The 139,355-nt window shown below is 33.7% G+C and overlaps 16 protein-coding genes and 1 long non-coding RNA gene across 26 annotated transcripts; 9 read left to right on the forward strand and 8 right to left on the reverse strand.

Moving 5' to 3' along the window:
- Positions 1–550: 550 nt before the first annotated feature.
- Positions 551–2,816, forward strand: LOC140818338 (uncharacterized). 3 transcript variants are annotated; one of them, XM_073178272.1, is made up of 4 exons: positions 551–670; positions 755–918; positions 1,140–1,471; positions 2,328–2,811. In XM_073178272.1, exons 2-4 carry the CDS (start codon positions 768–770, stop codon positions 2,442–2,444), a joined length of 600 nt encoding a protein of 199 aa, XP_073034373.1. In that variant the 5' UTR covers positions 551–670; positions 755–767; the 3' UTR covers positions 2,445–2,811. The 3 variants fall into 3 exon arrangements, with proteins under 3 accessions (XP_073034373.1, XP_073034372.1, XP_073034371.1); XM_073178271.1 differs by having other exon boundaries at positions 638–918; positions 1,161–1,471; positions 2,328–2,816; XM_073178270.1 differs by having other exon boundaries at positions 639–918.
- A 4,296-nt stretch (positions 2,817–7,112) lies between these two features.
- On the forward strand, positions 7,113–11,390 carry LOC140818071 (leucine-rich repeat receptor-like tyrosine-protein kinase PXC3). Its single transcript, XM_073177898.1, has 2 exons — positions 7,113–10,366; positions 10,717–11,390. Exons 1-2 carry the CDS (start codon positions 8,023–8,025, stop codon positions 11,040–11,042), a joined length of 2,670 nt encoding a protein of 889 aa, XP_073033999.1. The 5' UTR covers positions 7,113–8,022; the 3' UTR covers positions 11,043–11,390.
- Positions 11,391–14,072: 2,682 nt separating this feature from the next.
- On the reverse strand, positions 14,073–16,566 carry LOC140818625 (zinc finger AN1 and C2H2 domain-containing stress-associated protein 13-like). The gene is made up of 2 exons (XM_073178654.1): positions 16,267–16,566; positions 14,073–14,985 (listed from the first exon to the last, which is right to left on the reverse strand). Exons 1-2 carry the CDS (start codon positions 16,363–16,365, stop codon positions 14,212–14,214), a joined length of 873 nt encoding a protein of 290 aa, XP_073034755.1. The 5' UTR covers positions 16,366–16,566; the 3' UTR covers positions 14,073–14,211.
- A 5,618-nt stretch (positions 16,567–22,184) lies between these two features.
- LOC140818520 (senescence-specific cysteine protease SAG39-like) lies at positions 22,185–23,730 on the forward strand. Its single transcript, XM_073178505.1, has 2 exons — positions 22,185–22,750; positions 23,093–23,730. Exons 1-2 carry the CDS (start codon positions 22,300–22,302, stop codon positions 23,683–23,685), a joined length of 1,044 nt encoding a protein of 347 aa, XP_073034606.1. The 5' UTR covers positions 22,185–22,299; the 3' UTR covers positions 23,686–23,730.
- A 6,226-nt stretch (positions 23,731–29,956) lies between these two features.
- LOC140818137 (calcium-dependent protein kinase 32-like) lies at positions 29,957–33,879 on the reverse strand. Its single transcript, XM_073177996.1, has 8 exons — positions 32,824–33,879; positions 31,987–32,110; positions 31,755–31,898; positions 31,347–31,499; positions 31,134–31,249; positions 30,873–31,040; positions 30,447–30,683; positions 29,957–30,355 (listed from the first exon to the last, which is right to left on the reverse strand). Exons 1-8 carry the CDS (start codon positions 33,322–33,324, stop codon positions 30,215–30,217), a joined length of 1,584 nt encoding a protein of 527 aa, XP_073034097.1. The 5' UTR covers positions 33,325–33,879; the 3' UTR covers positions 29,957–30,214.
- A 2,363-nt stretch (positions 33,880–36,242) lies between these two features.
- LOC140818346 (remorin 4.1-like) lies at positions 36,243–37,995 on the forward strand. The gene is made up of 2 exons (XM_073178280.1): positions 36,243–37,170; positions 37,488–37,995. Exons 1-2 carry the CDS (start codon positions 36,520–36,522, stop codon positions 37,677–37,679), a joined length of 843 nt encoding a protein of 280 aa, XP_073034381.1. The 5' UTR covers positions 36,243–36,519; the 3' UTR covers positions 37,680–37,995.
- A 5,727-nt stretch (positions 37,996–43,722) lies between these two features.
- On the forward strand, positions 43,723–47,238 carry LOC140818223 (uncharacterized). Of its 2 annotated transcripts, XM_073178117.1 has the most exons (5): positions 43,723–43,884; positions 45,328–45,368; positions 45,965–46,150; positions 46,257–46,296; positions 47,002–47,238. In XM_073178117.1, the coding sequence occupies exons 2-5, from the start codon at positions 45,366–45,368 to the stop codon at positions 47,085–47,087; spliced, it is 315 nt and encodes a 104-aa protein (XP_073034218.1). In that variant the 5' UTR covers positions 43,723–43,884; positions 45,328–45,365; the 3' UTR covers positions 47,088–47,238. The 2 variants fall into 2 exon arrangements, with proteins under 2 accessions (XP_073034218.1, XP_073034219.1); XM_073178118.1 differs by lacking the exon at positions 45,328–45,368 and having other exon boundaries at positions 43,742–43,884.
- Positions 47,239–49,263: 2,025 nt separating this feature from the next.
- LOC140818417 (uncharacterized) lies at positions 49,264–51,493 on the reverse strand. Of its 2 annotated transcripts, XR_012114977.1 has the most exons (4): positions 51,369–51,493; positions 51,117–51,212; positions 49,393–49,452; positions 49,264–49,303 (listed from the first exon to the last, which is right to left on the reverse strand). It is a non-coding gene; the product is annotated as an uncharacterized lncRNA (long non-coding RNA). The 2 variants fall into 2 exon arrangements; XR_012114976.1 differs by having other exon boundaries at positions 51,117–51,484.
- Positions 51,494–57,590: 6,097 nt separating this feature from the next.
- LOC140818697 (uncharacterized) lies at positions 57,591–59,989 on the reverse strand. The gene is made up of 5 exons (XM_073178742.1): positions 59,898–59,989; positions 59,649–59,808; positions 58,555–58,874; positions 58,042–58,108; positions 57,591–57,778 (listed from the first exon to the last, which is right to left on the reverse strand). Exons 1-5 carry the CDS (start codon positions 59,987–59,989, stop codon positions 57,770–57,772), a joined length of 648 nt encoding a protein of 215 aa, XP_073034843.1. The 3' UTR covers positions 57,591–57,769.
- A 1,582-nt stretch (positions 59,990–61,571) lies between these two features.
- On the forward strand, positions 61,572–66,021 carry LOC140818587 (probable glycosyltransferase STELLO2). Of its 3 annotated transcripts, none has more exons than XR_012115004.1 (5): positions 61,572–62,356; positions 62,563–63,802; positions 64,547–64,673; positions 65,115–65,654; positions 65,855–66,021. XR_012115004.1 is itself a non-coding variant. In XM_073178597.1 (5 exons), exons 1-4 carry the CDS (start codon positions 61,891–61,893, stop codon positions 65,577–65,579), a joined length of 2,298 nt encoding a protein of 765 aa, XP_073034698.1. In that variant the 5' UTR covers positions 61,572–61,890; the 3' UTR covers position 65,580; positions 65,619–65,827. The 3 variants fall into 3 exon arrangements, 2 of the variants coding, with proteins under 2 accessions (XP_073034698.1, XP_073034697.1); XM_073178597.1 differs by lacking the exon at positions 65,855–66,021 and having other exon boundaries at positions 65,115–65,580; positions 65,619–65,827; XM_073178596.1 differs by lacking the exon at positions 65,855–66,021 and having other exon boundaries at positions 65,115–65,827.
- Positions 66,022–66,365: 344 nt separating this feature from the next.
- Positions 66,366–71,862, reverse strand: LOC140818586 (magnesium-chelatase subunit ChlH, chloroplastic). 2 transcript variants are annotated; one of them, XM_073178594.1, is made up of 5 exons: positions 70,163–71,843; positions 69,976–70,058; positions 67,752–69,554; positions 67,185–67,661; positions 66,366–66,886 (listed from the first exon to the last, which is right to left on the reverse strand). In XM_073178594.1, the coding sequence occupies exons 1-5, from the start codon at positions 71,568–71,570 to the stop codon at positions 66,509–66,511; spliced, it is 4,149 nt and encodes a 1,382-aa protein (XP_073034695.1). In that variant the 5' UTR covers positions 71,571–71,843; the 3' UTR covers positions 66,366–66,508. The 2 variants fall into 2 exon arrangements, with proteins under 2 accessions (XP_073034695.1, XP_073034696.1); XM_073178595.1 differs by having other exon boundaries at positions 66,773–66,948; positions 67,121–67,661; positions 70,163–71,862.
- A 2,875-nt stretch (positions 71,863–74,737) lies between these two features.
- LOC140818123 (protein N-terminal glutamine amidohydrolase) lies at positions 74,738–78,241 on the reverse strand. The gene is made up of 6 exons (XM_073177980.1): positions 78,094–78,241; positions 76,413–76,518; positions 76,227–76,304; positions 76,005–76,135; positions 75,366–75,490; positions 74,738–75,151 (listed from the first exon to the last, which is right to left on the reverse strand). Exons 1-6 carry the CDS (start codon positions 78,186–78,188, stop codon positions 74,994–74,996), a joined length of 693 nt encoding a protein of 230 aa, XP_073034081.1. The 5' UTR covers positions 78,189–78,241; the 3' UTR covers positions 74,738–74,993.
- A 1,438-nt stretch (positions 78,242–79,679) lies between these two features.
- Positions 79,680–89,663, forward strand: LOC140817749 (ribosomal RNA-processing protein 12). The gene is made up of 18 exons (XM_073177517.1): positions 79,680–80,255; positions 80,782–81,328; positions 81,934–82,185; positions 82,508–82,599; positions 83,124–83,334; positions 84,235–84,416; positions 84,533–84,748; positions 85,348–85,532; positions 85,724–85,817; positions 85,900–85,956; positions 86,035–86,169; positions 86,373–86,441; positions 87,135–87,248; positions 87,702–87,863; positions 87,941–88,069; positions 88,597–88,698; positions 88,935–89,014; positions 89,110–89,663. The coding sequence occupies exons 1-18, from the start codon at positions 79,758–79,760 to the stop codon at positions 89,417–89,419; spliced, it is 3,435 nt and encodes a 1,144-aa protein (XP_073033618.1). The 5' UTR covers positions 79,680–79,757; the 3' UTR covers positions 89,420–89,663.
- Positions 89,664–91,247: 1,584 nt separating this feature from the next.
- On the forward strand, positions 91,248–97,116 carry LOC140817792 (pentatricopeptide repeat-containing protein At2g41720). The gene is given in 11 exon segments (XM_073177580.1): positions 91,248–91,702; positions 92,484–92,656; positions 93,179–93,284; positions 93,938–95,047; positions 95,144–95,249; positions 95,327–95,531; positions 95,918–95,975; positions 95,977–96,051; positions 96,234–96,338; positions 96,534–96,654; positions 96,819–97,116. Coding segments are annotated over 11 exon segments (2,496 nt in total). The 5' UTR covers positions 91,248–91,363; the 3' UTR covers positions 96,917–97,116.
- Positions 97,117–102,140: 5,024 nt separating this feature from the next.
- Positions 102,141–103,355, reverse strand: LOC140818088 (protein MIZU-KUSSEI 1). Its single transcript, XM_073177925.1, has one exon. It carries the CDS (start codon positions 103,117–103,119, stop codon positions 102,295–102,297), a length of 825 nt encoding a protein of 274 aa, XP_073034026.1. The 5' UTR covers positions 103,120–103,355; the 3' UTR covers positions 102,141–102,294.
- Positions 103,356–111,622: 8,267 nt separating this feature from the next.
- Positions 111,623–113,985, reverse strand: LOC140818086 (zeatin O-xylosyltransferase-like). 3 transcript variants are annotated; one of them, XM_073177922.1, is made up of 2 exons: positions 113,827–113,985; positions 111,623–113,316 (listed from the first exon to the last, which is right to left on the reverse strand). In XM_073177922.1, the coding sequence occupies exon 2, from the start codon at positions 113,242–113,244 to the stop codon at positions 111,787–111,789; it is 1,458 nt and encodes a 485-aa protein (XP_073034023.1). In that variant the 5' UTR covers positions 113,245–113,316; positions 113,827–113,985; the 3' UTR covers positions 111,623–111,786. The 3 variants fall into 3 exon arrangements, with proteins under 3 accessions (XP_073034023.1, XP_073034024.1, XP_073034025.1); XM_073177923.1 differs by having other exon boundaries at positions 111,623–113,300; positions 113,827–113,974; XM_073177924.1 differs by lacking the exon at positions 113,827–113,985 and adding an exon at positions 113,453–113,804 and having other exon boundaries at positions 111,623–113,300.
- A 4,394-nt stretch (positions 113,986–118,379) lies between these two features.
- On the forward strand, positions 118,380–121,267 carry LOC140818291 (xylan glycosyltransferase MUCI21-like). Its single transcript, XM_073178215.1, has 3 exons — positions 118,380–118,821; positions 118,942–118,992; positions 119,751–121,267. The coding sequence occupies exons 1-3, from the start codon at positions 118,584–118,586 to the stop codon at positions 121,031–121,033; spliced, it is 1,572 nt and encodes a 523-aa protein (XP_073034316.1). The 5' UTR covers positions 118,380–118,583; the 3' UTR covers positions 121,034–121,267.
- Positions 121,268–139,355: the final 18,088 nt, after the last annotated feature.

Consider the following 139,355-nt stretch of genomic DNA (forward strand, 5'->3'; position numbering starts at 1 on the left):
AGAATCCTTGAGGTTTTTTCTTTAGATATCATGATAAAGGGTACTCGTTCTAGCAATTATATAAAACATTAATTTCACTAATCTTTTTATGTGTGTGTGTGTGTGTGTTTACTTTTTAAATTAAAATAAATACATTTGATATTTAAAAATACTGATACGTATACATGCATGACCAAAAGTCGTGAAACTTATCACATGACTATATATATAAATATATAGTAAAAATTTAAAAAATGATTAATCTTTATTCAAAAATTGAATATACCCATTAATTCACAGTAAGTGTAGCAACGACTATTGCATCCTTAATTTGTTTATGCTATCTTGAAATCTTGGACCCAACATCTGTAATATACTCATGTTACGTGTTATACAAGGATGGTTCATGCATTTCTCTCTCAAGTACTCTATACCATAGCCAAGAAATGTCGTGTCCCAAATTCATTCATCGAAGTTAAAAAAATATAGCATACGTTTCATCCAATCAAACAATTATAATATTCTTCCCACAAATAAATAATTTTACCTAAACATTCTTCATGAAATATCTTCGATTTCCCCCTTCAGTTCACACATTATTTATTATGCGTGTAGACATATATTATATATATATATCTATATATGCAACATTGCATGAAGAGATCATCTCTTCATTCTTCGAAAACTGAATGTAAGTTGTCTTACAAAAACAATTTTAGCAGTTTTCTTCCCTCGTAAAAGTCTTGAAAATGGCCTTTAAATTGTGTGTAAGCAGTGTGAAAGTGCAAATGGGTAAAAGAGATGAGCAATATCATGGATTTGATGCGTATGGGTTAATGGACTCGAGCTCGTCTGGCTCACAATCGTGGTGGAGTTATGGCAGTAAAAATGGCAACAGTAACATTTTCGTCCCGGACCGATCGAACGCAAGCTCGACGAGTAAGCCGACCGCCGTCGAACCCGTTTGTTTTAAGTTATCTTGCGACTGGAAATATTTGTCATGTCGTGTGTGGAATATTACCAACGGGATCCCTTTAGAAGAATTAAAATCTAAGGCACAATTTTTCTAATTAAAAAAAAAATCACATAAGTTCCATCTTTTTTTTTTGTTAGAAATATAGTACTAATTGACAAGCCGGGGTCCGATTCTTGGATCACAGGGGAAAGAATTTTATTATCAGTGTGCAGGGAAGGAAATCAAGAAAATGTCGAAGCCATGGTGCCAGCTCGTGCGATCGGAGAAAATTTAATGCAAGGAACACCACGAAATCATGTTAATGGCGGAGGCGTCGGCGGCCACCCGAAAAGTGCTGGTGGTTTGTTTCCGACGAATCCGGATGCATACGGGTCGGGTCTTATGTCTTCCTCTTACTCATTTTCTCACGAGGAGCCTGTTTACGTGAATGCCAAGCAGTACCACGGGATTCTGAGGCGAAGACGGCTGCGTGCAAAGGCTGCCCTAGAAAATAAAATGGACACTTCGGTTAGAAAGGTTTGTCAATTAACATTTATTTAGAAAAAAAATTAGAAAATTAAATGAGGTTTCGTTTTCTTTTTAATTTTTTTGTCCTAATTTTAAAATAAAAAAAAAACATATAACACAACAACTTGTATTAGATTTTCTCACGAAACAATTTTGTGACCCGACCAACCCTAACGATTCATGTGGTTCGTTTTTTCATATTAGGGCAGCCGGTTTCAGGCCTATTATTGAGGAATGAGTCTCATGTGAGACCGTCTCACGGATCCTAATCTGTGAGACGGGTCAATCCTACTCATATTCACAATAAAAAACAATACTCTTGGCATAATAAATAATAATTTTTCATTAATCACCCAAATAAGAGACCCTGTCTTACAAATACGACCCGTGAAACCGTTTCACACAAGTTTTTGTCATTAATGAGTTGATAATAATTTAAATATATCTTTTTAAAAAAAAATCTCACAGGTTTTGATAAATTATTGCACAGTAGAAAAGCAACACTAGTTATTTGAGGTAAACAGTCTCGACTGCTTATGTCTTTTAACAAAGCCACTGAGACGTGTGAGTGTGTGAAGTAGCTAGGTGGACATTTTTTCAATGGTCGTGAGTTCAATTCTCTTTATCAACACCTTCTCAGAAAAGCATGATATGTAAATTACTGTGTTTGACCAAGATTTTACCCTGACGTGCACTCAAGTCATTAAAAAAATAACAAATATATAAAATGGCAAACGATTCAAATCAATAGTTTTCCTTACAATTTACTTATAATCTATTCGTGAATTCTCTCCGATCTCTTACTATTGTTAAGTTTTAAAACAACAATTTTCTAACTTACTAAGCATCCAATTTTATTTGTCAGCCATATCTTCATGAATCTCGGCATCTGCATGCCATGAAAAGAGCTCGAGGGTGCGGGGGCCGATTCATCAACACCAAGAACTATGATACTCCAGATAAACCACCCAAAGGCAACTAACACTTGAGCTTTGGTAATTAAGCCTTTAATTTAATTTGTTCGCCTGAGAATAATTTATCGTCAATACTGAAAAGAGGCATTGATTCGAAAAATCAGTGATTCTCCATGTATAGAGAAAACTAGAGAATGAAAATGGTGGAAGTTATAAGAATATATCAATAACATGCTAACAGGACATCGTCTAGTCGAGTTTGTACAAAAGGTTATCGAACAAAATCTGTCCCAAAGTAATTAGCATGAATGTTTAGATACACATTGTTAATGTGAAATTCAGAGATCCTGATCTTGGGAAAGATTTCAGACTGGTGATGATGGGTCATTCTATATTTAATTATTTTCGATGTATTTTTTGTATAAGATGTTCGCGGTAATATCTCATTTCAAACGAACTGTGTGAGATTCGTCGATAATTTTTTTATTTTAAAGTGAGACTGCGGAGATCTTATACAAAAATATAATGGAAGTAGCCAGTGCTAGGAGATAGACCGAAACGGTGATGATGTCTGACCTATATTTACAACATTGCGTGAAATTACTAATTAAATAATCCACTACACAGATTGACGTGCTTATGCACCAATGCATGAAGTATATTTAATAACTTGTGGGATTCTGCTTCTGTTTGGATTTAGAATTATAACCCTAGTTGGAAATATAAAATTTGAAATATGTGATTTATATGAATTTTGTAAATGTAAAAATATTTAGTTAATAGATAATAGAAATGTGATTCATAATTGCTTTTTAAAATATCTGCAGTTCGAGTGATTAATAAATGAATAGGTCTCTCGTGAGACGGTCTCACAAATCTTTATATGTGAGACGAATTAATCCTTACCGATATTCACAATAAAAAATAATACTCTTAGCATAAAAAATAATATTTTTTCATGGATGACCCAAATAAAATATTCGTCTCGCATAAACTATCTTAACCAAAATCCACGTGGCTGTAAATTATGAAATGAAATCGGAGCATTGTTTGGGCTTAGCTAGGGAAATTAGGTCACTAAATGTGGGCCTTTTTTAGACCCACTAAATTTATATGCTTGTCCATCTGGCCCACTATTGGGTTTTCCATGCCATTAATATTGGGGAAAAAAGAAAGAAAGTTGTAGCATACAAATATATAAATATGATTAGCCAATAAATTTTTTCATTATCTACAATTTCCCTTAATTATGAAATTTATTCCCAACCTTTTTTATTTGATATGTTGAAAGAGTTGCATTTTACCTCTTTCTATTTTCATGTCATTAACATTAAATTATTTTTTTAAAAAAAGTAGACTTTTCTTGAATAAAATTGTCAGCAAGTTGTTATATAATGTAATGATACATGTTTAATTTCCCCCCTCTTTGATTACATTTTTTATTACTATAGATGGGGTGGGGTGGGGGTGGGGTGGGGGTAGGGGTGGGTAGACAAGAGAGAGACAATGGCACAATGCATGATACAAGGGTCATGATACATGTCCAATAAAGGGAGAGCCCAATCTCAATCACTTGAGATTAAATCCCTTTTCTTTTCTTCTCTCACTTTTTTTTTTCTTCTTAGAAAAAAATATGAAGTACCTTTTTTCCTTTATGGGCCAATGTAGGTTAATTCACCTAAAGTGGCCACCCACACCATTACCCTTCACATGACATGAGCACCAAAAGGATGGTGGAGTCAAATCATCTGAAAATTCCTGTTGAAAAAATATGTTCTCTTCTTCATTTTTTTTAATATTTTAAATAGTGTAACCATTTAGTATGATGTTTACAAATAACCCAAGTATCGACAGAACGAGAGGTCTAATTATGATCAGCCCAACACTCAACGGTGAAACCCTATGATATCATGTTAATATTGATAATTGAACTTAACTCAACCCAAAATCTAGCTCAAGAGAGAGGACTGTCAAAGTCTATATATGCAACTCCCAAATATTTTCATCCAATTGATGTTAGAATAACTAACATAATCATGAAAAAAATTGCTATTTTCAAGTGGTAATAGATTGTCATCTACATGCTAGTAACTAGTAAGCGTATTTTCATCCTTAAAATTATAATACCCTATCATGAGTAGAAGTTTGATGTGAAATTCGAGGTAAAATTTAGATTTTGTCACATATGTGTTATATATTAAATGTTCATCTTCGTCGAAATTCATCTTAGACTATGTTCGATCTAGTTTAGTCGTCGTAAGTTCAGACAACAACAGGGGATTATATTGGTAAATGCAAACTTTACTCAATTGGGATCTTGGAGATGGACCATAAAGGAGTTTGAGTATGTTTAATCATTTCTGTCTTGTGAAACTTCTTGCTTTATAACAATGTACTAAAAACTTGATTTATTAGTCAATCCATTAAGTAATGTTGGTCACGACTCACTTTGGTGTCGTATAATAATCAACTGGATTTAATTAAACTTAAATTTGGTCGCAAATCTTTTTATCAGTTTATTTTAACAAACACTATTTTTTCTTATCAATTGTAATATGTTTGATTTTATTTTGTATACTCCCGAAATATTGCATAAGCTAGTTATATAATGCATAAAAACAAATAATAATAAAATCTTTGTCATATTATAAATAATAGAGTAGCTTTCTATCTCGCAAATATATCATTTGTGAGACAAGTTGATATAATTTAATCAGAAAAACAATAATATTGAAATAATAATAATAATTTTTTATAGATCCATCAAATAAAAAAAAATTATCTCATGAAATAATCACATAAATAAATAATAAATAAAATAAAGCAACGAGAGGGGGTGGTGATGAAATGATTAGATCTTTTGATTTTGGAAAGTGATCCAATCATTACAATGCACAAAGTGCAAGCCTGTATTTTTCAGTTTCCTTTAATTAAATAATATAAACAAATTAAAAAAAAACCCCACAAATAATTTTTTCCTAAAAAATAATTAATTAAAAACCCACAAATAATTTTGTCCTAAAAAAAGTATTAATATAAAAAAATAATAAATAAATAGATACAATCCCCGATTCCTCCAAAAATCAAGCCTCAATCACCTCTCAATGCCTACTAGTCTCAACTAAGCTCATGATTATGTTCAAAAGCGATCTTAAAACCAGGAAAAAGTTCGGCTTAGTTTATATTTATAATTTAAATTAAAGTTGTGTACTTATTTATATACGAATTGATTCTATTTGTTAATCAGCGCTTTCCGTAATTAAATCACAGCAAAAATTTGTGTGACACGGTCTCACGGGTCGTATTTGTGAGATAGATCTTTTATTTGGGTCACCCATGAAAAAATATTACTTTTTATGCTAAGAGTATAATATTTAATTGTAAATATGGATAGGGTTGACCCGTCTCACAGATTATGATCCGTGAGACGGTATCACATGAGACTCACTCTAATTTAATTTATGGTTTGATGAAAAATTTAAGCACCATATTTTATGAAATTATAACCAATAATAACATTCTAGATTGAATATTTTAAACAATAATAACACACAATTGTCATATTTCTATCGTTCTACGCAATTATTGTTGCTTAACAATTCGAGTATCTTGTTTCGATTGTTTTTTGGTTTAATAATTTATATTGATTCTCGTATATTAATAGCAAATAACACAAGTTGTATATTATACAAAATCAAGAACAATTAATAATAAATTAAAGTAAGATCATCTATTAGACCAGACATGAAAACATTATCTTAGTAAAAGTAATAACAGCTTGATTCGATAACCGATTTAAAAAAAAAATCTAGAAAATGTACATCCATCGTAAGCAAATATTTTACAATCTTCGACAATACTTATACCTAAATTTCTTGTGCTTTCAACATAAAAAGGTGTTTGAAACTTTAAATGTTTTTTTTGAAAACAATTTAGCTGGATCATTAATCAATCAAGTCATTTATAATGATATACGAAATTTAATAATTTATCAATAATTCATATATCAAAAATGATTTTACTGGAATTTCTATTGAATCAGAAATTCGAGTAAATGGATGGTTCGAAATTAATTTTTTCAACGCGTATTCGAGACATCGCTAAGTGAAATAAAATTTGATGAGTTAGTTAAACGTTAACTCGTCGAAATGGGCAATTAAAAGGACAATGTGTGATTGGGAAACCAGGCATTGAGAAATAATTAGCAACAAATAGACATTGCATGGTCCCAATTGTTGCAATATGTCGATGCCTGCTCATTTCAAGGTGAAAACTGAAATCGATTTCACCTTCTTGATTTACAATAGTTGTTTTCTATGTAATTTCAAATTTAATATATAATTTTTTTCGAGTATAAGATCGTCACTTCATTTAAAGAAATTTATATATTTTTTATTTGGGTCATTAGAATCACGAAATAAAACAACGAAAAGAAAAAAAATGCAAAAACTTGTATAATATGGTCTCACGGATCGTATTTTGTGAGTCAGTTATCTTATTTGGGTCATCTATAAAAAAAATATATTACTTTTTATGCTAACAATATTACTTTTTATTGTGAATATCGATAGGATTGATCTGTTTCACAGATAAAGATTCGTGAGACACTGTCTGACAAGAGATAATCAAAGAAAAATATGAGAAAAAAGTAAAGAATATAATTAGTATTTTAGTAATCAATAATTATTAATTAAATTACTCGATTCTCCTCTAAAATTAACTGTAGTACGGGGAAGTATAATAGAGGCACGCTTGCAATAGTCTGAGACAGAAACAGTGTCATTGATTCAAGACTGCTCATTTCTCGTGAAGCTTTCACTATGCACAAACATGGCGTCTCACCATTTTCCTTTCTCTCTCTCTCGTAAAGAGTGACAGCGCGCAAAAAACATCTGATTCTGAGCATTCCTGAAAGGTGCTATTAACTGTAAACATTGTACAATCTGTCTTTCACCACCTGCTTTCTTCTGTAGTCCTAGGAAAGTTCCTTTCCTTCTTTTCCTACCTGCAAGCTTTTGCTCAGCTTTTTTATTCTTCTTTTTTCCTTGCTTTTTTTGTGTTTTACCGTGTTGGGATTAATTTTTATATTTTAGTGTACTCAGTCAATTGAGTTTTAATAACGAGTTGTTGAAATTGCTCTCTGGCCTTTGTCAATATTGATTGCCCTCATGTCTGTTGTGTGTGCTTCCACATAATATGTCATGTTCCAGCAGAAGATTACTGCTTTTTCGGTAGATTTTGGGCTGAATTGGTATGTTTGGTTTTGTTGGTTTTGATCAAGATGTCATAAAAAGTACATTTTACTTCTTAAGCTGTGGGGAAGGAAAGGTCCTTGCTTTCTATTTCCCTTCATTTTCAAGATTTTTGATATGGGCCATTTGGGAAAGGTGAAATGTGATGGTGGGGTCGTCTCTTTCAAGGCTTTTCTTGTTTCGCTTTACTAAAAATACGAGATGGCAGAGTCTTCATGTTGTTTGCTCTGTAACCTATTAGTGGATTCACAGCATTAATAGAAATATAGAAGCTCACGTTTTTTATAAAATTCACGATAATTTGATGTTTCCATGAACCTTTTTGTCTTTGTGAGGATAAGAAAACATCTTTAGTTCCGTCCTCTTTTTTTCCCAAATTGCAAGCAACACAAAAATGCAATTCTTGTGTTTGTTGAGTATTTTGCTTTTTGGGTTGCTCTCATCTTCTCAACTCGGATTTACTCAAGTGTTCAATGATGAAGAAACACTACTAGAAATTGGGAAAGAGCTTAAAATATCTGGTTGGAACGGAAATAACTCAGATTATTGCACGTGGCCTGGCATTTTTTGCAGCTCCAACAATTCATTTGTTGAGAGGCTTGATCTTTCTAATCACGGGCTTCAAGGTAATGTGACTCTCATTTCTCAGCTCAAAGCACTAAAGTGGCTTGATCTTTCATACAATAATTTCCAAGGCTTCATTCCATCTGCTTTTGGGTATTTATCGGAGCTTGAGTTTCTCGATTTATCATTCAATAAGTTTGGAGGTTCGGTACCTCTAGAGTTGGGTAGGCTTAGAAATATCAGGGAATTAAATCTATCCAATAACTTGCTCATGGGTGTTATACCTGATGAGCTTGAGGGTTTAGAGAAGCTGCAGGATTTACAACTGTTTTCAAATAGATTGAATGGCTCTATCCCATTGTGGGTGGGTAATCTTACCAATTTGAGAATCTTCGCTGCTTATGAAAATGAGTTGAGTGGTGTGATTCTTGATAAGTTGGGTTCGGTCTCTGAGCTTCAGTTGCTGAATCTTCATTCAAACCAGCTTGAGGGGTCGATTCCTGATAGCATTTTTGCCATGGAAAAGCTTGAAACATTGGTTCTGACTCTGAATAGATTGAATGGGAGTATTCCTGAATCGATTGGGAAGTGCAAAGACCTTTCGAGTATTCGGATTGGGAATAACAACTTGACTGGAGGCATTCCTAAAGAAATTGGAAACATCAGCGGCCTAACATATTTTGAAGCAGACAATAATAATCTTTCTGGAGAAATTGTGACCGAGTTTTCGAGATGCTTGAATCTGTCCCTCCTTAATCTAGCGTCAAATAGGTTCACTGGAACCATCCCACCCGAGTTTGGCGAACTCGGTTATCTCCAGGAGTTCATTATTTCTGGAAACAATCTGTTTGGAGACATCCCAATTTCAATTCTTGGGGGCAAGAATCTGAACAAGCTCGACTTAAGCAACAATAGATTCAATGGCACCATACCGGAGAGTATCTGCGATACTTCAAGATTACAGTTCCTACTTTTGGGTCAGAATTCAATAAGTGGGGAGATTCCACATGAGATTGGGAACTGCACAAAACTGCTCGAATTACATTTGGGTGGTAACAGTCTCACTGGAAGTATTCCACCAGAGATTGGGCGTATCAAGAACTTGCAGATAGCTTTAAATTTGAGTTCCAACCATCTCCATGGCCAATTGCCTGAAGAACTTGGAAGACTAGACAAGCTAGTTTCATTAGATGTATCTGATAATCAACTGAGTGGAAGCATTCCAGCAGCATTAAAAGGCATGCTAAGTTTGATAGAGGTTAATTTTTCAAACAATCAATTCAGCGGCCAAATACCTTCCTTTGTTCCCTTTCAAAAAAGCCTGAATTCAAGCTTTCTTGGAAATAAAGGGCTCTGTGGTGAGCCTTTAAGTATTTCTTGTGAAGGTTTGAACGATCAGGCTCATGATGCTTACCACCACAAGGTGCCTTACAGAATAGTATTGGTTGTCATTGGTTCGGGTTTGGCTGTTTTCGCATCGGTGACTGTAGTTGTATTGCTGTTTATGATGAGGGAGAAGGAAGAAAAAGTTGCAAAAGACTCGGGAACTGATGAAAATGAAACAAGTACTATGCCAGTAGTAATACTCGGAAATGTGTTTGTTGAGAACCTCAAGCAAGCCGTAGACTTTGAAGCAGTTGCCAAAGCAATTATGAAAGATACAAATAAGCTCTGTGTTGGTACATTTAGCACTGTGTACAAAGCCGAAATGCCATCTGGTATGATATTATCCGTTAGAAAACTTAAATCAATGGATAGAACCATAATTCATCATCGGAGCAGGATGATCAGAGAAGTTGAAAAGATGAGTAAACTCTGCCATGAAAATTTGATGAGGCCTATTGGGTTTGTGGTATTTGAAGAAGATGTTCTTTTATTACATCAGTACTTTCCAAATGGGACGTTGGCTCAGTTTCTTCACGATATTTCGAAGAAACCAGAATACAAACCTGATTGGTCTGCTAGACTTGCCGTTGCCATTGGAGTGGCTGAAGGGCTGGCATTTCTCCATCATGTGGCCATTATCCACCTTGATATTTCTTCAGGCAACGTAGTTCTGGATGATAATTTTAATCCATTAGTAGGTGAAGTTGAAATATCCAAGCTCCTTGACCCATCTAGAGGGACAGCAAGTATCAGTGCTGTTGCTGGTTCATTTGGATATATTCCCCCAGGTAACCCCTCTTCTCTTGAATCTGAGTCGAACCAACATGAGGTCGTGCCGAAATTATCCTTGGGTTCGCTCCTGTCATGACTCATGATCTTATATTGATTCCTTGAGAAATATTTGAGCAGTTAATAAGTTTGTGAACTCCTTACCCTTGGAAGGGTGGTTTTTTGGATTTGAGCTCTTCACTTAAGTCTGTGTTCAATTCCCTGCTAGAAGCTCTCTTATCCTATTTCAAATTCCAAAATAAAATATTTTTAACCATAGAACACAATTATACTTTGCACATGTCATTTTAGTAAATTACTTTTAACCTTATATTTAACTTGCCTACAATCTTTTTAACTTGTTCAACAGAATATGCATATACCATGCAAGTTACAGCGCCTGGCAACGTTTATAGCTATGGAGTTGTCCTGCTTGAGATCCTCACAACACGACTTCCCGTGGAAGAGGCTTTTGGTGAAGGGGTCGATCTGGTGAAGTGGGTTCATACTGCTCCTATACGAGGGGAGACCCCAGAGCAAATCCTCGACTCTCGGCTGAGCACTGTGTCGTTTGGTTGGAGGAAAGAAATGCTGGCTGCTCTAAAAGTAGCTTTACTCTGCACAGATAGCACACCAGCAAAACGGCCCAAAATGAAGAAGGTTGTCGAAATGCTTAATGAAATCTCTCAAAATTAGGCGAAGTAGATTTTTCTACTGATCATACTCACTGCAGTATATCTGGGCTACACCAGTTGACAAATTTCTTGTAATTTTTGGGAAATGCTCGGGGGTTGGCTTCATCTTGGATTCTCGGTGGCGTGTAAAAGTTGATAATAAACCAGAGTTGCAATCTTTATAGATAGAAATTATCGAAGAGATGATCAGATGCAGAACAAATGCAACGAGAGTGGTTCTCTTAGAGTTGTGATTGGCCTTTAATGAGATGAATAAGAATTTGTTGGTTTCTGATATGTATGATATGAATTAAAATGTTAAATGTTTGTATTATTTTAATTATAGCTAATTTTTAAATGTGTAAACAAATTGGTTAACCATGAAAAACAAAAAACTGCAATAGTCTAGAGTCCACAATCTAGTAATGGTAAAAACTTGCTAAGAGCTTATGTTTGCCTTCAGTTTCTGCATCTGTGGTGGAATAGTTGTTTAAGATGATTGATAAGCTCCATGAACAGTATATATCTAAGTTTGCTATGGTTGCGTGGGCTATTTGGAAACAAAGGAATAATGAATTTCGAAACTCTTTTCACCTTGCAGCTCCTGATACAGTTTTTACAGCCTTGAATATTCTGTATGTTAGATATATGTGAAGTCCCAGGCGACAGTTGATGTAGCAAATCCTCACAGTAGTGGTTACCAGTTTTGGAATGGTCTTGCGGGATGATTCTGGTGCATTTCTTGTGTTCGTTCTTCTGTCTTTTTTGGGGGACTGCCTGTTGTTGAAGGTGAGGCTATGAGCTTGCTGAAAGCTCTTTCATTGTGCATTATTATTATGATTGTAACTTAATGAAACATATGTGATCACATAGAGTGGTCACCCTAACTATTAATATTTGTGTTTAAATTATTATTAGTAATTAAAACTACTCTGTGTTCGATGAAATTATTTGATTATTGAGAATAAATTTGATTTAGAAAAATGATTTCTAGAATGTAAAATAACAACTATATCATATTTGTTAGGTGCAATAATTGTTTATGTAAGGTATAACAATCCAAATGTGACGTTTGAGTTGTTATACGATTTTAAAAGATTTTAGTTAATGTTGCATCTTATCCCGGTTATAACTTTTGGTAAAGCGACAAATACATGATCTTATAATTGGTATATATATCAAAGTCATGAGATCGATTCTCATATATTGCAATCAGTATAATTATTAATATTGTTGGAGTGCAATAATTGTTCTAGTTGGATATATCGATCGAATCATGACGATTGAGCTACTATACCGTTTAAAATATTTGAGTTGATGTGTAATATTTATTCTAAAAAAGGAAAAAATTAAACAGAATTCGCAAGGAGTTAAAATTTAGCAAAAACACCATTGATATTTAACTTAATAACAAGTTTAGGGGTTTTATTTTAACATCATTATGATAATTTAGTTAATTAAGAGAATTTTATTTGACAATCACTATATGCACTCCATTTAAATATATTGTGATTTTGGTTTCAGTAAAATTTAATATTCTCTTAAATTTTTTTTATTGTTTTTCATTGTAAATGATATTTGGATGAAAAATATCTTTGTTAATTTGATAGAATTGTCATTATGTTATAATCATGCAAATTGAAATTTTTTATATAAATAAGTTAACACATTTGATTTATCGTCATGATTTATTTTTATTTATTGTGTTTTAATATATTTGGATTAATAAATACTCATAAACAAGATGTTATTCAAACGATTTTAAAAATTATCTAAATCTCGTTATTATATTTTTCATTATTAATCACTTAGTGCATCGCACGTGATCATTCCTAGTATATATATATATATATATATATATATATATTCAGTATTAAACTATATAAATTATAATTTTTAAAATGATGTAGTTTCTTTCACTTCATCTATAATTTAAAACACAAAACTTGTTCTTACTCTTTCAAAAAATAATTTTATTGAAATAGTTCTTGTAAAAAAAATTGTTACAAGGTGTGATAATTTGTTTTCCTAAGTTACGACAAATATCTTCTCATTTTGTCACAGGTAATGATCAAAATGCATGATGTTCTCCACTAGGGATGGCAATTTCATCCAGATCCGTTAGAGGATCCGATACCCGACCCGAATAGAAGATGGTATGGAGGGAATTTTAAACCCGATTAAATAATTAGGTAATCGGGTATGGGGATTTTCGGATTCGGGTATGAAGGTGGGTTTGATATAATCTGACCCACACCCGACCCGAATACCCGTTTAAATTAATATATATATATATATATATGTATATATATATATATATGTAAATATATAGTAATTATACTTATTTATATTAAATAATCATCCTCTCAAATCCAAATAAATCGGTACTTTTTCTTTCACTTTTACGTTTCAAGGTTTTACCACTCTTTTATTTTTCATTCAATTTCTCATCTTCTCCACTGGTAAGTTTATTTCATGTTTGACTTCAAAAATTGAAAAATATTTTATTTCTTTATTATGGTTCATTGTATTCCTTTTTGTTTGCATATTTCCCAATTCATTTTAGGGTTTTTTTAACCAATTAATTTTAGGAGTTTGGAATGTACGTGACTTTGTTTTTTTATTGGTTTTGGTTTTGTTTGTTTGTTTTTTTTTTTTAACTTGGGCTATTTTTAATATTTTGTTATTTTTTATATAAAGTTTCTTTTGCAATTTTTTTATCATTAATAATTTTTCTTATTGTTTATTTAAATAATTTTTAAATATTCATAAATTCATTGAAACAATTTAATTTGAAAAAATTCAATTGTATATGATAATAGGGTATTTGGGTAGGATATGAGTATCCGATAATCCGATGGGTATAGGGATGAGGATGAAATTCAATACCCGATGGGTATGAAGATGGGTATGGAGATGAATTTAATAAATGGATATGAGGATGAATGTATGAAATTCAACCCATACCCTACCCATTGTCATCACTATTCTACACTTGCTTAACTTGCCTCATGAAAAGACCAGCAACACTTTTCCTTCCATATATTGGTAATGATAAATTTTTCTTTAATGAACAAGAAAAAAAATAATCACCGGCCATGGGTAACAGCCATCCTCAAGCTTATGAACAAAAAATTTAATGGAATAAAATAGCATCAAATAAGCACAGTGGTCAAGCTCTGGCTCGCAGTTTATCGAGATTTTGAGACACCTCCATGTTCTCTCTCGACATGCTCCACGAGGGCAACAGGATCATGAAATCCTTTACTACATTTGGGACAGACATCAAGTGTCGCCTTCATGATCCCATTCCTTTCATGAACTTTTTCCACATGATCTACCAGAGCTCCAACATTAGGGAATCTTAAATTGCACCGAGGACACACTTCAACTTGCCCACTCAAACTTCCATGTTGACTCGTACTGCCATTGCTACTCTGGACTGCTCCATCCATACTCAATGCTTGATTGAATTCGTTGCTCAGTCTAGCCATTCCAGCTTCAGCTGTGGCTCGAACTGAAGAAGCTGCCTTGAGGAAACTTGTGCCCCAATTTGATGAAGAAGTGACCTGTGCTCCCTTGGGGTCATGTTTTTGGATTCTATTCAAAAATCCCATAAACTGAAACGAGGGTTCGGGTTTCTTGGGTCCAGGACACTTGTGGTCTGGTCCAAACCTATGTTTCAAACAATGGTCAACTGTACAATCTCTACATCTGATTGAATTTGAGAATGTTAGGATTTCTCTGCAGCCTGGTACTGGACATTTCCTTTTCTTGGTAGTGTTTTCATAGTTTGATGGGTCACACTCAATGTTTACATGTGATTCCCAAGTAATATTAGGATCTTCATTGTGGATCAAACGAACTCCTTTTGCACAGAGGGGGCAGACGACAACAGTAACATCATGTTTGTTAGCTTTGGGACATTGGTGTCTGCCATAGCTCCGGTGCTGAACACAGAATACCTGTGAAGATTTTACAGGGGAATTAAGAAGAATGAGAAGAGCTGAATTATGATAGTCATCGGTAGATGAAATGGGGAACATGGGCGATTAACATCAGCAATGACTATAGACAGTATAGTCCCAACTATGATTAATGAAACCAGAACATGCTACGGTAGAAAGTAAAATGGATGACAAAGGATAGAAATGAATGTAAGCTATAGCTCGTCAACAAATATCATCAAGCAGTAAATTGGCAAGAAATTCCCGTGTGACAGTGGAAATATCAGAACACAACACAGCGTCGATATCACTATCACGCTTTCTACAAATAAAAAAGTTCACCAGACCACAGAATCAATACAGACTTCTTGAAGTAAAAACATGTTGTAGCATCCACAGCTTCAAAATAGCAGAAATTTGAGAAAAACGATAAGCCAAACAATCATCATATTTAATATAAAAGAAAAAAGGAAAACCAAATTTGATTCCAGAATCTTCTCCACTCCAAGTGATCATTGATATTGTAGGAGTGAGGTGTTAGTTACATCCATACCCTACGTCTCGTCGTAAAAAAAATCAACTCGAGCTAACTCTTAAAATGTATGAAAAAAGACTCATTGACCAAGTAGGATCACTTTAACAGGAACAATGACCCCTTGTTTCATTTTATTTCGTATAGAAGTTTAAAAACAATTAGAAGCTTGATCTTAATCTGTGGTCGCAGACGATAATGTTCTCCAGATATCTCTTTAAACAAACTCCAATTATTGTGCCAGTAAAACTACTCTAACAATTAAGTGCAAGTATACATATTCGTCACCAGTATAGCTTAACACTTTTCTGTTCAAGGTCGAAAAATTCAACTCTTTCTTGATGAATTTGAAAATAAATCGCTCATGCCAAACAATTAGCTCGATTTGTTAAGATTGGGACCTTTATATCAAGACAAACTTCACAGCAGTAATTCAGAACCTTCCACACATACTACAAGTCTGCAATCCTTATGCTCTAAAAAACACTTTTACACGGTCTACCCATAAAAAATTCCCAATTCCCAAAAAAAAAATCGAATTTTAAGGCAAGTATCAGATCTCATCGGAGTAGACTACAAAAGGAAAACAAAAAACAAAAAACACCCGATAATTCCGTTGAAAAATGAACAACCATTTTCTAAAAGCCAATGATGAAACAATAAAATAAAAATAGAATAAAATTTCCTGCAGCTCCTAATACACATAAATATACTGATTCCATCAAAATCACGAGTACATTAACATGCATACAATATCATAAACATACCTGATTGCAACAATCACATGTGAAAGGAAGGAAATCAATCTGGTGGCAGTCGTCAACGCTGCAGTGTTTCCCTAAATTTGGGAATGCCGGAGTCCCCATGATTTCGAACACGGGATCTTGTTCCGGCGAAAAAAGAGAATTTGATATGACAAATCAATTGAAATGCGTTTATAAATCTTGAAATTCGTAGCGTGTTGCCTGGATTCGTGCCGGCAACGGCAAAATCGGGGTTAGATTTTTCTACCCCAATCCCGCAATGGGACAAAGAAAATGCAGGGTAAAGAAAAGACAACGCGGAATTTGAAAATTTGACGCCAAATATATAAACTTGACTGATGAGTTACCGATAAAATATATATATATATATATATATATATATATATATATATATATATATATAAAGAACATTAATTTTATGTTTGAGTTCGATTTTTTAAAATAATAATAAAATTGTCCGATTTAATGAAATTCTAATTAATGCTAATAATATAATTTTATTCCCTATTTACCCTTGATTTTTTTTCCCAAAAATGTCCATCTCATTTCACACACCAACGAACAAATTATGGATAATAATGATATTTCGCAATCCGAACATTTTACCTTTCTATTCATATTTTTATTACAAAAAAGTTGAGAAGATATGAAAGCTACAACTATCAAAATGAACTAATGAGACAAGATGACCTGTAATTTAGGAATAGGTCTCTTGTGAGACGGACTGACGAATCTTTATCTGTGAGACGAGTCAATCCTACCGATATTAACAATAAAAAATAATATTTTTAGCATAAAAAATAATATTTTTTCATGGATGACCCAAATAAGAGTTGAATTGTCTATGACCATTTTTCTTTTCAAGACGATATTGAAATGTGATAATTAGAGTAATTAATTATTTATCAGAAGTTATATATATTGTAGTTTAAAATATTTGAAATAATATTATCACCATAAAGTATGAGAATTAACGTGAAAGAAAAAATATATTTAGGTATCATGAAATTATTACCAACCATTGAAAGAAAAAAGTTACATTCATGGGACAACGGTCATATTTTCAGTTTATTATTATATTTACAAACAATTAAATTAATTAAGCAGCTTAAATATGTACTAAATATGAGCAGTTATCGATAAAGAAAAAAGTTCAGAATCATATAAATTATTTATTTTCATCATAAATATACTGAATTTGTGACAAAAAAAATGTTAGAATAATTTTTTTATTATGTCTATATTCTTGAAATTAAATTAAAATATTTGCTCACCCCTCCTTTTTTTTTCTCCCAAAAAGTCCAAGGCCATCATTTTTTTTGCTCCAAAGCTCATTTGAACAGACTCACTTTTCTCACTACTTTCTTCTCCTCCTCTCTCTCACACTCACACATCTTTTCACGCTTTGACAATCCCAAAATCTTTGAAGCTGATTCTGTAAATTATGCTCATTCCATAATCCTGAATATCTCTGGTCATCTTCATGTCCGATCTGTACTTCTTCAAGCTCAGTTCTGTCTAACATCTATATATTCTTTTAAAACATCCCCATCTGTTCTTAGATATGGCTCTAGTGAATCAGCTGCCGCCACTTGTAGGGCCGCCACCGGTGCTAGTGGAGGTGGAGCCAAGCCACTCCACCCACCACTCCATCGAGACACTGCTGGTGGTGCTAGCGGTTATCACAATACTGGGAGTCATTGCGGGGATCCTGGCTCGGCTCTGTGGAGGACGGCATTTGGGGGGATCAGGGGAACATGACGTAGAAGGATGTGTGGAGAGGAAGTGCCGCAGCTGCATCGATGGCGGTGTAACAACCTCCGCTCCGCCACCGCCACCGCCCAAGGAGGAACAACCAAAGCCAGCGGCAACTGAAGAAGCAAAGAAGTGAAGAACATTAATACTAGACTATATATTATACAGGTCTGTAAATTTATGTCTGAGAGTTGGGTTAATTGAGAAATCTTGAAGCGGCACAAGTTTTTTCTTTCTTTTTGTTTTTCTTTCAGATTTGAGAATTTTAATGATTTATCAGTGAAATTGCAGTCAAAATTAATAGATTGAAGAGTTCCAGTTGAGTTATTAAATATAAAAACATATAAAAATACAAGCAAAGTAATCTTAGCAGATAATTAAAACCATTATTTTTTGACAAAAATTTGTGTGAGATGATCTCACGGGTCATATTTGTGAGACAGATATCTTATTTGGCTCATCCATAAAAAAATATTATTTTTATGCTAACAGTATTATTTTTTATTGTGAATAATAAGTAGAGTTGACTCTTTTCACAGATTAAGATCCGTGAGACGATCTCACATGAGACTCACTTTTGTTCTTTTACACCAATTCTATAATTTGCATGAAAAATTACCACTTTAGTCTTTAAGTAGGTCTATTCCGGATAAGTCGGTCTTGTCAATGTCAAATAAATAATATTCTACTGATTTCGTTGCTTCGGGTGAGACCAATTCTATCCTACACCAGGTGAAATACTCCGCTTTACTTTTTTTTCTTACACGTCTTTTTTTTTTTTTTTATTATTATTACATTTCAAACTACTTTAAACAAAATCAACCAAACTAATCATTAAACTAATTTCGTTTCATGTATATAACATATGTTATATCATTATATTATTATTTTTATTATTATTATTATTATTACTATTATTATTCTCACATTTTTAAACTTAATATTTTATATTTAAAGATTACATGAAATTTTTATTTGATAGTAAAACTTTTACATTTGAGGTTTGAGATTTTCATTTCTATTATATTTATTTTTGTGGTAGAATCATATAAAATGTAAAAAAACAATATTTTAAAATTTAATTATTATAAGAAATTATATGTTCTACCCATTTATAAATGCTAATAAATTATTGTAGCTATTTTAAATGCTATACATATATATATTATTTAGTGAGAGGGAGTAAATCTCCCGGAGTAGGATATAATTGTCCAAAAATGACAAAGAAATCCCTAAATTACGGGATGAAACTAATTATTGACAAGTCGCAGAATTAGAACTCCAAATAGACTGACTTACATCACTAAAAATGGTAAATTTATCAATTGTGAAATATGTCAAATTAAATTAGTAATTTATAAAAATATAAATTCAATTGTGAAAAGCGTTTAGTCATTTTGTTTATTTAATTAATTTCTATATATGTACATCCCGATGAACGAATTCAAATATACAAACCAAAGGTTTTGAATCCAACCGTTGCTTCTGATTAAAGTGTTGCCTTTCGGCTGCCAAAAAATAATTGAAGAGTAAATTCCCTTCAAATCAAACTTACCTAAGGATGGGAACACTATTGGGTCCGGTTATGTGGGTCATTTTATTGGTCTGCTTGGAATCAAATTTGATAAATAAATTCGATTTTTTTAACATTCGATTTTTTGGAGGGACTAAAGGATTTGTGTAGGGATGGCAATTTTCTCCGGTGGGTTTGGGGCTCCACGGGGAAAACTCGAAACGGCGATGGAGATTCCCGATTTTTTCGGGTTTGGGTTTGGGTTCAGGGATTTTTTTAAATCCCCGCTGTAGTTCGGAGCGGGTATGGGATTACTATCCTCATCCCTGAAATCTCCGAACCCGCCCCGAAAATATATTATCAATAATAAAATAATAGTATTATTAGTATTAATAATATAATTTTTAAAATATTAATAATATTATTATTATTAATATTGATATTAATATTAAAATTATATCTAATAATAATAGATAATAATAAGTTTTGGTTTGAGAAAATCTCCGAATCCGTCATCGTCTTGCCATATTAATATTTTTGAAACGGGGATGGGGACGGGGGATGGTAAGTTGATCCCCAAAGTTTCGAGTTTGGAGATTCCCCGAACCCGAAAAAACGGGGATGGGGGCGGGGATGGGGATGAAAATGGCAAACCCGCCCCCGCCCCGACCCATTGTCATCCCTAGATTTGTGGAAGAAATATTTATCTTATTAATTTTTATTTTATTATTTAATAATTATCTTACTAGTTTTTAAATGTTAAAAAAATGATTATCAACTTTTCTTCTACAAATTTACCATAATCACTTTTTTTGAAACATTTGTAAACACAACTTAAAACAGAGAGAATGCTACATAACAGTCAATGAAATTTTTTTGTCTTTTGTGAGACGGCCTCACGAGTCGTATTTTGTGAGACATATATCTTATTTAGGTTATCCATGAAAAATTATTACTTTTTTATGCTAAGAGTATTACATTTTACTGTGGATATCGGTTATTTGGGTCATCCATGAAAAAATATTAATTTTTATGTGAAAAATATTACTTTTTATTGTGAATATCGATATAATTGATTTGTCTCACAGATAAAGATTCGTACAAACCGACACGGCACCAAATTACCAAGAGATGCACTCGCGATGAGTAAAGATCGTCTCTGACACATCCTGCTCAAGCCAACCAAGTCAAAAAAATTTAATACTCAAGCTCGATTTCGAACTTCATTATCATGAACGAAGCTCGAACTCGGCTGTAGGGGTAGTGTCCAAGGTTCTCAAGCTACAACCGGTAACAGAATTCACTTTCACCGTTGTTAGTATTCCTTTTTAGTCGTTCTACTTTTTCCAAAGTTTTGATCGAAGATATCACACTGTGCTAGAAGACCGCAAGTTGTATTTGTTTCACACGTCGAAGTCAAGAAAATGTAGATGAAAACATAATTGATGTTGCTTAAAGCCAAGAGTCTCAAATCAAATATATATACTATCAAAAGATCAAAAATTATAATTAAATATTTTGAATCAAAAAGTAATTTAAATCATCACGTTTCGATTACTTTACCTGACGATTTCCATCGAAAACAAGTAAGCCTTCGTATGGAGGGAGAAGTGTGGAGCTTTTATTGGGCAAAATCAGCATTCCGAAACACCTGCACTCTTTCATATCTTCAACAAGAGGATAAATTAATCAAACTATTTCAAGAAACTTTTCGAAACACAGATTCGTGCAAAAAGAATTGAAATTTTTGAAGGGTACCTGATCCTTCAAATCATTGCAGCATTTTACAACACGAATAAAATACTCATTCAAGAGAAATGAAAACGCAAATATGATATTACTACTGTCAGCCATGAGGTAGCCATAGGGGAGCCACAGAAGTTCAGGTAGAGTATCGAAATCGTCAATATTTGAAAATTCAACGGATTTTGGGGATGAGGGATACAATCAATCGGAAACCCTAAATTCGAAAACCGGCTGAAATAATCAGGGATCCGTATTTCCGATCAGCCAGCCGCCAGTGAGTCTACGGAGAGACACCTACCGACCGGCGGTCCAGTTCTCATACCGATACGATCTCACGCCACCAAGGGAGAATCACAAGCCTGACAAATATGATCCAATTCCACTTTTCTGTGTCTTTTGGACTGTTAAACTAGTCCTTTGGCATACTCTTTCCACATCAAAGGAAGAATATTTTGAGGCATTTGCCGGCTCGGATTTGTAAGGCTTGTAATTCTCCTTCAAATCGACGTGAAAAAAAGATATACAAGTAAAGAATATCAATAGTTGGTCAAATTTGTGAGATAAGTACTGTATGTATGATATGTCTGTAAATCACTAAATTGAATTTATATTTTATAATAAATTGTATATTCAAGTTCAAGCTCGAAATTTATAAAACGAACGGTTTTTTTTTAAATAAAATAATTATTATAGTTATAATTTTTTTTGGAGTTATCTGTAAAATAAATTTTATTTGAAATACTCTATGCAAACTTTTTAATCACCAGTCAAACTATGCCACGATATTAGTGGAGAAAAAACAAGGGTAGTGCAATCTTCTATAGAACAAATTATATGTCAATTTGTAGTCCTACGTTAATATTTAAAGGTCACCTTAATCTCCCCGGCAAACTGGAAATAACTTTAATTGAATGTTTCGTTTTCACGATATTCGTGCCAATTCTCTCCTATAAATACATTACTTCATCGAGGCTAAAAAGTGCAACAGACACATTGTGTTCTTTGATATTTTGAACCTAGAAATGGCTATCTCATCAGCACTAAACATCAAATCTAGTGTCATTGTTCTTATGTTGGCAATCTTGGGAATTTTCATCTCTCAAACCACCTCGCGCCAAGTACCAACGTTGTCCATGATAGAGAGACACGAGCAATGGATGCTAGAATACGACAGGGTTTATGAAAATGTCGAAGAAAGGGTGATTCGATTCAAGATATTCAAGGATAATGTCGAGTTCATCGAAAGGTTCAATGAAGGCGGAGATAGGCCTTACAAGCTTGGCATCAATGCATTTGCAGATCAAACGAATGAGGAGTTTAGGGCTGCTAGGAATGGACTTAAGACCATTTCTTCGAAGAAGAAATCATCTCAAACTACTTCATTTAAGTATGAAAATGTGAGTGTTGTCCCACCTAGCATAGACTGGAGAAAGAAAGGGGCTGTTACACCAGTCAAGGATCAAGGCCAATGCGGTAAGACATTCCCTTTCCTATAGTTATTGGCCATTTTGATAGACAAGCTTTCTTAACAAAAACTTTTTCCCTTGAGAAATATCAAGTTTTATGTCAGGTTTTGGCTTTAAAAATTTTAAAAGCACTTACATAATGAAATTGAATAGGTCAAAAAAATATGATGTTGAGATTCCGCTTCATTTTTCTTCAAGATATAAGTCCATAGAAATATTAAAAATAAAGGGAGACTAGTGTTCCGACCAGCCATGTTTGGTTGATCAAGTGTATAACGTTTCTTGAAGGTACATATTCGAGTTAATTTACAATCTTTTTCTTCTCTATCTTCCTGTCCTAAAACTACAGGAAGTTGCTGGGCATTTTCAGCAATAGCAGCAACAGAAGGGATCAACAAGCTCTCAACAAGCAAACTGATCTCACTGTCCGAGCAAGAAATAGTAGACTGCGACAGAACAAGCAATGACCAAGGCTGCGAGGGCGGATACATGGAAGACGCCTTCGAGTTCATCACCAAGAACAAAGGGGTCGCCTCCGAATCCACGTACCCTTACTCAGCCGCAGATGGAACCTGCAACAAGAACAAAGAAGCATCCCACGCAGCCAAGATTTCAGGGTTCGAAAAGGTGCCCACAAACAGCGAGGCCGCTCTTGTTAAGGCCGTGGCACATCAGCCCGTATCTGTGTCCATCGATGCCAGCGGAATGTCGTTCCAGTTTTATTCAAGCGGGGTGTTTACAGGGGACTGTGGGACCGATCTCGATCACGGCGTGACGGCGGTTGGATATGGAAAGGCCGAGGACGGTACTAAGTATTGGTTGGTCAAGAATTCTTGGGGTACTAGTTGGGGTATGGAGGGGTATATTATGATGGAGAAGGATATCAGTGCTAAAGAAGGGCTTTGTGGGATTGCCATGGATTCCTCATACCCGACTGCTTGATCGTCAGAAATCGTATATCTTGGCGTATACATACACAGGTTGAATCCTGATTCGGGAAATGGATGGGAAATTACAGCTTGTATTATATTGTATATATTTGTCATGTGTATATTTTGTCTATTGTTGCCTCTTTAATCGAGTCATGTACGTGATGAATTTGGGTCTTAACTTTAGGGAGCTTGAGAAATTTATCCAACATCGTCAATTATCTCAAACACTTCCTGTACACAATACCACCCACCTACTTCACACAAACTACATAGAACAGAATAAATGATGGATCTGAGACGAATTTTTCCCTTTCACAATACCGAGATAAGACAATACTTGCCAAAAATATGAAGTAACAACAACTGTAGTAGCCCGAATTCCAAATTGGGTAATTAACGGATTAATGGTGATTAATCATGATCGGAAGGTCCGAAGATGGTTCGGAAGCACCGAAGAGTTCGGAAGGTCCGAAGTGAGTTCGGTGGATCCGATCATTAGGTGTCAAGAGTTGATCGACACGTGGGAGTTCGGACGGTCCGAAGTGAGTTCGGTGGATCCGAACATGAGGTGTCAAGAGAAGCTGGACACGTGCATGTTCGGACGGTCCGAAGTGTATGATCGGAGGATCCGATCATGAGCTGTCAAGAGCCAATGGACACGTAGCGTTCGGACGTTCCGAAGTGATGTTCGGAGGATCCGAACATGGCCTATAAATAGTGCTCGGATTTCTCATTTGTGACTTGCCATTCCTTGAGTTAAGTCTCCTCTTTGAGAGTTTTGGAAGGATTCTAGGGCTAGTTGTTGTTCGAGCGATAGCCAAGAGCTGCCGGGATTGGTAGCATAGCAGCGCCGGAGTTTCGAGGCAATCGACATCAAAGGGCTGTCGACGGACGAAGGTAAACCCTAAACCTTTGGTAGTACTAGGGAGTACTGGTTTTGCTAGCCGAGCATGGTAGTATTGTTCATTGGGTATGCTTTTGATGAATAGGCTTGGATTAGACCTGTTGTCTGGTTGTTCCAGTGGATTAGGATTGCTGTGATAGAGGTACGAAAGTACTATCCGAGATATCCTGGTTGAGTATACATTCTTATATGTGTTGCATGATTATGTGGTGCATTGATATATGTCATATGATGCATGCTATTATGTCACGTTTATTACTGCACGTTGCATTTCATGTTGAGCCGTATTCTTCTTCGAGATAGCCTTTACTGTTGAGCTGTATCTCTTTCGAGATAAGCTATATCTTGGGACCGCTCAGCCCTGTCTTGTGGACGCATGGACACCGAGAGTACACAGTGGCCGACGGGTCGGGAGGGCTTCGGTGGTCCGGGACATTTTAGGTCCACGTCTGTCTTATAGTGGATGCAGTGACCCAGAGGTGTACCGCGCGGCACTATCCACTTGGCGCCTCTAGACTGAGCATTGTTGAGATCCTTTTGTGATTCCTGTTTCTTGACTACCCCGGTATCATGATCATAGCATGTGCATTTCATATAGGTCTGTATACTCATACTTTTGTACTGGGCGTTCTTATCGCTCACGTCCTCGGTTTTGTTTATTCTTGGACACCCCATTCCCACGGGGCAGGCCTCAGGTTGGACAGCTCAGGAGGAGCAGGAGGAGGACGTTGAGTAGCTGGTTGGTTTAGTTTATCGGTATTGTTTTGATTTCGATATGGTTGTACCAGATATTCTTTACCTTATTTTGAGTTGTTATAGACTTCGATTGGGTTGTATAATCGGTATAGTTGTTGACTTTTTCCGCTGTTATCTCTGATTATTGTTGATTAGGTTATTTGCATGCTTAGTTTTTGATTAGTAGGTGATTCTGGAACGGGTCACTACATTTATGGTATCAGAGCATGCGTACGATTTTGGGATATAGATTTCTGTTTTGGGATTTCCGTTGACCAATTTACTAGTTTCCCTATTCTATTGTTGTAGCAATGGCTGACCACTTTGGTGATGAGAGTAGTCAGGGAAGTGTAGGTCGTTGGGGTGACCAGGACGATCGTAGGCGTCATCGTGAACATCGTCATCGTCGGGATGGTCCTAGGCGTTTCGATATGCATCGTTTCATGCAGATGGGGCCTAAGCCTTTAGTTGGTGGAGAGACTCCTGATGATGCTGAGGATTGGATAGAGCGCATGGAGAGTTGTTTCCGCGCATTCCAGTGCACCGATGAGCAGAAGATGGAGACCCTTAGTTTTCTTCTCGAGGGCCGTGCTCGCAGGTGGTGGCGATCGACTTCTGCGCCGATAGTTCAGTCTCAGGGTAGAGCGACTTGGGCCGATTTCCGTGCAGCGTTCATGCAGCTGTACTTTCCTCCAGCCCTTCGCCAGGCCAAGACGATTGAGCTCCTGAATCTGAAGCAGGGTAGTATGTCTGTTGATGAGTATCAGCAGAAATTCTTCGAGTTGTTACCCTTTGCGCCTCATATCAGTGGCAGTTCTGAAGCCAAGTATGATCATTTCCTCCAGGGCCTTAATCAGGAGATCTTTGATCGAGTCACTGTCTGTGATAATCCTACTTCGTACGATGGGTTGGTGAACCGGTGTCGTCAAGCAGAGATCAGTCTCCAGCGTGGTAGGGCTATTCTTTCTTCTAGACCTCCGAGTGTTTTGAGCCCTCGACCTCAGTCTTTCAAGAAGTCAGGTTCTTCTTCTTCTGGATCTGGATCAAGGTCTAGCGGTGTTGTTCGCTTTGGTGAGAAGAAGGATTCTTGTGCGCATTGTGGGAAGAACCATCCATCGGAGCAATGCCGATTAGCAGCAGGAGCTTGTTTTCAGTGCGGAGAGATGGGTCATATCAAGAAGAATTGTCCTCAGTTGCGAGGTGGAGCAGGATCTGGTTCTGGATCCCAGACGACTGTTCAGCAGAGGAGACAGGGTCAGGCAGTGGGTAGTTCGAATCTTCGACCTCGTGCCCAAGGTCAGGTTTTTGCGCTGAACCAGGATCAGCCTGAGATGTAATTGTTATACAGTTGTAATGAAGAATATTTGCAGTGTATTACAATGGTGTTTTATTCTCTTGCCTAGATTTCGAGGACGAAATCTTTTTAAGGGGGGGAGAATGTAGTAGCCCGAATTCCAAATTGGGTAATTAACGGATTAATGGTGATTAATCATGATCGGAAGGTCCGAAGATGGTTCGGAAGCACCGAAGAGTTCGGAAGGTCCGAAGTGAGTTCGGTGGATCCGATCATTAGGTGTCAAGAGTTGATCGACACGTGGGAGTTCGGACGGTCCGAAGTGAGTTCGGTGGATCCGAACATGAGGTGTCAAGAGAAGCTGGACACGTGCATGTTCGGACGGTCCGAAGTGTATGATCGGAGGATCCGATCATGAGCTGTCAAGAGCCAATGGACACGTAGCGTTCGGACGTTCCGAAGTGATGTTCGGAGGATCCGAACATGGCCTATAAATAGTGCTCGGATTTCTCATTTGTGACTTGCCATTCCTTGAGTTAAGTCTCCTCTTTGAGAGTTTTGGAAGGATTCTAGGGCTAGTTGTTGTTCGAGCGATAGCCAAGAGCTGCCGGGATTGGTAGCATAGCAGCGCCGGAGTTTCGAGGCAATCGACATCAAAGGGCTGTCGACGGACGAAGGTAAACCCTAAACCTTTGGTAGTACTAGGGAGTACTGGTTTTGCTAGCCGAGCATGGTAGTATTGTTCATTGGGTATGCTTTTGATGAATAGGCTTGGATTAGACCTGTTGTCTGGTTGTTCCAGTGGATTAGGATTGCTGTGATAGAGGTACGAAAGTACTATCCGAGATATCCTGGTTGAGTATACATTCTTATATGTGTTGCATGATTATGTGGTGCATTGATATATGTCATATGATGCATGCTATTATGTCACGTTTATTACTGCACGTTGCATTTCATGTTGAGCCGTATTCTTCTTCGAGATAGCCTTTACTGTTGAGCTGTATCTCTTTCGAGATAAGCTATATCTTGGGACCGCTCAGCCCTGTCTTGTGGACGCATGGACACCGAGAGTACACAGTGGCCGACGGGTCGGGAGGGCTTCGGTGGTCCGGGACATTTTAGGTCCACGTCTGTCTTATAGTGGATGCAGTGACCCAGAGGTGTACCGCGCGGCACTATCCACTTGGCGCCTCTAGACTGAGCATTGTTGAGATCCTTTTGTGATTCCTGTTTCTTGACTACCCCGGTATCATGATCATAGCATGTGCATTTCATATAGGTCTGTATACTCATACTTTTGTACTGGGCGTTCTTATCGCTCACGTCCTCGGTTTTGTTTATTCTTGGACACCCCATTCCCACGGGGCAGGCCTCAGGTTGGACAGCTCAGGAGGAGCAGGAGGAGGACGTTGAGTAGCTGGTTGGTTTAGTTTATCGGTATTGTTTTGATTTCGATATGGTTGTACCAGATATTCTTTACCTTATTTTGAGTTGTTATAGACTTCGATTGGGTTGTATAATCGGTATAGTTGTTGACTTTTTCCGCTGTTATCTCTGATTATTGTTGATTAGGTTATTTGCATGCTTAGTTTTTGATTAGTAGGTGATTCTGGAACGGGTCACTACAACAACCGACCCGCGAATTTGGTTGGTGGTGAGTATTAGTTAGAGTGCTTCAGTTTCTTTAATCGGGTTAAACATTTTCCTTTTCTGTTGGTGTTTAAACACATCACTCTAAATAAGTAACAACAATGCTTTGCTAACCTGTTGTGAATAATTTCTGTTTTGTGTATGTACTTACAATTAACATACTTACCGTTGAGAATATATTAGAGTTTAAAAGAAAGGTGAATAAACTATTTTAAAATTTCTTTCGAATTTTAGTTGTTTTGACTATTTTTAGGTTGTTAAAGAAATATTTTTGAATGGCTAGTTTCACTGAACCACTTAAAAAACAATGAGTGTGAAAATGGTCTGATTTGACTAATTATAAAGTATATACTATGGAATTAGCGCAATGGTCACCTTAAACGACATAAGTTGGTAGGATAACACAACGAAATTATTGAAGATATGATATAAGCTGATAGACGTGTGCTAAAGTTGAGTTGTGTGAAATGTGATAGCTTAAGCGTGCTCGAAACTCTTGGAAATAATGCATACTTGACATTTGATTCAACTAAAGAAACTCATTTTTCAATTTAGAGTCTACATATTCGTAGTTGAAAAACTCTAAAGATTATATTTGTTTTTTAACGATCATCTATATTTTTTCCGACAAAAACGATATGTTTCTTTTAGTTGTCGTATATATTATTAAATTATCATTGAATGTTTTTGTACTTTTGCGACTTTTAGCTTGTAGCTTCTGAAAAAAGCTGATATATCATAGATGAATTATGAAGCTTTCCGTCATTCGGGAATTTGTAGGATGTTGTGTAATTACACTTAAATTGGTAGTCGTTTGAACTGCTTGAGATGCAATATCCATTTTGAGGATTATTTCACCCTGCCCGTGCAGGCATTGGAACGGCCCGGATCACTCCACATGAGTGATCCGGGTCCACCACCATGTATAAAAAAAAAAAAAATTGGCTCAGATTTTTCCGAGCCGTTAGACCCACCCTGCGGGCAGTATGTTCATTTCTGACCGGTGCAGTTGAATCATAACTGTTAAACTTGTGCACAGTCAGAAAACAAATGATTTACTACTCAAGCTCTCTGAATCGACTTTACTTCTTTATGGCTTGTCCTTTTCAACCGTCGGAAGGCCTGATCCAATTATCAAAATTTAAGATAATAAATTGTTACAATACATAATGTCAAAAACAAAATTGATATATATATTTTATATAAAAATTAACTTAAAATAAATGAAATTATTTTAAGTTTTAATATTTGTTAATATTGAAAATAATTGTTACATATATTTATAAAATATTATTTAATTAATTTTTTTGAATTAACTTGAATAATTGAAGTTTAATTGTAATAAATTTAATACTCACTTAATTATCATCTTTTGTAAATTAAATCAAAAAGTAAAAGATAGATAAAAATATTTTAAATAAATAAAAGTTATGTATGTTACTCGCTTAGTTCAAAGAAATAAAAAAACACACAATAATAAATTACAAAATCTATAAAATTCTTTGAGAAAGTTTCAAATTGTCAACAAAAATCTTACAAAATAGACCTCCAAGATTATGTGAAAATCTTTAAAAATAGTGAGATTTTACAAAAGCAAGTAAAAATTTATAACTATACAGAATTGAAGTCGGTTAATTTTTTAAAAAATAAACAAATCTATGTAATGAATCCACCTTCCTTAGTTTTTACACGACAGGTAATATATCAAAAGCTTCAAACAAAATCAATAATTATATCGATTAACTTGTGTAATAATCTATACATTGAATATCTATTGAATACATTAAACCAATTCCTTTTACTTATATTGTTTACAGCAATCTTCATACGAAATAATAACCAAATTTCGTAGTGGCTGTATATTTACAACCATATATTAACAAAAAGAAGGGCGAAATGGAAAAATAAAATCAAACAAACAAAAAAAAGATGGTTTCCACTCAAAGTAAGCCATCACATTCGTATTGATCCGCTCTTGATCAAGTTCAAGTTCAGACTATTGTAGCGCTCTCTTGAATACTGTCTCGACGCCTTTCTCCAATCTGTTCCTGCCTTCATCATTGCAGCAAACTCCTCGTAACTTATACGCCCATCCTGCGAACAATAATACCCAGAAACAAATTCAAGCAATGTACCAGATAATGTGTTTGAGATAGTCAGAAACTTGAGATAGAAGGTGACTGACCTTGTCCGTGTCTACGTCTTGCATTATGGCAATAATGACCTCTTCGCTGGTCGCCTCTGTCTCTGCCTCTTCGGCGAAGGCGTCTCTTAGCTCTTCCATCTCTATATATCCACTTTTGTCAGTATCAAAGAACTCGAAAGCCTTGTGTATGTGTTCGTCGTTTCCCATCTTTCTTAAGTGAACAGAGATTGCAACAAACTCTCCACAGTTGAGATATCCATCTTTATCCACATCACCCTGTTCCAATAGGATTTTTTTTTTAAAAAAAACTAAAATTACTCTACTAGTTTATACAAAGCTGAATTTACACGTGGCGCAGCTTATTGAATCATTTACTGATGAACGATTCATAGATGAATAGCCCTTTCGGGCTCTTCAAAAGATTTAAGCCTAGAATGAAGTCTTATAATAAAGTGTGACACTTACAGCTTCCATTAGAATTTGAAGATCGCTATCCGGGATGTGATGACCGAGCTTGTGTAGCCCCACTCTTAACTCGTCAATGCCAATCTTCCCTTTGTTGTCTGTATCCATCAATTGGAATTTTTCGACTATGCCTGCCACTTCCTCCACAGATAAATGCTCAGCAATCACCTAACATTAGAGAAATCGATTTAGCAAAAACCTCAACAGGCTAACGACACCATTATTGATCGTCTAGTTGCTACAAGTAGCAGGAGCTGTTACCCGTAGAGCTCTTTTCTTGAGCTTATTCATCATTGAAAACTGCTTCAGCCTAGCTCTAACGGTTTCACCCAAAGAAACATTTGGAGCACTCTTTGCATTCTGCAACCAAGGATGATCTGCAAGTGGAGCAGCTAGAATTATCATCAATTTGAAACAAGCAATCAAGCACGGTACCGATCGAAATCTTGTGTCGTTTAATGGGCTAAATATTACCTAGAACTTCCTCGGGTGTAAGACGTTTCCTGGGGTCAGGGTTGAGCATCTTCTTTACCAGGTCTTTTGCTTTATCAGAAACCTTAGGCCAGGGGTCTCTTTTGAAGCTCACAACAGAACGGATAATTGATTGGGCAATGCCTTGCTCAGTTTCTGCAGATTAACAACATTTTGTGCCAGAGGGATTGTCAAAACCGAGGGGAAATTTCAATACTTTCAAGCAAATAAGAGAGACTCCCTCTGTCTGCAGACGCTAGTTAACCAAACTTTGCATCCCTATGTACTATACGATACACAAAATATAATTGATGACAACCATTTTTTATTACTTGGATCATCCTCCTACTACAAAGTTGTTATTAAGTCTAGTTGCATAAATTCGAAATATGGACGCAGACGGAAACTAACCAGCCCAAAACGGTGGAAATCCACAGAGTAAGATATAGAGAATTACGCCAGCACTCCAAATGTCTATTTCCGGGCCATAGTCTTTCTTCAGCACCTCTGGAGCCATATAAAACGGACTTCCCACAATTTCATCAAATCTCTCGCCTGTAGAATCACCAAAACTTTAGCTCGTGCAATGTAACACATTTTTTAATGCAACCCAAAAAAACTATAAAGTCTGAAAGGAAAATACCAGGCTTGAAGATAACTGATAGCCCAAAATCAATGACCTTTAAAGGTGCTGTTTCCTTCATATTTGCAAACAAGAAGTTTTCAGGTTTAAGATCACGATGCATGACGCCGTGCTTATGGCAATTCTGCAGGAAGAACCACTTAATCAGATCACACTCACGAGTAAACAAAATGCAGTTTCTTTGCAAGTAACCACAACAATAGACAGAACAAAAGTTGGAAGAAAGAAAATAAAGGAAGCAGAGAAACAATTTTAACTTCTATAATTCTCCTATTAAGGAAAAAATACGTGAGCGTATAACTTTGAAAACATAAACAGATACGATCGTGAAAAATTCAGTCAAAGTACACGAAATAATGCATTTTTGCATCAGTGTACAACAGATGTGAAACATTCTAACGGAATTGGCATCAGTTATCACTCGAGATATCACCACTCCAATGTCTCAAAATTCAACAAACACCCTCAATCACTCACTAAGGTCTGCATGTTCAGATATCCTAGACTGATAACATATCCAACTCCCTTTCTCCTTGTGCTAATAAGGTCTCCATGGACCATGGATACGGATCAGACGCTAAAATACTGCGCTAAATTGGACAATTTTTAATGCTCATTTAACGATTCATGTACCCACTACCCAGACACACGAAAATATGACTTCACCCCAACCCCCACCCACATATATTAGTTTCATTCCTGGCTATGCCGATGCATGTATGTATACTGACAGAAACAAATGATAAATCAAAATTAAAAATCTTTACTTAGCAAATGTAGATTATAACTCATACCAGAGTAATAAAGCAACAAAACACCAAGAAATCGAATCTTCACCTGAATAACTTCAACAATAGTTCGAGTCACCGCGGCAGCCGCTCTCTCAGTATAATGTCCTCTAGAAACAATTCTGTCAAACAGTTCACCACCCTCACACAACTCCATAACTAAGTGCACTGCACTATCATCTTCATATGTATCCTTCAAGCTCACAATATTTGGAAGCTTAGGCAAATGCTTCATGATCTGAACCTCCCTCTTCACATCCTCAATATCTACTCTAGTCCTCAGCTTCTTCTTCGATATCGACTTACAAGCAAAAACTTCCCCGGTAGATTTTTCAGTGCATAAATAGGTAACCCCGAATTCACCTCTACCGAGTTCACGCCCCAGCTCGTAAAAGTCCTCGATGTTATGCCCTGTTGGATTTGTTAATACATAGGATTTGTATCCACCATGGGGCACATGTCTACCATCATGATTAAAGAAATGATTTGGCGAACGCTTTCCCACAATCTCCTCATCGGAAGTTTTCGGGACAGCACAACAATTTCCCATTTTAGTGAAAGCAAGAAAAATCAAACAAATTTTTTAATATTTGAGACAAGTATAGTCAGAATTCAATCTTCCTCTGATCGAAAGAATAAAGATTTAACTTTTATCAGCATAAGCTCCAAACTCTCCCACCTGAAGAATTCCCACGATTTCTATGCCGACTAAGCTTATAACTTGCACCAAAAGATACCACTCAACTAAAGATGAAATCCAAAATTTAAGATCAAAAAACAATAAATAAATAAAATAAAGAATCTGTCTTTCTCTAAATTCAACCAGCTTCAAAACCCGCCTAACAAGTTTCGGATATTTCAAGATTCGATGTTCCAGATAAAAGGGGTGTCAAAACCAAGAAAATATACCCTGTTTCAAACAGCCTAATTGCAGATTTTTCAAGAAATATGCGGTGAGTTATAGGAAAAGGTTTGGTATTGGCTAAACAATGTGAAGAAGGCGAAGGGGATTTAAGGGAAGATGGGAAAGGCCTTTGTGAATGCCTAGAAAACTGTCGAGAATTGGAATATTTCATATCATGGAGGGAGAGTCACCGTCATTTCTTGGTGACTTCCCTCCTATTGTATGTTTCAAAATAATAAATATCTTTTCACACATTTTTCTCCAATCAACTAATTCTATTTGACTAATGTGCGAACACATTTATTTTCATTCTCACCCAAAGAATCAAACCATTTTCATACATTTTGTTTGGTTTAGAAGTGGTCCAAAACCATTACATATTAAAACAATACTAGATATATTCTGACACGATCTCATTGATTTTTATCTATGAGACAGTTAATCATGCTCATATTTACAATAATAAGTATTATTTTGTTTATGAATTACTTAAACAGAATATTCGTATCACAAAATTAATTTGTAAGTTCACAAAAATTGTTAGTGCTCAAAGATTGGTCTTCTCAAGATTTGAGGTAACTGAAGAAAAAAACACAATAAAATTTTGGATAACGCCATGTTTAAAGTTCCGTAATTGGTAATGATGAACTTTGTCCAATAATTAGTCTTATTTTTTAAAAATAATTAATTAATAATTATATTTTAGTGATATTATTTATTTTTATTTTCAGTGACAAAGTTGAATTCCGTGTGTGACCAAAAGTTGGCTTCTTTATGAGAAGTCTAATTTGGATGGAATATTCTAAAGCCGACGGGTCAAATTCGGCGCTCTCATTATCCATGGAGAAGTTTTCAGATGACCATATCCAACTCAAAATACCCTCTCCTTTTCTTTTTAATAATAATAATAATAATAATAATAAATCATTTAATCTAGTTTTATAAATTAAAACGTATAAATTTTGGACGTTATGGGGTCAAGTTAAAAATAATCTAGTTTTATAAATTAAAACGTATAAATTTTGGACGTTATGGGGTCAAGTTAAAAAAAATATGAGATATAAAAAAAATCATGTAAATTATATTGTTTTAAATATTATATTAACTATCTAGTATATATCTAATCTAAATGTTATATACATACATGAGTTTCAATATATTATTATAAATCATTTAATCTAGTTTTATAAATTAAAACGTATAAATTTTGGACGTTATGGGGTCAAGTTAAAAAAAAAATGAGATATAAAAAAAATCATGTAAATTATATTGTTTTAAATATTATATTAACTATCTAGTATATATCTAATCTAAATGTTATATACATACATGAGTTTCAATATGGCGAACACTGGTTGAGAACACTTATATAACCATCAACTGAGATAATTTCATGTACATCTAATAGATGAACGTCACATCAACTGATGTTCACAGTTCATATTAGTGATCAACATAACAAAACTTTATATATATAAAGAAACATCAGGAAAAAAAGTCTCAAAGTCGTGTTTTTAATTAAAACCTTTAAGAACACAACTTTGAGATTTTTTTATCTGATGTCTCTCTTATGAAATCTTTCTTATAAAGGCGAACTCAGAGGGAAAACAATAAAAATGTTAGAAATTTATAAATAAATATTTTTCTAATAAAAATAAATATGCTACTCTCTTAGTCACCCAAACCAAAATATTTATATAATATTCTACATTTTTTTTATAAAACAATAAAACCAACAAAACGACCATTTTATGTACGTGTACGTAGCAATGACCTGCTAAGTGGTACCCATGCTTTCGAGCCCATATCCTGGTCCAAATTTTTGCACCCCGAGTTTGTCATCGAAATTTGAACCTCAAAACCACGAGCCCAATTAAGGCCTCTTTTCACTTGTGATTATTATATTTCATCGCTTTTTCGTACCAAAATGAGATTTTCTCGGATTCGTCGGGCCCAAAGTAATTATTAAAGTTTGCTCTAGCTCGTATATTTGATTATATATATATTATTATTGTTGAATAGAGAGAGTCGGATGTCGATCAAACTCCAAGAAAATAACTAATACGGTAATCGTCACATAAATATGAGTAGGTCTTTTGTGAGACTCTCACGAATTTTTATGTGTGAGACATATCAAGCTTATCGAATTCACGATAAAAAATAATACTCTTAACATAAAAATTAATATTTTTTCACGGATGATATAAGAGATTTGTCTCACAAAATACGATCGTGAGATTATCTCAAAGAACGCTAGATGAATAGCTGAAGCACCTTGGACGTAGCTGCTTCACACTCCCATTACATCAACCTAAGAGAGAAGAAGACAAACCAACAATTAAACATCGATTAATAGTTTTTGAATATTCGTCGCGTTAGCTTTATTATTTTAAACTAATTATCGTGTAAGAAAGACGTGTGGATTAAGCAAACCCCAAGTGTCCTCCATCGATGGTTCAGGCCATTGATGTCGGGACACGTTTCTTCAGTGAAAGGGATGCCATATTTGGTATTAATGACTTAGTGCAAAGTTCCATTCGTCGACAAAAATCTCCGAGCCGACACTCACCGAATATCATATCTTTTTCAGTACAAATTTGATCATTTATTGTTAAGCAATCAATTACGGAAACGTCTTCTCCAACTGCCACTCACTGCATGCAGCTCTGGGCTCATGGCCTACTTTAAACTCAATTAATTGATCAATAACATGCGATTAAGACATTAATTAATGATTAACAACTTTACCGCTTCCTTCCTCACCACTTTCCTTGATCTCCATACTTCTATTTTCTCCCACAAACTCACTCAGAAACGTAACTAGCTAATAATCCCGGATATATGTCGAGCAATCAACGAGCCTTAGTCTTATCAAGAACTCGAGATGGTGATACACTACATGCTCATGAAGATGATGATGATGGTGATGGTGATGGTGATGGTGATGGTGATGGGTCGTCGCCTGCGATCAGAGAAATCCACGCCTTGACCACGCCTCCATCCTCGGGGGCCCGACGTCGGGAGACTTGGGAAACCGGCAGCCATAGATCATCTCCTGCTTCTATGGCTTCATCGGAGATTAATTTCACCTCCATCAGTAGAGAGTTCAATGCTTTAGTCTTGGCTGGTTCCAATATCGCTTCGGAGAATGAGACGGGGAACTTGGGGAGGATAGGAGAGGAGGAGAATTTGCTAGAGGAAACTAACCCTTTGGCGATTGTGCCGGATACTAATCCCCTGCAGTCTCCCAGAGGTGGTGGGGATAGAGCGTTGGCAGTTTCTGCAGCTGCGGGTGATGGTGATTACCGTATCAATGGAGGTGAGGTGTCGGTGCAAAGTGTGAAGAAAGAGGAGGTTTTGTCGAAGATCAGTGCGTGGCAAAATGCGAAGATAGCCAAGATTAATAATCGGTTTAAGCGGGAGGATGTTGTGATTAAAGGTTGGGAGGGGGAGCAAGTGCAGAAAGCTACTTCTTGGATGAAGAAAGAAGAGGTACTTTTAAATTTTGCGTGTAAAAAATCAGATTAACGCATGCAGGGGTTGCTAGTTTATTGTTATGGTCTTTAATTTTGCGTGTTTCTTGAAAAGTTGGATAATTTCAAATTTCATGGCAATTTTGTTTTTGAAAAAAAAAGTAAGTTTTGCTATAGATCGGCCCTCAAGTGTTCTGCTCTGTCAAGTTTTAAAGAAATGACTGGCACATGTAGAAATCGACAAGGAAGAATCCAATTCTTCGCACTCAGATTCTATCTTGTTTTCCCTGTTTATTTCATATGATCTGATGAACTCGAAAATCTTCTAATTCTCAGAGGAAACTAGAGGAGAAAAGGGCAAAGGCCCTGGAAAAGATGCAGAATGACATAGCAGAAGCCCACAGAAAAGCAGAGGAGAGGAGAGCTTCGGCTGAGGCCAAGAGAGGGACCAAAGTGGCCAGGATTCTTGAAATCTCCAATCTCATGAAAGCCGTCGGACGACTCCCAGCCAAGCGATCTTGCTTTTAATAAATCATATAGATCTATTGGTATCCATATCCCTAAACAATGTGTATATAAAATATTGAAATGCATTTTGATTGAGTTTTGATCATAAGGATTGTAAGCCAGGACCTTGAGCTAAATGGGATTCCTTGCACTTTTTCCACTCAAAGGGTATCCAAGTAGTTCAAGTACTGTGGAATATGAGTGTACAAGTTGAACTCTATTACATATTTGAGATGTCAGAGAAGTTCAAATATGTGCTGAAGAGTCTGTGTTTTTGTATACTTTGTAATTTGCAGTGAGTAATCATACCTCTATTTGAGTTTGTGTTAGAATCACATATCTACTCTTGCTTCAACATTCTTAAGTTAATTTTGTAATACATGAAGGATTGTGTGAACTTGTGAAGATTAATATATACTCAAAATTAGGATTTTTTTTTAAATATTATATCATTTCAGCCATTCCATCAATTATTTAGAGAGGAGGATTGATGAATAGGATATTTATATGATTTTTTTAATGAGTAAGTCTCTTGTGAGAGGGTCTCGCGAATCTTTATCTATGAGACGAGTCAAATCTACCGATATTCACAATAAAAAGTAATATTATTAGCATAAAAAGTAATATTTTTTCATGTATAACTCAAATAATAGATCTGTCTCATAAAATACGATTCGTGAGACCGTCTCACACAATTTTTGCTTATTTTAATATGTTAGCTGTAGTGAATTTTTTGAGATTGGATTGATCAAATATAAGATCTTTAAGGTAGAAAATTGTCAAGAAAATGATAAATAATAAAATAAGAGGGAAATGTCATGTTATGTTTATTTGAAATAAATTGGGTAATATACTAATATTTGAAATTTAAAGCTGTTAAGTGTATTTTTTTTATTTAACAATTTAATTGATACGATTGTTATATAAAATTGAAATTCTAAAATTAGTTCTAAAACTTTTAAAATTATAATAAAAAAATGATTAAATATCTGTTGGAGAATTTAACAGCAAGAAGCGAAGTGCAGCTGGCAGCAGCAGCTCCGGCGAAGAAACCTAACCAGGAATTCCCGTTTTCCGTTCCACCTGCAAGCCACCGATGCTGCACCACGTTTACCACTCCTCTATGTTGAGTGACTTAGTTAGTTTGGTAATTGGCTTCTTACTGTGAAGCAATAAAACGTGTTTTGTTATTTTAGGGTTTTAGCAACTTTACGGTTACAGTAGTTGGTTTAGTATTTGTAATTAAACACACAACATTTTTCTTTCAGTACGAAATAAGATGCAGAGTTCATCTTCTTCGGTTTTTCCTCTCCACATTTAACATGGTATCAGAGCAAAGGTTTCGATCCCACTCCTCGATGCAATACAGATTCTAGCTTATTCGGATGGAATGCGTTGCGATTCGAGCTGTTTCAATCCAATCTGAAAATTGAGGCGATAGACAGAAGCCAGACTGAAATAGCAACTTTCAAATAGCTTGATTGATCAGTGCTAGTTTTAAATCATGGCGAATTCAGGTAATTTCAACGATCCTTTGTTTTTGCATCCTTCCGATACACCAGGAATGAATTTGGTGAATGATCAATTGCTTGGAGTAGAAAATTATGGCATTTGGAGTCGAGCTATGATAATAGCATTGAAGGCTAAAAATAAGATTGCGTTCATCGATGGATCATTTCCACGCCCTGCGGTTGGACATGGTTCTTTACCGCAGTGGGAACGATGCAACGCTTTAGTTCTGTCGTGGCTTATGAATACTGTATCTAAGGAGATCTACGGAGGGATTGTATATTCAACAGATGCTTCAATGGTTTGGGATGATTTGAAAGAGCAATTTGATAAAGTTAATGGTTCTCGTATTTTTTCGATTCATCGTGATATAAGCAGATTAACTCAAGGAAATAATACTATTTCAGCTTACTATTCAAAACTCAAACATATGTGGGATGAGTATGCTTCATTGGTAACGCTTCCTTCTTGTGAATGTGATACAGCAAGGAAGTATGTGAGTCATGATCAGCAACAAAAATTACTTCAATTTCTTATAGGATTGAATGATAGTTATATGGCGGTTCGTAGCCAAATTCTTATGATGAGTCCACTTCCAAGTGTTGGGCAAGCCTTTTCTATTATATCGCAAGAAGAATCTCACAGATCATTGATGTCCGTAATCCCTCAACCAGCATCTGTGTTCTACTCAACACAATACAAACCTGAAGAGTCAAAGAGAAATCAATCATATTATGAGGATTCAAAGAGAAGTCAGCCTTACTGTGATCATTGCCATTGGACAGGACATACTAAAGCTGTGTGTTATAAACTAGTTGGATATCCACCAGGGCATCGATTATATGGGCAGCAACCTCGTGGTGGTGACTATAAAAAAATCCAAGGGGCTTTGTAAAACCAAAGAAACCTACTACAGCTGTGAACTTGGCTGAGGATAATGCTCCTAAAGAATATTTGACAGAAGAAAGTGGGTCACAATGCTCCTATTGCACCTACTCCAGTGTTTTCTCAAGAGCAGTATGCTGAAATAATGAAGCTGTTAGGAGGCCATAACATACATACAACAAGTACACCAGTTGCTAATATGGCAGGTAATAATACTTCGAAAGCATTCACAAACTGGATAATAGACACATGTGCAAATGAACATATGACTGGGCGTCTATCATTGCTGCAAGATGCTAAAACCATGGCCAATGCATCTAATTCTGTAAAATTGCCAAATGGTGATAAGCTGCCTGTTAGCCACGTCGGTTCTATTACCCTGTCTCCCTTACTCACCCTGCATAATGTGCTTGGTGTTCCCCATTTTCAGTTCAATCTATTGTCTGTTTCCACACTTACCAAATCTCACAATTGTTCTGTCATTTTTTATCCTTCGTTTTGCTTATTTCAGGACCTAACGAGTGGGAAGATAGTTGGGATTGGTAAAGAAAGGAATGGACTGTACCATCTTGTTGACCACTTGATCCAGCACTTCAATCCATCACCTACTGTAAACTCGTTACCTTTGTCTAATTCTAGTTGCAATACTTTGCATTACCAGAATAATTTTGTGCGTAATAGTTCAATGTCAATTGATTGTGATGTTTGGCATCAAAGGTTAGGACATATGTCAGTTTCTAGGATGCAATTGTTACCTTTTCTAAAAAAATTTGTATCAATAAATCATTGTTCAATCTGTCCACAATCGAAGCAATCCAAACTTGCATTTCCCAAGTCAAGTTTTACAAAAACCTTGTCCCTTTTTCAACTTGTACACATGGATATTTGGGGTCCATTCAATACACCTACGTACAATGGGAGAGAAATATTTCTTGACAATTGTTGATGATTTCTCAAGAGGGACATGGGTATTCTTAATGCAATCCAAGCTGGATGTATTGGGAATTCTTAAACATTTCTTTGCCTTGGTTCATACCCAATTCTCTACTCATATTAAATCTATTCGGTCCGATAATGCTGCTGATTTTTTCAAATCAGAATGTAGCGATTTTTTTGCCTCCCAAGGTGTTATCCACTTCAGTTCTTGTCCTTACACTCCACAACAAAATGGGGTGGTTGAGCGTAAGCATAGACACATCCTTGACATAGCTCGATCCTTAAGATTCCAAGCTTCTCTCCCTTTGAGGTTTTGGGGTGATTGTGTGTTGACATCAGTTTATCTAATCAATAGAACACCAAGTCCCTTACTGGGAAACAAAACTCCTTTTGAGATCTTGTTTAACAAGAGTCCAACATATGATCATCTTAGAGTGTTAGGCTGCCTTTGCTATGTTGTAGCTTCTCCTTTTGAGCATAAATTTTCAGCTCGTGCTGCAGCCTGCGTATTTTTGGGATACTCCAATGTTCAAAAGGGATATAAAGTCATGAATATTCAAACCAAAAGATTTCTTGTCTCACGAGATGTTGTGTTTCATGAGAACATATTTCCTTTTAATGACAAGGTGCCAATTGTTTTCCCATTCCCATCCTCGATGTCTTGTCCAGAAACTTTTTTGAAGATGATAAGATGACTGTCTTCGTCCATCTATAACTAAGTCTCCAATTTCTTCTATACCTGATGGTGCTCATCCATTACCACTGAGATGATCTTCCAGAACGAAGACCATTCCTCAGTGGACCAAAGATTTTTCTTGTCCTACAATACATCACAGCAACTCCACTCAATGCTTGTATCCTATTTCTCAACACCTTTCTTATTCCAAATTCTCTCCAGCTTATCAAAAATTTGCAGCTGCTATTTCTTCATTTTCAGAACCTCGCTTTTATCATGAGGCAATAAAGGATTCTAGATGGCAAAAGGCTATGGCATTAGAACTTGCCGCTTTGGATTCGAATAGGGACTTGGGATGTGGTTGATCTTCCTGATAATGTTAAACCCATTGGTTGTCGATGGGTGTACAAAGTGAAACATCATCCGGATGGATCCGTTGACAAATACAAAGCTCGTTTGGTTGCCAAAGGGTATACACAACAGCCGGGGATCGATTTCCATGACACTTTTTCTCCTACTGCCAAAATCGTCACCATACGCTGCTTGCTTAGCTTGGCAGCTAGCAACCATTGGCCATTAACTCAGATGGACGTTGCTAATGCTTTCATTCAAGGTGATTTAGATGAGGAGATCTTTATGACACTCCCATCTGGTTATCACATTCAAAACCCTCATAAAGTATGTCGTTTGCGCAAATCCTTGTATGGCCTTAAGCAGGCTTCGCGACAATGGAATCATAAATTTGCAGGCATCATGCAGGATGCAGGTTACACACAATCACACCATGATCACTCTCTATTTACCAAACGTGACTCCCAGAATATCACTATCTTGGTGGTTTATGTGGATGATATTGTCATCACAGGAAGTAATTCAGATTTGATTGCGGAGTTGAAGCATTTTTTACACTCTCGGTTGCAAATCCGAGACCTTGGTAAGCTAAAATATTTCTTGGGTATTGAGATTGCTAGATCATCCGAAGGCATATACCTCAATCAGCGCAAGTATGCTTTAGAACTAATTGCAGATTCCGGTATATCTGGGAGTAGACCTTTTGAGACTCCGATGGAACAGAATAAGAAGTTGACCACTAAAGAATTGGATAGCATTATTGATCAAGCCAAACCTGAGAGTGCTTCTGACCCTTTGCTGCTCAGTCCTGATTCTTATCAGCGGTTGGTTGGTCGACTAATCTACCTCACCATCACACGGCCTGATATATCATATGTGGTTCAACATCTCAGCCAATTCATGCATTCGCCGAAGCAATCTCATATGGATGCTGCGGTCAGAGTACTCAAATATCTGAAATGCTCTCCTGGTCTTGGGATCTTTTTACCAGCCCAAAATTCGATGGTTCTTTCAGCTTATTGTGATTCCGATTGGGCTTCCTGTCCCATGACGAGGCGTTCATTGACTGGATTTTGTGTTAAACTTGGTAGTTCGTTGTTGTCTTGGAGAACCAAGAAGCAAAACACAGTGTCAAGATCATCGGCAGAAGCCGAATACCGAGCCATGGCAACCACTACTTGCGAAATTGTTTGGATTCGTGGTATCTTGCATGATATGGGAGTCATTTTTCCTCAACCAGCCACTCTTTACTGTGACAATATGGCAGCACTTCATATTGCTGCAAATCCTATGTATCATGAACGTACTAAACATATTGAGATCGATTGTCACGTCGTCCGCGAGAAAATCATGCTGGGCCTTCTTCAGATTGCTCATGTTTCCTCTACTGATCAACTTGCTGACATCTTCACCAAGAGCCTAGGCAAAGATCAGCACCATTATCTACTGGCCAAGCTTGGTACTCGAAATCTGTACCAAGCTTGAGGGGGGTATGTTGAGTGACTTAGTTAGTTTGGTAATTGGCTTCTTACTGTGAAGCAATAAAACGTGTTTTGTTATTTTAGGGTTTTAGCAACTTTACGGTTACAGTAGTTGGTTTAGTATTTGTAATTAAACACACAACATTTTTTCTTTCAGTACGAAATAAGATGCAGAGTTCATCTTCTTCGGTTTTCCCTCTCCACATTTAACACTCTAAGACAGACAACCACCGCATTCCTCCCCATAAATAAGGAATAGAAGAAGGGAAAGAAACCTGCACAGCGGTGATTTTTAGCTTTTTATTTTGACTTCGATTTTTCTTCGATACGACGCCGAATCAGTTAATTGGAATCAATTGGTTGATGATTTCTTAAGCCTCAAAACGGTGTAAGTCTCAGTCTTGGATTATTTTACGTCATTTCTAAAGTCTTTCTTCCTTCAGTTTTTCAAACTTTTATTGTTTCAGCCTTTCAAACCTATTCTTTAGCGTACGAATTCATGCGCGGAATTTTTAGGATAGTAGTAGAGTACGGATATGAGTTGGGAAATGACTGGGTTTCTGGAGTCAGGTTGAAACGCTACTGCTGTAGTGGGAAGCCCTGTTGTACAATCCAGAAGCGGTCCTGAAACATGATAAAATTATGTTGTCAAGTGTTGTATGAAAGCCCCAAAGTCCTAGACAAGAATCGAGCGAAAATTCATGGGCTTTTTAAATTCAAGGACAATAATTCAATAAACCACCTCGAATTAATTCTACCCAAAAATGATTTCCCTTAAAATTTTCAGCCTTTAAAAATATTTAATAATATTGGATTAAGTTTTCTCATGTGGCATTACATTTTTAGTTAAGAAATTTAGAGTCAAATTCAGGTTATTTTTGTGTGGAATAAATTTTTTAAAAAATAAAATTAATAAATCGTTGATCATAGACCTTTTAGGTGATTCTGGATAGGTCAAGTGTTGGGGAACTTTCAAGTATAAATTAATTAGAAGCAGGGTCATGTGCTTAGAAAATGGGTAAAGAAATTCTCTGACCGATAAGTCCAGAAATAAAGGGAAAGAAAATGTGGGATAAGTTCTAAGTTATTGTATCACGATTTTATGAATTATTATGAAACATAACCAAAGAATTCACAAATTCCGATTCAATTTTTGAGGAAAAACTCAATGTATGAGAATATTTTAGAACCTGGGAGCTTCATGTGTTCAGTATGTTAGACTACAGTTGTATGATCAATGCGATATTTTTCTATCTGCATGGAAGTTATGTGGTCTTGTGATTCTATGTGCTTCTATGTTATTTTTTATCTATGCATTATATTTCAGCATCCATGTATTTGTATCTTGAGCTTTATTGTTTATTTCTTTGTATGGTGTGATCAAAATTGATTTTTTTGCAGTAATAAGAGTAGGTTATTGCATGATGTGTATTTTAAGTTTATGGTGCATGGCCTTTGAGATGTGATGTACTTTTATGGTGCGTGGGTTGGGCCTATGACATGCTTTACGGTGCACAGGCTGCACCTTTGGCATTCTTTGCATTTCATGGCTTGTCCAGAGTTATGGCATCCAGGCTTATTATTTGTGTCCGATTGGGGACTGATGATTAAGCATTTCATCCGCGTGTTTACCTGTATGGACTGTATTCCAAATCTTAAGCATGAGGTTTTGTATGAATTCAAACCCAACATGCATCGAATGTCTGTGCAATTTATGAGCATCATGTTTAATTTGCATGCTAAGCTATGTCATATCTAGCATATGTTTATGTATTTGACTTTATGGCATGTTTAACTCTCCCTAGGCTTACCCTTGTTGATATATTTTTAGGTGAAGAGCAAGGGTCAAAGCAATAGAAGGTCACCAAAATGGTTGGTGATGTGACAGAGGACATGTCTCTTTTACAATCATTTTTTTCATGATTTATGCTTTATTTGCATACTGGGAATTTAAGCTTTATTTCCTTATAAATTTATTGTATGAGATTTTAAAAAATATTTATCACCAGGATAGGTTCATTAATAGAGATATATTGAATTTGTTTACAACTAAAATAAACAACAGCTTCTGCTTGCATGTTTATTAATATTAGGACCAAGGATCCTACATTGCAATTTTGGCGTATTTTGAATGTCAAGACTTAGAAGATAAAGAGTGGAAAGGGCAGGTGTGATTTCTTTAGTTACTGAGAAAGAGGACGAAATGATACAGAAATTTCATGTTATGGATATAAGCGATTGAAGTTTTCTCAGTGCTCATATACTTTAAAGTGTTCGTTCACTTTGTTATATAGCTTGTCAAGTAACTCTAAATTGATATACTGTCATTTGATTACAGTAAAGTGAATATCTAAATCATTCTACTTTGGGAAGAAATTCTTGTTACTTCACGGATTTCATTTGTTAGATTAGTTTCCAGCAGCTGTTGATCTAAGCTAACACTGAAATTTTGATTACTTGATCACAAGGCGATGTATATCCGTGTTAAACGTGAGAAGACAACTTACTTCCTGCAATGCGTTCCAAGTGAGACTATTCTACAAATCAAGGAGAAGTTGCAAGAACTCATTGATCAGCCAGCTAACAATCAAAAACTGATACTAATGTCAAGTCGGGAAGTGTTGGATGATTCTAAATCCTTGGCAGATCAAAAGGTTCTACCTTAATTTTTTATGCAATAATTGATTTCAAATTTTTGAAACTTATTTTACTACTTTTGGTCTGGAACCTAAATCGATTGTTATTTCTTGTGTCTTCCAGGTTGAAAATGATGCTGTCGTCGCCCTGACCCTGAGAAAAGGTTCTCTAATTTTCATAGATTTGACTCTCTTTTGGAATATCAAAATATAACTTATTACGTTGTTGGTTAGTGAGTAAATCATAGACGATTTAATTTGTATTTTCATGTCTATATCTCTAGGGAATGGCATAGAACTTGGCATACTCTGTTGTTCATTTACACACACACACGCACACACACACACACACACACACACACACACACACACACATATATATATATATATATATATATATATATGTATGTATATATATATATGTATGTACATATATATATAAACACACATACATATATATGGCTAGAGCAGTTCCATTTTTAGTCAGCTTTATATTTCTTCTGTGACGACGGTATAAACTATGAAAATAAAAATGCATCTAATCGTGACGAGGGATCTCTTGTATCGTGGCTAGGAAATGATGATAGGTGATGTATCTAACTGATCAAAATCGTTTATTGCCATTGTAGGAGCAATCCCCGTGAGAGTACATTCTACATGTACATGTTAAAATTGTGAAGGGAATATTCCCATAAATTGCTTCTAGTTTAGAAGCCAAGAAAGTGACAACCCTATCTCCTCTTTATTAACTTTAGGCTTCAGATATATTTTCATAAACAACATAAGACCCGTCTGGTATCTGCTGTGTATTCTTATGCATGTATTGTTCAACTCTGGCATCACTCTACTTTTTTACTTGAGCTTTTCAGATGACAATGAGTTCGAGGAAGTAAATATCGCGAGGTCAAATGATTTCTACCAGTCGCGTGACTCGGAAGGTAGTTCTAATTGGTGAAATCAAGAATCCAATAAGAAACAGCTGCCATCTTGTTTAGGGGAGGGTGGTTTTAAACACTCCCATCCGCTGCATTGTGGTGGCCATTATTTTTGCAGTATGCTTGAACTGCTTCCGGTGACTATCAGATTTATAAAGTTGTATTTGGAAAGATAAATTTCATTTGATTTGAGGGATTCATTGTAAGATTTCATTTGACAATATTAAACCTGATTTCAAATTGATTTGATCTAGTCACGGTTATTATTACATTTGCATAAATAAATTGTTCAAGAAATTCGTCTTGATGACTATGGCATCTATTTACATAAATGGTTTTTTTAAATTTTAAAAATAATAATAAATTTCAAAATTAATGCAAAATCCAACACCAATTTCGCAGTGTCCTCCAAAAAAGATGGAGCACGCTGCAAAGTCTGTGAGTGGCGGCGCATTAGCGGATGTTGGCAGCTTTTTTATTTTTATTTTTCAAAATTGGTCCATTATTTTTTTAATTTTTTTTTAAAAAAATTTAATTTATCTTTCAAAATATTTGCACTCTTCTATTTTTTATAAAATTCCTTTATTTTTTGAAATGTGTTTTGTTTAGTTTTCAAGAAAAAAGAAAAGTATATATGTCGGTCTACGTATTTTTTATTTTATTTTTACTATAATATAATTAATAAAATGTATACTCTTTTTATTTTATTTTTTAAAAACTTCTTGATTTATTTAAATATGTGTTGGTTTAGTTTTTAAGGAAAAAAAAAAGTGTGTATGTGTGTCTGTTGACTTTTTTTTATTAGCGATAGGATTAATAAAAAATAATAATAATATTTGGAATAATAATATTAATCAATCCGTTTACTATTTATTTTAAAAAACTTGAAATATTTTTTTTACTAGCAACAATATTATTATTCCAAATTTCATTATTGTTTTTAATGATCAAGTTACTAGTAAAAATAAAAGAAAAAATAAACGGACACGCACATCTTTCTTTATTTTTTCGAAAACTAGACAAACATATATTTAAATAAATTAAGGAACTATTTTAGAAAAATAAATAGAACACAATTTTGTCTGAAAGATAAATTACCTAATATTTTAAAAACAAAGATTTGTTTTTAAAAATAGTTGACCCTTTCACAGTTATTTATATTTCAAATTAGTAAACTCCTAAAAATCCCACTATAATTAGTTGCACACTGAGAAAATCATTAATCTAACACAACATCGTATAAATCACGTTGGTCAAATAAATTAAATTGGACAAATCTTGTGTGACAGACTCGATCAGTAAAACAATGATATGAACCCTGTTGATATGGTAAAATTAATATCGGCCATTGTAATAAAAAAAATAATTCATAATTTATTATTCTTCTCTCATTAATTAAAGCAATATTAACTCGCTTTCTTTATATACACTAGCAACCGAGGCACACGCGTTGCGTGTGTCATGAATATATGAGCCTAATATATTAAACATTTATGATACTATGACATCATGCACCGTAATTTTTTGTATCATGAATATATATTTAAAATAAAAAAATTGAACATTTAAAATATGTATTAACAAATCAATGTCATCAAACTTACCAAAAACATGTCAGATCCAAAGGTTGCAAGCCATAAAAAAACTCATAAAATAAAAACAAAGAGACAAAAAATTACACGAATTATGCGCTAAACTCATGAAACTAAGTTTAGTATAAAGTAAAAATTCTATGTTTAAAACATGCATTAGCAAATCAATGTCATAAAAATTACTAAAAACATGTCTCATCCAAAGCATTCAAGCAATAAAAAAGCCCTCTAATATAACAATAAAAAGACAGAAAATTACACTAATTATATTTTAAACTCAAGAAACCATGTTTAGTCTAAAGAAAAAATTGTAAATTTAAATTATGCATTAGCAAATAAATTTATTAAAAATACCAAATACATGTCATGTCCAAAGCCTTCAAGCCATAAAAAACATATTAAATAAAAATAAAAAGACAGAAAGTTACACAAATTATACGCTAAACTCATGAAACCATGCTAAAATCATACTAATATGTTAATCCATGATGTAAGAGTTGGAGTTAGAATTTGTCATGTCATGTATAAAATTATAGACCAATAGTCAATGGGTTAAAGCACAACATAAATCTTAAGTCTAAATCTCAATCCGTTGCATATCTCACCTGGGTGGATAGCATTGTTCTCATGTAAGTTGAAAGGCCCTAGAAAAGAACAAACCATAAATCACTCTTGGCAGTTTGAAAGGTAAGTCACCAAACTTGGAAAAGAAGGAAGTCAGTTAATTTCCAACCTGCAAAGAGTCCCATAATTGAAAGGGGGCATAATCAGGAGTCACGCTGCTTGGGAATCCCTGCATTGACACGATTTTAAACAAACAAATTATTTTTCTCAAGAAATCAGGCATAATAAGAAAGAATAATATAGTTTAAACTCACATGGTTCTTGGCATTAGCCTCTTTTACATTTGCTCGGATAAAGATCCAATTTTTTTAATATAAACACATAAAGGAAACATTTTGTCTCCGAAAAAGACAATTCAAGGTTGAATTAGTAGGTTTTGATCCCAAAAGGAACAGGAAAAAAATAGATCAAAAGTTTAACACATTAATTGGAGTATAATTGCTAAACCACAGTAATTTAGAAGACTAAAGGGGTTTAAGAGGGGAAGTTATGCAGAACAAAAGGAGGAGAGCTTGGAAAACAGAGAAGTTATAATTATTCGGCCTTAATCTTATTACTCAAATGTAACCACTAACACATAAAACTAATTGTAACCAAACTATGGCCTCAAAAACTACTTATAACTCAGAAAAGCTGATTTTCGTAACACGTTAATCGTTCATCTATATAGCCATCGAGGCACACGCGTTGCATGTGTCATGAATATATTGAGCTAATATATTAAACATTCATGAAATTACAAAATGCTTAAATTACGATGCATGTGCGGTGTTGTGCATGAATATTAAGGATAACATGTCTAATAATAAGTATGCTAAAAGATAACATTGTGCAAAGACTGAAGAAAGTTAAAATAGTAAGTTTATCTTGTGTCACAATTGAAACGACATAACTATTGATAACATTAAATCATACACAAAATTGAAATAATTTTCATCCAATTAGCCAAGATGGCCATCCAGCTGCAACCTGTTCTCCTTCTACGGCTTTAGGAATATTTGCCACTAAAGGAAAATTGTTAGCAGCTTCAGGGGCTTCTCTTTTCTTGTCATAGTAATCATCTCTCACCCTTCTTGATCCGTTTACTTTTTTATCAATCAATGCAATTCTTACACTACGATTCTCCAAGTTCTCCTTCAGACTAAAGATCTCATATCTTTTTGAGGAGATAGCTGGAGCCGCGCGTAATTCTGATGTTTTCCTAAACAATTCTCTTTGCTTAGGACTATCCTCATTGTCTATGTTTACTGAAGAAGCTTTACCACACACACAACCCATAGTTTTCACCAATAACAAACAAACCCCTCTTCCAAACTCTAAATAACAATCAATTCACTGTATAATATCTTATATATTTCTTAGTTTTCAGAAACCCGTGAAGGAAATGGCATCCATCATATAATTCAGGTGAATCCAACCACATAAATCAAGACCCAATTCAATACAAAATCGAATACTCGCATGCAACACCCGACCGGAATTTGAAATGAAATGAAAAATCAGCTGCTTCGACAATTCAAAACCACAAACCAAGGAGCCATAATTTACGCCATAGCTTCACGCACAACAATATATTGAAAAAAAAGCAAACTTTAAAACCGGATCCAAAAAAATAAATTACCAGATTCTCGAACAAACTCAAATCGTGAAAAAAAATAATGCCTAGTCTGAGAATTTATCAGATTGCATTCACCATTCCAATTCATTTCCAAAAATATTGATATTAATAATCTAAAGGTAAGTTTATACAATAGCATGGAGCATTTAGATTCTAGTTAGGAGTCTAAAACCCACAACGGTGGATAAGAGTATTAAGTTGAAGCATAAGACAACCTGGAGGGCGCAGTAGTTGCTAAGAGAATGCAAGAATTCGTCGCTTGCATTTTCTGTAATCATTTTGGACATTGCATCTGGATTGGGGTTTAGAAACTGCATAAATTCCAAATGCTAAACATTAGGAAACGTGTGAAGAGTCCATCCATGGTCATTTTTATCAGTATATGAACTTTTCAAATAGTGTTAAATAACCTTATGAAAAAGGTTCAGCGGCAAAAATATGCGGCAAGAGTTCACTAAATCAAATACCCGTCGTATGCATCCAACAATTCGGTCAAGTTCTAAATGTTTATCTCTACAATAGGATAGCAAATCAAATTCATGAAACTCCACCCGATCAAGTAAAGTTTTTTTTCTGCCCTTCATAAATAGGTTGGCCATTCTCGTCTAAAGAATTAAAATATAAATTGGACATATCTTGTGTGACAGACTCGATCAGTAAAACAATGACATGAACCCTGTTGATATGGTAAAATTAATATCGGCCATTGTAATAAAAAAATAATTCATAATTTATTATTCTTCTCTCATTAATTAAAGCAATATTAACTGGCATTCTTTATATACATAATATTAACAAGTAATCAATGCCAATGAAACTTAAAATAAATTTATTACATGTCCATCAATTACTTTAGGACATCTGATCTTAAAAGGTATATAAATAGAACTCAAACACAAGAAAGAAAAAAAAAAAAAGATGACAAGAATATTATTAGTAACCCTAATTTTGTTCCTCTCATGCCACACCTTGTTGAGTGAAATTGACTTCGATAAACAAATGTTTGCTCGAATCCACAGAAGAATACGAACTGCAGCCAACCTTCCCCTTCTCAAATGGAGCCCTGAGCTGGGTAATGCATCGTTCAATATCGCCATAGAACAAGCCCAAGGGACCTATAGTAAGGACAAGCCTCAAGAAGGAAACATTGAAGGGAAGTTTTGGTTGAGTCGATACTACCAATGCGACGAGAGGAACACGATTAAAGTCATGGAAGCCGCCGTCGATAGTTTCCGTCATGCACAGGGTGCACGTCACCAGCTTTTTTGGCCTCGTACCACATACTTCGGGTGCTCGGACCATGGTGGATGGGCCGGTACCTGTGGTCTAGGAAGTTATACTGATTATATTGTCTGTTTGTATCAGCCACCAATACCTGGCATAATTTAAAAAATATACTCAGTATATTTAAAATAAAAAGGAGTGGTTTTTCTATTTTATAGGGAGACTCTCCTTTATATATACTAGTTAATCTTCACACGCGATGCGTGTGTGTACAATCTTTTTTACCATTATCGATGGACTAAAGTGAAATTTGACAAATTGTGGAGGGACTAAATTGATATTTGAATGGTTGAAATAAAAATAAAAGTGTGTGTTAAATTAAAAAACAAAAAACAAAAAAATAAAAGTGTAATATTAGTATCATATAAGGGTAAGATTGGAAAAAAAATTGATGTCTTCTCTAGGTAGTTATTATCATGTCCTCACATTTAATAATATAACTAGTAACCGTGGCACACGCGTTGCGTGTGTCCTGAATACATGTGGCTAATATATTAAATATTCATGATATTACAACATAATGACGTCACAACATAAAGAAGAGAGTTTATTTTTCACGGTGGCTAGTTTGGAGAAGAAATAATATTATTTTAATTTTCACGTGAGCAGTTTTCTTATGACGGTGAATATAATATTATTTGTTAAGAAAAAATATAATATAAAAAATGAGAAAGGGTAAAATAGAAAAAAAGTCGGTGTCCTCGTAGAGCGGTTATTATTAGATGCTCAACTATATTAAAATAGTAAATAGTAAATATAAAAAATTAAAAAAGATAAAACAGAAAAGAAAGTTGGTGTCCTCGTAGAGCGGTTATTATTAGGGCCTCATACTTAATATAATAGTATAAATATAAAAATATAGATAATATAGATATATAATGCATACATACAGTTAGGGTTGTTTGTTAAAATTACCCCAATAATAACTTGATCGTCTGAGTAGTTAAGGTATACGTACAATAAATTTGATCATAATGTTATTGAATTTTCGCTACTTTTTGTTTTCTGTTATAATATGAATGCTTGAAATTTTATATAAGATTGATAAAAAAACAAATTGAAAAATCGTGCACAAAATATGTAAAAAAAAATAATAATACTGGAAGTGAAAATGACATAAAATACAAAATAATTTATAAAAATAAATGTTTGTTTATGACTTGAATTTTATGAATTTCATTCGAACCTCTTGAAAATGAATAAAATTATACATCCAAAAATATTTATGAAAATTCAAAAACTTGTGTGAGACGGTCTCACGGGTCATATTTTGTTAAACAAATCTCTTATTTAGGTCATTCATGAAATATTATTATTTTTTATGCTAAAGTATTATTTTTTATTTTAAATATCGGTAGAGTTGACATATTTCACAGATAAAAATTCGTAAGAAATGATCGTCTCATAATAGATCTACTCTTATGAAAATTGAGAGTAATTGTGGAATGTTAATATCATTTTTATCCTACTTTAATATAATATTCACGTTATGACCCATTTTTTGTTGTCCAGACTCGTTGCTTTGTTTTACTTGATCACACATGTTCTGCCCTTCACTAGTTTAGAATTACAAGTTTACTATAATATGTAAAAATAATTTTTTTTCGGGAAATTATACATCCGTATTCGTGTACGTATGGATTCAAGAATTTATATCAATGCCATTATTTTAAATTTTCTCCACGCACATAACCATGCCGATATCTACTAACGGCAAAAACGCGATTTCGTCTATGTTATACAAGAGTATTTCTTTTCATGACATACATGATAAGGTCAAAATTCGTACCTTCAAATTTTCATAAAAATGGTGAGAGACTTAATATAGTCGGTTGATTCTATGAATGTGTGTGGGTTTGTTGTTGACTCTTTGATGTTTTATTCTATTTGTTTGTAAGTTAAAATAAAGTAATTACATTTGTTTCCATGTTAAATTTGAAATGTTCATAAAAAGTTAGATGATGTGTGTTAGAAAATGTTGTCGTGACACAAGAAATTTGACTTGTCTCATCATGATGTAAGTACTCCAGACAAATAATACTAAAATCTAACAAAAAGTAAAGACTAAGATCTAATTTTAACAGGTTGGAAGACAAAAAATTAAAACAAAACAATTTAAAAGACTAAATTGACTATTTTCCCTAAAAATCATCTAAAAAGTAATTTTGATTGTATGAGCCAGCCATAAAAAAACATTTTAATCATTTTTTTATCGAAAATATCGATATAGTACTAGACATGTGAGTATCACATAAATGTCGTATCAACGTAACATCGAAAAATGACTGAAATTGTCAAAAATATAACATAGTAAGTTTGAAATTTAAAATAGAATACCAAAATCGTATTGAGATAATATGACAAAAAAATGCGAAGATTGTGATTTCTGAAGAAGATTTTTTAACTTTGTGCATGGGTAAATATGAAAAACATTCGATCCAAGATCCGAAGTACAAAAACTATATATAAAAATTCAATTAATTTCATCACGATACTACAAAGTTAAATAAAATAGTAATGTAATCCTTAAATGTGGAATAAACATGTTCATCAATCCCCAAAACGTATGGACAACAAAACCTCCCAGGATTATGAAATCTGTGATATATTAAGAATGATATATATCTTTAATATAAACGAAAACTTCTTGTCCACCTTGCCTCGTCATTAATCCAACTTCTATTCTCATTTCGAATTCTCATAGCAAAGAATAAACAACAAATTTATTACAATCAGAACTGAATGATGAACTAGAGTTGGCGGTGGAGTTGGACCTCGCCACATGTGTAAGCTGATCATCATGGGTTCTGCCGCCATCACCATGGAAACATGAGGACTCACGGTGGTCAGGCTGGCGGAGCAAACCGTGGTGGTCGTCGTCAACGGCGGATGGAGGGTGGTAGTACATGCGAGCAGTTTGAGGGCAGTGAGAATGAAACCTGGCTGCTATTCTAACCCCTGCATCTAGAATCTCCACGTATTTTCCCATTGAAGAACGCTAAACTATGTGAGAGTTTCCTGTTGTTGGTGGAGATGGGGAGACTTGTGTATTTTTAAGTTGCAGTTCTAGCAAGCATTTATATGGACTTTTAATTCGGTGTTGAACTTTAGTTTTTTTGACTAATTATTTAGGGATTGACTTGTGAATGACTCTGTCAAATATGGCCTTTTTTCGTTAGGTGTAGCTAGGTGGCAACAGTGGGAAGAGACTTTTTGGAATATGTCTAGCCCCAGGTCCTTGGTCCTTGGTGCATAATGTTGAACTAGTCCATGATATGATTGAACATACCTAAGACATGCATCATTCCTAAAATTCATATGATACCTGGTGTTACATGCTCTAATTCATATACTAATTTATCAATTTTATGACGTCTTATATTCGATATATTTTATAAGAGTTTCGATATGTTGCATATCACAGTGTACATTTATGTGAGTATCGTGAGATGACACTCATGATTTATTGGATGTACATCGTTGCTTACATAAAGTATCCATCCTTACCAAAAGTTATAGGGTAGGAATAAATTTTAGTAATTTTAGGGGGTGGACAAGTTATGAACTCCTAGCCGATAAAATATGGAAAGACAATAAATAAAGAATGTTAACAGGGGCGGATTTAGGTGTAGGGCCGAACAGGGGCCACGGCCCTCCCAAAAAAATTAAAAAAATTTTTTAGCGACGGTTGTGACGGAAACCGTCGCAAAATTGCGCGACGGGTTTTATCACAACGTCGCTAATGGCGGCCACGGCAATATTTTAAAAATTTTTTTAGCGACGGTTATAATAGAAATTGTCGCGGTTAGCGACGTTTTACAAAAACCGTCGCAAATTCCGCGACGGTTTATTGTAACCGTCGCCTATTGCGACGGTTTTATAGAAAACCGTCGCAAAGGTGGTCTCCCCCAATGCCAAAATCCTAGATCCGCCCATTAAAGTTGTCCAGAAAAACATACCACTAATCGTTGGCTTAGGACGTTTAATTTGCTATTATTAAATAATTTTTTAAGCACTTGGTTTTGGGGTTGTCCATTCTTAACAGCAAAAGCCAGGTAAATTAATTACTAGTTCAAGGGACTTTGGGAATAGTCAGATGAAAGGGCTTTTTGTGCATCTGAAGCGGACTTACAAGCTAATTAATAGAAGTCAAATATTATTTCCTAATAAATAAATATGCTTGCTTAGAAAAACGATAGGGAAATACTATTTATGTCGCATTATTTTATTTTTTAAAAGGGTCATATTAGATATATAATTCTTAAATTAAATTTTAAACTAAAAGAGAAATAAAAATTTGTAGAATTAATAACATATTTTTTTTTTAAGAAAAATCATAAATTTAATGGATTCAATTAAAATGTAAAAAAGAAAAAGAAAAGAATTCATGTTGAAAAAACAAGCCTTAGCATTTTTCCCTAATAATACACCTGGCAAAAATAATCACCCTCAAATAAATTTTAAGAAAACATGTTATAATTTTTTGCCCACACAATTATTTCGTACTTACAAAGTCGTGTAGTAAAATTTGAAGGGTTCCATCTCTCCAAATCCAATTAAAATATTTTCCTCCTATATAAACTAAACATGATCTAAAATGCTGTAAACAAATTTAATTTAAGTAATATAAATATACAACTCGATTAGTTAAAATTGAAGAAATATACAATTCGATTCAAGCTCGAGTCTCCCTGATTGCGAATAGTTTTTTAAATTTATTTAGGTAGATTTATTATTTCTTTGGTCAAGATAAACAAATATCAGGTCCACGTTCAAATCTCGTCGATAGTGTGAATAATTAATTATATTATATTTTTATAATCTGAAATAATATTATACTTGTGCTTTAAAAAATAGATAAATAGAGCTTCTCACATTAGATCATGTATAAATTAATTCATCGTGGACTGTATAAGGGAATCGAGTTTGGGCCCAAATAATACATTTAGATAGATGAATATGAAATCCATAATTTTGATTATATGTAAACAATTAAACAGTTTGATGAATTATTAAATTTATATTTTACTTATTTACAAATTAGATACGCTAAGTGTAATAGAATTTCACCGCCTTCATCATTGGGTGAACTTGAAATATATCTTAATTAACATAAACAATATAAGACATGTAAGAATTGGATTCAAAGTTTATGGTCTTGCTTCTCTAAAATTATAAAAATATATTTGAAATTTATTCGTCAAAACACAACCTAAATCATATTATTTGAAATATGGTATAGAACATAACGTGTGAATCTAATAATTCCGTATGATAATTCTTTTAGAACAACAATTATAAATGAACAGAGTATTACTATTCAACTTAAACTTAGTAATTGAAAACGTAAAACCCTAATTAAAATTCAAAAGCCTGATTAAGATAAAAACAACACGATATTTTGCTTTCATGTATATGCATATATACATGGCTGATATTATAATACACTCTTCTACATCAATTTTTTTTTCCAAGTAAAATGGTTCTAAAAAATGTGCAGAATTATTCCTATATATAGACAGAATTGGTACGTACCATTTTGTGATAAATTGGTGGGTTATAACTTGTAGAACCGTGTAAGCTATCATGCTATCTGAGGAATAATGCAAAAGATCAATAACTGAATATGCATAAGACGAGCAAATAGACAAGTAACCTGTTAATTAGTGAGGGATCCAAATTTCAGATTACACATTTTATTATATTTTGAAATTAAAGTTAGATTTTTTACTTAAAAATGAATATCCACCCTATTTACTATTGCCGGCTCGAGTAGTTTCTTGAAACCAATTAGCTAGATTAAATTTAATTTTAGTGACATTAAATGATCATAAAGTTTTGATTCTGCATTATTACCTTGTAAATATAAGGATCTATGCGACCTCCAGCTCCATATCTCTTTACTTCCTCTTGTTTCAGCAACCTAGATCAAGAACAGATTTTGTTAGTTTTGGAATATAGTATTCATTTAAGACGAAGGACTTCATATTCCGGAATTTGGGCATTGGGGATTAGATATGTTAAGAAAAAATATTAATTTTCTCCTGCGAACAAAAAGGGCATGTGGTCAATTGTTGAAACACTTTATCCCAGAAAAAACTCGAAATTACAAGACATTGCTCAATGATAATTTTATAGTTTATTATGCCTTGACCCAGAATTTTTATCCAAGACATGGGAATCAGATACTAGCCTACCAAGATCAACTCAATCAAATAATGAGAGCAGATTTATATCGAAAAAGCCATTTTTAGAAAATAAAAATAAAAATCACCCATATAAGTGAGAAATTCTTGTGTAGAATAAAAACGTTTCATTCCAACTCTCGCATAAAAAGTGACAAATAAGGTAGTGAGGTATGATAATTACATTCTCAAGGCTTTGCTGGTGGAGGGGCTATCACCGAGCAACTGGCGAATTTTCACTTCAGAAGCGTTCCCTTTAGACAAGATTCTCAGTATGGCCTCAGCTTGGTGTTCCATATGAGTAGAAACAACTGGCTTCCTCACCTTCTTGATGGCTTTACTTTCGGTACTGTAACTTTGAATGCTTGGGTTACTTGACAAGCATGATGAAGCATCGGCTGATGTTATGCCCGAAGCACAGTCGGATGATGTTGCTGGCTTGCTGGAAGTCAGTTTTAGGTCATCAGATACCCAGATGCTCTTTGAGCGTTTCTTTCGAGCTACCTGAGCATTTGTGGAATCATCAGGGAAAAAACATTTGAACACTGTTAAAATTAGGATAAATAACTACACGCGTAAATGTGAAATATGGTGGATCCTACTGGGCTACTTAGTTGGAAGAATAATCTTCAAATTCGGCGAATGTTTCTCATGATCTGTGGAGCTAGAGACATAGATGTTAAATGAGTTGATTGACATCCCAAAAAATCCAAATAAACAATATGTTTCTGTCATTATTTTATTTTATTCAACTTTATTCAACAAATAGCAGTAAGCAGCGTCCTGTTTTACCCCCATATCTCAGCTGCAAATGAAATTTGATCACAGATCTACAGATTCGTTTTAAACAAAAATGAAGAAGTATGAAATTCCCAATTCCAGACACAAAAATATGGATACAGAAACACTCTGTAACATCCAGTTATTAAAAAAAATGGCCAAACAACTGATCACTCCGTCAATAACGGCATAAATTAACTCAAAGAGGCGCGATATTTAGAGTAAGAGAATGAACAACGGCTGAGATCTTTTCTCAAGGAAATTATTATCAGGGGAACAATTTATTGACCAATAACCAAGAGTTTCAGCTTTTTACATAAAAACAGGGTGTTTCTTAAATCTGAATCAACTACTAAAACAAATAGTAGCTTAGTCAAAATTCACAGCAGATTTTCGGTCGTAACATAGTATTCAAACATACCCAAACCAGTTATTTGTAGCTCACAGTAAGATTTGCATTTATTCATAACTAAATCAACAGACCGATCAGCCGATTACCTTTAGCTTAAGCTCATGACGAAACCGAGGCACAGATATGACCACAGACGTTTTTTCATCTACACTCGTCTCTGAACTCCACGATCCGTTGCTTGATTTCGAGACGGAAAATCTCGAATTCTCCAAGCTTTCTGGACTGCTGAAGTCGTTAATCATATCCCTGAAATAAAAACAAAAACAATAATTATTGATGTAGGGAACTTAATCAAAATGGCGGAAGTATAAATGGTAGCGGGATTGGAATCTTACTTCGGGGGGAGGGAGGAGAGAAGGAGAAGGACGGAGGCGACCGTTCGTTCGAGATTTGAAGGAAATGAAGCTTGTTTTGTCTTCGAGACCATGCTTTTGTTCCCTTAAAATGGCGGGAGAATTTCGAATTGCTTTTTTTTTTTTGGCAAATATGGGAATGGGACTTTTTAATAAGTTGATTGCTTACTATTTATAGTCGGTTTTATTAAACAAGCTCGTGAATTAATTTTTTTAAAAAAAAAGTATTTTCTTAAAAAATGTAGTTTTTTTTTTTACTAAAGTTGTTTTAAAAAGCACTTAAAACATATATTTTAGAAGCTTAAATTTATGATTTTTTGACTTTTACTTTTACTTATTTTTAAAAATCAAAACAAAAATCTATACTATCTATACTATATTATTAACTGTGAGGACATGATAATATCTACCTAACGAGGACACCAACTTTTTCTTCCAATTTTATCCTCATATGATATTATTATTACACTTTTGTTTTTTGATTTATTTAAATTTCAACACACTTTTATTTTTATTTCAACAATTCAAAAATTAATTTTTTGACCCTCCATAATTTGTCAAATTTCACTTATTATTCCATTGATAATGATAAAAAGATTGTATACACACGCGATAAAATAACTAGTATGTATAAAAACTGTTTCAAATAAAAACTATGGGCCTTCGTTAAGTAAGCCCAAGACATGTTAGTCTTAGGCTAACCCGGCCCAGTGTGACGTGGTACATCCCATGGTGATGGTATATTACATATAGGAGGCACGATATTTTATTTTTATAGGAAGCATAATTCTAAACCAAACAATTGAAGGATTCGTTTTTTATTTGCGGTTATCTACCAAAATAATCGATTTTAATTAAGTTAAATTTCATTGTTTCTGTATGAATAAATTGGGGCAAAAACTTGTGTGAGACGGTCTCACGGGTCATATTTTGTTAGACGTATCTCTTATTTGTGTCATCTATGAAAAACTATTACTTTTTATGCTAAGAGTATTACTTTTTATTGTAAATATCGGTAGAGTTGACCTGTATGACAGATAAAGATTCGTCACATCGTCTTGCAAGATATCTGTTCATAAATTGGCAAGTTTTGATAATTTGATTTTGATCGAATACTCACTCCTACTCCATGGATTTTTCACATTTGTTCGGATTCACGATAATCTTAATAATTTTAATTTTTTTTTGGATAACGCTGCATCGTAATCACATTAATCACTAATACACATTGTCTCATAATTATGAAAAATAAAACCATGAAATGCAACATCTCAACCCCCATTACTTCAAATAATTAAATATATGTAAGTTGACATGTCCATTTATCTGTCTCCACAACAAGCCAGTATTTGAGAGTTGAGTAGGTTTTTTGTGAGACGGTCTCACGAGACGGGTCAACCCTACTGATATTCTCAATAAAAAATAATACTCTTAGCATAAAAAATAATACTTTTTCATGGATGACTCAAATAAGAGATCGTCTCACAAATACGACCCGTAAGACTGTCTAACACGAGTTTTTGTCATAATATAAATGTAAAAAAATCGAAGAATTTGATAATAATTATTAATGACAATAAAAATAAGTGCACGAAAAAATAAATAAATCCAACGACCAAGGCATAATGTGTAGAGAAAGACACCCTCCTCCACTCCCAGTCTGTCTTTTTTAACACTTCTCACCAAACTAGACAACGGTTGTAGTTGGATTAAACCTTAAGAAACATCGTCCCCTTCCCCACCCCATATTCTGTCGGCAGCACCACAATCCCACTTCTCTCTCACACACCGAGTGTTTTAGATCCCAGATTCCTCTTCTGCCCACCTCGAAAACGCAGGGGCTCTGTGTTGGACCAAACTAGAAAACCAGACTGTTGTCAGTGATGTACTGAATTCATCAACTGAGTCAAAAAGAGTACGAAAATCAGCTACCGTTGTTTCTGTTATTGGCAGTGGGTTCCGAAACTGAGGTCAAATGTTGGTCCAAGATCGCGTTTTCTCTTCTTCCGATGGCCCAAAATCCCTCAATCACCAATCGAGGAACAAATTCCGCTTATTCCCTCCCAAGAAACTTGATTTCTCCACATGGCTTTCGGAGAACATCTTCAGAATCGGCATGATTATCCTTGTCATCACCACCGTTGCCGCTGTGTTCTGCCTCCGAAACTATTATACTACCGGGGGAGACGCGGCGGCGCTGCTGTGCCTTCAGTCAACTCAGTCTCATTCAATCCACCCCAAGTTTCCTCAAATCAATTGGAACTCTATCCCCCGCGTTGTCGATAAAGTCACCCCGTTCTCGAGCTTTCGATCTGAGAAATGGATCGTTGTTTCGGTGTCTGAGTATCCCTCGGAGTCATTGAAGAAAATGGCTAAGATTAAAGGGTGGCAGGTTCTTGCGATCGGTAATTCCAGGACTCCAGAAGATTGGAAATTGAAAGGTACTATTTGTGCTGAAGCTCGTCTTCAGTTGCTACCTGAAAGTTGATGATTTATTGCAGTAGTTGCTTTAATTATCGACAAGTACACCAGGGAGTTGCTAATTTATTATAAATTCAGCTAATGTGAATAAATTAAGTGTATTAGTTTGTGTGTTTCTTTCGTGACTAAAATGGAGAATCATTTTGTATAAATGTTATTTTAACAGGTGTTATTTATTTGTCATTGGACATGCAAGCTCAATTGGGGTTTAGAGTGGTCGATTACTTGCCCTTTGATTCTTATGTCCGAAAAACTGTTGGGTATTTGTTTGCCATACAGCATGGTGCACAAAAGATTTATGACATTGATGATCGAGGTGATGTGATTGATAACGATATAGGGAAACATTTTGACGTTGAGTTGGTCGGAGAGGGTTCGAGACAGGAGGTGATTTTGCAATATAGTCACGATAATCCTAATAGAACTGTTGTGAACCCTTATATACATTTTGGGCAGCGGTCCGTTTGGCCAAGGGGGTTGCCCTTAGAAAACGTAGGTGATATTGAGCATGAACCATTTTATACAGAGGTTTTTGGTGGGAAACAGTTTATTCAACAGGGAATTTCGAATGGGTTACCTGATGTGGACTCGGTTTTTTACTTTACTAGGAAATCGACGTTGGAAGGGTTTGACATTAGATTCGATCAGCATGCCTCTAAAGTGGCTTTACCTCAAGGTACCATGGTTCCTGTAAATTCTTTCAACACTATCTTTCATTCTTCTGCGTTTTGGGGGTTGATGCTTCCTGTCTCGGTGAGTTCAATGGCTTCGGACGTACTGAGAGGTTATTGGGCCCAAAGGCTTTTATGGGAAGTTGGTGGGTATGTCGTGGTGTATCCTCCCACCGTTCATCGGTATGATAAAATTGAAGCATACCCTTTTTCTGAAGAGAAAGATCTCCACGTTAATGTTGGTCGGTTGATTAAGTTCTTGGTGGCATGGAGATCTAGTAATCATAGATTGTTCGAGAAAATTTTAGAGCTGAGTTACGTTATGGCTGAGGAAGGATTTTGGACAGAAAAGGACTTAAAATTCACGGCCGCATGGCTTCAAGACTTACTGTCTGTTGGGTACCAGCAGCCTCGTCTGATGTCCCTTGAACTCGACAGGCCTCGAGCAAACATTGGTGACGGTGATCGAAAGGAATTTGTACCACAGAATTTACCATCTGTGCATCTTGGGGTTGAAGAAACGGGAATGGTGAACTATGAAATTGGGAACTTGATAACATGGAGGAAGAATTTTGGGAATGTTGTGCTCATTATCTTTTGCTATGGACCTGTGGAACGGACAGCGTTAGAGTGGAGATTGCTATATGGAAGGATATTTAAGACGGTTATAATTTTATCAGTGGAGAAAAACGTGGATCTTGCTGTGGAACAAGGGGATGCCGACCATGTTTACAAGTAAATTCTCCTCCTCATTTCTAGTTTCAATTTTTTTTCATAGTTTCAAATCTATAAATCATCCTCCTTTTCCTGTTACTTATTGATTAAAATGCTATTCCACACATTGATCTCCTTACGTAAGTATATTTAGTAGTGTTGCAACCTAATCATTTGCTTGTTGCCTATCCCTAAGCTTTTATACCCATAAAGCTTTTCCCCTTTAGTCAACCAAAAAGTTGTTACATATGAGGAATTTTTCCATTAAACCTTATATTACTTCACTCGGTAGTCCATCTTTTGTTCTTATCCATGTTCTTCCCAATGTCATTACCTTTCATGTGTGTTGGTCAAGATGAGTCTAGGCGTGCAGTAAGAATCAACAGGAATCAGGATGGGAATTTGTACTCCACGGTTGTAACCGACCCTAGATTAGAAACTTGCAGTCGACCATATTTCCCAGAGTCATTTAACTTTTTTTGCTTTTTGGGTCAATGTTGGCATTCTTTTCTGGTGTCTATGTTGGATGCAATCTATTGGGGGCAAAGAGTTTGTCAGATAACATTCTTTGTTTCACTTTTTCGTTTTTCTTTACTGCAGTTCATGCTATAGTGATAGTTGAAATTGAAACTCAACTTCGTCCTGATACTTTTTACTCTTTTTTGTTTCTTTTAATTATTTTGAAAGCATTATTATTATTATTTGACAAAATTTTGAGATGTATACTAATGTGATATTTGTCTCTCTCTTTTTTTTTTCCTTCAGGAATCTGCCAAAATTATTTGATAGATACAGCAGTGCGGATGGCTTTTTATTTTTGCAAGACAATACTATTCTTAATTACTGGAACTTGCTGCAAGCCGACAAGACTAAGCTCTGGATCACAAACAAGGTAAATAAATTTATCCGTCAATGGTAGAGGTGCAAAATTACCGTTGGAGATGAAAATTACTCAAATTTTCATATTCGAGCTCAGTTCAGGCTCGAATATTTAGCTAATTTGAAGCTCGAAAATGAACTTTGAGTTTAAGTTCAGCGCAGGTTAATGGTTGGAATCAGGATTGATTCATTTGGTTTGAACTAAATTATCGAATTTTATCAATCAAAACTTGAACTATGGTGAAATTTTGAGCTCCTTTTTAATCATATGATTATTAGTATTAAATACTGAATATATAAAAGCTCGCAAAGTATGTAGACTTGAATTTGACGAATTTGATTTGAGTTGGATGTTTTCGAATGATAATCAAATAACATTAGGGACAACCTCGATTCGTTTAAACAGAATAATGTTAGTTTTTGTTTTTATATTTCTAAAAACTACTTCCTCTAGGTGTCCAAGTCTTGGACTAGTGTCCCAATTGCTGGCAACTCGGATTGGTTTGCAAAGCAAGCCGATCTGGTCAGGAAAGTGGTTGCCACGATGCCAGCCCATTTACAAGTGAGTCACAAAGAAACGGTAAAAGATCACCAGAGCCTTGTAATCTGCAATTCCGAGGTATTCTATGTCCCCCGACGTTTTGTATCAGACTTTATTGATCTTGTCAGTCTAGTGGGCAATCTAGATATCCACCACAAGGTTGCTGTACCAATGTTCTTTCTAGCAATGGACTCTCCCCAGAATTACGACTCAGTGTTCGATTCTATGAGATATAAGCAAAAGCCACAGAGTAACTCTACATTCTATTCTCCCGAAGCACCTGCAGTTCACCCCTGGAATGTATCGAGTGAGCAGGACTTTATTAAGCTGATCAGGCTCATGGCAGCTGGTGATCCCTTGTTGATGGAATTATTTTGATGTCCAATTCGAGTACTGGGAAAAATTGAAGCTCTCGAGGAGGCGAGATCTGAAAATGTATACCCTTTCGTCGAGGTATGTATACTGAGTCGTCTGTTGTACTATTCTTTCAATAGGGGGCATTTCTTGTAGATTTGTTTTTTTTTTTAATTTTTTACTGAATGTAAATCTATCTTCACTTAAACAGAATTTGGAGAATCACGTTTTTTTTTTAATGTTTTCATCTTTGTTACTTGTAAGATGAGTAATTTACATTCATCATGTGTTCATACCAGCAACAGATGAGCTTTTTGTTCCCAGAAAGCATTCACTTGAGTTCATCATCACTGTTGGGATTTCTTTATACTTGAGGCAATAGACGGATATGATGAACTAAATTACAAGTGTTCGAGATATTTTATTTTATCATTTTCAATATTATTTACATTTTTGTGTCCTCTTAGGTTTTTTTGTAAATCATGTGGTTTAACTACTATTTTTAGTAAAAATGAGTGGATATTTGTGTCAACACACTGTAAAATACTAAATCTCAAGCTCGAGTATGTTGACGCTATGATGCTAGAATGAATCAAACTAGTTTAGCTCAACTAGAAATAATCAAAATATGTTAACTAAAATTCGAGCTCAAAATTTTTTTTGAACCGAACTCAACACTTCTTTTTCTTTGAAGTTGAACTCAAGTTTGAGTTGAATTGAATTCACCTACCCGAGAAGTACCATGGTTCTTGCAAAAATGCCATATTAATCCAGGGGGTATAGTTATAGTCTTGTAGTGTTAGAAACAGATGATGGTGAGTAAAGCTTTCAATAGAAATCAGTGTCTTACAGGTTACCAAATACAATGAAGGCAAACCACCCTGGAAAAATGAACATAATGAGCAATTTCTTGGGGGTAAAAAGATGCAGGATCCAAGTTTTGAATCTAGATTTTAACGATCGATCCCTTCGATCTTGTCTTCGACTTCTGAGTACAACTGCTTCAATTTCTCAATGTTGTCTTCAGAAGTTTCCCAGTAGCCACGCCCATTAGCCTCCAAAAACGTTTGAACCAACTTCCTAAAAGAATTTGGGTTCGTGCTCATGAGTCTGTTTAACATTTGCTCGTCCTGAATAAACGTGGTGTTTGCCTCTTCGTACACCCAATTGTCGACTTGTCCAGAAGTTGCACTCCATCCAACGGTGTTAGTCAGGCGTTTTTCAATCTCACGAACCCCCTCGTACCCGCTCGACATCATGCCTTCATACCATTTTGGATTCAATAACTTAGTCCTTGCATCAAGCCGAACGGTCTCAGATAGCGAACGCACCTAAATCAAGAAGAAATCGTCGTTAAAAAGAATGCTGAGTAAAAAATTGGTAGAAATATATTCTAGGAACTAAATATAATAGATAATTTATGTGCGACACAACTAAATATGATGAGAGAAATTATGTGAGACAGCGTTCACATGATTAAAAGAAAAAAAAATCCATGTGGTGCATTTAGTATTATTATTTTAAAATAAATTCTTTGATTTCTAACCAACACAATTGCCATTTACACGTAGCAGACAGATAGTACGCAAAACCATGAATATATTCTTGATGGCAAGTCATGGAATTTACCTGTGCATTAGCTGTAGTTGTATCAGCAACGTATGCATTAGGCTTCTTTCCATCTTTCCTGAGGTTCTGCACCAAATTTGTTGGGTCCGAATCAAAGTAATGACTGACATCAGTGAGAGAAATCTCTGATGAGTCAAGATTTTGGAATGTAGCATCAGCCGTGCTGAGAGCCATCTCAAAAATATTCCTCTTCTCAGTCATGCCTACACCGGGAGCATCGCTGTCGAATGCGAAGGACTTTCGACTCAAGTACATGTCCTGGAGTTGCTTCTCGTCGTTCCAGGACGAATTTTCAACGGCAAGGTTTACATTTGAGGAGTACGAGCCCGAGGCATTTGAAAATATACGGGATGCAGCTTCACGTACATTAACTCCTAGATTTTGAGCTTGTTCCAGTGCATGTTTTCTGACGTAATTTTGGTCTTCAGGCTCGTCTAGCTCAGCGACCATCTTCACTGCTCGATCAAGGAGATTCATCTATGTACAAATATAATAGCACTTACACATGAAAATGATAAATGGATAAAGTTATAATAACTATGAAGTAAGCCAAGAAAGTGTGAAGACCTGATTAATGAAAAGGTCCCGGAACACACCCGAACAGTTGACGACCACATCGATCCTTGGTCTTCCAAGCTCTTCGAGACTCACAACTTCTACCCGGTTCACTCTCCCAAAAGTATCTGCAACTGGCTTAACTCCAATCATCCACATTACCTGAGCCAGTGACTCCCCGTATGTCTTGATGTTATCTGTTCCCCACAGGACAAGTGCAATAGTCTCGGGATATTTCCCTTCGTTTTCAGCCTTTTGCCTCTCGAGCAACCTGTCGACAACCACCATTGCACTCTGCATAGCTGCAGCTGTGGGAATAGATTGTGGGTCCAAGGCGTGGATATTCTTTCCGGTGGGTAAAACCTTCGGATTTCTAATTGGATCTCCTCCTGGACCTGGCTCAACATATTTTCCTTCCAACGCTTGTTTCAAACTTCCCAACTCATTGTCCGCCACAATAAGCTTCAAGCATTCCCCTAAGAATTGAAACGAGACTCTAAGTTTTTCTCTATCGGCACGGTGAAATTTTGTGTTCGACAGGTACTGAATCCATGGCTCATTTATTCCAAAACCAAGAATTGACGTAAGTTTGTCAGCAACATCAACAACCTGCCCTTTCTTGTTAGTAGCTCGCTGAACAAATGCGGTAACTGCGCCACGGGATGCCTCGGTTATCTGTCGAAGTAGTTCCACATCATCTAAAATGCCCTTGTCACTTCCTCTATAGACATCCTCAATTGCTCGGCCCTTGGTCTCAGCCAATATTGTCGGCAGAGAAAAAATCCCATCTTCAGGACGATCTAATGCGGCGATATTGACCAGAGTAGCTACTGCCTCCATAGCCGATGGAGGCTCACCAATGACATGAAGACCACATGGAAGCAACCGTGATTCAATCTCCATAATCTTGGAATATACTTTACCCACCACGAGGTCTCGCTCCTTGGCTGAAATCTCAACCCCTTCTTCGGGAAGTTCCACATCCTTGTCAAGATTGCACTGCCTAGCCGTGCTGATGATAGAGCTCACGATCTGAGATCCACGTCCCGTGTCTTTAAGAGATTGGTAGGAAGAAATAAGCTCACTTAGCTGCTTCAATCCCTTGTAAAGCCCTGCATTTTCTGCTGGAGGAGTCAAATAACTTATTGTATTTGCATAACTCCTACGCTTAGCAACGGTGGCCTCCGATGGATTATTGGCAGCATAGTAATACACGTTTGGGATGTTCCCAATAAGACTATCAGGGTAACAAACATCACTCATTCCGACTTGTTTCCCAGGCATGAATTCAAGAGAACCATGAGTCCCAAAGTGAAGAACAGCATCAGCTTTAAATATTTTCTCAACAAACGAATAGTAAGCAGCAAAACCATGATGTGGGCTCGCCGATTTTGAGAAAAGAAGCCGCATCGGATCACCTTCATAACCAAATGTGGGTTGTACACCAATAAATACATTTCCGTACTGTTTGCCATATACAAGAAGGTGTTCTCCATCAGAATTCAGATTTCCCGGAGGTTTCCCCCAGTTTTCTTCCAAAGTAGAGGCATATGGAGTTAGCCTTTGGTATTCCCTCACGCCCATTTTGTACACTATGTTAAGATTCGGGCTGTTGAACCGAGCTTCTTTGTCGTGAATTACGTCTTCCATTAAGTCTTCAGCATTTTCAGGAAGATTCTTGACATTATAACCATCGTTTTTTAGCTCTTTGAGGACAGAGTGGATAGAAGAAAAAACATTCAGGTAAGCAGCACTTCCAACATTGCCTTTGTCTGGGGGGAAACTGAATACGGTAATCGCTAGCCTCTTATCTGTCTGCATATGATAAATTAGGCAGGTAAGTTTTGCTGTAAATGAAAGATACTGTAAGTTAAATGTCGTCTGAATGATATGTTGTAGAATCAGCAGAACTTGAATGTTCATTTGAGTAAAGCAGATAGAACAAAATGATTATGATTCCAGGTAAGTAGCAATCAAATTTGAAACTTAGACCACATCATGGTTATCATCAATCACAATTTTCTTGGAAGTAATTTATCAACCCTTATGTTGCCTTTCTTATAATATGATATTTACCTCATGAATTCCAAAAATAATTCTTGAATTCCTACAAGTATTTATGCCTTGATAATTCACTTCAATTTCTTCTAGATAATGGTTTTGTTCATCTTCAAAGTTTATTAAACCCGCTCAGTCTTTTGTATTAAAATGCTATAAATCAATTATATTTATATACCTTAGATTTCCTCTTCAGCTCAGCCCATTTGATTGCTCTGGTGCAGAGCTGCTCCACTCTTTTATGAAGAGCATGTGATTTCCCTGTGATAGTTACATAAAACCAGTCCAAACAAATTAAACAACCAAAATCACTAATACTTCAGCAAGAAATTGACCAAACTATTTTAGGTGAGAAAGTCACTTGCCTGTTCTAGGGTCTCGGCCAGAAAAAACGATCGGTTCCATGCCTCCATCAAGCTCCGGGAGAGCAACTTGTAAAGCCACCTGAATAGGATGGAGTCCCAAAGTGCTATTCAGCCACTCCTCTGTAGTCTGAAAGACTAACGGCAACGCTACAATGTATGGGACATCAAGCTTCATCAAGGACTCAACGGCCTTTGGATGATCCTGCCTTGCCGGCCCTCCAACAAGAGCAAAACCAGTAAGTGATACTACGGCATTCACCATTGGTTTCTTCGTGATTGGATCAATGAAATACCGCTCGACCGGCCCTGAAAAGTCTAGCCCTCCAGCAAAAATGGGTATCACTTTAGCCCCTCTCGCTTCAAGCTCCATGATCACAGCAACATAGTGACTTTCATCTCCAGTAACTATATGGCTCCTCTGCAGAACCAAACCGACCACTGGTGCATTTGAGCTCTTCAGTTTCTCATTTGCATCCCTCCTCGTACCATACCAATTCAAGTACTCCTTCACATCATCATACATACACGGAGCCAAAGGGTGCCAAATTCCATTATCCAGGTACAAAACCGGATCCGAATACGGGATTTTCATCCCTTTCAGAGCTGGTACATAAGAACCAGAGATCATCTTCAAGAAATTCACAAGATTATCCTGCGAACCCCCGAGCCAAAACTGCAAGCTAAGTATGTACAACCTTGCATCTTGGGCTTTATCACTTGGCAAGTACTTCAAAACCTTAGGCAAAGTCCTCACAAGCTTCAGCATACTGTCAGCAAATCCGGCAGATGACTTGTTCTTCTTCTTGAAAAGCTGAAAAAAAGGACTTTTCGACTGCCCGAGCTGCGACATACTGAATGAACCCAACTTATTGAGTCTCATTACCTCAGGCATTGAAGGAAAAACCAGAACAGCATCAAGCCTTTCCCTTTCTTTCTCCACCGCAGCCTTCACCTTCAAGGCCAATTCCTCAACAAAAATCAAGGACCCTATAAAAACATTCGCATCCTCAAGGTCTTTGCAGAAAGTTTTGTATGTATTCTCATCTCTAAGCTCCTCCACCAAATAACCCACAACTTCAAATGAAGCATACTCTCCATTCTGGTTAAGGCTCTGGACTGCAGCTGAAAGGGATGATTGGTACTGAGCTTCCAACACGACGTACACGACTTTTACTGTGGGAAGCCCTCTTGAGTTTTCGGGCACAATTCGGCGTACCTCAGGTGTGGTTTGAGTGAACAAACCATTGCCAATTGCATCACATTTAAATTTTTGGGATGCCTGTTTATTGTGTTGGTTGGGTTTCTTGGGAAGAAATGAGCGCAAAAAGTAGTTCTTTTGTGAAATTGATGAAAGGAGTTCAACCTTAGAGTTGGGTATGGTGAATGAAGAAGAAACCAAGGAGGCCATTGCTCAATGTCTGTATTTTCAAGAAACACACACTTGTTTCTTGGTTACAAGATAAAGAATAAAATTTTGATGATAGACAAAGAAACTTTGTGCACGGAGAGTTGGACGAAAAAAAAAAAGCAGAATTATTTAAAATGGAGTGTGTGAACCTTTAGACTCTCTGTGCAGTTTCAAGATTTTCTGCAAAGTTCTTCACTCTCTTGTTTCAGCAGAGTGCTTGTGCTTTTAGAGTTGAGAGGGGGCGTACAATACAACAAATCTTTGGTTAATTTAGTTTATGGCGAGAGAGATGGACACGTGGCGACAAGGGTAGCCATCAATATTGTGGCTTGAGTTCTTTTCTTCGTATGATTTAGAGAGGGAAAATTGAGGTTGCCTACTTGTACTTCGTTTATCTATTGGGGTTACATGTGATGAAGTTTCTTGGCCTGTGATTGGTTTGTTTGGATTTCAAGGAAAATTGATGGGTGGCTACTGGATGGGATGAAGAGAGATGTGACTTATGATACCTTTTTGTTTCTTGTTTACGAATTTGTGATTCCAGTGGAAAAGGGTCGATATTTTGTAATTTTTTGCCCTTGTGTATGTGTGTGTACAAATAACTTCCGTGCCTGGTTTCATACCAAGGGAAATTTCAGCACGCTCAAAGTGCTGCTTTAATTGAACTTGTCTTCCATGCAAAAAGACATAATGAGTACTAATACTTTTTCATCAAGAACTCCCTAGATTTTTCGAGAAATGAATCTTAAAACTATAGTGGGGGGGGGGGGGGGGGGGGGGGGGGGGTGGCGAGCGAGGAGGACAAGTTTGTGAAGTGGTTAATCAATCAGCATTTTAGAAATTCATTTCATGGCATGGGTGTACAAAATCTCACACTTTGAATGAACCCATTAATTCGTAATATCGTACTGTTATAAAATACTAGCAGTGGAGCACATACGTTATATGTTTATGATTCAATATAAACAAATATATTTTGTGTTACACATATATAATATATTTGTATTTGTGAAGTCCTTTATTTAGATATTATATGTTTTAAATCAATGAGACATATTTCAATTCGTTCTACGATTATGAAACAAATAAATATATTATACTTAAGTTGATAGTTGATTACTGACAGAAAATTGGCGCTGTAAGGAATCCGTCCATTAAAAAAAAAAAAAAGCGGAACCCTTGACATAATCAGTAACATACGATTTTTTTGGGCAACAAATGAGTAGACTTTTTTAGTACGACATAAGGCTTGGGCAATGAAAAATCTTCGGGTACACCAAAACAAAAGCGAATACCATATGATGCGACGGGGTAAAAATGAGTGTAACATGCGTGAGTAATTTTACCGGATCGGGTTATGAAGATGATGAGAGATGAGAGCACAGCTAGATTTATCAAGCTAGAGATCTTGCTCCCTGAGAAAAGCTGGTGTTGATCTGCAAACACGAAGATAACCACGTGAATGGGGTCGGAGAGATGTCCGGCTTGACCACTCCGATGTTTAAGTCAAACTGGTGAATAATGAGAAACAATATAGCAAGGAGAAATGCTGTATTAATTGTGTATTTTTTGGGAGAGTAAATGGTATGGGCTGAAGATATATGAAACCATGAATGTCTTAATGTTTAAACAAACCTGATATTTATAAGTCAATGATGACCTTATTTTCAGTGTCCACTTACTAATTATGGCAAGATGATTGCTCATACCCTGTTTTCTGGACAAACTTTTCTAACACGTCAAACTGTTCCCTTTCACCTTGTCAAATTACTGTCAGAATCATGTCATTCTGATGGTAATGACTACCAAGATAAGATATCACATATTTGTGCACTTGAGTAAGGTATTATTATCAAGATAATCTGAGTAGAAAACCATCACCCGCGAACTCGTCTGGAAGCCCGGCTTCTAGCAATCCGGAGAGATGATGTATTTGACAGTCATTTACCCGGCTATTATCGAACCGACCCAAAGCTTACCAAGATCTAACCCATGACTTGGGAGTATCCAGTACCCAAGACCCAGGGGGTATTTATGCTTTCACATTTTACAATACTATACTAAATGAATTTTGAAACTATGATCAAGAAATTGTAAAATTATCTTTAAAGTTTCTCGTCTGAATCTGTTTGACAGAAAGGAACCAAACATTTTATGTACACACAACAAGTGACATTATAAAATCTAATTCTAATAAAGACAAGAGAAGTCTTTCTTTTTTTTAAAAAAAAAAAAACGACTTGAGCCCTTGGGATTTTAATTGGATTAGAGGAGTTACCATTGGAAAGTAATTTAATTCAAATATAGTCCGATTCAATTGGAGAGAAATCATAACCAAATATAATCAAAATTAACAAACTGTATTTTGCCTATCGTAGTTGGATTTTTTCATGTATCCTTACTGTTGAAATGGCTGAAAGCAATTAGACATAGATTTACTATATTATTTCGATAATTCTGGATTAGTTCGAGTTAAATATTAAAAAAAGGGAGGAGACTGAAGATTATAACATCTTCAAAAAAATAGAAGCATAGAGATTTTACAGAGTGATTGAAGTTAGGCAAATGAGAAAAAATAAGGAAGAAATAGGAATTTTTATATGAAACTTAAAAATATAAAATTCTACCCTAATTTGGCAGGCTTAGGCACATGAGAAAAAATAAGGAAGAAATAAGAATTTTTATATAAAACTTAAAATATAAAATTATACCCTAATTTGGCGGACCAACCCGCAACCCAAACGGGCTCAACCCGTTTGGCCCGCAACCCAAACGGGCTCAACCCATTTGGCCCACCTCCAAACGGGTTGCTATTTTATCAACCCAACCCACTCAATTTTTATGGCGGGGCGGGCCGGCCCGACGGGCCTGACCCAATTTGACAAGCCTAGATATAGAAAACAAAAGTGCAACGCGAATTCAGTAAAAAATAGCTCAGCTCCTTCAATTTGCTTATCAATATTTAATACAATTAGTTTGTGGAATTGGAGAAGCTTTCAAAAGAACCTATAAACCACTAATTGCAGTTAGCGGTGCTTGTTAGGGAAAATGTCGAATATAAAAGAACATGGAATGGATAGAAGTGCCAAATTAACTTGAATTTGAATTAAGGAAAATAATTTTAAATTGCAAATTAGCTCAAATAAACGGTAATGCTGCGTGGGAGAGGTTACAAACAGTATTAATATTACTATTAAACCCATAAACTGAATTTTACATAATAGATGGTTTTAGGACAAAATTGAGAAAACATATTTGGGTGTGTTTTATATCCTAGTCTCAACTTTTAGTTTTGCTTAAAGATTATGTGATCAAATTACATTGAGTGATAGGATCCCATGGCTTACAGTGTACACACAGGCTGTGGAAGGATGCTTGCCTCGCCATGTAACTCGATACGTGCTACATGGTTGTCACCGATGCTCAGGAAATTAAAGAAAAGAACTCCTCCAATTGGCTTTCACTAATCAAGACACCAAATTTTTTAGATAAGACATCATCTAGAGTATCAGCTCCTACGGTTTTTACGACATCAACAGCGGACATTTCCATGTATTCATTTAAGTTATGCAACGTCCCATCTGTAGAAACGAAAAACATAGTTAGGGTATTGGGAAATTGAAATAGATGCATTGGAAATTACTTTTTACCTAATATCTGCAAATTAAGCACATAGAATCAAGAACATGATAAAATAATTAGCATATATATTTTGCTTGAATTCCTACAAAAAAGTTTGCATATAAACACGTGCATTCCTTTGCAACAATTCATACTGTTTAATATAGCAATTACCTTCAGCGGCAATGGCTTCATATGAAGGTGGAGGAAAAGCCCAATTGCCTGCTGAATCTTTCATGTGTCTTCTATCAGATGCAAAACAGCGGAGGAACAGCGGGGCATGCACAATTCTAAAAATCCTGAAATTAACCAAAAAAATTCTTATTATGGAGAAAAGGACAGAAATTGAGTCTATCAATTGTTCTACTAAAGCATCAAACGATCCCAAGCTATACCAATAGAGAGGGTGATTTACTTTATAGACAGCATGATTAAGGGCAGGATTCTACATATCCCATCTTTGGATCTTCCATTTAGTTCTGGAACCTTTTAAAGGTTCTCTATTCTATAGAAATTAGTCTAATTACCAGAAGACATGCAGAAACAGAACAAAAATAAATCATCTTTCTCCACACACAAAAAGAGTGGAAATTTCTGATGCAAATAATACAAGAATGCAAATTGGAAAGAGTACTGTTAGAAGCAACAGAAAACGATACAAGGGACAGTAATGGATCCGGCGATTCACATATCCATACGTAGAAATTAAGTTGTTATGTCAGCAAATATTCTACTGAAGATGCGCATTGACATTCACCTCAAAAACAAGAATTTCCTAGACAGAATATAAAGAAAGCATGCATTTGAATGTACCTGTGAAACTGAGAAAAAAGCTGAAATGAAGGTCGGAAGGTTTCAGCTACATATTTGACAAGGGGAGATGGGAAGGGAAGAGTTGAATCTAAATCCCAGACTAAATGAGGCAAGTTGCTTTCTTTTCTTTTCTGCAGTGCTCATAGTAAACCATAAGGATCAAATCAAACAATGTAAATTACTTTCCCAAAAACAAGAATTTGTCAGTTATTTGATTCTTACTTGTAAACAGATGACATGGTAATCCCAAAGAATTACCCCATCGGCTCTATGGCTGGCCTTCTGATGCCACAATGGAATCTGAGATGATACAATCGTCGAAATTAAAACAAATTTATTTCTTGATCCGTATGCCTAACATCACAAGAACGTCTAAGATGAATATAAGAATTACCACAAGTTACATGCCTGTTTTTGTTCATTGGAAATGAAAATGACGAATAGATCAGAACAATCTGATGTCGATATTCCATCCTCGCATAGCTTCTTGCTCAGCAGATACACGTTCTCCTCGCTGCAAAATTGAAAATATGTTCTCAGATTTAACAGTTAAGCTCTAGAGTAAGTGGGGTGTATTCAATTCAGAGTTTTGATGACTTTTAATGACTTTTTTAAAGGATAGACTTTTATGGATTTGATAAATTTTTATTGACTTTTATGGAATCTCGCAGATTTATAAACAGATTTACGTGGATTTATGTAAACTTTTTTGCAAGATTTTTATAGACTTTTGTAGATTTTTTTTATAGAATTTTATAAATTTTGTACTTAACTATAACATGTGATTTTTTATTAATTTCTTTGAACCAATAATTAATTGACATATATAACATATTCAATTTGAAATTATTTTTAATATTTATATTAATAAATAAATTTACTTATTTAAAAGTTAAATCGTTTAATCCTTACATGTATATATATGTGTGTTTATATGCATGTTTGTAAATTTTTTAAAATACATCAATTGATTAACATGTAATCTTATTTTTAAATTGATAATATAAATGTAAAAATAATATTATTTATTATTGTGTGAATATAATTTTGTATAAAAATATCATAGCTTACATATTAATTAAAAATACGAAAATGAATTTAAAAAATCATTGTTGTTACGAAACTATTCAATTATTAAGAATTAAACAACATTTTTTTGATCATCTTTTTTATTATTGAATATTACATTAATTTGTATAAATCATAAATTAAAAATCACAAAATCAATTCTATAATTCAAAATTTCCCCGTGTTATTAAAATAAAAAATTATTAAATGAACAATCAGCCAAAAACTGAAAAATTTGAAAGAGAAAGATGAAAATATATATAGAGATACACTTCGAAAATTTGGGAGAGTAATAGAAATAGATGAGAGGAGAGAAGATATGAAGATATGTGATGTGAAGCGACATAGAGAGAGTTAGAAGTTTTAAAAATTCATTCAAATCTTTGGGGTGAACCAAATACAATTTTTTACAATTTGTAGTTGTACCTCAGGCTTTAATGTTTGTATGTCAATGAATTCCATGGAGTTATTAAAAGTCCATGGAAAATTTGAATACCTATAGACTTTTATAGAGTTTATAAAAGTCAATGTTGAATATCACTTGACTTTTTAAAACTCCATGAAAGTCTATTTTGAATACCACAAGACTTCTATAGAGTATGCAAAAGTCTTGATTGAATACCTCTAGATTTTTAAAATCTACAAAAGTCATTAAAAGTCAATAAATTTCCAACGTTGAATACACCCCCTAATTCTAACACAGTTCCCTGCTACGAAAAAAACAACAAATAAACTCCAATTACTAATATCACAAAAACAAATCAATGAACTGTGGAATCACAATTTGAAAAAATAGCCACAAATGAAAAACAAATCATAGGACATCGTTCGGGTCAATTTTTTTTACATACACCAAAACGCCAAAAAGCAGTATCACACAAGCAACAGCATTGCAGCAGCCTTCAGGAAATGAAATAATTAATCAATCAAAATAAATTAATGTAATATACTTAATTCTCCATAAGCTGGGCCAAATTCCCCTCAACTCGGTCATAAACAACAGTTGAAGACAGGAACGTACCAATAACACGGAGTGTGCTGGAAGCCTGAAATTACTCCCGGAGGAGTAATCGCCTGTGATACAGGCGGAGATGAATCCAAATCCGAAGTCGCCATTTTGTTTCTTCGGCAACACTGACCTTGGATTTTCCAGAGAGAATTATGAGGGTTTTTTTTAAATTAAAATTAAATAAATAAATATATTAATTAATTAAAAACATATAAAAACGTAAAGTGAGTCTCATGTGAGACCGTCTCGCGGATCATAATCTGTGAGACAGGTCAACTCTACCTATATTCACAATAAAAAATAATATTTTTAGCATAAAAATAATACTTTTTCATGGATAACCCAAATAAAAGATCCGTCTCATAAATACAACATGTGAAACCGTGTCACACAAGTTTTTGCCAAAAACGTAATAAACCATAGTTGACGTTTAGGGGAAATTGGTTAGGTCAACTCTTTTTTAAAAAAAATAAAAAACCTCCTGAAGTTTAAGAACCCCTCCGGCTGGTTGAAAATTTTATTTTTAAAAATTATTATTATTATTATTATTTGAGTATATATCATCTAACGGATTTTTATTCGTGATACATGTTGTTTCAAATAAAAGATGTCTTATGACGTCTCACAAGAGTTTCTGTATTATTATTTAATGCTACCGAAAGACAAATAATTATATATTTAATCAGAAGATTCAGTTAGAATTTATTTTTAAAAAAATGGGTTCACTTATTCAATTTGGTCGAGGTTATTTTCATAAAGAAATCAGTAAAATTTAAATTCTACTCGATATTAGCTTTTTAAAATAAAGTTTTTTTTCTTCTGATTATTAATTTATTTTGGATACCAATTTTAATAATTGATTTTAAATCTGTTTGATTCATACGATTTTTGTCATGTAAAATTTGATATATACACATGTTACTTATTATTGTTATTGTTGGTGTTATAGTTATTATCATCATTATCATCGTTGTTTTTAATTCATAATTGTTCATTTTTTATTTTTAAAAATAAAATAGCAAAATATATATCCAACAACTAAAACGATTTTACAATATAGGTCACATAAAACTGATAAATATTAAATAGAAATTAATGAAAAGTTTCACAAATACAAAGCTGTGTTTTATTGTATAATTTTTTTAAATTTAATTTAATTTTTTTTGTAAAAACGGAATATGGGTATTTTGGAAGTGGACGAAATCTATGTTTAGTCATTCAAAACGTGCTATAATTAATTTAATAGACCTCTTTTACATGAATTATAAAAAATAAACGCACAAAACAATATATATAATAAATAGTAGAAAATATATTTTGTTCTTTTTTTAAAAAAATAAAAAATAAATTGTTTTAAAGTTTATCTATATATATATATATGAAAAATAAATGAATAGAATATTGCATCTATATATTTTATATATATATAATATTTGATGTGTTTAATTTTATATAATTCGTGCTAACGACACTTATTTGAACAAATTTTAGTAGATGATTGCGTCCTGTTTTGGACGGGCTTCGACGGAAGTATCCAAGCCCATTAAAGGACCCATTACTTGATTAGGGCAATTCACCAAAGTGCGTTTTAAAAAATGCGCTTGTCTTATGATTGACAAAACCCACTTCATTAACCCCCAAAACTCGGTGTCCGACGCCGCAGCACCGCCGCAGCAATGGACGATGAAATGGCTGAAACGTCCCAAATCTTCCATGCCAACTCCGACATATGCCAGCAGCTTCTAACCCGGTACTGCCACTCATCCGCCGCGCAGCACCGCCATCTCTGCGCCACCGCTGCCGCCTCCCGCTCTATTATCCAATCCTCGACTCTCCCCCTCACTCCTATCTCATATTTCGCCGCCACCATCACTTCACTTTCCAGTTTTAAGTCACTGGACTCCACTGCTCTCGCAGCGTTAACCTCTTTTCTTTCTATAATTATTCCTTTGATAAGTAGATGCGAAATTAGACAGGAAAAGGCGGAGGATGCGGTCAGGGTTTTGGTTGGCGTGGTGGAGGATAGGGGGAGTAATTTGGGAACCTCGAGTGTGAGGGCAGTGGTGAAGTCTTTGGGTATTTTGGTCACGGACTTTTGTAATTTGAATGATTGGAAATCGGTTGAGCTGGGATTTGAATTGCTTCTGAAATACTGTATCGATAAGCGGCCTAAGGTTTGTCTGAGTTCATGACAGATTAGTGTGTTATATTGCTCTTAGTTTATTGGTTACTTGCGGAACGTCGTATCAAGTGACTCTAAATTATTGGATCAAGGTGCTGAAACTTGTAATCTGTTATTTGCGTCAATGCATTGCTGCCGAAAATTTGTTGCTGCAGTAGTGTGTTTGTTTTTTATTTGAATTGTTATAGTTGGAATCAATCCGCTAGAGCTACTATGTATTATTGACCTTGGCAGTCTCATGAAATGAGATTAGCACTTATTGGTGGGTTCACTGATTATTCTGTGACTTTTTTCTGGCGGCTGTCAGCTGTATTATATTTACGTGGGATTCATGAATAAGATTACTTAAAGTTCTAGTTTCTTGGATTAATCGGGTTGTGAATCTATAGTTATGAAAGATTGATAGTAAGGATGAGATCCATTTATAAAACCATGATTTAATAATATTTTTTTATTTCTGTCAAATAAGAACAGAGTCCTTGACTTCTAACGATTGTTCTCATTTTTTAATGTTTCAGGTGAGGAAATGTGCTCAGGATTGTATTCTCGCGGTTTTCAAGTCACTTGGATCTTCAGCTGTCAGCAAGAAAGCAAGTAAATTAATTTATTTATTGGCGAAAGAGCACATGCCATTGGCAGCGGAAATTACGACCACAGAAATTATTAATGGGTCCAGGAACGATCGTATTGTGAATCTTGATCATCAAGAAGCTCTTCATTTGCTAAATGTGATGAAGCTCGCTGTTCCATATCTCTACATCAAAATTCGCACTAGAACCCTGTCGCGATTGTTGAAGATTTTGAAATCCCCATGCTCGGCACTGACTAGGCCAGTATTCGAAGTGGTTTTGACCATATTTGAAAATTCAGGGACTGAAGTCATAGTTCCCATTGCTGAAGATATTTTCGAATCACTAGTGCCATACATATCTTTGGGAGAAAAGAATCCAGTTGAAACTGCAATTTTTGCTGCAACTTTAGCCAACACTGCTTTGTGCAAACTTCGTGATGGCAACTTACATAAATCAATCTCCTATTTCCCTCTAGTAACTGAATCCTTGATAGGTAATATTTTTTATTCAATTTATTTTATTTGTTTCCCTTTTCTCTTCTTTGTTAGACTTTCCTTGTCTCCAGTGGCAGGCCTTTCCTCTTTTGAACCTTACAGCAATTACATATGCTTCTATTGCGAACAACTGCTCCCCTATTTGCAGTTCCTGGTTTGCATGTGTGGTGTGCCTCAGTTTTAGGAATTCTATTAATCATGAATATGGTGAGAGTCACCAACTGAATCACAGAAAATCTTTTTATGGTCCATCGAATAATAAACTTCAGGACTGGAAAGAAAGGTGGATCGATTAATTCAATGCCGGAATGTTAACAAGTAACCGTCTGATTTTTCTTTCCATCACCTGGGAGGGATGAGTTAGTTCTTTAGAATTCTTCTTATTTAGGCAAATTGGGCAAGTTATAATTTTTTTAGTTTATATTTTCCCCTTTTTAATGTCATCTTAATGTTAAAATATGTTCACAGTATATTCAAATCGGTACATATTTTGATATTGCAGGAAAACTTCACCCATATGTCATAATCGTGATTCTTTTCTTTATTTTTTCTATGTGGTTTAGCTGAAATTTTCCCGCTACTAACTATGGACGTGTTCTATCAGGCCTCCTATCAGCTGAAGCCAACATTTCTTTGCAGGCTGCCAACATATTCAGGGAGCTGATAAATCATCTAATCGACGGGGAAATGTTATTGACCTTCAAAACCCAGGAAATGGAAGACAAGTCAGTTCACAATGAGAAGTTTATTGCAGCAAAAAGTATATGCACTGCGTTCTACAATGTTCTGAGAACTGGGTGTGAAATTCCAAACCAGCATTTCTTGTCAGTTTTAGCTCATTTGTTCCTCAAACTTGGTTAGTGAGCCTTAATAATTTTTTTTCGTGGTGCACTAGCAGTGGAAAAGTATTAAAACTCTTTGCTTCCTTTTTCCTTTCCCTAAGTTTTTTCTCTTCAATGGAATTGGTACTGGACATGTTTTTGAAGTGTCCGTGCCTCCGTCTATTGAATTTGTTGATGTGACCTATAATGAGCTCTTGGAGTATGCTCAGAATCATCGTAAATTTTTTGCTTCTGAAATATCTTTGTAAACTTTCTAGGAGTCTTCAATTGATACTCTGTCATTTGCCTTCTTTTTTTTCAGTATTTTGTGGTAATATGTTCCACCTTTTTTTGCAGAGGAGGCATCATACATGCTTATGGAGGGTATAATTCTTAAACTAGCTGACTTGATGAATGCTTGTTCTTCAGGTGCTTCTGAAATTATACATGTGAGTATTCCCTCTCTCCATTCTTTTTCTCCCTGTCCATCTCTTATTTGCTCTCATGCACTGAAACGGGAACTCAAATTTCAAATGAACAACCACAAGTTAGATATCTCTTGCTTATCTCTCCACTTGCTGATAAATTTAGTATAAAATGAGAACTCGCTTGTTTTTTTATCTTCACCTGGCTTATTTGGATGTCAATTGATTACGTGTCAACTGTGCGTCTTGACCTGTGGTTGCTATTCACATTCATGTACTTTCTGACTTTCTGAGTTTTCATTTGTATTACATATAATTAAATTGTTTAGCAGTATTGGGTTTTGTAAGTCGGTGTGGTTGAGTGGTACCGATTGTCTTGGCGATTTATCTTATATTTTCAGCCATATTTTAATATAGGCAAGCTTTCTCACTATGTTCAGTTATAATATTTTTATTATAATCTTTTGCAATATTTTGAACATGTTTATAGCTTGTCAGTGAAGCTCAACCTGTGTGTTTCATATTCTTTATTTACTTCATTGTTGCAGCTTCAAGATTGCATTGGATCTGCTGTTGTCGCCATGGGACCAGAAAAAATACTTGCATTGATCCCCATTTCCCTGGGGGTTAATGACTTTTCCTGTTCAAATGGTTGGTTAATACCTATTTTAAAGAAAAATATAGTTGGATCCTCGCTGCAGTTTTTTATGGAGCATATTATACCTCTTGCTGAATCCTTTGAGCGGGCATCAGTTAAAGGTATTCACGAGAATCTGTGGAAAGTTTGCCTTCCCCTCAATTCACCATGTGATTAATTTCATTAATTATTGAAGCATTTGAATGAATCAATGTGAACCGTGTGATAATAAATCAGAACAAATACATTAATGATTTCCAGACATAATTTATCAATACAACAATTGACAATGTCGGAAAGCTTTGCAGTTTCCTGAATTTAATCTTTTGCTGCTACTGAAACATGGTAAATTCTCGATATTGATATTGTTCTCGATCTTTCAAATTCCTATCCATGAATTTATAACAAAGTAACTTGATATATAAAAATTTGGGAAATTAAATTTTTGGTCTTGTAATGCGTTATTTTTCACTTTTGGTCATGTTAACAATGAATTTGTATTTTTAGTCCGGTAACTTGCATTTTTTTTCCTTATGATTTTTCATTTTTAGTCATATAATTTTTTTGACCGAAAGACACTATAGACTCGAGCAAAAGAAAAAAACAATAAACGAAAAAACATACAAGTTACATGACTAAAAATACAAGTTCACCGTTAACAAGACTAAAAATAGAAAGAGTTCAAATTACTTTACAAAAAAATATAATTTTCCCTAAAAAATTTAGTGTTGAATTATTCCATCCATCTGTTATAAAGCTCGAGTGTTGCATCTACAAGTTCTGTTGGTGAATGTAGTGTTGAACTCTTTTTCGTGTCAATCTCAAATACTTCTCAGTTCATAATTGTGGATTAGAACTTTAGGCGGCCAATTGATGAGACTGCACATATCTATTGTTATTCCTCTGTATACCTGCAAATTTTAGCTTTTTTTGTTTAATTAGCTGAATTATAAATAAGCTTAAGCCTTGTGGCATTGAGATTTTTACGAATATCTGGATTTTAAATTTTTGCTCCTTTCCAGTTAAAAAGTCAGTAATACGCCGAGATCTGCAGGCTTACTCCCTTGGTTGTTGGGGATTGTTGCCTGCCTTTTGTCGCCAACCAAGCGATACTTATCGGAGTTTTGGTACCCTTGCCAACCTCTTAATTATTTTTCTGAAAAAAGACTCTTTTATGCTTGAGAATATTGCCATTAGTCTGCGGGTATGATTCAAAATCCTTTGTTAAGCTGTGTTTTAATTGTCAGTTTGCTCTACTTTCTTCTCAAATGATGTTAGTATCCTGCTTGTCTTACTGGATTGTTTGTGTTTTGGAGATAGGAGCTTGTAAGTCAAAATAAAAAGGTGCTCGCATCTGATCAGAGGTCTGAGGAGTTGACAGAAGTTCAAAGCACGGATCTTAAAGCGAGAAATTTTTATTCGAGAAAGATCGCAAAAAAAAATTTGAAGGTGTTGGCTTCATGTTCCAAGGAGTTGCTTCAGGCTCTAGTCAGTTTCTTGTTTGAGAGCCCTCCAGAGACACGCAAGCATCTAAAGGTTTTCGCTAATTATTGTTTCTTTCAAGTTTAGAAGCTCGTCTCTCCTTTTCTGAAGTTACTTCCTTATCATCTGAAGTTGCTTATACCCATATTCAGAGCCATGGAGTTGATAGGTGCAGATTATATTTCACACATGACATGCCATAGTTAAATGGGAGCTTTTCTTCTTATTTCTTAGCATTGGTGGATCCTTGCCTAATCCTTGTTTAATATATGTGTTTTTATACATATTTTAACATCTTTTATGACCTCTCCAGCATGAGTTGACATATTCATGGAGAATTGTTTTTGTTTTAACTTTTTAGTTCTCATTGCATAATGTTGATGCATTTGATGAAATGATAGATGAGCATGAGCTGATCCATATTATGAGATTAAAGACTGGTTTTATCCTTGTACTCTTTGCTGATTGATTTCTTACCACAGTTGAAAGTGTGGAAATGTCTCATATATGTTTCCTTGGTCTGATGCATGTAATCACTTGCAAACTAGTTCAAGGGGGGCAGGCCTGTATTATTTAACTTTGGCTTTTATTTACTTTGTTTTCTGAAGTTCACATAAAATAGTGATTTGAATTTTTATTGTCCTGACTTTTAGGGTGCAATAGGATGCTTGATATCTATCTGCGATTCTTCAGAAACAAAACAGACCTTTATGGATTCTCTTAAGAAGTTTCAGCTTCTTGGTGATATGGTTGATCATGAAAAAGTGGAGCATGAGACTAATAGCTCTGGTGACAAAGAACAGGGTGGTGAAGTTTCAGTTGGAACAGACGCAGAGAGGTAATAGTGAATTTCCTTTTAGTGAAATAATGACATAATTCAAATTTCAACTATTTGTCCTTGTAGTTGCCATGAGATAGTACTTCTTCAGCGTCTTCTATCTCTGCAGAGGGAAGATTTGTGAATGTAATAATGGACTATAAACAACATAGATGTTAAACTCACAAATTTGTCAATTTGTCTGTTTGCAGGCATCTAATATTGGATCTTGCATCTTGCTTTGTGGACGCATCTGATGAGGATCTGGTCAAATTACTCTTTTGCGTCATTAAATGTGCTTTGCAGGTTTGTTATTTCCCTTTTTTTTTTTAATTTGCAAGTTTTTAATTGATGATCTGGTTATGACACTGCATATTTTGGGTACTAGGCTAGGGATGAGTTTGGCCAGATTGAAGCATGTCAAACTCTGTGCAGAATTCTGGAGGTTTCTTCCTTTATACTCTTATTATTTCTTACCTGGAAGTAGAAAACATGATTTGTGCTTATGGTATTCTCTCTGCAGAAACATCCTTGGTTCTGCTCTTCACAGTTTGCAGTGGTGATGGATCTCTTGTCTGGGGTGAAGTCTTCAGCAAACATTGAATTTTTTAAAAGTCGTTTTGCCTGTTTTCAGACCTTATTGATTCAGGCGATAACGGTAGGCCAGCATTCTGTACATAGAAAACACAATTTTTGAAGATATATGTTTGTTGATCTGATTTTGTTTTTGCTATATGCTAATGGGTTCATTAGAAGATGAACGTGGTTTTGTTAAGAGTGATTGTCAGCTTCTAGAACTTTAATTTTCTTACTATTTTGTGTTTTATTTGAATTAAGTAAATACTCTCTACTTCTTTGCAGAGAAACTTGGATGACGATAATTCAAAGGCTTTCCTTGTCCTGAATGAGATTATTCTCACTTTAAAAGATGTATGAACTAATCCCGAGACTTTGCATTTGATTTTATGCTCAATTCTTTTGGGATTGGCGCAGGTGCATGTGTATGTTCTCTCGTGTGTTGTAGATTAATATTTATCCTATGATTTGGAGAAAGGTGATAGACTTGTTTCAGTAGTGAAAGCTAATACTAAGATGCAAGCGCCTTTCCTGGACATTGCGAGTGCTCTGCATGCCCTGCATTAATGTTTAATTATAAGGGATCTGAAGGTTACTGAAATTATGTTACAGTAGCCCGTCTTTTGTATGCTCGTGTCAGAATTAAAGGAAAAATTAGAGATAAGAAGTGGGTTTGGGGATCACAAACTTTTGCTTCCTAAGCATGTGATACCTGCCTTATGTAGCAAAATGGGTAATACAATCTGTTTATATTCGTCCTGGGAATACTTTTATTGCATCACCTACGATAAAAGTAATGAATTTCTCATACAAATACATTATTTGCTTCTGCTTCGGTATTGGCATTGTTTGATATGAATCTAACAGATTTAGTTATAGTATATGTCTGTGTTCCTGTTAGGAACTTTGTATCCTTCCCCCATTTTTTATTATACGGCGTGTTTTATTTCATAGAAATTGCTCGAGAATGACAGTTACTTTCACGCGATTAGCATTGGCTGTTTGACACTTAATTGTGTTAATATGTGAATGTTATTTTATGTTCAGTCTAACGAAGAAGGCAGGAAAGTGGCTTATGATGCTATAAATGCGATAAGTTGTAAGTTGAGAAAGTCATCAGATGCTACTTGTGGTGCCCCATATCAGAAATTTCTTACTATGGTGAGTGCAATCATGTATTGTTGCACTAATATTGTCTTGAGAGTACATGCAACGATCATGACATTTGATTTCTAAGTTTGTCGCCGTGCCCTGACAAGTTGTGATTGTGATTAGAAGGAAAAACATGTCATATTATGAAGACCTGCTGTCTCTTTATCAGTGTGATTTCTAGCAATAGAAACTAGTACGAAGTCAAAGAAAGATGTTCAAATGTAATTACCACAAAACGTTTTATCATTTACTTCAGATCTACTTCATGTCTGCTAAATCATGCTGCTTTCTATGGTTATCTTTGAAATAGCTTGTGGCTCGTAAGCTTGTCTTGTGATATAACTGGTTATTCGTTGGTTGAAATTTGGTGCACTAACTTTTGTATTGACTTAAATTATACCCACTAAGTGTAGCAAACAATCATGTTTATCATCGAGGAAATAATTATGTTTTTATGTTCAGATTATTGGATATCTTTCTGGCTCCTCTCCTCACATAAAAAGTGGGGTCGTGTCTGCACTCTCGGTATTAGTTTACAGTGATCCTGATATCTGCCTCACAGTACCTGACATGTTCCCTTCTGTAATGGAGTTGCTGCACAGCAAAGCAATTGAGATTATAAAAGTTAGTTTCCTGACCTCTGATTCAAGTCATTTCATTTGTTTGGTATTTTTATGTGTTACTTCCTCTAAATTGAACAGGCTGTTTTGGGCTTTGTGAAAGTATTTGTTTCTTGCCTGAAAACAAACGATTTACAAAATTTTCTTCCGGACATTGCCGATGGAATTCTTCGCTGGTCATCTGTTTCACGTCATCATTTCAAAACAAAGGTGTGAATTTTCGTCCTGCTCTATCTGAGAAATAATGCAAGTCTTAAGTATTTATACACCAGATCATTAAGTTGAAGAAAAGTGCTTACTTGTTATCCATCTTCAAGAGTAATGCATAAAAGAAGGCATATTTACATGTCGAGAAATAAGAAGATACTTTATATGTTTTATCAGTGAAATGCGCAGAATATCAATTTGTATTGTTTAAATTGTTCCATCATATGTTTAGATTGTATTATAAATTATTTTGTGAATGTTTCTCTTTTTTGATAAATATAACTTTTGTATGTGCTACTTATCATTAACTTCCTAGAGAGTAGTTTAAGAGTCTTGCATATGAAGGACTTGAACTAACAAAAGTGTTTCAAAGATGGGATTGAGAAAAGAGTAACTTTCGGAAAATTATGGTTAATTGACTTTCGGATAATTAACTATTGCTACAACATTGATAAAAACTTGCTGCATGTATTATAATTCAATTTTGATTTCTCAAGAATCGTTATGTAGATGCTTCTTTTTTTCTACAGGTCACAGTTATCTTAGAAATCATGATGAGGAAATGCGGTGTTCCTTCAGTAAAGGCTCTTACTCCTGAGAAGTACAAGGATTATGTCCAGGGGGTTGTCATGGTACTCTTCTTTTTCGCTATGCTTTCTTGTTTTTTGCTGCAAGTTACGGACTCATCCAGTGATGCTTCATATATTGTGGATTTGCTGTTAGCTTCTGAAAGCTATCGTCTGTATCGAGTTATGATCATAAATCTGTTATAACTATTGGGCCGTTGTTGGTATCCGTATATCTAATGAATTTGCTGTAAGCTTTCAAATTTACACTCTTCGCTCTAACATGTAATTTAATGCCACAGAATCGCCGTGGCAAGACAAGTTCCAAGGAAATTGAGAGCAGTGAGAGTAAACCTGATCATCCTGATTCATTTCCTAGGGGGTAAATTTCTTTGATAAACGAGTGCAACTCTTGTATCTGCCAGTAACTCTACTCGGCTAAATGGACTGGTATTTATTGAGTTTCCTTTTTTTCAGGCAGCACAAGAGGAAACGAGAGGAGTCGACAAAAAATGAAGAAGGCCCTGGGAGACCTTGGAAAAGAAGAGATGATAGAAAACAACCCCCCTTCGGAAAGTCCTTCAGAAAAGCTGGACATTCTGATCATAGTAACTTACCAAATAGACGGCAAGGACACGGTAAGAGGAATTATTCTGGCGTTAAAAATCTCAATGAGAAGAAAATAATGAAGAAGAAACACCAAGAGAATATCCGTAGACCGGCCGTTGTCTCCAAATTTTCAAAGCACAAAAAAGTTGGTAAGAAAACAGAAATTCAGCCGACCTGAGAATTCCACTGGGATAATCAGTTCAAATACTAAAACGTGCTAGCAAACTTCCCCCAGATTGCAAGATAATCTGTCGGCTGGGTAATCTGCGCTTTTATCAGTGAGTAATCCAATTTTTACTATTTTCACTCGGGTATTCGTCATTGGCGTGCTAACGTATCTGCTGATGGTATCTCCAATTTTGGCACTTCAAAGAATATAAACAAAAGAGTGTGTGTATATATTGTTTGGCTAAATTTTTTAATTTGATTATTATTTGGAGATATTTGAGAATTAGTCAATGAATCCGGTTATTAACATAAAATTACTCGATAGAGATTTAATCCGTTTGCATCAGATGCATTCTTGAACCATGGCACATTTTAATAATTTCTAGATGTTAAAATTATTTCAATCATAAATTTAAAATAACTACAAATGTTAATTAATAATTTATAGAATGGTTGAAATTTATTAATGATTTTCATTGTGAAATATATTTTTTATTTTTATTCAATTCTAAAAACAAAATATAAATAATACATATATAATAAACATACTTTTTTTTATTTTTCTAAAGAAAACCAATTATTTCTATTAATTAATAAGTATTTGAAAATATATCTACTTATCGCAACTAAATTATTTTTTTCACAATATAAATCATTAAAATTCCAAATTTATTGTAATTTTAACAAATGTGTATCTCGGTTACTAGTACTATATTAAGTTATAGGGGATTTGATGAGTTGGTACGACCAATCTCTCATTTTTTTGTCATTTGTAAATATCGCGTTTGTAAAATTGTTGTACCTCTATTGTTTTTTGACAATTATTTATTTACAAAAATGCAACTTTTCAAAATTGTTGTTCTGTCTTCGGTTTCTACATCAAGACTTTTGTAGTCTTTTCATTTTTTTGGTTTTTTGTTACAAAGGAAAGGATTGTAGGCAATGTGTGCAACCGGGTAATAGCAATAAGATGTGTGCAACTAGGGGTGTCAATCGGATGGGTTGGGTCGGGTTTCGGGTCAACCCGCAAAATTTTTTTTATTTTTTTTTTTAACCCGAACCCAACCCGAACCCGAAACAACCTGAAAACCCCCAACCCGAACACGAACCCATATAACCCGACTCAACCCGTCTAACCCGAATTTTATTTATTTTTTTAAAATTTTTTAAAAAATTAACGAAAAAATTCAAAATAATAAAAAATAATAATAATATTTTAATTTAAACACATAATAACGAAATTTTCGATTTAAATTTGAAAGTTTAATCGTAGAAAATTAAAAGTATATTTACTAAATCAAATAAAAAATTGTTAAAAAATAAAAATATTCAAAATAAATATTAAATGATGAAAATTTATCATATAAATATACAATAAAATTTGTTCAAACATACGATATATAAAAATATAGATAATATTTTCAAAAAAAAAAAGTTCGCGGGTCAACCCGCGACCCAACCCGTAACCCGTCTAACATGGCACTAACCCGAATCCACCCAACCTGAACCCAACTCGAATCCGAAAAACCCCAACTCGAACCTGATTTTTTTCGTGTTAGGTCGTGTCGCATTTTGACACCTCTATGTGCAACTGGGTACTAGCAATAAGAAAGATTTCAACAAGACAAAATTTGTGTGAGACGGTCTCACGAATCGTATTTTGTGAGATTGAACTCTTATTTGACTCATCAATGAAAAATTATTATTTTTATGTTAAAATTATTGTTTTTTATTATGAATATCGATAGGGTTGACCGTCTCAAAGATAAAAATTCGTGAGATCGTTTACAAAAAAAATATATTCAATAAAATTAAGAATCTTTTAATTCGCGATACATCTAGACAAGAAATTCACTGCCCAGATTCAACCGCGTCGCCAAAACGTAAATTCCTGGTGTTTTAAGGTTATATCGTCATCCCCTTGAGTCGCTTTACTCCACTGCAGAAGAACCCCATGGCCAGCCTAAACAACACGCTCTTCTTACCCGCTAATGGCAACCTCAACAAGTCCATTCACTGCTCCAAACCCGACCCGTTTAAGGAGAAGAAGCATGCCCAGGTGGACTATGACGCCGGGACCCACAAAGTTTACACTCGGATTCCGGGGCTCCGGAAATTGGACTTGCCCAAAAGACAGCGTTTACGGGTCGACGGTGACCGGTTTCAGAAAGACTGGACCTTATCTGAAGTTGTGGAGAGGATAACTAAGCTCGAACACTGGGAGGACGTCGAGGGAGTGCTGAACCAATGGGCTGGGCGGTTCGCGCGAAAGAATTTCCCGGTTCTTATGAGGGTGGTTTCTCTTTTTCCATGGAAGGGAATATTTTTATGTGCCGGGCATGCCATTTTGAAAAAAAGTTATCCAAAATTTGATGACCCTTTTGTTGTTGAATCATATAGTAGCAAATAGTACAATTTTTACTAGAGACCGCTTAGTCTTGACTTGTTGTCTGTATTACAGATTTAATATGTGTATTCTGTGAAAATTTTGATATGTTGATGGGAAGTAAGTACTGAGGAATGTGTCGATGGGAAGTTTGGGTAGATGTTTTCATGCAAATCACACCATTGTACTCTGAGAGGAGGAAGAAGAGATATTTGTTCCTTTTTTGCCGCTAATTTGATTTCCCTTATTGAAATGGTTAAACGAGCTGATTTTCTGCAGAATGTCCTTTAAATTTTAGATGTTTATTGTAATTAAGGGGAGCCGAGGTTTTGTGGGTTGTAAGATGCTGATGTTACCGGTGAGAATTCATACTGTCCACACTGCATGCCTTGTAACTTTTGTTAGTGTGTCTTATGCGCCAGCCATTTCTAGAATTTTTATCTTGACATGGTTTGGTTAGTTCTTAAAAGTGCTCAATATTTGTGTTAAGTGTTGTGCTAGTGACTTCTTTATGTTTGTTATTTTGTTACAATCTGGTTGATATGGAAATTTTGTTTGCCAACTTTTATTTTAAACAGATGTACTGTTGACATCAGCAAGAATTTTTGTTTATATACCATGAAATTATTTCATGATTCTTTTATTTTTGTGAACGGAACTTTAAACAAATTTCTGTACTGCTGTGCAGGAAATAATACAAACGGGTTCGATCGAACATGCTATTCAGGTTTTCAATTGGATGAAGAATCAGAAAAACTATTGTGCCCGAAATGATATCTACAATATGTTGATCAGGTTGCACGCCAGACATAATCGCATTGACCAGGCACGTGGCTTATTTTTTGAGATGCAAAAGTGGAGGTACGGTTGTCATCTGCCGCAATTACATTGTTATTGTATGGTGATTGATTGCCTTCTTTCCCCTATTCTTTCCCTTCTTTCTGATAACTAAACGAGCAAAGTTCAAATATGTTATTAACCGATCTATTTTTTTTTCTCGTGCTTTTAAACAGTAAACAACGAACTGAGCTGATTAAATTAATAAATACTTTTGTTTCCTGGCAATTAAACATGATGTTTATTTGCTACATCCAGTTGGTTTCAAGCTTCAATCCAGTACTTCAGGTTGCTTGTAAATCTTATTTTCAAAAATCGAATTATTTGATATGGGGCTCTTATGATTTTACATAAGGAATTTTTCCCTTATGATTTCCATGGTTCCATTGAAGGGAAAAAGCTCCATATACAGCTCAATAAACCGAAATAAAGCACCAAAATGGATTAGGTTTTCTCCCGGAGATTCCTTATCCCATTTGCCAATAGTCAGTCCAGCGCCTCTCTTTCTTTACTCTTGGTCACTCTCTTTGTTTCCTATTCTGCTAGGTGCAATCCTGATGTCGAAACCTACAATGCTTTGATCAATGCGCATGGGAGAGCAGGTCAATGGCGCTGGGGAGTAAACATAATGGAAGACATGCTTCGTGCATCTGTGTGTACATATATTTTCCTTCCTAGTCGGTATTTGTGGGTCTGATGTGAGCTTTCTTCTTTTTGTTAACCTTGCAGAGTTATGTAGATCTTTTAGCATTCCTCCTATCATTTTATATGAGGATGCCTGATGTTATTTTATGCCATGTCAGCTTTCTATCTCATTGTGTTTCCGACACTTTTGGTACCTGGATGGAGAGCCATTGGGTTCAGTGCTCAGCAACCCCCACCTAGGGTATCATAAAAATAATCAGATACTTTGTTTTTAAAGATGTTTACCAAATCCACTTTCATATTTGGTCTGACTTAGTCTACTTTATCTATATCTCTTTGTTTTCACCTTTTCCTTTTCCTTCTCTCATCAACCCTTACCTCTCCACCCTTGTCCTCTCTGTTGGTGAGTGGCCAAGTTGTATGAGCAATAGGAATAACTGTTTCTTATGGCATTTAGTTCGGCCATACCTCAAGCATTTATGAGCTCATAAAATGGAAACTGAAATAAATGGCAGTATGTATGTGAAGAAAAGATGCATTTGTAACTATAATATATTTGGCTGCATATATTTTGAACACATGTTCCTGTGTGCTTCCACTGTTGTTGTGTAGATTGTATTTCCTAACGGAAGCTCTTTTGACGTGGACTCAAATTTGCAGATTCCACCAAGTAGATCAACATATAACAACTTGATTAATGCTTGCGGATCAAGTGGTAATTGGATAGAAGCTTTGAAAATTAGCAAAAAAATGACAGACAATGGAGTCGGTCCTGATCTGGTGACTCACAATATCATTTTATCTGCATACAAAACTGGAGCGCAGTATTCAAAAGCCCTGTCATATTTTGAGCTTATGAAGAGTACAAATGTCCGGTCAGACACTACAACCCTCAATATTGTGATATATTGCTTGGTTAAGCTTGGAAAATACAAGGAAGCTATCGAAATTTTCAATTCAATGAGAGAAAAAAGAGCAGAATGTCACCCTGATATTGTGACCTATACTAGCATCATGCATATGTATTCTGTCTGTGGACAAATTGACAATTGTCGTGCTGTTTTTGACGCATTAGTTGCAGAAGGTATGAAACCTAATGTTATTTCATACAATGCATTGCTTGGTGCATATGCCTCACTTGGGCTGAGCGAGCCTGTCTCATCACTTTTTGATGAAATGAAAAGGAATGGTATCCGTCCTGATGTTGTATCTTATACTTCTTTAATCAATGCCTATGGAAGATCACGACAACCCAAGAAGGCCTGGAAAATATTTTACAAAATGAGAAGAGACAATGTCTCACCAAATCTGGTGACTTACAATGCTCTAATTGATGCCTATGGATCAAATGGATTTCTAGCGGAAGCTGTGGAACTGCTACGTGAAATGGAGCAAAGTGGTGTGCAGCCAAATGTTGTTTCAATCAGTACCTTATTGGCGGCATGTGGTCGCTGCTGTCAAAAGTCAAAAATTGATTCTATACTTAAAGCTGCAAAGATGCGAGGCATAGTACTGAACACAATAGCATACAACTCCGCTATTGGAAGTTATATGAATGTTGGTGAATATGATAAAGCTTTATGTATATATAGGTGCATGAGGGAAAACAAAATAAGACCTGATTCTGTTACTTATAATATTTTAATAAGTTGCTCGTGCAAGATGTCTAAGTTCAATGAGGCTCTTGAAATGATTTCTCAATTGAGAGAACTTAATATTCCTTGGTCGAAGGAATTATATTCTTCTGCAATTTGTGCATATAGCAAACAGGCAAGTATTTCGACGCATCTCCTGAACTCATTCTGCCAATTGTATTTGCGGTAATCTCCTTTCTGTATACTTTATGTGTTTGTATCTGTCTCCCAGGGTCAACTCGCTGAGGCAGAATCATTATTCAACATGATGAAAGGGGCTGGATTCCAACCCGATGTCATTACTTATACAACAATGTTACATGCTTATAGTGTTGGGGGTGAGTTCTGTTTTTGTGCATCAGTTGTTAAAATTTGCTTCCAGAGAGCAAACTGAATTTTTCCGTATATTGTGCAGAATGCTGGGAGAAAGCGTTGGCAGTATTTGAAGAAATGGAATTGAATAATGTTCAGCCAGATTCAGTGGCTTGTGCTGCTCTCATGAGAAGTTTCAATAAAGGATCTCAACCAGGAAAAGTCCTGCTTGTAGCTGAATTTATGAGAGACCAGAAGATTCCATTTACTGATGCTGTTTTCTTTGAATTGGTTTCATCATGTAGCATGTATGTCTTGCTTGTTTAAATGTTAAAAGTAGGTACAAATCCAGTGTATTACCCCAAAACAATTATTTTTAAAAAAATTGTGTATCTTTTTGTCAAAAAATCCAAGATTTGTCCCCCACTTGCAATCCATGGAATCACCACACGTGGCTCCCTCCCCCACCCTCGCCTCCAATTTCATTAATTTATTTTTTTTTGCTGTAAAGTGAATCCTACAAAACATATTGGAATTTCCGTCCTCCCCATCTCTGCAGGATTTTCGCAAATATTTTGTTTCTTCTTCTTACTGCCTATTTTCATGCACCTAAATAGATTTTTTTTTGGCTTGGTTATGGTCATATTTTGATGTTCATTCAGTTAAGAAACTTACAGTTATATGTTGATTGAAGCTTGCAAGATTGGAAGAGATTAACGGATGTCATTGGAATGATGGAGACTACACTTCCTCTACATCTCAGTTGGTACTTTGAACCGGCTTCTTCATTCTCTAGGAAAAGTTGGAAATATTGATACGATGATTAAGGTTAATTTAAATGAAGCTCTTCCTGCTCTTTTACATTGTTATTATTTATGGAAAGGCATGAACTGGATGCTTTTCAATAGTTCCTCAGCCACATATCTGAATAATCTTATTGGTCCTCTTAAGGTTTCTGGTTAGATTCAAGGTTCGTGTAACTTATATCTCCCTTGTAATCGTTTATGAAGATATTTCTGAAGATTGTGGCATCTGAGGCAGAAGTTGACGTAACTACCTACGAAGTTTTGTTGCAGAATCTTCTAGCTGCTGGGAACTGGAGGAAATATATTGAGGTGAAATTTCTCGGCATTTCCTTCAGCAGATGAATTGAACTGACTGCTCTAGTGTTTTGTCATTGATATCTTTAAAACGCATGAAACAAATATGCCCTTCTATATGTTACATGCTATTACGATTGGCATTTTGTGAGATGGACCGAAATTCACTAACTCTAGGCTCAATGTCCGTGAACTATGTTGCAATACAAGGTAATGCAATGGATGGAGGATGCTGGAATGCAGCCTTCAGCTCAAATATACGACAACATACTATATTTTGCACAAAGGAACGCTGGAATAAAAAATGCTGCAGTCATAAGAGAACGAATAGGTGTGTACGAGTACGAAATTATGAATTTTCTTCTCTAGATGTAATGATTGTTGAATACTAGAACTGAAGACTCTCTGTCTGATTCAAGAATTCCTCAAGTGTTCTGTACTCTTCTTTGCACATCTGATTTTTCCGGACTCATTTGGTTTTCTTTTCTGTGACAGAATCCTTGAAGGGAAAATCAAGTTATTCGACCTTGGACAAAAAACGTTTTGATCTTCCTCTTCCCACTCATGCATTGATCAGCAGCAAACAAACATGAATCGCCAATCCTATTGGTTTTATAGGATTCTACTTGTATATATCCAAGTGATGCATCACGCAGACTATGGACCGTATGTATTCGGGCGGATCTATAAAATTTAGGAGATGAATAGAGAGAAGGGGATTTAATTTATTTTATGGCCAAATTTCCTAGTTTTAAGAAAATTTTATGATTCTTTTAGATGATCTGTTACTTTATCGACTATATTCGATTAAGAATGACAATAAATCGGGTTTTCGTTGTCCATTGAGACTCGAGAACCGGCCTATTATAATTTTGAAGGACCTAAATCTATACCCGCATTGATCCACACTTAAAGCTTAACTGGTTTACCTGTAAAATATATTAGAAACGTGAGAAAATTATGTTCATGATATTTTTTGATTTTTTTTTTTAACTTGTATACTTATAACAAAAATTAAATAAAAAATATACAGTATTACACATTTTCAACCAATTATCGAAAGTGATAATTCTATGAAAGCGATAAATTAGTATAAATCCCACAACATATTAGTGGGATTGGAGAAAGAGAGAAAATTGATCAAATAAATAATATAAATGTATAAAAATCTAAATAGGTACACGAGTCGTCTATTATTAAACTTGTAACCTGACTCATATTAGTCCGGTTATAAAAATTGAATACCCATTTGATATTCTTCGAACCTCACCCAAATTGGTCGAGATCTGGCTGAGCAACCTGTTGTATCTAGGGGTGTTCAAACTTCGGATAAAACTGAAAAAATTGAAAATTCAAACCGAAAAAACCGAACACTAAACCGAAAACCGAATTTTATAATTCGGATATAAATGTTAAAACCGAAATTAATTTGGTTCGGTTTCGGATTATAAATGTCAAAACCGAACCGAACCGAAGAAAAATGGTTCGGATATCGGATTATATATTTGTAAAACGAAAACCGAAAAAACCAAAATAAAAAACCGAAAATCGAATCGAACCGATCGATGAACACCCCTTATTGTACCTGTATACATTGTGAGCCTTATGTCCAATCCTTTTCTCAATATTCAAGTCCATATCCTAATATCCAAAGTGGGACTCTGAGAGTCTCCAAATCCTTTCAAATCAAATAATTGAAAGGATTTGGTGATGCTCTGGAAAGAGGTCACTCTTGGACTCGGGCAGAATAGGAAAAATCGGGAAGCCTAGGGAGGCCAGGGCAAGAATCAGCCCAATCGAGGAAATTATTATTATATAAATCATTCTTGTATAGAGAGTAATTAGAGAAACTGACTAGATCAGCACGTACTTAAGAATACACATGCTCTCATCTTATCCCTGGCGGTATAAGAAGATTGGGATAATGGATCAGGGACCCTGTCTATGTCATCACACATTGTCCAAGTATCTCGAGACAAACATCGATTCTAGGTCCGTAGGTATGGATCACCATGCTTCGAAATAATTAATATGTCAATTAGAGCACGTAGAGACAATATAATAAGATCGAAGACAGTATGAATTGTTATTAGTGACAGTGTCGAGTGGGCGGGGCATAAGCAGTCGTTTGATCATGAGGAGTAGCGAGACACTGAAAATAAAGTCATCGTTATTTTTTCTCCTACAAACACTCGGGTTTACTCGATTTTTTAAGATATACGTAAAACATTTTCACAAGCACCTATTATATGTTCTATATATAGTACTTTCCTTTGCGTGGATACCCGACTGAGTTGAGCGTAAGAATGGTTAAGCCGGAAAACATTTCAGCGTCCCTCTGACATTCTTTGTTTTCCAAGTGCAACGAACACTCAGTCTGGAATCCTTCTACTCGATTCCCAGTTCTCTCAATGAAGAAACATAACCCAATCCGACCCTATAATTATTCATCTAATTCATTCAATTTAACCGGACATCATCACATATCATAATTCAAACAACCTTGGATGATGATCAAAGTTTAATATATAGATGTAAAGCACACCAATACAAGCATGTTGGAATGACAATACAAAAAAATATTTTATATATAGATGTAAAGCATACCGATGGATACTAGCATGTTGGAATACGTCATGCCTGACGTGATTTATTATCAGCCAAATATTTATTTGTCCACATTAAATTTTAAGAATCAAGCACATCTAACCATATAATATAATGATTATGTTACTGCATGCTTTGTGGAGTACTGGAATTTATGTCATATTAAATCTCACACCATGCATATCTAGTCAAAGTACACATACATATATAATTTAAAATAAATTAGTGAAAATAAATTTTTCTTTTGCAAGATTTTATTATTATTTTGTCATGTCATTGGACAAATCACTATTTTTAATATATTAATATGTATATTGTTTTTAGTTTTAATCGGTTCTCAATATAGTAGTAAAATAATTTCGAAAAATTATGACATGATACTGAAAATAAAGATGTTACATTATAAAATTGTTGTGTGATATTATACATTGTTTTTGTATCAGATATCACGTCGATACTCCATAAAAAATGACTAAAACTAAAAAATAAGTACAAATTAGTGAACGAAAATCATCAATTGATCGACGAATGACCAAAATTAATGTGATATCTTCTGTGTGATAAATAGAAAATATGAGTTTTTTTTTCTTCCAAAGTGTGTAAAGTTTGATAGCAAGTATGGATCCAAGATTGTTGTGTTTCTTAATTTACTCGAAGATATGATTTCAAAATTGTTTGGTTTATCCATGTGCTAACATAGTGTGTCCAAAAAACGTAATGACTCATGACTCGTCACCCACTACTAGTCCCATACCGTATATATAGATCCTAGAAATTTTAATTTTGCTCACTATTTTTTTTATTATCTAAAAAAATCAATTTCTATTTTAATTGGTCACAAGTAGAAATTCACTTATATACTTCAGATATTAAACAATCTAATAAACATATAAATATTAAAATAGACATACATGAAAGAAAATGATATTTTTTAACTTCGTCTTAAAATGAATTCGTAGCTCGTAAATAAGCAAAAACTTTCGCCGGTCTAAGTAGGTATAATGATTCAAAACTGGACCGATTTCGAAGTAAATAAACGTATTTTACTTCACCGGTTTCGTAAATTAACGTGAATAGTCACATATTACTTCACAAATAACGATGATTGACGGAGAAAAATATATCTTATACTTCATTTGTCTAGTCAATTAATGACACAAATGATATTTATGACTGAACAGTTTACGTTAGAAAAAATATAGTTGTACATATTTAAATAATAATAATAATAATAGAAGTGTTTGATTTAGTAGATTCCATAAACTAATTTGATTTGGCTAGAATAGGTATCCACTTCTCCATTCCAACTATATAGCAACTACCAAGGCTCCTTTTCCAAGTCTTGGCTACACTCAATAGCCTTGTTGACTTTATTTGTGATACTAACTCCAAGATTTAAAGTTCTGCCCACAAAAATATGGTAAAAACTTATGTGAGACGATCTCACGGGTCGTATTTTGTGAGACATATATCTTATTTGGGTCATCCATGAAAAAATATTTTTTTTATGCTGAAAGTATTACTTTTTATTGTGAATACATGTAGGGTTGACCCATCTAACAGATAAAAATTTGTGAGACCGTCTCACAAGAGACATACTCCAAAAATATTGTAACCCAATCAAAAAAGGGATTTTTTTTTATTATTATGCTTGGATGGCTTTTTTTCAATTACATAAGTAATTCATGGGAAAAAAATTTAAAATTTTTTTCTCTCTATAAATAAATTTTTTTATTGAACATCCAAGTCCATTCTTTTTGTATATAGTGCATATTGAAGTGACATGAAAAAATCATGTATAATTATTTACTATGTACATCTATTCATGTGATATGAGTTATGAATTTAAGATGCCACATTAATTTTTTTTTAGAGAGAAAAATAAAAATTTAGAAGTGCTATACAAATTTCTGAAAGTTTAAGATTTAATGAATTTTATAACTATTTTTTGTAATATTATAAATACTAGTACACACATTCTTAATGCTATCTCAACAATCAGATTTTTTTTAGTTAGACGAAAATGGTCCAATTATCGAACCGAGACCTCGTTTTAAAATTGAGACCAGATTATAATAAGTCATCTGTTAGGTAACAACGTAAAAAGCAAGCTTTCTTAGTTCGATCTCTCCAATGATAAGTTTACTTATAGTTTAATTTTTTTGGAAATATATATATATATATATATATATATATATATATATATATATATATATAGTTTTGATATCATCCACATCTATGTGAGCATTGATGGGGTGTTACTCACCCATTGGATGTGATGAAATATAGAAAAATTGTACATCCAATGAGTGAATGACACCTCATCGATGCTCACATAGATATGCACGATAGTTGTGCACCATATCAAAACTATATATATATATATATATATATATATATATTATATTCCCACTCAACGCATGTTAGTGACCATGCGTGACATAGATGTAAACCTAATCCCATGTTAAAACTAAGCGATGAATCTAAACCTAATAAGTCGAAATTAAATATGTCATCAAGTTACATTTAATATATATATATATATTTTAAAAAAGTAAGTTTTAATTTTAGAATTTTGTCGATGACATAGCAAAAACTTGTATGAGACGGTAACACGGGTCGTATTTTTTGAAACAGATCTTTTATTTGAGTCATCCACAAAAAAGTATTACTTTTTATGTCAAGAATATTATTTTTTATTGTGAATATCGGTAAAATTGACTCATCTGATAAAGATTTGTTATACGATCTTACAAGAGCTATTCCGGTGACATAATGACATTTTAAGTCGTTGAAGCTGTTCATGGGACAGTACCCTCCAAATATGGACCTTATAATTACGGTCATTCTTTTCTCTTCTCTTTCTTCTCTCTGTCTTTTTGTCAATTTTTTCAAATTGAAAGTTCATGCTACAGAAACCTCGTGACACATACCTACAATAAATTGAAATTTTTTTTAGATATTTTTTTACTAGACTCTATGAATAATAGGCACGAAGAATTCAAAATTTGACTTAAAATTTTGATATTGTCGTTTTCGTTTCATATGTATAAAGCTAGAATATATATTTCATATAGATGTGAGTGAAAATATTACAAAATGTGGTGAGAGAAATTAAAGAATGGATTGAAATTGTCGAGTGTAGAACTCTTCAATAATTGTTAACGAGTCAATTAAAGTGGCATGATAACTAAAGCATGCAAGCATATATTAAAGTATAAAATTCAAAGTACATCGTCCCTAAACTCATTCAATAATTCAAATATCTTAATTAATTAATGATATTTTTAATTATCATACAAACCACCATATAAAATATTACAAATATCAAAATTAAACTATATATTTATTTATTTATTTATTGTCAAATTCTAAGCAAAAAAATACTAAGTTCTGGCCCGCCATTGCCGTCGGGATTCAACATGTAAAAAGCTTCCGAGTCCCGACTCCCCACCACTCGCTCGAAACGTGCCCTCATGTAAAGCAACTCACCTTCCAACGCGCCGCCTTTGCGGCCGTCATCCACCACCGGGATCACTCCAGCCCCGACGGAGACGCTCTGCACCGTGCTCAGCACGTGCCAGTCCGATTCTGTGCACATTCTCGACACCGCATGGCCGCACTTCCTCCCGTTGCAGTACATAGTCCACACGGGCTCGCCAAATAGGCTCACCGAGGAACTCCTTCCGCCACGCGAGGGCGGCGGGCCCTTCTCGCACTCCAAGGCAATCCTCACCAGCCCGGAGGACATCTCTTTCACGAGCGCAGAAGTCGAAACCCCGAATTCGATCAACAGAACCGGTTCCGACCGAGGATCGTCCTGTACGGAGAAGCTGACGTGCCCTCGGCGGTGTCCGAATAGGGTTCCGGTGACTTTCCTCCCCAGAGACGGGGTGGTGGAGAGATGGGTTCTTGGTATCGTCAGCCATTTGCACGAGGGAAGCATCATGGAGGGAAATGAGATAAAAGAGAGGAGAGAACGTAGGAAGGTGTAGACACCACTGCGAGTTCTGTTGAAACGGTGGAAAACTCTGGAATCTGAGGTGACCAGAGGGCGGCGCTGGTGTAACTCGTCGGAGATTTCAGGGCTGAGGGAGAACGTCGTCGATCTTACGTAGCCAATTGCAGGGATAATCTTGCTGGTGCTTGTGCAGCTTCTGTTTCTTGGAACAACTCGTTCATGTCTCATTTTTCGAATCTACACTAAATACAAATATAATTCAGGGAATTGATGCTGAAATTATGAGCAGAAGTAGTGGAATTAATTATCCAAGATGCATGATCAATTCAATCAAGATTTTCGGAGCTGGGGAAATATATTTGATCTCAATATCACTTTTTGGGGGTAAAATGTAAAGAAAAATGGTGGCAGAGGAGTGATGATGGTGTTTGGAGGACATTGTTAGTATTATATACACATATATAAAGCTAAACTATGGAGGTTTGTGCTCGTCATTTTCAGGTCATCCACAATTATGGATATAATATATGTCACGTCATAAAAATATTTTCTCCATCTAAATATTCATCACTGCACATCATTGATTTGTGTGTCAGAGCAATACCCGGTTACAAATTTGTAATCGGGTATTGCAATTTTTTTTTATTTCTTTAAACCAGCGTGAGTTTCACGCTGACTTGAGATACGTGCGTACATTGTACTCGCACGTTAAAACCTGTAATGGACAATTAAATGAATTCCAGGATCGACCAAGATTGGGTCGACGAAAACATTGGTCGACCAACAACAATGAAACAACCAATGTTTTAATTTTATTAATATTTATTTTATTCAATAAAAATATAATATTAAATAATAGATAAAAGTAATTAAAGTGGTTAAATGAATTTATTTAAATGAAAATAAAATATTAACTAAAGTGACAGTGAGACCCATAAATATTTGATTGGTGGATATTTGATTGTGAAATATGAGATATTTGAGTAGAGAAATATTTTATTGATGATGTGGATTATGGGGTCCACAAATATTCGAAGGAAATATTTTTCTTATTGTGGATGACCTCATCATTTTAATGAAAAAATTTAACGTGAAACAGTCTCATAGATAGTATTTTGTACGACATATATCTTATTTGAGTCATCAATTAAAAATTAGGCAAAAACTTGTGTGAGACGGTCCCACGGGTCGTATTTGTGAGACAGATCTTTTATTTGGGTAATTCATGAAAAAATATTACTTTTTATGCTAAGTTAATTACTTTTTATTATGAACATCCATAGGGTTGACCCGTCTCACAGATTAAGATCCGTGAGACGGTCTCACATGAGACAAACTCAAAAAATTATTAGTTTTTATGGTAATAGTATTACTTTTTATTGTGAATATAAGTAGGGTTGACCCGTCTCACAGATAAAAATTCGTGAGATCATCTCACAAAAGACTTATTCTATTTCAATTACACTCATTACATTGCCTGTAAATTTATCAATTTTAAATTAAATCTTTTGTTAATATCTTCGAATTTTAATTTATGTTCGTTGTATTAACTAAATCTCTTACAAATTATAATAATATAATTCATTATTTTGATTCCAATGTTTAAACTTGATCGGGTTCTCCCTAAGTCAAAGGCAAAGATGCAATATTATATATGATAATATATGAGTGAGTCTCATGTGAGACCGTCTCACGGATCCTAATCTGTAAGACAGATTAACTTTACCTATATTAACAAATAAAAAGTAATATTTTTAGCATAAAAAATAATATTTTTTCATGGATGACTCAAATAATAGATACGTCTCACAAATATGACCCGTGAGACCGTCTCACACAAGTTTTTGTCATAATTAATATAATATAAAAATAAAATTTATCATATATTTCATATGCTAATTTTTCTTTTTTCTTTTAATATACTTATTGCTGAAGGCCCCCGCAAGCCACTATCAATGATACACGTGCATAGCTTCCTCGACAATGATCTTCTCCATGGGAGGGCCCCTAGAAATTAGTATCACCCCCTTTTATCATTTTTATAATTCAACTTTTATTATATGAAAAATAGTATTTACATTAAATTTATAGTAATTGCAACACAGTCAATATAGTTCCATAATTATTATAATTAATTTCAAATTATTAGTAAAAAAAAAACCATCGTACAATCCTTTCAACCCAAAAATTGAAACATGTTAACCGAATGAATCGAATATATATAATCATTAGGCAAAAACTTTTGTGAGACGGTCTTACGGATCGTATTTAGTGAGACATATATCTTATTAATTGAGTTATCTATGAAAAAATATTATTTTTTATGCTAAGAGTGTTACTTTTTATTGTGAATATCGGTAGAGTTGATTCATCTCACAAATAAAGATTTGTGAGACCGTGTTAAAAAAAGACTTATTCTAATCATTAAGTTTGTAATCTAAATTTATGATAAATGGAGAAAAGTTGACCTTACAAATAGAAATAATCACCTCAGGCAGTGATTGAAAATATAATATGATAAATTATCTTTCATTGTCACTTAAAATTAAAATAATTCAATATGAAAGTGACGTTAAAATGACGTCGTTGATCACGAAGGTCAATGAAAATTAATGTTAGTGTATTGAGAGGTCATTTTGTCCCCCAGCCATTTGGAAATGGCAAATCCGAAGATGCTTCAAGATTTTATATATTCCACTTACTAGGGTTCTTATTATAGGACAAAAAATTAAAATTAGATTTCTTAAATTAAATATATTAATTTTTTTTGGTTAATTCGGGCCGGTTCCAAATTTGTCGGCTAGCCTATGGGTTGCGTAACAATTATTACTTTTTAAAATAAAAATATATATTTTTTAGCAGGTGGCCTACCAAATTTTGACGGCAAGGATCCATCGCAATTTTCTTGCATGTGGACTATTTCTCTACCTAGAACACGATGCAATTACAAGTGAATTCGTCTCAAACTTGACATATTGATATCGGATATCGATCAAACTCAGTTATAGATTGTAACAACTCAAAATAATTCAAAGATCAAGAATTTTAGATCGCAAAAAAACGACACGATTGTATAAGTTTTCTGTATTTTCACGGGACAACGCCGATATCATATGTTGGGGGTATCAAAGGTGAAATTTAAGAATATATAGATGCTCCTTTAATTAGTTCTTATGATAAAGTATAATGGAAACATATATAATATTTGTTGATGATGATATGCATATGTTTTTGTATTAGGTATAATGCAGTGGCGGAGCCACATGGTAATACACCCGGGCTTGGCCAATTATTTTTAAAAAATATTTATATGTAAATTTTATATAATTTTAGCTTAATTTGATATTAGTCCGGGTAGATTAATTTAAAATATAAATGATTCTAAAGTTTATAATTTTTATCCGAATAGAGCTATATTTCTGACTCCGCCACGAGTATTATTGACATACAAGGAGAGTTAATAATCATTGGATCATAAAATTATACTTGAGAATCTACAGAAATAATGAGAATTTGATTTTTATCGCATATATATAAATACAAAAGATTCAATTAAATACTCATATAAAATATTACTCCGTACATTCCACACAAGAATATTATTGATGGAGGACCGCAATTATTCCATAATTTTTTCTTACAAAAAAAAAAATTTAAGTCAGTTTTGGTGAAATCTCTCTCGAATGTAATAAGAATTCGGCTGCCTTCTCACTCCTCCAAGAGTTGGAAAAAAGGTATTTTTTATGTTAATATGTCCGCATAATTAATATATTTTATAATTTAAATGACTTTTCATAGCCACGTATAAATATAATGAAAATTAAAATATACACTAAAAAATTATATTAAAAATATAATTAAATATAGCATAAACATTATTATGGACTTTGACAGGTCATGTTCCCTATCATCTCTTTTTAAGCCCAAAAGACATTTTATACCCGAAAAGCATGATTCACTTCAAATTATTATTATATGGATTCAACTAATATATTATTTGAAACACTCAGAACTAACAAAAAGTAAAGTATTGATAATATTATATTATAAAAAATTATAAAGACTGATATCTTTATCTATATAAATTTATATGTTTTTTATTAAAATGTAATTTACGTATATTAATTAGTATATATACCACGACAACAATTGGGTTCATAAACGTGGGCCTCATGTCCACAATGCCTATAATCCACATGACAAAAACTTGTTTGAAACGGTCTTATGGGTCGTATTTCATGAGATGACTATCTTATTTGACTCATACATGAAAAATTATTAATTTTTATTATGAATATCGATTGTGTTGATCCGTCTCACAGATAAATATTCGTGAAATCGTCTCAAATGAGACCTACTCTAACTGCAAAACATTTGAGCATATTATAATTAATAAATTTCTCCAAATAGCATAGAGTATCCGAGCAAAGAGTATGTGAACGTTTTCGATTCTTTGTATCAATATTTTTTCGGATGAACTTATTGCACGATATTTTCCTACTTTTGTTTATTTGACTAATATGATTTGCAAGCTACTTTGTTAACTTATAAAAAATAGCAGAATAGATTTCATTGTCATAAAAAAAAAATTCAATTAAACAAAAAAATTAAATGTTTGACATGATCAAAATAGCATCAAAGTGTTTTTTAAGAAAATAATCAAATTCGCAATTCCACATTTTAATTTGTCTTCGAAACTAGATGCCTTAAACCCAAAAACTATATATTATTTTATGATCAAATTCTACTAGTTGCATTAAAAAGCATGATAATTTCAATATTTCGATTAATTTTTAAATTACACTATGTTTTTATTGTTATTTTTTCTATTAGCATGAGCTGATAAAAGGTTGACATACTTGTGAAACTAAAGACTAAAATTTTATAATATTCTAGTAAACTTATTATAGTATACTAACAATAAAATCATTTTCAAACAAAAACATTTATTAAGATGTAACTTTGTTTACAAAAATAGTAATCCTAATTTGCACAAGTAGAAAAGGATAAACGATCAACATTTTATAAATTCTTGAGAAAACAAAATAAGATTTTCTTGCTAAGTTAATTAATATTTTTAAAATCATGTTAATCTATTATCTATTACTATTATAAATATATGAGTTGAATTGTGAATTTACATCTATGTCCTTATCTTCATTAAATAATATTCATTAATACATGGCTCTTTGGTTATTTTGTTTTCATTTATCAATTAATGTAATCTAAATCTAAATTAAATTGAAGCAAAACAAAATTTTGCATTCATTTTTTTTTTTATGAAATTTGCAATCCATTTTTTTAAAAAACTTATATAAATAATGAATTTCAAAATGATATCTATTATCTATTATTACTATTATAAATATATGAGTTGAATTGTGAATTTACATCTATTTCCTTATCTTCATTAAATAATATCCATTAATACAAAATTTTATAATTTTCCAATTTCCTAGCAGTTTTTCTGTGAAACAGTTTCATTGATATATATATATATATATATATATATATATATATATATATATATATATATATATATATATCCTAATATATCAATATTTTTATTCATGATTCAAGTCGGAGCAGTTTTTCTGTGAAACAGTTTCATTGATATATATATATATATATATATATATATATATATATATATATATATCCTAATATATCAATATTTTTATTCATGATTCAAGTCGGATTAGAGACATATTTCACAAAATTGACCCACGAAACAGTTTCATATGAGTTTCTGCGACAATTTTATTTTTAATTTGAGCAAATTAACATCAATGAATAACGTAAATTCTGTGAATTTACATGTATGTCCTTATTTTCGTTAAATAGTCTATTATTTTATTACTATTATAAATATATGAGTTGAATTGTGAATTTACATCTATATCCTTATCTTCATTAAATAATATCCATTAATACAAAATTTTATAATTTTCCAATTTCCTAGCAGTTTTTCTTTGAAACAGTTTCATTGATATATATCCTAATATATCAATATTTTTATTCATGATTCAAGTCGGATTAGAGACATGTTTCACAAAATTGACCCACGAAACAGCTTCATATGAGTTTCTGCGACAATTTTATTTTTAATTTGAGCAAATTAACATCCATGAATAACGTAAATTCTGTGAATTTACATGTATGTCCTTATTTTCGTTAAATAGTATTAATAAATACATGTTTTTTTGTTTTGCAGGTATTGATTAATTTTACAATAAATTAAAGAAAACTGAAATTTTATTTTGGAATAAGATTTATAGTCAATTTTTTTTATATAAAAAAATTATATCTTTAATGAAATTTAAAGTAAGCGATACAATGTCAGCAGTACGCACAAAAACTTCCTAAGACTTCATCCATTTATGAATTTACATCTATGTCCTAATCTTCATTAAATAATATCCATTAATACGTGTCTCTTTGGTTATTTTGTTTTCATTTATCAATTAATAAAATCTAAACTAAATTGAAGAAAAACAAAATTTTGCATCCATTTTTTGTGATGAAATTTGCAATCCGTTTTTTTAAAAAACTTATATATATAATGAATTTCAAAATGATAAAAATAATAAATATATATTTTAGTTTGTTTTTTCATAGTTATTAATGACTTCTAAAATAAATTGAAAAAAAATAAAATTTAGCTACCATTTTTTAGAGTGGCATTTAAATTTATCTTATATTTTTTTGGAACGACATTTGCACTCCATTTTTTTTAAAATATATCTTTAATAAAATTTTAAATAATAGTAATAATCCATTTTTAAAAAAAAATTATATCTTTAATAAAATTCAAAATGATAACAATAATAAAAATAATTTTTTGTATGTTTTTTCCTAGCTACTACTATTATTATTGTTACGACTGAAAATATATGACTTTAAATTGTGAATTTACATCTATGTTCTTATGTTGATGAAATAATATTCATTAATACATGTCACTTTATTTGTTATTTTATGTATTAATTAATAAAATTTAAATTAAATTGAAGAAAAATAAAATTTAACTTCCATTTTTTGTGATGAAATTTTCACTCCATTTTTTTTGAAAATTATATCTTTAATGAAATTCACATTGATAACAATAATAAATATATGTTTTTTGTTTGTTTTTTCCTTATCCATTAATGAGTTCTAAAATAAATTGAAGAAAAATGAATTTTAACTATTGTTTTTTTTAAATGAAAAATTTATCTACCATTTTTTAGAATGAAATTTAAATTTATCTTTCATTTTTTGGAATGAAATTTGCACTCAATTTTTTTAAATATATGTATCTTTAATAAAATTTAAAATAATCTTAATAATAAATACATTTTTTGGTTTGTTCTCACATCTATTAGTGAATTCTAAAATAAATTGAAGAAAAATAAATTTCAATCACCACGTGTTAGAATGAAATTTACACTCCATGTTTTTTCTTTAAAAAAACAATATCTTTAATTAAATTTAAAATAAATCGAAGAATAATGAAATTTACGTTCATTTTTTTAAATGAACTATATTCTTATTTTAAAAATATTTATTTTTATTTTATGTATCTCTCCTTTTTTGTGTGATTTGTGAACTGTATCTCTATTTTTAGGATGTCCTTTTGTTTGATTTAAAATTTTTCATTAATCAATAATTAATAATTTTTAAAATAAATAGAATAAAAATGAAGTTTACGTTTTTGTTCAAAATTTTATATTTATCCAATTTTTGAGTAAGTCTTCTGTAAGACAGTATCAAGTAGATATATCTCTAAAACGAGTCGACATTTTTTATTAAATAATGTTAATGCATTTTAAAATAAATCGAAAAAAGATGAAGTTTACAATATTTTTCAAAATTTTATAATTCTCCAATTTTCGAGCAGGTCTTCTGTGAAACAGTTTCATTGATATATATCATAATATATCAATATTTTTCTTCATGATTCAGGTCGGATTGGAGACATGTTTCACAAAATTGACCCACGAAACATCTTCATATGAGTTTCTGCGACAATTTAATTTTTATTTTGAGCAAAGTAACATCCATGAATAACGTAAATTTTGTGAATTTACATGTATGCCCTTATTTTCGTTAAATAGTATTAATAAATACATGTTTTTTTGTTTTGCATGTATTGATTAATTTTACAATAAATTAAAGAAAACTGAAATTTTATTTTGGAATAAGATTATAGTCAATTTTTTTTAAAAAATATTATATCTTTAATGAAATTTAAAGTAAGCGACACAATATCAGCAGTACGCACAAGAACTTCCTAAGACTTCATTCATCTATGTACTACTCTCACTCGTGCATGCTTAACCCAACAAAACTAAATAACAGTGAAAGATTAATATTTTAACTTATTCAAATCCTTTTTATGTGAAACAAATTATTCTTACATCTATAATTACTTAAAATGATTTGTAATATTTTATTGATGTTTTTAAATATTTTTTTTGCTCAAAAAAAAAAAGTTCTAAAAATATTACAATATCTTCATGCTTTATGCCCTATCAAATTTCTTTCGATGAATACAATATAACTTGTAGCTAATTTTTTCAATGACGCGATTTATGTATAGATCTTTATAAATTCAAAATATATCATGAGAACTTCAAAAATTACGGTTGTTATAAGTCCCACACGTGCAACGCACGTACATATCTTCTAGTACTATAAAATATACTTATTCTTTAGTGTGTGAAATCCATTAATTTTTCAGACAAAGATCTACTGATGAATAATTATTTGAACATAAGTTATTTTCACGCAGCACACGAGAAGTTACACGCATGACATGCTTATATTGCAAGAACATGATGGAGCTTCATACTCCTAGTTTCGAGAAGAAGAAAGTCACCAAAAGTTTCCTTGTTTAGTGCCGCCAATTACACCTTATGATGGTATCATATCACCTTGTCTGGTGATATGAGCAATAAAGGAGTCCAACTCGAGTCGAGAAACACCGCCTTCCGCGGTTGCTTGTTCAACAGCAGCAGCCAACTCTTGCACCCTTCGTCTCATCTCATCCCCTTCTTCCGACGCCATTAGTCTTTGAATCACATTCCCAATAGTCGCTGCTTTCACAGGCTGCTCCCTATCACCCCACTCCCACACAACAATCCCTATCTTTAATATTTCAGTTATCAACAAAGCGTTTCTTGGTTGTTCTGAATGCATAGGCCAGGCTGCCATAGGCACCCCCATTGCTATACTTTCTATACACGAATTCCACCCACAATGAGTCAAGTACCCACCAGTCGATGAGTGGGCCAAGATTTGTGGTTGTGGCGCCCAATCTCTCAAGACTATTCCCCTCCCTTCCACCCGTTCTTCGAACCCTTTAGGTAGCCCTGCTTGTCTAATGTCTCCTCCATCAAAGATATTTCCTTTGTCCCCATCCCTCAGTACCCAAATGAACTTTTGTTTGCTTTGTTCTAATCCCAATGCTAGCTCTTTTATCTCTTCATCCGATAGTGTAGTTGTCGAGCCAAAAGCTACGTAGATAACGGAACTTCGCTCCTGCTTATCCAGCCATTTTAAACACTTGTGTTGGGTATCTGATTTGAGTGCCGAGGAGAGTGTTTTCTGAGGAAGTATAGGTCCCACTACCCAACTTTTTCTATCCCCAACTAAATCCTCCTTTGCTAGTAGATCCAAAAAAGGGGCTTCCATCACTCTGCAGGTGTTGTAGATGTCTCCGGATCTAAACTTAATTGGCTCAGTCTGGAAAGACATAAAATACATTATCTCCTCTGTTGTCCTGTCTTTGAAAGACGGCAAATCTTTTGGGAATTTTATCGGGAACGGCACGCCCATCTGTTCCCAGACAAGAGTGGCCTGAGAAAAAGCCGAGATACAGTGCAATGCATAGGATTCTGCATTAGAGATCAAAGCAACATCCTGAACCACATAAGCCATCACGACATCATGAATAACGATAACTCTCTTATATTTTGATGACAGCTCTTTCATGTAGTCACCAACCGGTTCTCTTTGTTGCAGCGTGGCATCGAATGCTGGTTGGAGCTGTGAAGGGAATTTGTTTGAAGAGTTGGGATTCGGAGGAGGAGAGACAAATGGCGGTGTTGGGATGTCGTGAAAGTGGATATTGGCCACATCTGATGGGTCTAAGCCATTAATACGAGCTTTGGCTTGACGGATGTGGATCGCCGAACTGAGGTAGTAAACCGGTATCTGGTACCGGGATATAATACAGGAGAGTTGAAGGAACACGTTGAGGTGTCCATGGCCAGGAAATGGCACCATCATTACAGCAAATTGAGTTGATGCCATGGTGGTACTGCAATCATTTTCTTGATGATCTTTGGTGCTACTTATTGAAGATTGCATCTTTTTGTCACTTGATTGAAATCGCGGCCTCCTTTGAGTCGATGGTGAACACTCCCCTGCTCAAAGTGCAACCTGAAATACGAGTTCGATTATTGACAGGATTAAAATGGTAACTCTACAATCGAAAGGGGTATTTTTTATAAACATACGGCATTCTTTGCCTTTAAAAAGCGAGGGACACAAACCAAATATCGATTGAATCAAATACCAGTAAAAAAGCTTCAAACAATAGTTGCCCAAAACGATTCGACCATGTTCGAGCTCATCTTGGTTTGAGCTCAAGCTCGATTAAACGAGTATTTGAACTCGGCTTCACACAATCATATCGAAAATAGATCCGTTCTGATCTAAAAACCCTTCTCTTATATTACAAACGTTACTTCGCAACATCACTAGGAGTGCATAAAAATTTAATATAAATTAATGAATAAGCATATCAATTGCCATAACTAATCCAAAATATATGATACATGCACTTGAGTTATACAGAGAATTAAGCCGAAGACTCCATGGTCTTCTGGGGAAGCTACACTTCCCCAAAATTTAAAAACAAAGAAGACGATGGATAAATATTGAGTTTACCAAAGTGATGTTTCAGTTCCGTCAAGAAGATCGGTGGAAAAACTTCAACCCACAAAGATAAGCTACCAACTTGCCGATGAACTCGAGCTACGCGAAGGATCGTGCAAGGGGAGTCAATGTACTTTTATTTTTCAAAAGAGTCTTTTTTATAATGGGAATTTTACAAAAATTTTTTTTTTTATAAATGTAGAAACTTTTTTTTACAAAGATTTCAATAGGATGTTACGGGCATCTCAAACCCAAGCAGCAAAATTTTACTGCTTGGGCTTCTCTAATGGTGCTAGCGCAGCACCATTCTTCTCTGCGCCACAAAGCTCTGCGCCAAATGTGGCGCAGCTGTTTTCTATTTTTTTTAAAAATTGTTTTTTGTTTTTTAATTATAAATATTTATATTAATATTTATAAATATTTTTTATATAATAATATGATATTACCATATTAATTAATAATTAGATATATTTAAATAATAGTATAATATTTATTATATTATTTTAATAATTAGATAATATTTATTATATAATTTTAATAACTAAATATAAAATCATAAAAATTAAAATATTTAATTATATAAATTTACAAAGTATTTTATAATAATTTTATAATTAAATGTCAAACACGCAAATTTATTGAATAATATTTAAACATTCAAGTACACAATTGAAATAAAAACACGAATTCAGATAATTTAAATGCAAATATAAATAAAATAAAAAAGCATATTATGAGAATATTCTTTTTTAGAGTAAGAATTGAAGTAGATGGGTTGGAGATGAATATTGTATTTGGTGCAGAAACTGCACTATTTTAGAGTAGAGTTGCTTTAAAATAGAGTTTTGGGTTGGAGATGGCCTTATGAGTTATGGGCAGCGCTACAGATTTTCACTTTTTAACCCGACTCGTCATCTTAAATTGGTAGCTTCGATGCTACATGTCGGGTATTGTCTCCACATAATTTGGATGGACAAGATTCACACACATATATAATTTAAAAAAATTAGTGAACCCATGTATGTATGACTAAATTTAGACTGTTGATTCTATCATGCCCTACATGTAGGATGAAATCAACCTCTTAAATTTAAGAAATTGACAGTCACATGAACTATAAATTTAAGAACAATAAGTCGTGAATTTAGCCAAAAGTTTGCCTTCTCTTTGTTATAAACCAGCATTTTATAACATTCCGTTCTCAATTAGCTCCACCCCATGACATTTCGTCCCTCTGGATTTCACCTTCAAGTTGACATTTTGTCTGCGTTTAGGAGTTTAAACTCGATTTTTTGTTTTTTTTTTCCAGAAAAAAGTAATCGATTATCGTCCAATTATGAACCAAAAATGGCTCAAAAGTATCGAGACAAAAGGGCATGGACCAATCAATATACACGTTAGAAATCTTGTCTATTGAGAACAGAGATGGTATGCTTTTTGGTTTTGAGGTCCCCTATAATTTTGGAAACTCAAAGATGAAATAGGTTTGTAATACGAAATAGCCCAAATTACTCTATAAAAAAAAAGGTGAACTCCACTCTCGATGGCCTCACACAGAGCCGTCCCAAACTCCGGCGTGAAAAGAGATAAATCAGGATCATGCACTGACGTGTCATTGGCTTGAGGACCGTTATATATCAAGTTGAGAGACTTTGCTTTCTTTTTTCAGTCTAAGTTTTGTCCACTGCCTCGAAGTAATGTCTAAGACCACACAGTATTCATTATTTAAGCCTATGTGACTGCCTGTCACCCAGTGGTACAGTTTGTAAAGAAAACCGAGTTCAGGGATTGTCAGAATACTTTGAGGATAATGTATTTTGTGAGATACGGCCAAAGTGCTGTTCTTGATTTGCCTAATAACGGTCCATTTGGTGAAGATGATTGGAACCCAGAATCTTGTGCTGGCACATGTGCCAACCCCTTCATATTTTTTTTATCTGTGCTTATTAATAATAATGTGCATATACTTTTCGAGAGACGTCTTTTTTTCTTTTCTTTTTAAAAATAAAAAAATATTACCCGTTAAGATCTGATATAACTCGTTTACGACCAACTTAACCAATCAGATCAAACGACACAACATAATCTGTTTGGCGCATGAAAACTTCTCAGAAGATCACTCATCTCAGTATTACTTTCACCCAAGAGTATATATTTTCGAACCCTGGTTCACCCCTCAAAAGACTAAAATATTGGATACATATATCAGTTAGCCATGAGAAAATGTTCCGAATTACAGAGTTGGAAATCTAATGTCACTTTGGAAATAGTAACCATCAAGTTTTATTAACTTTTGACTATGAACTCGTTCCCATAAATGAAGTCTGACCAATATCAACTCTTTCAAAGTTCAATTTGACAATGACGGCAATATATATTTAAATACATTAACATATTCAAACAGTAAAGAAATAAAATTGATGAGTGGATGAAATACATTGATCATATAATATGGTATTTTAAGATAAATATTAATTAATTATTAAATTTAAATATAATAAATATGTCAAAAGATATATTGGAAATTACATTGAGCCTCGTTCACCTGACATTGTGCCCTTGGGAACTGAATTTTAGTTAGGCGGTGAGACCATGCTTAAGATAATTGTAATTAATGCGTTTTAATGATAATTAGTATTTTTTATCGTCAGGCATATTTATTGAAATTTGTGAAAGTTGAGTCTTTTTAGTGTTTGTTTAATTACTTTTAATTTAAAAAATTTGACTGTAATATGACGCCGCCAAAGTTGGCTTTGTGCTCTCAGTTATTCTTTACTTTTAATTAAAGTTGCCACGTATTTCAGATTAATTAATTAATTTTTTATTTCTATTATCTTGAAAGAATTAAATTTTTTTATATAGTTTTAGGTAAAAAGTTGTGTTTGACGATTATATTTGTGAGACAAATATCTTATTTGAATAAAAATGAAAAAATATTATTTTTTATTGTGAATGGTAGGGTTGACTCATCTCACAGATTAAGATCCGTGAGACGGTCTCACATGAGACCCACTCATAGTTTTATTACAATGAATTTGTCATATTTATTCTTTTTTACCGAAAGATACGATTTACTCCTACAAAAAAATGAAAAAGAAACATACTTGCATGAGTAAAAAAATTAAATTGTAATATAAATAAAAATGGAAAAAAAAAAATAAGTTACACGATTAAAAATTGATTTTATTATTAACATGATCAAAATCAATAAAGTACAAATTACATGATACATATATATTAAATATAAAATAAGATTTAATATTTCGTCAATAATTCGATAATAGAATAATGTAGAAAATTTATCTTGGTATCAAATTATGGTTATTTTACTGGTTTTACTCAATTACACGGGTGTAAACACTAGTTAATTTAATTAGCGTAAAAAATATTATTATAATGTTTAACATATTAATTTTGTGATATTAATTTCCGATTCAACTTAACTCATAACAAATATTATTTTTATATCAAAACATTATTTTTTATTATTATAAATATAGATCAGATCGACCAGTATATCACAGGATATCAACTCATTTATTATTATAGATGAAATATTCAATAGTTAGTTCCCTAAACAATAAACATTATCGTTGTTATTGAATATGGTCTTCTATTTTAAAATTCTAGAAGGATGCAGAAATGTAAGACAAAGCCTATTAGAAAGATTATTTCCTTAATCTCAAATTCATAACATGTCATAGTCTACTTAACGCATAATTAATTACAAACTCTCCTTAGTCAATTTCATTAACTGTGAGATAAGAACTTCCCAAATTAACAAAATCATCACTTGGCGATATAAACTTAGGTAAAAAATTGTGTCAGACGGTCTCACAGATCGTATTTTTTGAGACAGATATCTTATTTTGGTCATCAATGAAAAAATATTACTTTTTATTTGAATATCGACAGGATTGATCCGTCTCACAGATAAAGATTCTTGAGACCGTCTCACAAGAGACATATTCTATAACTTATTGCTGATTATATTTATATATTATATAAGTATCACACAAATTGTTGTGAGACAATCTCATGAGTTGATTTTGTGAGATGGATACGTTTGAGAAGTGTTCTTATTTCAAATTAATCTATTAAGAAATATATATTATCTAATGACATTTGAATGTTACAGTTTGATAAAATAATTAATTAAGAACACACCTAAGAAAGATATAAATATATATTAATTTATAAAATCGTCATTTATATCAAATTTCAAAAATAATTAATATTTGTATTATATTAACAGTTACGTGCAGGAGTAGTACTCATGCACACTTGCCAATTGACAGGGGTCTAGACACGGTTTTATCTCGTATGTGGTTTTTAAAATGTATATAAAATTTAATTTAAATATATATAAAATTTTAAAATGAACATTTAATGATTAAAAATATAATTTATTCTCAACACGAAATTGTAGTTTGTAAAATATATTTCGATATAAATTGAAAATTTGGATAAAAATTAATTTTATTAATTATTGTTATATTTTTTATAAAATCATTTATCATTTCAACTCATTAATTTGAAATTGCTTTCTTTTCTGTAGTCGCAATTTCACACCTACGCGTAAGCACAAACCAGACCAACCCATCCTCTTTAGCTCCCTCCTCTTGCAGTGCAAACTTTTCATTATTCTTTCTCTTTCTTTGTGTGTATTCTTTTCTTCTTTATTGTTGTAAAGTTTCCTGCATCTAGCAAAATTTCCCCCCCCAAAAAGATAGAAAAAAATATAGTAGAGAGAGACGTGAGAAGAAGAGATGGTGAAATACCCAAGAAACAACCAGTTTAATCAGTGGAAAAGAAGCAGAGAAAACGTAGCTGGTGAAGAAGATGAATCTTGCCTCCACCCTTCTGGTTTAATCTGTGGAAACTCCAGCTGTAGCAACAGAAGAGCCAAACTTAAGCTGTTGTTTTTCATTTTGCTTTCTCTTATTTATGGCGGCTTGATTTTGGCACCCCAGTTTTTGTCATCCGGCTCCGGCTTCGCCTTCTTTTGTAAGGCTTTTCAAATGTTTTTTTTTTGGTTTTCTTTATTTTTAATGCTAGCTTTACATATATGCGTGTATATATATCTGTGGAATATTTGTTGATTTTCTGCGGCTTTGGTTTATGCAGACCCGTACGAAACTGATGTTAAAGGTTCCCTCTGTTCCTCTGTTCCTAATGGTGAGCAAACTATACACCCTGTTTAGGATGTTTTCTTGTGCCTGTGTTGGAGGGAAAGTTGGTTTGGGTTCATGTTCATGATATGGTTGGTGAGAAAGAAAGAAAGAATTGATTTTTACACCGATTAAAAGTTTCTGCTGCTCTTCATTAAAATTGATGAAAGAAATTCCTGTTATGGATATTTGAATTTTTTAAAGTAATCGTATAATTATATTTAGTATGCACATCGAGATTTACAATTTGCTAGGAAGGAGGTGGTTTGGAGAATAGCTTTTGTAGGAAGAAGATTCGAATTTTATAAGTAATAATAAATTTAAGTTTTGGCCATGGACCCGAATTCGGGGTCCCCATGTTTTCAAATTTTTTCTCCACCTTATTTTAATCATTTATATGTGTTCTTTTTTTCCCATTTTTTCCATTCCTGAGAAGAGATTATTTGTATGTATTGTGTTTGAGGTATTCTTTTTCTGTTTTGTAAAAAAGCCCGTTATTTTGGCCTTGTGTTGCTTGTGGGTTTGGAAGGGGGGAGGCGCAGTAATTGCGGTGGAGTAGGAATGAATATTGTTTACCCTATTGGTGAACATGTGAGAGTGTTTGGCAGTGTGTGTATCCAATTTATACCTCAATCCATGACTTTTCAGATTAGTTCTCACATCCTGTTGCGACAACACGGGTTTGCAGCAAAGGGATTGTGGGATTCTTGTTGATCTTACCTGTAAAATTTCCGGAGTTTCTCATGTGTGAGTATCTAAATGCAGGCACAATTTGCTGTGACAGAACTAGCATTCGGACGGATGTATGTGTGATGAGAGGGGATGTAAGAACCGACTCTAGCTCCTCCTCAATTGTTTTGTATCGTGGAAACGACGTTAGTGGTTACTTGTTGGCATTTTCTAATGGTTACCATGAGGAGGGAAAGGTGATTGAACATCAAAAGATTAGGCCATATACTCGAAAATGGGAAACCAGTTTGATGAACACGGTTGATGAATTAAACCTCATTGTGAAATGGGATTCGGGTATTCTCCATCACCAGTGTGAAATTGAGTACGATATTCCTGCTGTGTTTCTCTCCACCGGGGGCTACACAGGTAATCTTTACCATGAATTTAATGATGGGATTCTGCCTCTTTACATCACTTCTCAGCATTTTAATAAGAAGGTTGTGTTCGTCATTCTTGAGTATCACAACTGGTGGATCACAAAGTATGGAGACATATTGTCTCAACTCTCCGATTTTCCGGCTATAGATTTTAGTGGTGATGATCGAGTGCATTGCTTTCCTGAAGCTATTGTTGGCTTAAGAATCCATGATGAGCTCTCGATTGATGCTTCATTGATGGAAGGTAATAAGTCGATTGGAGATTTTCATGAACTTCTTGACCGAGCTTATTGGCCTCGGGTTAGAGATCTCATGCTAGACGAAGAACGGGATGCCGAAAGTTCATCCAAGAATCCAATACAGGTTGTGGTAGAAGAGAAACAAATTTCAGATAAACCAAAACTGGTCATAGTGTCAAGAAATGGTTCAAGGGCTATAACAAATGAAGACTCGTTGGTGAAAATGGCGGAACAAATGGGTTTTGTGGTTGAAGTCTTGAGACCACAAAGGAGCACGGAACTTGCGAAAATCTACCGAGTCCTCAACTCAAGTGATGTCATGATAGGGGTTCATGGTGCAGCCATGACTCACTTTCTATTCATGAAGCCTGGCTCGGTTTTCATCCAAGTCATACCCCTTGGAACGGATTGGGCAGCCGATACCTACTACGGGCAGCCGGCTGTAAAATTCGACTTGTGCTACATTGGCTACAAGATCTTTCCAAAAGAGAGCTCCTTGTATCACCATTACCCCAAAAACGACCCCGTTTTAACCGATCCAAGCAGCGTGAACCACAAGGGATGGGAATTTACCAAAAAAATCTACCTCGACAGTCAAAATGTAAGGTTGGATCTAAGAAGGTTCCGAAAACGCTTGCTTCGCGCCTATTACTATACCATCGCGAAAAAGAATGGCCGGTTGCGGTCCGGATCCCAGTGAAGTATCGATCCCTTTTATGCCTCGTCCTAACACATGCTATGCAGCAGTCCTAAATTAGTATAAAAATGGTTGTCATATGTAAAGCCTAGAAATCTTCTTTTGTATATCAAATCAAATAACAAAAAAAGAAAAAGAAACTAATTGTGCTTGGAGTACAGATTGTTTGTACATACGATCATGAAAGGAACTGCGGATTATTTTATTTTCATGTTAGAGATTCATAGGTGGTCTGAACTTCAAATGTCCGATTTATTTATTTAGTCCAATGTGACATAATTTAATTTTAATTAATTTCCAACACAACAAGTCGTCTATGATAATTGATAAGCCAATTATTTAATAAGCTTTGTTTATATAAAAACATTAAATTTTTTTGTTACATGCCACTAAACGATATTTCTATAAAACATACCTATGATGGCAATATGACTTTATTAAATCTTAGCAATGAAACAACAAGGTTCATGAGTTTTTATGTAACTAAAGTGGAATTCGAAATCTATCTAGCTTGAGTTTATAAATTTGAATTTATGAAAGAGCCCAAGAATCAAGATCAAAAAAAGTCGAAACGATGGATTTGAAATTTTTAAATCGTTTAAATGATGAATTTTAATAATAATTGTGATAGATTTTAAATACGTTCAAGAATTAAATATGTTTATCTATATCAAATGTGTCGATTTAATCGTGATCTTAGCTTGATTTAGATTATATGCAATTCTAATATTTGTAATATGGACGTGTTTTATTCCAAAAAAGAGTAGGTTTTTTTGAGACAGAGTGTGAGACATGTCAACCCTACTGATATTCACAATATAAAGTAATAATTTTAGCATAAAAAATAATAATTTTTCATGGATGATCCAAATAAGAGACTCGTATCACAAAATACGATCCGTGAGACCGTCTCACACAAATTTTTGCCTTCAAAAAATCACATACAAGTCAGTCCTAATAATAAGGATAAATATTTACATCGTTCTTTAGAATATCCACAAATATTATAAACGAAATTTGACATTTCTCAACATCATATCGATAAGGGACACAACATGACGTCATATCTTAATGATAAACGAAATTTGACATTTCTCAAAGGTTTTAATTAAAAGATTTCGAAAAGTTTGGCCTGTTCTCCAAGTATATGATAAAAAAAAAGTGGTAAATTTTTTTTTAAAAAATTTAAAATTGCTAGCTGTAGCTAAAGAGCCCAAGCTTCATAAAAGTCTTTTATTGTTCTTGAATGAATGCATTTTAAACAATGATTTGAAATCCGTGATTTGAAAATTTCTGGAGTTATGAATTTTAGATCTACTTCAATAATAATTTTTATAGATTTTCATAAAAATCTTTCTCCGAATAAAATATTTTATCCAAATCGTTTCAAATCCTAAAATATTCTTCGAAATCAAATATCTCAATTCAAATCAAATCTATCAATGTAAACATAATCTTAGCTTGATTTATATTATATCGAGCTGAATAAATAGCAGGTGATAGTCATAGATTCTACGAAAATCAAAATATACAAATTACCTAAAACTCATTCTAAACTACTAAAGTTTGACCAAAATAAAAAAAACATTTACACATAATATCCATTCGTGAATCAACCACCTAGTAAAAAAACGATCAAATTATTAAAAGTAAACACTAATTTTCGAACTTTTTAGAAGAACTAACAAGAATGGATATTATGTGTAAATGTAAACGATCAAATTATTAAAACTAAATACTAATTTTAGAACTTGTTAGAAGAACTAACAAGAATGGAACAATGAACAATAATAAAGTACTAATGAAAAGACTCACGGTGTGTCTTTTATCATCAACCTTGTCTAAACTTTTAGAACTTAGTTTCTTTCGACGTTTTGAAATTTGAACAGGCGGCGATTTGTTCACCACCTCTTTTGGGGACGATTCCTCCTTTTCCATGTCTGCTAACAAGGAAAATGGATTTCTAAGCGTTTCTTGGATGGCTTGTTTCTCGTTGATGTCCTTGGCGGAGTACATCGGCTGAGGGAGTTTTTCCTCCACGTCTTCGATTTGAACCGGCGGTGGTGAAGGTGTCTTCTCGATGCTGCTATGATCCTTCTTGGCAAGCAATTGTGGCGGGACCATGCAATCTCGAGTCTGCTGTTTCATGGTAGAATTGAAAGGATTAAGAGCAAGAGGTGGCGATGGTTGCGTCCTCATGATATGTCTCCGTGGCTGAGAAGAGAGTGCCAAGCGAACAGACGATGAATCAGTTGAATTCTCATCGTTGTTCGCAAAAAGCTTCATCCATCCTCCACCGTTTTTCGATTCAGACGGTGGAAGAGATGGCAGCGGTGACATCCCCTGCTGCATGCTGTTTCGTGGCGGCAAAGAAGGCCACTCATCCCCCAATACCACTTCTCCTTTATTAGTTTTAGAAAGTGGAAAAAGAGGGAGAGGCGGCGGCGACATCTTCTCGACTCTGATCTCTTCCTCCTCCATCACCTGTTCATCCTTCACTCCCACGCACACAGAAAAGGGTTCTTTATCTTGTTCTTCAGCGCGGATAATCTCATTTTCTCGCTCAGAAAGTGGAAGAGGATGAGTGAATGCCATTGTTTTCAAGCTAAATACTCTCCAGTGTATACAGAAAATATGGCGGAGTTTGGTTCTGTTCAAGTATACTATGAAACGTTTTCAGTATACTAGGGTTAAAATTACTGCGTAATTATGCTAATCAAAAAATTAAAAAAGAAAGTTAATAATTTTTGAAATTCTCGGAGATAAGATATGATGAAAAGATAACCATTGAATATAAAATTGAGTAGTTAAAATGTATTTTTGGAATTATAAAAAATTGTAAATTAATATCAGATAAATTATTCACAAATCATATAATTTCCTCGATCCAAATACCACATTAGCTTGATTTAGATTACATTGAATCAACATATTTTATTGGAATCTAAATCAAATTACGATGGACATATCAAGGAAACAAATTAATTTAGGGGTAATTTTTTTTTTGGTATGCAAAATTAAGGGGTTGTATTTATTGCAGATATTTATTGACTTTTTTAAATAACAAATTTTTGTGTAATTGCTAAATTTATACCCTATGTTTGAAAAATAAAAAATGAGATTTAGAATTGGATTTAGAATTTGAAATCCATATATTTATAATTATGTTGTAGTGTTTGGCTAATGTTATTAGATTTGATAGTTAAAATTAATTTAATTTGTTTTTTTAAATAATTTGTTTTACTAATTATTATTTTTAAATCTCTTACTTATTAATAATTATTAATATTCATATATTGTTTATACATAATATACAAGAAAAATGATTTATAAATATAAGAAATATATATTTAGTTTTGAAAAGAAAAATAAATTATTTTATTTATATAATCCGATGAAATCTTTTCATTTTTGTTAAGATTTGATTTAATTGTATCAAATCCCACCAAATCTCAACAATTATCAATCTTTTTTAAAATTAAAATCTTGTAGATTTTTATTTTTTATTTTTTTTGCAGGATTTTAATTGATAGTTGTCAACTTTTTCCTAGAACCCTATAAATTTTGTAATTTATGATTGTCTCTTTTTATCAATTTTTTTAATGCGAATAACTTTTATTTATTTAAAATATTTTTTTATCTATCAGTATAAATATTTTTTACTCATTGATTTAATTTACTAAATTGTACTTATTGAAAATAATAGTAATTCTTTCAATTTTTTTTTTTAAATATCTTTGTACAACCGAGCATAAGATTGAGAAAAATAAATTAAAGATTTTCTATGTGAATTTTTTTTTATCAATTTATAATTTATTTTAAAATCCATTATTTAAACTATGCACGGCTTTTATTTTCGGAGGCTACGAACTTTATTCTTTATTTTAATTTTGAATAAATTGGATTAGCACACGTGCAGATAATCCATGTATCTATCTTTTTCAAATTTTGTAATTTTTGTGAGGTGAGGTTGCATGTATAGATATATGTTGCCATGAAATAAAATACAACTTCCGATGATCAACTTATTCCATCATTTGCCATGACAGTCAATTCAAGGCAAAAACTCATTGAGACGGTCTCACATGTCGTATTTGTGAGACAGATATTTTATTTGGGTCACCCATGAAAAAATATTACTTTTTATGCTAAGAATATTACTTTTTATTGTGAATATGGATATGGTTAACCCGTCTCACAGTTTATGATCCGTGAGACGGTCTCACACGAGACACACTCTCAATTCAAACACAGCCAGAGACGGATCTACGCTAGGGCTATACTGGGCTGTAGCCCAGCCCATTTTTTTTATTTAGCGACGGTTTTAGCGACGGTTTTTTGAAAACCGTCGCTACTTTTGCGACGGTTTTAGTAAACCTGTCGCCGATGGGGATCGACGACAGTTTTATCAAAACCCGTCGCAAATATTAGCGACGGTTATTGCTAAAACCGTCGCTAAATTATTAAAAAATAAAAAAAAAGTGGATCGGCGGTTTTAATTAGCGACGGTTTATTCAATAGAACATCATTACCACTTTGATGTTTTTAATGCAGCAATAGATTTCATTTTGATGGAGTTAAATACTCGGTTCAATGAGTTATCGGTGAAACTTCTTTCTCTTAGTATAGCTTTAGATCCTAAAAATTCATTTGACTCATTTAACAGTGATGATATTTGCAAGCTTGCGAAGAAGTTTTATCCTGGAGATTTCACAGATCAAGAAATTGTTGTTTTGAAGTATGAATTGATACATTTATAAACTCGATGTGATGCAGAATTTAAAGGTTTCTACACTTGTTGAGTTGTGTCAGCAATTGACCGAGAGTGGACGGTCAAGTGTTTATGTTATGTTGACTAGATTGATTCATCTTGTTTTGACATTATCTGTGTCTACTGCCACTATTGAACGGACTTTTTCAGCAATGAAGCATGTGAAGACGGCACTTCGCAATAAAATGGAGGATGACTTTCATGCCGATTGTTTGACACTCTATATTGAACGAGATTTAGCTAAACATATTGATGTAAATTCTATTATTGATGAATTTTATGTTTTAAAATCCCGTAAGGCACAACTTCGTTGAACGATATAATGTACTTTTTTTTTTTAATAATATATAACTTATCATATTGAGTTCAAGCCCACCCCAACTCTTATTCCTGGATCCGTCCCTGAACACAGCAGAACAACTAACAAAAAGAAAACTGAAACTACTGAAGTAAATATTTACTTCTCAACTTGTTAGAAGAACTAATACTATCAAAGTTTATTTAAATATTTTTAAAGTTTAAAAACGAAAATATAGTGGTTAATTTTTTTTATTTTTTTAAACAGGAAATTATGTCAATATAATGACAAATTATTTGTTAAATATTTTTATTGTAACTACTTTTTAACTCTAATTAATAATCTTTTTTTTTTTGTTGCTCTCGTACAGTTTTAATTTAAAATAACAACTATTAAGAGATTTAACAATTGGACCAACCAGCCCAAAAGTGGAGTTGAACACAGATCGTAATAGAAATTGGGCATGAGCTAAAATTTCAAGTCGAAATAATTGAACCAAACACGACACACTTTTCTCCTTCTAAAATACATTCTTTTCAAAATAATTATTACTTAGTTTTCTAATTTTCCCTAAAATACTTTATTATTACTAGACTATATGAAGTTTACAAAGTATAGATGCGGAATAACAATGTAGATCTGAACTGTGAAAAAAATTAAAAAAAAATGTATAAAATAAATATTAAATGATGAATATATATCATATTAAATAATCTTTTTCTTTCAAATATACAATATATGAATATGTAGGCAATATTTATTAATTATAATTTTTTTTTTAAAAAAAAGTTGAAATGTTCGTGTTAATCCGAACCTGAACCTGATTATTTTTTCAGTTCCAACCCGGCCTGACCCGAATCTGTAAACCACAAATCCAACCATGTTTTTTGGGTCGAACCATGTCAGATTGGCGGATCGAGTCCGATTTGAAACCCCTAATATATATGATGCTTACATGAATACGTTGTTTTCATTTATGTTTCTGTGTATAGATAAATGTGATATGTCATGTTCTTGTTTGTATATGTTTACATACAATTGATTTTTGTTTATGATAAACCAAATCTAAGAATCCAAACTCTATTTGTGCATGTGGCGAAGGGAAATATAATTATTACAAACACTGAAACAAGTATCCATAATATCATCAAGACTTATATATACATGTTACATGTCGTGGGCATCGTTGTTATGTAATCCATCTATTGGATGTATAGTTTTGTCGCATTCAATAAATAGATGTCATCTTACAGATATTCATGATCACATTCTTTAAAAATATTTTTCATTTGCTCAACTTCTATGGATCACATGCAATGCGTATGATGATCCTATTTAACGACGTAGAAGTTTGAAGAAACTAACTAAATTCGAATCATTAAATCCTTTTCATATTTAAGGATATAAAACATATCGTATCGATAAGTGATGTATAAATCTTTAATACGGATAACAAACTAGGTTAGTGAATACTAAAAAACTTTCCATGTATACGGAACGATTTAGACATATACAATTATAGACCTAAGTTTAATATATTTAAATATAAGGAAAAGACAAACAATAAATGCAAAAAATATAATGGACTAATACTATCCACCACAAAAAATGCAAATAACAACGATATTTTCTGTCACTATTCTATCATTAAAAGTGTGTAGCGACAAAAGTACGACGGAATATTGATCATCAAAGAATTTAGTGTCACAACTTGAATTTCTGTCGTTATTTGATACGGAATTTTTATGTTTTTCGTTAAACATTACCGTCATATATTTAAATTATGTCGCAATAATTTAGTGATAGAAATAATATTGTTTAGCGAAGATGAAGTTTATAAATATGTGGTTAAATATTAACGTCATAATTATGAATATTATCACTAAAATAGCGACGCTATATGAAAACTTGTCACTAAATATAGCAACAGATACAAGTTTCTGTCGTTGATGTTTGCAACATAATTTTAAAATCTGTGACTAAAATAATCAGTGACAAAATAATAATTTTTTTCACAAAGATTAATGATTTCCGTCGCCAAATATCGAATGGGATAGCCCACTGCCACCATTTTTCCTCCTCCATTCAATTCCAATACAATCTCTCAAATTTCAACTGACAAAATACAAAATAAAATCACATTAAATTAAAATAAACATCATCATATCACCTATTAACATTCAAAATATATTAATCCATCAATATACTAAAATATCAACATATCATTCTTACTTACAAGCATAGTGGCGACATTTCAAAATGTATCTTAATTTCAATGACCAAAATATGGAAACATATATTGTGACGTATAAAGTAACTTAAATACTTGCAAAAAAGTCTAGTAACCATGACATATCTAAGGAGACTATGGTTGCATATTATCATCATCATAATCGCGAGCACTCGAAGAAAACATGGATCGGAGGTCAATAAGTGTGTGCTCCATCAAGTAACGAACATGCTGCTGCAAACTAGCTAGCTCCCTTGTAAGTTCTATAACACTAGAAGTTGCAGCGGCTGCTTCAGCTTTAGCGGCAACTACATCCATAGATGAGTTAGTACGCGTGCGTGTAACCGTATGGAAAATTATAAGGTGTTAGTATAATAGGCCATGATGAATGCTGTGTAAGAAAAAATGACACATATCAGAAGAAGAACAGACGTGTAGGAAATGACGACGGTCATTATCTACAAATTTTGACAAAACATGCGTACGCCGTCTCAACTTTAGAAAATCGAAATTCGTACATGCTTCTTCTTTTGACTCTCATCTTCCGATATACTCATCGATGGTATGATAAACGCCTATAAATAGCGGTGATTGAGGTCCCTAAGCACACACCTCATAAGAAAATTATACAGAGAGCATGAAGTGCTTAGAAGACTTCAATAAGAGGAAAATCAGAGAAACTAAAAATTTTCAATGGCCGAAGATAACACTCGATCCGCTTCGCATATTATTTATCATGTTTATATATGTCCAAAAACATGATATTTTTTTTTAAAAAAAATATCTGACATGTTGTTGTCCTGATTGACCGAATGGTTGAAACCCATCAGCTGAGAGTAGGGGTGGGAGCGGGTCGGGTTTTCGGGTTCGGGTACCCGACAAGTCGGGTAGTAAAATTTACTACCCGACACCAACCCGATTATGTCGGGTACCCGAAATTTTCGGGTATTTTCGGGTACCCGAAAAAAAAAACATTTTTTTAAGATTTTTTTTAATTTTTTTTTTGAAAAATTATAATTATTTTTCACATTTCACAAAAAATCATGTCATTATATCGACTTATGACTAATCATTATATCATATTATGGCTAGAAAATGAAAAACACATGTATTTTTCATATTTAACAAACCCATAAAAAAAAGTAAAAAAAAAAAAACAAAACTAATTCGGGTACCCGATACCCGATCGGGTATCGGTAAAATACCTGTACCCGAACCCGAAATTTATTTTCGGGTATCGGGTACCCGACGAACCCATTTTTTTAAAAAATACCCGACCCGATCGGGTTTTACCCGGTCGGGTCGGGTCGGGTCGGGTACCCGATACCCGAAGAAAAACGCCCACCCCTAGCTGAGAGTCCTAATCTGACATTTAGAACCTCGGATGCAAAATCTAGATGAGTTGTATCAAAATGCTTCAATGAAGGTGCATCATAGGGGTGACACATTGTGTCTCCATCATGTATATGGTCACTATGCCAACGCATGTAGTTCGCTGCTTTTACTGATGCATACAACTTTTGCAAACATGGGGTTAGAAGAAAATAATACAGTTTTTTTTCTTAACCGCTCGGCATAAACTAAGTTTGTAACGTGGATGCCCCCAAAACGTGGATTCCCGCAAAACCAACATTCTTGTAAATCGAAGCCATCTCTCCAATAAATCATACAACTGTTTCTACAACATTCAATTTTTTCAACGGGTAAACTTAAAACTTTTATTAATTTTTTTGTGTAATAAAAACTATTTGCCATACAATTTTCCACGGGTAGCAATTCAGAAACAAGTTGACACAGATCATTGTAACATCTTTCACAAATGTGATGTTCAACCTTCATGTTCAACAATCTAGCAAAGACTGACAAATGTGAATGACCATTCGGATTACATTCCCAAATCTCGGTTTCGGAACCCTTAAGCATCTCATATATATATATCTTTTTAACAGTTTCATTTGGACTTTGGGACTCATCTTTTATGTTAATAAAGTTGTAAATATCATGAACCATATTTTGCATGTGATCAATATGTTCGACTTGACCAACCCAATGTTCAAATTCTAGAGAAATATAGGTGTTGCCAACGATAATAGTCAGGTACAAAGCCATACCTACATAGATGTAATTTTACTACATCTTCATCATGGTAAGCTCTGTTTCTACATTTTCGATTATTACAAGAATAAAAAAAAAAAACTTCTAATACGTGCAGAGGCTGAATGAGGAGGCTATAGTCGGGCTTCTAGGCAGTGACCAAAGTTGGTGGCTGTCAAAGAACTGTAATTTCAAGAAAAAAATTAATATGTTAACTGAAATTCAATAGATATTGAAGTACCAACTTTGGGTGAAGGGACAGAAGAAGAAAGGAGTGATAGACATGGAATTTGAGGTAAAAGTTTGTAATTTTTTATTTTCGATATTAATTAATGAAAATATATTTATTTTCCATCGTTAAACACAAAATTTTCTTGTGGCGATCAAAGTTTATTTAAATAATTTAAACTTTAAAACGAAAATATAATAGTTAAAATTTTATGTTTTTAAATAGGAAATTATTCAATATAATGAGTCAATGACAATGATTTGTTAAATATTTTTATTGGAAATATGGAAGGTTTATATATATATATATATATATATATATATATATATATATATATATATATATATATATATATATACTAGAAAAGTGTATGTGTGTTGCACGTGAGCAATTAAACTGCTGAAAATATATGAATGAAATTTTGATAATATTTAAATGAATTAAAATATGGATAGTAGCATTTATCAATTGAAACAAATCAAATCACAAAAAATAAAAATCATGATCATAGACGGTATATGAATCAGAAAGTTATCTTATCTACATGACACAATTTTCAATATGCTTCTTGGTTGATATTGACAACTCGACAACTCTTTGTCGTAGTTTTATAATATGCGTATAACTATTTTAGTATACTCAACAAGTATATGATCATCTTTAACGCTTATTATGTTATTTAGAATCATCATTGGGGATTTGACATGCTTGTAGTTTGCTTCTCTATCACGACATTTTTTCAGTTTTCTACATTATTTTACTTGGTAATCTTATATTTCGACTATTTTTTTTTATGATTTTTCAGTTTATGACAATCATCAACTGTAACTCCTAAGAAAAAATTCTTTTAGTCGTGATAGGTTTTCACTTGTAAGTAAAAGTATATATAACCTATACATCCTTCAACAACATAACCAATGAATGATGTTGTAATTTCTTCAAATATCGTGATATTTGTAATATCAATTTTATATATTTAATATCAATATTATTAACATATAATTATAAGGTTAATAAATTAGAACTGTTTATATATATAGCTATAAGGTTAATATATCTACTCAAATTACTATATTAGAACTGTTTCCTCGTTACCATAAAAAAAAAGAACTGTTTCCTCGTTTAATTTGATGCAATTCAGGAAAGTCATCTCGTTAGTTATTTTTTTAGGAGTGGGTCTCATGTGAGACCGTCTCACAGATCATAATCTGTGAGACGGGTCAACCATACTCATATGCACAATAAAAAATAATATTCTTAGCATAAAAAATAATAATTTTTCATGGATGACCCAAATAAGATATTCGTCTCACAAATACGACCCGTAAGACCGTCTCACACAAGGTTTTGCTTTTTTTTAGAAGCTTTGGAACAATGATTGCATTCATCATATCATGAGAATAATATAGTTTCAATCTCATTTGTTGTGTCTAGAACATAATATTATATTATTCATTGAAACAAAACAAATTTTCTTCTATCGAGTTTATATTTTGTTTATAATATTTTATATCTTGTGGAACGAAATAGAAAAATAATTATTGTATTTTACAAATTTTGAGAAAGAGACATGAATAACATAACTAAGATGCAAATGAGATAATAAATATATTAAATATATATAAAAGTATTTTTTTTTCAATATCTCATCTAATAATACAAATGTTTAGATTTTATGAGTATTTTATAATAGTCAAAATTAATTTGATGAAATATTGTTTAATTATTTGTATTTCACTATTTGGTTAAGTGAATGTATTTGGCGATGAGTTTTCAATACTATCATCTTATATCTTATGAATTAGCTGATTAGTCACTTTGACTAAAAAAAAGACAAAAACAATCCCTTAGTCACCTCGAAATATATCGAGCTAATATTGGATGAAATAAAGTGAAATTGGCTAAATGTTTCAATTTACTAAAAATTCACAAAATTGATCTATTGTGTCCACAAAGATTTAGAATTGTTCTCATACTATTATAAATAGAATGAAAATTGTGTACACTTTGTTTTTCGTGTATTTCTTTTTCTGGATGAAGAATTTATTCTTTTTGAAAACGATTTTATTCTCTCAGAAATATTGACATTGTATATGACATTCATACAATATAATCAACACAAATGACATATAACAATAAAACATGTTAACGCTAGGGTAAAAAACTCATCTCATTGCAAGAGCACTAAATGATTAGAGGAATCATATTATTTAGTAATATTTATTTAGCAGCATATATAAAAAAATTGACCAAATGGCTTAAAAACAGTGTTTGAAATCAGTTACATACAAACATTTCTCTCAATCACGTATATCAATTGACACATAAAGAGTCTGAAAATATCTCTATTGTAAATGGGAGAAAGAAGTTTAAGTTTTTAAACTAACATAAAAAATGACTTAAATAACATCATGAATATGACGAATATTGTAAAACAAAAAATTGGTAAAATAGTAAGCTTACAATTGAAAGTCATATATTTAATAGATATGAATAGATAATTTATTATTTAAGGATATATTTTTAGCAACATATATCGAAATTGATTAAATACTTAAATATTTGTATTGAAATAACTTACATATAAACATTTTCTCTCAATCATGTATCTATGTTGATACATAAGTAATCTAAAAATATATCTATTTTAAATGAGAAAAAGAAGTTTTATATGATCTTAATAGTTATTAATAATTTAATTTTATTCAACATCACTCATCTACATCCGTCTTCCGATCATTACCTTAATATTTAGAATATTAACAATTTTTTAATTTATAACAGTATTATAGTAATTTTCTATGATTTGATATCAATGTATAATTAAAGTTTATTTTTTCTATGAATTTGATGTCAATGTATAATTAAAGTTTATTATAGTAATTTTCTATGAATTTGATGTCAATGTGTAATTAAATTTAAATTCAAAAGTAAAAGTAAAATAATAAATACCTTAACTAAGTATTCTGTTAAAAATCATATTAAACTAACGTAGAAAATAATTTAAAAAACCTCATTAACATGACAAATTATAAAACAAACAAAATGGTAAAATAATAAGCCTATTAAACTAACGTAAAAAATAATTTAAAGAACCTTATGAGCATGACAATTTATAAAACAAATAAAATGATAAAATAGTAAGTTTACAAATGTAAATCATATGTTTATAAAAGTAAAATAGATGTGATATTATTAATTTTTTTAAATATGTAACATTAATTAAATTAAATTTAAAAGTAAAATCAAATTAATAATAATTATATTGATTGAATTAAGTACATGAGCATGACAATTTATAAAACAAATAAAATGATAAAATAGTAAGTTTACAAATGTAAATCATATGTTTATAAAAGTAAAATAGATGTAATATTATTAAATTTTTTAAATATGTAACATTAATTAAATTAAATTTAAAAGTAAAATCAAATTAATAATAATTAAATTAATAATAATTATATTGATTGAATTAAGTACATGAGCATGGCAATTTATAAAACAAATAAAATGATAAAATAGTAAGTTTATAAATGTAAATCATATGTTTATAAAAGTAAAATAGATGTAATATTATTAAAATTTTTAAATATGTAACATTAATTAAATTAAATTTAAAAGTAAAATCAAATTAATAATAATTATATTGATTGAATTAAGTACACTATTAATGATCATATTAAATTAACATAACAAATTACTTAAAGAATCTCATAAACATAACAAATTGTAAATAAATGAAAGGATAAAATAGTAAGCTCACAATTCAAACTCATATATTTATAATAGTAGTAGTATATATATATATATATATATATATATATATATATATATATATATATATATATATATATATATACAGCTATAGCTACTTTTTAACTCTAATTAATGATCTTTTTTTTTTCTGTCGTACAGTTTTAATTTAAAATAACAATTATAAAAGATTTAACAATTGGACCAACCAGCCCAAAAGTTGAGTTGAATACAGAGTATAACAGAAATTGGGCATTGAACCAGACAAGAAACTCTTTTTCTCCTCCTAAAATACATTCTTTTAAAAAATAATCATTACTTAATTTTGTAATTTCCCTCAAATACTTTATAGTGGGTCTTATGTGAGACCGTCTCACGGATCTTAATCTGTGAGACGGATCAACCCTACCCATATTCACAATAAAAAATAATACTTTTAGCATAGAAAGTAATACTTTTGCATTGATGACCCAAATAAGAGATCCGTCTCACAAATAAGACCTGTGAGATCGTCTCACACAAGTTTTTGCGAATATTTTATTATTACTAGGACTCCTTAGCACGTGCACTCACAATAAATTTTCTTATATACATTTTTTTTAAAATTAATTCAATAAAAAATTATGAAAATTATTATTTTTTTATAACATTTTGTTTTTTTTTTAATTTTTAAATGAGATTTAACATTATGGTTTGAATTTATATAAAAATTTAAATAATATCCAAATATTTTCTACACTGATAAATTTTGTGATAATATATTTTTTCTTCAATATCAAAGAATAAAATAAGGATAAATTAGGTAAATAAAAATACGGACTATTTCTATGACACTAAAGTTTAGTGTTATTAGAGCCTCAAGTTTAACAATTTATTATTTTAAAGACTAAAAATTCTTGACATATCATTCAAAAAATATGAGCATGTCTTTTGTGAACCGTCTCACTTATTTATATGCATGAGACGAGTCGATTCGATCCGATCCGATCCATATTTGTTGTGAAAAGTAACATTTTTGACATAAAAAACAATAATTTTTCATGAGTCAAGTCGGGTGAGAGATTCATCCTACAAAACTAACATGAGAGATGGTTTCATAAGAGTTTTAATGAAAGAGTTTATATATGTATATATGTATGACACATACATGAATACACTGTTTTTATACATGTTTTTGCGTATAGATAAATGTGATGTACTATTGTTTATATATGTATACATACATACAATTGAGTTCTTGTTAACATATGCATGATAATAGTTTAATTGACACCAAATCCAAGAATCCAAAATCGATTTGTGCATGTGGTGTCCGAGGGCAAGATAAAACTCACATCGATTTAAAATCAAGCCCTTGGATTTAGTTATTAAAAACAGATGTCTATAATATCTAGACTGCACACACACACACACATACAGACACAATCACATGTTAGATTTTGTGGGTATCGTTGATGTCATCCACCTATTGAATGTATAGTTTGATCACATTCAATAAGTAGATGTCATCGTACAGATACTTACGTATATGCTAACAATGGATCCATTCAATAGTTTGATCACATTCAATAAATAGATGGCATCCGTTCAGATACTTACATATATGCTACCAATGGATCCCATAAAATCAAGGCGTGGATTTATGATTATAAACTTCAAATGTAATTATTACAAATTAAACAACAAAGAGTACATGTGGGCTCGGAATTGTTTTACCCTTTATAAATTTCAATATTAAAAGCTATAGCATGCAAAAAAATTACAAAGGAAACTGCTAGCTACCTATAATGTTTCCATTCATCTTGTCTTATCCCACAACTCAAAAGGCTTCTATCTACCAAGAAAAGAAAAGAACAAAAGGCTTAAGAAAACGTGCTCAATTTGTGTGGCAGTGTAGTTGACACACACACACACAGATATATACATATATATATATATATATATGTGTGTGTATATATATGTGATTGCGTGATGAAGCTGTACTCTCCTTGTAGAATATAGATATTTCAGCAATTTTGTATTCTTGTGTTTAAACATATCGATATGATCTGTAGCAAATTTTAATGCATGAATACTCAAGCTAGCTAGCTTGTCTAGTTTACTCTCCACACGACCAAGGATAAGCTCAAGGCTGGAAGATGTATATCGGAGCCTCTAAATAAATTTTTCATTATCACGAATTTTTCAATATAATAATTAAAAAAAAAACAAACCCATAAAGCAGAAGCGACATCTTGTCTTGTTAGGTGATCTATAAAGGGAATAAATGTAACGGAGTTTTGATCGTCACTTTCACGTACATCAAAGCATGGACAAGAAGAATCTGCCAGAGGAACTGGTTTCGATTAGATATACTCGAAGATAACACTCTCATACTAAAATGAGAAGCTGAGACCGAGGGCTTAGCCCAATGGTCTCACCAGGAATTCCTCGTGTATTGACTCAAGTTCGAGTCTTTCCGACCCCCTAGATTAGGATATCAAAAAAAAAAGAGAGAAGCTAGACACAGTCTAACTTTATAATTATGTAGTTTTTGTAAAAGTTTATTTTAAGTGCTTAGAAGTTTCTAACTAATGGAATGTTTGTAAATTATATTTAGGATCTGAAAAACATTTAAAATAAACCCTTGTAAATATCAGTCGAATAAGTATCTCGATGGGAATTTGACTTTTGTAGTTAAAAAATGATTTGCTATTTTTTCTTGTACTGTATTTGAGTTTAAACTAGCTGCATTAATATTGACGGCTTGAGCTCAATTGAAAGTTAATGAGTTGAGATATAGGCATGATTCAAAAATCGCCATCGAAAAAATCTTGCTTAATGTATAAACTTCGGCAATCTTTCGTCTCCGAACTAATTTTTGAGATTGAGTTAAAAAAATGGGTCGAGACATTTTTTTTTTTTTTGAATGGGGCAGTGCTTTATCATGACTTGGTGCCTCGGCACAATAGTTAATATGACTTCAGCAGTGACATAATATACATGCATACGTGTAAAGCATATAAAAGAATTTAAAATTAAATAATTTTATTTTGAAGAATTAAATAATATATTTACTATTATATAATATATAACTATTTTATTCAATCTTACATACATATCTTCATCTTCTTTTCTATTTTTCTCTCTATTTAATATTTAATAGAAAAATAGGTCTTAAATGTGGCTATGGAAGAAAATATATTGCCTAGCTCAAAAAGACATGAACGTGGCTGATACTAGCCCACGTTCCTATAAACCGCATTATCTCCTCCATCTTTCCATGTATGGGTTACGCACAATTAATAGTGAAAAAGATTTAGGTATCTATTTCAGAAAAATTGCATGTTATATGTCACATGACTGGACCGTAAATTTTTGTTTGATCCGTCTCACGAAAAAAAAACAACTATTGAGTTACTATAATTTAAAACGATTTATATATTTTCGTTTAATTTCGATTTTTTTTATATTATTTATAATAATTTATGAATGATTGACGATTGATTAATTTTGAAATATTTATATTATATGATTTTTTTGAAAAAAAAGTAGTATTGTCAAATTTTTAAATTTTTGGCGTGCTCGTAAACAGTGGTTGTTTGGGTTGTGGTTTTTTCAACCCGCCCTGTTTCAGGGCGGGTTGGGGCGGGAGAGCTGATCCGTCGGACAGCTTCAAACATGACACCTCATTGTCGAAACACTGTTGACTATGCCCCGTAGAATTTGGATATAAAATGATTCACAACTTATACCTACAATTTTAGCTCAATGAATTAGATAGTTGAATATAGACTTTGAAGATAGGTTCAATATGTATGCAAATAAATTCCTCTATGAAACATATATATTTTTTCAAAAGATAGTTGGATTAATTAAGGGGATCGAAGGTTCAAAGTTCTCCACAACATAATTTTCTAGTAGATTTTGGTAAAGGGCACCGGAATTAATGTTCAAAACAAAGCTCTCTCATCACGAAAGTTGCCGGAAAAACCAAGCCAACCGGTGGAATCAAGGTTAGACGGCGAAGCCAAGCCATTCGCCGTCTTCGCCGACAGAGAATGATATCCGAAAGCGATGAAAAGAATATACCAGAAGTACTGATTCTGATAATAACAACACATGTTTCAAAAAAATGTTTGGTACAAGGCATATGTTCTTCACATAGCTTGGTTCTAATTTTTTAAGCTAGGTTCGGGCCAATTGGGAATTAAAGGAATACAGCAGTCAAATATTATATATGTCACAATTATAGTATCTTATGTGGGGAAATAATTTATTCTAGTTGTCGATTAATTTAAAAGTTTCACACTTGATGGCTTGCTGCCAAACCAACATACTAGGAAGTATGAAAAGTGATGTATTACTTATGTCTCAATTTTTATATAGGCAAAAACTTGTGTGAGACGGTCTCACGGGTCGAATTTGTGAGACGGATATCTTATTTGGGTCATCCATGAAAAAATATAATTTTTTATGCTTAGAGTATTACTTTTTATTGTAAATATGAGTAGGGTTGACCCGTCTCACAGATTAGTATCCGTGAGACGGTCTCACATGAGACCAACTCTTTTATATATTGCGAGAAAATTACGCCTCATGAAATTAGTCACTAGATGCAAAACTCCGTCTCTCAAGTCTTTCCTCAAATTAAATCTCTTTATGAATCAATTTTGTGCATTCAAGTACAAGTCAATGAATTTGAAACTCATCAATCTGAGCACAATACAAGTAAAACTCAGATCCATCCTAATTCCTATATCAAATCAAACGATTAGGTGTGTGCAATTAGGAAGATGAATTTGAAATTCTATGATTTCTATTATAGTTTTATTATTTACCATGAAACAATCGATCAAATTTTAAATTCATATATTACTTATGAGTGAGTCTCATGTGAGACCGTCTCACGGGTTATAATCCGTGAGACGGGTCAACCCTACCCATATTCACAATAAAAAGTAATACTCT

Source organism: Primulina eburnea, chromosome 17 (assembly GCF_022965805.1).
Source record: "Primulina eburnea isolate SZY01 chromosome 17, ASM2296580v1, whole genome shotgun sequence".
Taxonomy (NCBI): Eukaryota; Viridiplantae; Streptophyta; class Magnoliopsida; order Lamiales; family Gesneriaceae; genus Primulina; species Primulina eburnea.

What these genes read in the sequence shown, in the direction of transcription:
- LOC140818625 (XM_073178654.1), bottom strand. Translation starts at nt 16,365, where the DNA reads ATGGGGACTCCGGCATTCCCAAATTTAGGGAAACACTGCAGCGTTGAC. An exon ending in CATGTGATTGTTGCAATCAG is followed by an intron (nt 14,986 to 16,266) that starts GTATGTTTATGA and finishes AAATCTTCACAG; the next exon opens with GTATTCTGTGTTCAGCACCG.
- LOC140818520 (XM_073178505.1), top strand. Translation starts at nt 22,300, where the DNA reads ATGGCTATCTCATCAGCACTAAACATCAAATCTAGTGTCATTGTTCTT. An exon ending in CAAGGATCAAGGCCAATGCG is followed by an intron (nt 22,751 to 23,092) that starts GTAAGACATTCC and finishes CTAAAACTACAG; the next exon opens with GAAGTTGCTGGGCATTTTCA.
- LOC140818586 (XM_073178594.1), bottom strand. Translation starts at nt 71,570, where the DNA reads ATGGCCTCCTTGGTTTCTTCTTCATTCACCATACCCAACTCTAAGGTT. An exon ending in TGGCCGAGACCCTAGAACAG is followed by an intron (nt 70,059 to 70,162) that starts GCAAGTGACTTT and finishes TAACTATCACAG; the next exon opens with GGAAATCACATGCTCTTCAT. An exon ending in GGGACCTTTTCATTAATCAG is followed by an intron (nt 67,662 to 67,751) that starts GTCTTCACACTT and finishes ATTTGTACATAG; the next exon opens with ATGAATCTCCTTGATCGAGC.
- LOC140818086 (XM_073177922.1), bottom strand. Translation starts at nt 113,244, where the DNA reads ATGCAATCTTCAATAAGTAGCACCAAAGATCATCAAGAAAATGATTGC.
- LOC140818338 (XM_073178270.1), top strand. Translation starts at nt 729, where the DNA reads ATGGCCTTTAAATTGTGTGTAAGCAGTGTGAAAGTGCAAATGGGTAAA. An exon ending in ATCGAACGCAAGCTCGACGA is followed by an intron (nt 919 to 1,139) that starts GTAAGCCGACCG and finishes CTTGGATCACAG; the next exon opens with GGGAAAGAATTTTATTATCA. An exon ending in TGGACACTTCGGTTAGAAAG is followed by an intron (nt 1,472 to 2,327) that starts GTTTGTCAATTA and finishes TTTATTTGTCAG; the next exon opens with CCATATCTTCATGAATCTCG.
- LOC140818071 (XM_073177898.1), top strand. Translation starts at nt 8,023, where the DNA reads ATGCAATTCTTGTGTTTGTTGAGTATTTTGCTTTTTGGGTTGCTCTCA. An exon ending in ATTTGGATATATTCCCCCAG is followed by an intron (nt 10,367 to 10,716) that starts GTAACCCCTCTT and finishes CTTGTTCAACAG; the next exon opens with AATATGCATATACCATGCAA.
- LOC140818223 (XM_073178117.1), top strand. An exon ending in AATCCTTGGCAGATCAAAAG is followed by an intron (nt 46,151 to 46,256) that starts GTTCTACCTTAA and finishes TGTGTCTTCCAG; the next exon opens with GTTGAAAATGATGCTGTCGT. An exon ending in CGCCCTGACCCTGAGAAAAG is followed by an intron (nt 46,297 to 47,001) that starts GTTCTCTAATTT and finishes TGAGCTTTTCAG; the next exon opens with ATGACAATGAGTTCGAGGAA.
- LOC140818587 (XM_073178596.1), top strand. Translation starts at nt 61,891, where the DNA reads ATGTTGGTCCAAGATCGCGTTTTCTCTTCTTCCGATGGCCCAAAATCC. An exon ending in AGAAGATTGGAAATTGAAAG is followed by an intron (nt 62,357 to 62,562) that starts GTACTATTTGTG and finishes TTATTTTAACAG; the next exon opens with GTGTTATTTATTTGTCATTG. An exon ending in GATGCCGACCATGTTTACAA is followed by an intron (nt 63,803 to 64,546) that starts GTAAATTCTCCT and finishes TTTTTCCTTCAG; the next exon opens with GAATCTGCCAAAATTATTTG.
- LOC140818291 (XM_073178215.1), top strand. Translation starts at nt 118,584, where the DNA reads ATGGTGAAATACCCAAGAAACAACCAGTTTAATCAGTGGAAAAGAAGC. An exon ending in CTCCGGCTTCGCCTTCTTTT is followed by an intron (nt 118,822 to 118,941) that starts GTAAGGCTTTTC and finishes TGGTTTATGCAG; the next exon opens with ACCCGTACGAAACTGATGTT. An exon ending in CTGTTCCTCTGTTCCTAATG is followed by an intron (nt 118,993 to 119,750) that starts GTGAGCAAACTA and finishes ATCTAAATGCAG; the next exon opens with GCACAATTTGCTGTGACAGA.
- LOC140818088 (XM_073177925.1), bottom strand. Translation starts at nt 103,119, where the DNA reads ATGAGACATGAACGAGTTGTTCCAAGAAACAGAAGCTGCACAAGCACC.
- LOC140818123 (XM_073177980.1), bottom strand. Translation starts at nt 78,188, where the DNA reads ATGGCGACTTCGGATTTGGATTCATCTCCGCCTGTATCACAGGCGATT. An exon ending in TTTCCAATGAACAAAAACAG is followed by an intron (nt 76,305 to 76,412) that starts GCATGTAACTTG and finishes GTATCATCTCAG; the next exon opens with ATTCCATTGTGGCATCAGAA. An exon ending in ACCATGTCATCTGTTTACAA is followed by an intron (nt 76,136 to 76,226) that starts GTAAGAATCAAA and finishes TGAGCACTGCAG; the next exon opens with AAAAGAAAAGAAAGCAACTT.
- LOC140818346 (XM_073178280.1), top strand. Translation starts at nt 36,520, where the DNA reads ATGTCGAGCAATCAACGAGCCTTAGTCTTATCAAGAACTCGAGATGGT. An exon ending in CTTGGATGAAGAAAGAAGAG is followed by an intron (nt 37,171 to 37,487) that starts GTACTTTTAAAT and finishes TCTAATTCTCAG; the next exon opens with AGGAAACTAGAGGAGAAAAG.
- LOC140817749 (XM_073177517.1), top strand. Translation starts at nt 79,758, where the DNA reads ATGGACGATGAAATGGCTGAAACGTCCCAAATCTTCCATGCCAACTCC. An exon ending in GTATCGATAAGCGGCCTAAG is followed by an intron (nt 80,256 to 80,781) that starts GTTTGTCTGAGT and finishes TTAATGTTTCAG; the next exon opens with GTGAGGAAATGTGCTCAGGA. An exon ending in ATCAGAAATTTCTTACTATG is followed by an intron (nt 87,249 to 87,701) that starts GTGAGTGCAATC and finishes TTTTATGTTCAG; the next exon opens with ATTATTGGATATCTTTCTGG.
- LOC140818697 (XM_073178742.1), bottom strand. Translation starts at nt 59,989, where the DNA reads ATGGTCTCGAAGACAAAACAAGCTTCATTTCCTTCAAATCTCGAACGA. An exon ending in CTCTCCTCCCTCCCCCCGAA is followed by an intron (nt 59,809 to 59,897) that starts GTAAGATTCCAA and finishes TTTTTATTTCAG; the next exon opens with GGATATGATTAACGACTTCA. An exon ending in ACCAGCAAAGCCTTGAGAAT is followed by an intron (nt 58,109 to 58,554) that starts GTAATTATCATA and finishes TTCTTGATCTAG; the next exon opens with GTTGCTGAAACAAGAGGAAG.
- LOC140818137 (XM_073177996.1), bottom strand. Translation starts at nt 33,324, where the DNA reads ATGGGAAATTGTTGTGCTGTCCCGAAAACTTCCGATGAGGAGATTGTG. An exon ending in ATTTCCACCGTTTTGGGCTG is followed by an intron (nt 31,500 to 31,754) that starts GTTAGTTTCCGT and finishes GTTAATCTGCAG; the next exon opens with AAACTGAGCAAGGCATTGCC. An exon ending in TACACCCGAGGAAGTTCTAG is followed by an intron (nt 31,250 to 31,346) that starts GTAATATTTAGC and finishes CTCCACTTGCAG; the next exon opens with ATCATCCTTGGTTGCAGAAT.